This window comes from Balaenoptera acutorostrata, chromosome 6 (genome assembly GCF_949987535.1).
Source record: "Balaenoptera acutorostrata chromosome 6, mBalAcu1.1, whole genome shotgun sequence".
Lineage (NCBI taxonomy): Eukaryota > Metazoa > Chordata > Mammalia > Artiodactyla > Balaenopteridae > Balaenoptera > Balaenoptera acutorostrata.
In genome coordinates, this window is record NC_080069.1 from 54,056,621 (window position 1) to 54,200,799 (window position 144,179).

Sequence of the window (144,179 nt, forward strand, 5' to 3'; positions counted from 1 at the left end):
CTGATTGCTATGGCAAAAACTTCCAAAACTATGTTGAATAATAGTGGTGAGAGTGGGCAACCTTGTCTTGTTCCTGATCTTAATGGAAATGGTTTCAGTTTTTCACCATTAAGAATGATGTTGGCTGTGGGTTTGTCGTATATGACCTTTATTATGTTGAGGTAAGTTCCCTCGATGCCTACTTTCTGGAGGGTTTTTTATCATAAATGGGTGTTGAATTTTGTCAAAAGCTTTTTCTGCATCTATTGAGATTATCATATGATTTTTCTCCTTCAATTTGTTGATATGGTGTATCACATTGATTGATTTGCATATATTGAAGAATCCTTGCATTCCTGGGATAAACCCCACTTGATCATGGTGTATGATCCTTTTAATGTGCTCTTGGATTCTGTTTGCTAGTGTTTTGTTGAGGATTTTTGCATCTATATTCATCAGTGATATTGGCCTGTAGTTTTCTTTCTTTCTGACATTTTTATATGGTTTTGGTATCAGGGTGATGGTGGTCTCTTAGAATGAGTTTGGGAATGTTCCTCCCTCTGCTATATTTTGAAAGAGTTTGAGAAAGAAAGGTGTTAGCTCTTCTCTAAATGTTTGATAGAATTCACTTGTGAAGCCGTCTGGTCCTGGGCTTTTGTTTGTTGGAACATTTTTAATCACAGGCTCAATTTCAGTGCTTGTGATTGGTCTGTTTATATTTCTGTTTCTTCCTGGTTCAGTCTTGGAAGGTTGTACTTTTCTAAGAATTTGTCCATTTCTTCCAGGTTGTCCGTTTTATTGGCATATAGTTGCTTGTAGTAATCTCTCATGACCCTTTGTATTTCTGTGGTGTCTGTTGTAACTTCTCCTTTTCCATTTCTTAATTTTATTGATTTGAGTCCTCTCCCTCTTTTTCTTGATGAGTCTGGCTAAAGGTTTATCAGTTTTGTTTATCTCCTCAAAGAACCAGCTTTTAGTTTTATTGACCTTTGCTATTGTTTCCTTCATTTCTTTTTCATTTATTTCAGATCTGATCTTTATTTCTTTCCTTCTGCTAACTTTGGGGTTTTTTTTTTCTTCTTTCTCTAATTGCTTAAGGTGTAAGGTTAAGTTGTTTATTTGAGATGTTTCTTGTTTCTAAAGGTAGGATTGTATTGCTATAAACGTACCTCTTAGAACTGCTTTTGCTGCATCCCATAGGTTTTGGGTAGTCATGTTTTCATTGTCCTTTGTTTCTAGGTGTTTTTTGATTTCCTCTTTGATTTCTTCAGTGATCTCTTGGTTATTAAGTAGTGTATTGTTTAGCCTCCATGTGTTTGTATTTTTTACAGATTTTTTCCTGTAATTGATATCTAGTCTTATAGCCTTATAGCCTTGTAGTCAGAAAAGATACTTGATACTGTTTCAATTTTCTTAAATTTACCAAGGCTTGATTTGTTTCCCAAGATATGATCTATCCTGGAGAATGTTCCATGAGCACTTGAGAAGAAAGTGTATTCTGTTGTTTTTGGGTGGAATGTCCTATAAATATCAATGAAGTCCATCTTGTTTAATGTATCATTTAAAGCTTGTGTTTCCTTATTTATTTTCATTTTGCATGATCTGTCCATTGGTGAAAGTGGGATGTTACAGTCCCCTACTATGATTGTGTCACTGTCGATTTCCCCTTTTATGGCTGTTAGCATTTGCCTTATGTATTGAGATGCTCCTATGTTGGGTGCATAAATATTTACAATTGTTATATCTTCTTCTTGGATTGATCCCTTGATCATTATGTAGTGTCCTTCTTTGTCTCTTGTAATAGTATCTTTTTTAAAGTCTATTTTGTCTGATATGAGAATTGCTACTCCAGCTTTCTTTGGATTTCCATTTGCATGGAATATCTTTTTCCATCCCCTCACTTTCAGTCTGTATGTGTCCCTAGGTCTGAAGTGGGTCTCTTGTGACAGCATATATATGGGTCTTGTTTTTGTATCCATTTCAGCCTGTCTATGTGTTTTGGTTGGAGCATTTAATCCATTTACATTTAAGGTAATTATCAATATGTATGTTCTTACCATTTTTTAAATTGCTTTTGGTTTGTTATTGTGTTCTTTTCCTTCTCTGTTTCCTGCCTAGTGAAGTTCCTTTAGCATTTGTTGTAAAGCTAGTTTGGTGGTGCTGAATTCTCTTAACTTTTGCTTGTCTGTAAACGTTTTAATTTCTCCATCGAATCTGAATGACATCCTTGCTGGGTAGAGTAATCTTGGTTGTAGGTTTTTCCTCTTCAGCACTTTAAATATGTCCTGCCAGTCCTTTCTGGCTTGCAGAGTTCCTGCTGAAAGATCAGCTGTTAACCTTATGGGGATACCTTTGTATAGTATTTGTTGTTTTTCCCTTGCTGCTTTTAATATTTTTTCTTTGTATTTAATTTTTGATAGTTTGAGTAATATGTTTCTTGGCATGTTTCTCCTTGGATTTATCCTGTATGGGACTCTCTGCGCTTCCTGGACTTGATTAACTATTTCCTTTTCCATATTAGGGTAGTTTTGAACTATAATCTCTTCAAATATTTTCTCAGTCTCTTTCTTTTTCTCTTCGTCTTCTGGGACCCCTATAATTCGAATGTTTGTGGGTTTAATGTTGCCCCAGAGGTCCCTGAGACTGTCCTCAATTCTTTTCATTCTTTTTTCTTTATTTTGCTCTGCAGTAGTTATTTCCACTATTTTATCTTCCAGGTCACTTATCCGTTCTTCTGCTATTGATTCCTTCTAGAGAATTTTTAATTTCATTTATTGTGTTGTTCATCATTGTTTGTTTGCTCTTTTGTTGTTTCAGGTCCTTGTTAAACGTTTCTTGTATTTTCTCCATTCTATTTCCAAGATTTTGGATCATCTTTACTATCATTATTCTGAATTCTTTTTCAGGTAGACTGCCTGTTTCCTCTTCATTTTTTTGGTCTGGTGGGTTTTCACCTTGCTCCTTCATCTGCTGTGTGTTTCTCTGTCTTCTCATTTTGCTTAACGTACTGTGTTTGGGGTCTTCTTTTTGCAGGCTGCATGTTCATAGTTCCCATTGTTTTTGGTGTCTGCCCCCAGTGGGTAATGTTGGTTCAGTGGGTTGTGTAGGCTTCCTGGTGGAGGGGACTAGTGCCTGAGTTCTGGTGGATGAGGCTGGATCTTGTCTTTCTGGTGGACAGGTCCGTGTCTGGTGCTGTGTTTTGTGGTGTCTGTGACCTTATTATGATTTTAGGCAGCCTCTCTGCTAATGGGTGGGGTTGTGTTCCTGTCTTGCTAGTTGTTTGGCATAGGGTGTCCAGCACTGTAGCTTGCTGGTCGTTGAGTGGAGCTGGGTCTTAGCGTTGAGATGGAGATCTCTGGGAGATTTTCGCCATTTGATATTACATGGAGCTGGGAGGTCTCTGGTGGACCAATGCCCTGAACTCGGCTCTCCCACCTCAGAGGCACAGGCCTGAGGCCCAGCCAGAGCACCAAGACCCTGTCATCCACACAGCTCAGAATAAAAGGGTGAAAGAAAGAAAGAATGAAAAAAAATAAAATTAAGTTATTAATATAAAAAATAATTATTAAAAATAAAATTTTTTAAAGTAATAAAAAAAAGGAAGAAAGAAATAAAGAAGAGTGCAACCAAACCAAAAAAACAAATCCACCAATGATAACAAGTGCTAAAAACTATACTAAAAAAAAAAAAACCCAGACAGACAGAACCCTAGGACAAATGGTAAAAGCAAAGCTATACAGACAAAATCACACACAGAAGCATACACATACACACTCACAAAAAGAGAAAAAGGAAAAATATATATATATTGTTGCTCCCAAAATCCACCTCCTCAATTTGGGATGATTCGTTGTCAATTCAGGTATTCCACAGATGCAGGGCACATCAAGTTGATTGTGGAGATTTAATCCGCTGCTCCTGAGGCTGCTGGGAGAGATTTCCCTTTCTCTTCTTTGTTCGCACAGCTCCTGGGGTTTAGCTTTGGATTTGGACCCGCCTCTGCATGTAGGTTGCCTGAGGGCGTCTGTTCTTTGCTCAGACAGGACAGGGTTAAAGGAGCAGCAGCTTCGGGGGCTTTGGCTCACTCAGGGCGGGGGGAGGGAGGGGTATGAGGCAGGGCGAGCCTGCAGGCGGCGGAGGCCAGGAGATGTTGTGCCGTGTGACGTAGCGCCAGCGTGACGTTGCTCCGGCGTGACGTTGCCCCAGCGTGAGGCGCGCTATGTGTTCTCCCGGGGAAGTTGTCCCTGGATTACGGTACCCTGGCAGTAGCCGGCTGCACAGGCTCCCGGGAGGGGAGGTGTGGATAGCGACCTGTGCTCACACACAGGCTTCTTGGTGGTGGCAGCAGCAGCGTTAGCGTCCCATGCCCATCTCTGGGGTCCGTGCTGACAGCCGCAGCTCACGCCTGTCTCTGAAGCTCCTTTAAGCGGCGCTCTTAATCCCCTCTCCTCGCACACCAGGAAACAAAAAGGCCAGAAAAAGTGTCTTTCCTCTTCGGCAGCCCCAGACTTTTTCCTGGACCCCCTCCCGGCTAGCTGTGGCGCACTAACCCCCTTTAGGCTGTGCTTACGCCACCAACCCCAGTCCTCTCCCTGCGATCCGACCTCTGAAGCCCGAGCCTCAGCTCCCAGCCCCCGCTCGTCCCGGCAGGTGAGCAGACAAGCCTCTCGGGATGGTGAGTGCTGGCCGGCACCAATCCTCTGTGCGGGAATCTCCGCTTTGCCCTCCGCACCCCTGTGGCTGCGCTCTCCTCCGTGGCTCCGAAGCTTCCCCCCTCTGCCACCCGCAGTCTCTGCCCGCGAAGGGGCTTCCTAGTGTGTGGAAACCTTTCCTCCTTCACAGCTCCCTCCCACTGGTGCAGGTCCCGTCCCTATTCTTTTGTCTGTTGTTTCTTTTATCTTTTGCCCTACCCAGGTGCGTGGGGAGTTTCTTGCCTTTTGGGAGGTCTGAGGTCTTCTGCCAGCGTTCAGTAGGTGTTCTGCAGGAGTTGTTCCACATGTAGATGTATTTCTGATGTATTTGTGGGGAGGAAGGTGATCTCCACTTCTTACTCGTCCGCCATCTTGAAGCTCCCAGACTCTATTTTTTAATATATTTCCTTCCTCTGGAATGTAGGCTTCAGGAGGGTAGGAATTTGTTTATGTTCATTGTATCTACAGTGCTTAGAACAGTGCTGGATGTATAGTAGGTTCTCAACAAATGCTTGTGAAATTGAATGCTTTCCAGGCAAAATTATATCTGACTGCGATTAAGACACCTCAGGGAATATCAATTTGGGGGTAAAGCCAAGCTAGTGATTAAAGCTCTACCTTCCTCCCCTCTTCTCTTGACTAGCCAGGAAATTTGACAGGATGTAATATGGAATGGTAAGGCCTGGTATGGTATGCAGTGTTTTATAGTAGGGAACACTTTCCGGAGGACTTATACTCCTCCAACTGCATACTTATGCCCTATCTCTGCAATTCACTTGTGAATTGGATGGTTGGGTTATGGCTTTAATTAGGATCGTGAAAGATAGCAAGTTTAAAATTTAGAAGAACTGAGCCATATCCCTGTTTTTGGAGAACATTTTTTTTTTTTCACTGATCATGTCAACTGACCACTTATACTGTGGATTTCTAGGTGGTGCTAAACACTGGCATCTAATCCTGATCTAGAGAAGCCAAGAAGGAACCATCCCCAGCAAGGCAATGGCATGTGAGTAGAGTAGAACTGTGACTTCCCTAAGTAGAGGTCTGCATGTTAGCATCATGGGAACACCTGGGCTCTGAAATCTCTACTCCCACCTTCCAAGGTCCTGAGCTGCCAGCTTTGGCCAATGACTGCTAAGTGCCAGGCTTCTTAATCTTGTCAGTTGTCACAATCACTAAATAGGCTCTTTTCTCTTTTAAAAAAGACATGAGCTTTTGTGCTTCATAATCCCTAACAAACATGCCAAGCAGCTCAAGAAATTATGCTGAATCAGAAATAATACAGGCTGCCAGTTCACACATGTCAGAGGTTTCTTAGCACCACTCAAAGTTTGCTTTGACTACCAAAGCCCATGATGGTAGCTCTGAGTTTCCAGCAAGTCTGAAATGAAGGATCTGGCAGAAATCTTTATGGTTTTGTTTTTATTTTCATTGACAAATTTCCTCCTACATTTTCCTGATTCTCCTGACACGTATTATGTCATGCCCCGTCATGTTAGGCCAAGCAGCATCCCACAACATGGTGGAAAACAATTTTAAGAAAACTAGGGGATTAGGTATTTGTGTGGAGCTTGTCCTAGAGCCTCAAATAAATAGCTCCTGGGTATACAGTTTTTGTGGTCATGGGTACTAACACCTGAGACTTCTGCAGAGACTTCTGCAGTGGTCGCTCTATGGGGCTATTAATCTAGTGGTGAAACCAAACATTAAATCAAATTGATATGATATTGATGAAACACAGGCCAAAAGCTAGAACTATAGCAAAAAAGAAGCAGAGGTTAGAAAGAACATATATATATGACTGAACAAATGAAAAGTCCTTAATATAAATAAGTTTTCAAAGGGTTAGGTTTCCATGGATTTCAGTATTTATCTTCTTTAACTTTTGCAAAGCTTAATACAACTGCATAAAGGAGTTCTTGAAATAAAGTTAGTAATAATCCCTGTTTTGGGTTATAGACCCTTTTTAAACATCCTATCTCATCAACCCTCGCTGTCCCCCCAACTTCATTATCCATCTTCTTTGCCCTGCTTTGTGCCTTGTTCTTTTGCTAGAGCTCAGAAAACAGACCTTCTGGAGGGGACTCTAAAACTAGGGTTGCTCACATATTTTATGAACACATGAATGACCTCCTTGTTAAGTAGAAATTGAACCGTGGTAATGGGTGGCATGTAATAGTGTCATGATTCCTCAAATTATAACTGGTGACAGTGTGAGATGGTGAGCTGATGGAGAATAAGGTTCTGAGTGATCAAGTAGAGGTTACATGATGATTAGAAAAATTATGGAGTGTGTTAACTGCACTTGATTGTGTTAGAGACCTTATAAAAAGAAAACAATAAGTTTAGAGTCTTGAACTCCCAACTCAAAGTGGGAGTGAAGAACCACAGAACTTCTATAATAGTAGGAATATGGCTATGTATGACCTCAACAACATAGAATTCACATCACCAACGCTGATCTGGCTATGGCCATTGTTGTAGCACAGAGGCCAACAGTAAGCCCCTGATATATCATTATTTCTAGGGAAAATAGCTAGCCACTTGGAGAAGGCAGAGATATGGCCTCATGGAATAGATACGAATTCCAGATTCAGATTTGCTTTTCATGCTTGCAGTGCTTTTGCCAAGATCACCATTCCTATCTGGGGCCGGGGTTTTCAAAAAGTTTTTACTATAGAGTATCCCTCCCTTCATGGAACAGTCTCTGACATTCTTTTACATTCTGAAGTATAAAGCTTTACCTATGTACCTGAAAACTATACTTGAAAAAAAAGTCAATTAGAGTGTAAGCATCATATTATAAAAAGGATCTTTGTATCTCTTGAGTTGGATTTAGATCATTAAATAAGAGAGAACACTTGAGGCTAAATATTGGAAACCATTGTTGAGTAAGAACCAATCAGAAAATAAGATGGGCAAATATGAAATTATAACAATGAAAATAGATGAATCATTGAAAAAATTGTTCCTTTCATTTTACCAGATAGGATGCTAAAACACTCTTCTGCTCTGTTTAATTCTGGAGACATAACGGATTCCTTAAGTGTACCAGACACCATGAACAACGCTTAGGTCTTGGGCTAAAGGAAGAAAGGAGAACATAAAGATGGGGTTAGATTGGACAGAGGAAGGGGGAGACTTCTTGGCAGACCTATGATATGCCAGAAGCCATCTGGATTTCAAGGCTTATTTCATCTTTTAGGTGCTCCAGGCATGGTGCTTGTGATCTTTTCAAAGCCTGTTGTGCCGGACACTGTTTTTCCTGGCCGGATGCCCCTCTCCCCAATCCATTTCACCAGCACTGTGCTCCTGTCCCCCAGCCACTGTATTCTTTGCTGCTAAAGGCTCTGTTGTTTCTGTCAGAGGACTGTCCTTGGGCACATAGCTGCCTTACCAGTAAGGGAAGTGCATGGGAATATTCCTATCCACTGGCCACCAGCCAATAACTGACTGATGTGAGGTTGTACCCTCACATCAGGAGCCCAGCTCCTTTGCCTCAAAACGTAGGACAAACCTTGCTGTGTGATGTTCCAGAGCTCCCCACAGGATCAGGCTGAGGCTGGGACTTCATCTGAAATCACACCCCTGCTTGGCTTCTTTCTCTTTCCTGTTTTGTCCCCACCTACTTCTTGCAACTCCTGGAAGTATTTCCATAATAAAACACCCATACCTGATTCCTCATCTCAGATTCTGCTTCTGAGGAACCTGGGCCAAGACAACTAATACAAATATTTGAGAGCTAAAAACAAATTGACACCAAAACAAGAAAGCTACCAAACTGAAATAAATAAGTAAAAACATATATTTATATATAACGTGTATACAAACATTTAAATAAATAAAACTACCAAATGAAATAAATTCCTACAAAATTTGAAAGTGTATCAATGAGTCTGTTGCAACTGAATTTAGTTGACATAATTACATATGATATATTTAATCTATAATGTGAATATATTTTAATATATTAACTATGATGAGGAATTTCATCTTCAAAGGCAAGAGGGCCACAGCCATGCCTGGTTCCAGAAGCTGGTGAGGAAGGACACTGCCCTTTTACCTGCATCACTTAAAGCATGGATTCCATTCAGGAAGCAGAGGTCCATCTGGGAGACTACAGATATTCCTCAAATGAGATAAACCTAGTGTGACTTGCAGTTGTCCAACGTCTACAATTATAACCAAAGTCAGAAAGTAGAGATGCAAATACTCCTTGAGTAGTATATAGACTGACAGTCACACTAAGGTGTAATTGGTTAATCTATCAACTTGGGTAGATAAATCACATCAGATCCTCCCCGTTTTGATTGGAGTTAAGATCAAGTCTGGCAGACACATTGAAGGAATTTGGGTCCTTGAAGAAGCGGTGAAGTAAGGAGCAGAGAAAAAAGGCACTCGCAGAGAAGCTGTGGGACATAATACAATCTCAAGACAATTATGTTCAAGCACAATTTAGCTTTTCTTCAATTGGGTGGTGACAAAGGAACTTGTATTAGGTTGGCCAAAAGTTTGTTCCGGTTTTTCTGTTAAGATCTTATGGAAAAACCCAAATGAACTTTTTGGCCAACCCAGTATTTTGGAAACTAACTCCAAGGAGATTCAACATTATGTCTAAGGTAGTTCAGTATGATGAGAAATCACTGTAGCTTTCTCCTGTTTCCCAATTTAGGTCTTACTTTGTTAGAGTAATAATGTTAGGTTAGTTTTTAGAGATCCTTTCAGCAGGATGCTCAGCCAGAAACTTAATTAAATATTAATAGTAATAATACTCACCCACTTAAAGCCAGCACTGCTTCAGGCATCCCAGCTTGTGCAAGCTTTCTCTAGGGAACAGCATTCAATTTATGTTGTTCAAATGTGGTCTACAAATTCTTTTCATTGGTCTTTAGACTGGAAAAGATCGAGACCCAATTGCAAAGTGTACTTGAATGCTGATGGTTTGCTGGAGATTTTCTTCTCTTGCAAAGAACAGGAGCACATAGGACGCATTATATTGATTGCTTATTTGGGCTTTTTTAAGATTATGAAAAACATTCTTTTCAGATTTTCTTGAAATAGAGTCATTCTCCAACCAACCCGTTTTACATCAGCAACCTCAGGATAACATTTCCTTTGATATATCTTCTCCTTATCCTGTAGATCACATTGCTCTGGGGTTTCTTACTCCTTGAAACAATGGGTTTCAGTGCTTTAGGTGAAGGGTATCAGAACACCATCCCCAACAGAACACAGGGAATCTGCTCAGCTTTGACTGTCAAATTAGATTTTAGTTTGCATCTACAAATTAAAATAAGCACAAAAGCTAGGCTTTGTCAAGAAAAACGATGTCATAAATCTCTTTAGCATATCCAGGCTCAAGTCTGGTGGACTCATATTTCTCACATAGCATAGAGAGGATGCCCTTTCCATGATTCTAGGCATGAAGCTTGCTTCATAAAAGTAGATATGATGAGTTTTAGTACCTCTCAAATTCACCATGAGGAAGAACCACATTTTAAAAGTTTCCAATACACCTTGCACCTATAATTTTAAAAAACATAATAAAAATGAATTATGAGAAATAACAAATAGAAAAACAAAGCCCTACATTTTTATTAGATTTAATAGATATAAAATTACTCTGCCAAATTGCTATTAAGAGTGTCAGAAACTTTACTCTCAATTTCTGTGCATGTCTTGGTGTGGGCCATTAACGGTCCATAGCTTGGCATCTGTTTGAGTAGCACTGGTGTAGAGGAATTGGAAAGCCAGAGATTTGAGAGAAGAGGAGAGAGAAACAGAGGGAGAAGACAGAACACAAGGCTTTTGTGTTCTTTCCATACCTGTCCTCTATGTCAGCTTTGTAGAATTCTGTCCCCACTAGCATCTACTTCCATCATGGCCAAGGGCAATGGCATATCTCATTGGCAGATGGTAGCAAGGGAGGCAGATAAGGAACTCAACGGGTACCTGCACGTCCCTTGGCAGATGCTGAAGAAAGCTGAATTGTGGGTAGTGGGTCTACCATAGGTCCCTGAGGCAAGACATCCAGTGACTGTGATAGAGGATGTGGGTTGGGTAGACTAGGCCAAGACATATATGGAGAACATGCCAGAGCCTTAGAGGGGTCTGCTCTACTAGGGTGACCCATGGTAGGGCCAAATCACTCAGGAATAGTAGAATGTGACTAAACTGAGAGAGGGACTCCAGGCTATGTCTGCTGCAAAGTTTAGCAGCAGATACCTGCAAGCTCAGGGATGGAACCAGTCACACCTGGTGGTTCCTGAGAGACACCAGACAGTATCCACTCCTCAGAAAAGAAAGGCGAGGACAACACAAAGTATGCATCCATTCATCCAGGGCCTTCTTGAAGAGGGCCTGGGTAGAGGCAGAACATGCAGGACCAAGCCTTTTATTTGAAAGAGATTAAGCATTTAACTTAATACACTATTTATTGTGTCAGACTTAATTTATGAGGTTGAACTAAAGCCTCCCTCTGATAGATATAAAGGAAAATCCAATAGGTTACAGAGAAAATAAAGAAACGGTATTTCTCTGCACATCTGGCTGTAATGTTAAAAACTGCAACCACTCTGCCCAAGGAATGTGCATATCTGTGGGCAGAAGGAGTGAGCCCTTGTTTAATTAACTACCCTGTGCCCACCCTGACATCTTCCTTTGAAGAAATGTAGAGACAGTGACTTTACTCACAGTTGTATCATTTCTGGAATAGGCTGGGTCGGCAGAAAGAGTTCTAATTTCCTAACCTCAGTATAATTCATTTTCTGTAAGAGTGTCTGATTTGTAAAAACGAATCTTCTGCTTTCCAGCCAAGTCACTTGGCCTTTCCTCATGCCATTCATTTAGAGTTTCCCTACAAGTGAAAGTATATTGGCAAAAGGGAGAAAAGGATGATTCAGATTCCCAAGGGCTTTGTAGGCTCTTAAATGACACAGTCAAAACCTCACCTTGAAGTAAATAACAAAAGGATTACTAAAAGGACCAATTTCTAGATTTAGTAAATGTAATTCCTGGTGAATGACGTCTCTCCCAACCTCCAGGGGAAGGGGGGAGGGATCAGTTTATCTCAAGATTATTTTTTTAACGTAACCATTTAATAAAATGGTATGGAAAAGAAAAAGTTGTGTGAGAAACATTCTAAAGAATTATTTGATACCTAGGACTTAGAGAAGTTATAATCCCTGAATAAATTATTAATGAGAGGATTTATAAACCAAAGGGGAAATGAATTTTTACTGTCTGAACTGACTTAAATATAGTTAAATAACTACTCAAACATCAAGACAGACAATATTTTAGCAAGCCTTCTAGCAGAGTATATCTCAAATTTTAATTTGCAAAAGAAGCACTTGATTCAATAGTCTAAGTTGGGGCCCAAATGCCTGCATTTCTTCAAGCTCCCAGTTGATGCTAATGCTGTTGGTGCAGGAGCTACACTTTAGGTAGCAGGGTGGAGAGGAGTCCCTGAGTTTCTATAATGCAGAACTACTTTTCATGTTTCTGAAGTCAAAAATTGAACAGTGGAGTCAAACGTCTTTGACACAAAAAGTTCTTGAATACAGTAGGAGAGAAAATTCATTTCCTTATCTGTCAATCTTGGCATATTGCTTGGAGACCTTCCTGAAAGAGCCCGCCCACCGCCCCGCATTGTATTCCTCTACTCCTGAATTCCCCATTGGTCTAAGATTGATTCTACTGATTTTCTCCACTGGCAGGATTAATGCCCTCTCCATTTCTGATCTAGGTGATCATTGAAAAGCAGTTAATTCTAACAGGTCTGATTCCAAAGTTTTAGTGCCTCCTTATGGAAGAAGCTGGCTGTCACAGGGATCTGTGCCTCACAGGCAGATCTTGGATAGAACAGTGACCACTTTTGATTTGTCCACATGTGTATTCTATGACTCATGGTGGCCAGTAGTCTATTTTGAAATGGGATAATGTTGCTTGCCATAGCATTTGGTATTGTTTTTTTCACACTTCCTTTTTTCCTAGGCATTTCAGATACATGTTGCCATGAATGGTAGAATGATTGCTTAGTATATGATTGCTTAGTTCATTCATTTATTCATTCACTCATTCATTCATTCCTGGTTTGTTGAGAAAACAGTATATACTAGGTTTTTGTGGGTAGAAATTGATAAGAAGTCACCTTGATTAATTCTGGGATTTAATTTCAGCCAAATGTAACTGATAACCTTAAATTTTTTGGTTTAAAAAACACGTGTTATTTTTCTCACATTAGTTTGGAAATTGCTAGCATACTAACATTGGTTCCACACCTTGAACGATCAGAATAGAGGTCTTTGCAATTCTCTCGGCCTTTTCCTCAAGTTACCTGACAGCTGTTGCAGCTACAGCACTAGCCATTGAGTTCATATTCCAGACAGGAGTACAGAAGAAGATGGTAGTGTTTATTCCAGGGAAAAAAATTGCAGAAATCTGCACTTGACTTCTGCTTACATTTCATTGACGAGACCTATGTCACATGACCTATCCTCAGCTTCAAGAAAGACTGTGAGATGTCTGTAGTTTTTGTTTGTTTTGTTTTGTTTTAAGCTGAGCGCCTTGAGATCGCCAACAAAATCATGAATGTTAGGGAGAAGTGGAGAATGGGTAGTAGGAAGACATTTAGTCACACCTGCTCAAGGCACTTAAAGTCCGTGGGATATGTTATCAATTCTGCCTAGTTGTTCTTGTTGTTTTTGCTTCTAAAGGCTATAGAAAAACCCACTTAATATACAAATGCCAAACAACAGGCACTTTTTTAATGCTTTTAACTAGCAAATCAAGTGTCACAAATCTGACTTTTCCTAGATTATCTGCTTGAATATTTACCAGAGAAATATTGAGAGCACTACATATGTTTGGTTGAGGAGGTTTGTTTCATTGGGCATGTGAAGGTTCAGGCAGTGTTTCTGTTCTAAATTGCTGGTGTTAGTGGCAATTTTTATCTGTGCGTGACTGAACATAGATTATTTTTACAGACTTCATCTATCTGCACGCAGGCTAGTGCATTGCACAAAAGAACAACTCAATATTTTGTTTTCATTTTACTGTGAATATTGTTTACTTTCTCCTGTCCTGATCCAGACATAAAGCAGCATGAAGAAACACTGATTTCAAGGGCATGTACTTGCTGATGTTTTACTCTGAAAATTATAAACCAGTTGAATGTATTGAAAAACACTTTCCTCCTCAGCAAATCACAATATCACTTTATCACTTTCCCCTTTTATAGCACCCTTCTAACTATGACTTCAAGGTCAAAAATAGTTACTGAGAGTTTTTGCTAGCTCAGATATGTTCCTGCTGTAGCATTTGTTGATCCAAAAAATGTGTGATTAAAACCAGAAGAAAGCAGAGATGGAGAGAAAATGGCATGATGCACCTTGACTGGTAGTTAAGCAAGTGCCAAATCAGAGCAAAATTTGTACTTACCTGGAGAATGGTCATAAAGGCTTCTCCATCCATCTGTCCATCCATCCTTTATCCATTTATTCAACAGATATTTATTGGAGGGTAAATAATGATGAAAAAGATAGAACATTCTTGAAGAACCTAAATCTTAATAGGGAAGACAGCATAAACACACATGCCTTTTGTAAAAGAAAGACAGAGATTATTACAGTGTGGATTGGGGTGAGTGTCAGGGATGGTTGGTCATGCATGGCCAGGGAAGGCTTAAAAGTTACAGAGGCACTGAAGTTCAAACCTGAAAGATTTGAACATATGGAGATTGGGAGGTGAGGTAGAGGTAATGTTTGCATTTTAGTCAGAAAGAATAGCATGAGCAAAATCCTTGGTGAAGAAACAGTAAACTATGTTCAAGAAACCATGGACTATTTGATTTTTCAAGAACAAAGAATTTATTAAGGGGAGTCACCAGTACTACTTTCTCAGGAAAATCTTTCCTATGTCTCCAAGATGTCTGGACAGATGCTCTGTCCTTCCCCAGTATCCAGTGCTTATCTCCATCATAGCCAAACAGCTAGAATATACAGCTCAAAAGTCTGGTAGGAGCAGTATTTTTCAAACGGCAAGTTGTAATTTGAAATTATTTTATTTTATCTATTATTTTCACAGTTACTATTCACTTAGGTTTACATATCATATCTATCTATTCTTTCTTGTGCTCTTTCTTTCCTCTTGTATGATTGACCTTCCATCTGGGATCATTTTCCTTTTGCTTGAAGAACCCCATTACGTATTTCTATAGCAGCAACAAAATCTCTAAGTTTTTGTTTGTCTGAAAACATTTTCATTTTATCTTCATTTTAGAAGGCTATTTTCCCTAAATAAAGAATCCTGAGTTGGCAATTATCTTCTTTCAGCACTTTAAAAATACCATTTCATTTGCTTCTGGTTTCCAATGTTTCTGTTGAAAATTCTGAGAAGTCAGCTGTTGGTCTTTTGTTACTCTTTTGAAGGTAATGTGTCTTTTTCCTGTGAGCGCTTTTAAGATTTTCTCTTTGTTTTTGGCTTTCAGTAGTTTTATCATGATGTATATAAGCATGGTTTTCTTTGTAGTTCTCTTGCTTGGGGTACAAAGAGTTTCTTAAATTTCTTGTGTCTTTCAATAGTTTTGTAAAAGTTTTGGCCAGTTATTTATTCTCTTCTCCTTTAGGAAGTTCAGTTACACATATGTTAGATATTTTCTCTAAGTCCCAGATGTCTCTTATGTTCTTTTCTATATTTTTTCTCCTTTTTTTGGTCTCAGTGGGTACCAATTTGGATATTTTCTGTCAAACTCTATTCTGAATCTTGTATTCTGGTATCTATGATATTAAACCCATTTCTTGAATTTGAATTTTTAATTATGGTTATTGTATTTTTAAGTTCTATAATTTCAATAGGATGCCTTTTTAGTAGATTCTGGTTCTCTGGTGAAATTCTCTACCTTTTTTTAAACCTCTTTCCTTAAAAATATTAATCATGGTTATTTTAAGTCTGTGTTTGATAACTTCAGAATCTTAATTATTGATTTATCGCCATTGCCTATTTTTGCTCTTGGCCTTTAATCATTTGATTCTTTATACATGTATGCCAGTTGATTTTGTATTGAATATTGGATATTGTCTATGAAAAATTGTAGGAGATATTAATTTCCTCCAAAGAGATTTTAATTTTATTGTGGTAGATACAGTACCAGGAAGATACCTTGATTCAATTAGGGACTGAATTGATTTGAAGTTATGTTTCAGGATTTGTGAAAACTAGTATGATTATAATTTGTGGTTACTCCTAGGGCCTAAGAGTTTAAGGATATTAAATGAAATCCTAGAGCATTTACCAGATTCTACCTCCTTAACAGGATATGAACTCTAATTTTTGTCTATCACCAGTGCACAGCTTAGGGGCTGGCAGATGTTTTAGTGGTAAAATGCATGCAAAATGTTGGGCTTGCTTTTCTTCAGAATATTGGTCCTTTAAGCAGTATCTGTCTTTGAAGTCCTGAACTCTTAATTTTTTATCTCTTAGCCTGGTGAGATTGCCACAGACTTTAGAACACTACTCTCTATGACATTGGTGCCCTGAGCTGTAAATTAGCAAATGGCCAAGAGGAAGAAGTAGCAGCAAGTATAGGATAACAATAATGCATTTTTCTTCTTTCTGCATCTTATATTCCTGGCTGCTTTGGTTGTTCTTTAATATATTAAAACCCATAATTAAGTTTTGATTGCCAACTAATTGTAAACACAAATGGTTGAGCTATACACACTTCATAGGACTAGAGAAGTAGGAAATCTGCTATGTCTGCTGATATGAAACTGCATGGCATTTGGCATCTTGTGCTTGTATACTTCTGAGGTGTTTTGATCAGGAAAATACATTCTCCACTATTCAGTAAGCTTTCTCATGTATCTGGAGGTACTTCCCATACAACCAGAAGGAAGTGAATATGAATTCCTTGCTTTATTTTTTTTCTACCACTTTCACTTTAAAAAGGTAATAAATATTATGAGATGCTATTTAAAACAAAAATGGGGGCAAATAAGCAAAGCACAGCTATGATAAATGAAGAAGCAATTATTTAATTTGGGATTTTTTTTTTTCTTTTTAAAATGGATTTCTATTGTTTATGGTGTCCTTCCTTGATTATAAAGGGTAAGAATTCTTACTGATTTTCAAAGCTAGGAATTTTCTAGAGTTCTTATATAAAAATTCCTAAGACTTTTGCCAATTTAGCTAGCACATTGAATTTGTAATTTATTATCAGAGTATGTTTTGCTATGAGCTGTGTAAACTTTTGCATAATTTTTGAGGTCACTTTTCCATGTTAGCAGCATTCTATTTTGATCTCAAGGTTAGTACTATAGCTCCAAACAGATAGGAACACAAATTCAGTTGGACCTCCTTTAAAAATCAGGAGGGTTTTAAAACCCTTTAAAACCCTCGTGACTTTCTTTCCTAAAAGGGTTTTTTTGTTTTTATAGACCATCCTGCAATGGAGATAATAATTGTTTAATTCAGCCTTGTCATTTGCTGTAAACACCAGCTGCTGTAATTGTTGGTGTTCCACGTGGAGCATTTTTACCAACTGTTAGAAAAATATTTTTAAAGGAGCACAAAGCAATCTGGAAGTATGAAACAAAAGCATACAATACCTGGAAATTTTAGTCCATATATAGCTTCCAATTTATATTTGTTTCTGTCTGATAACTTTGGACTTTTAGTTTCTCTTTTATTATATCAAAAATATATTTAAAACCAGGAGAGCCAGGACAATACAGTAGTAATTGAGGATTAGAAATAATCTATAAATTTCCAGGAAAGGAGTAAAGATTATTTTCAAATTTGACTAAATTATGTAAAAGGAATTCTCTACTATTATATTCCCTACTGATGTATGACAATAGTATGACAGTATGACAGAGACATAAATGCATTTTCAATATACATTTTATATATAGAATGCTAACTTAAGAGATGTATCATAACAGTCTCCTCTTAACATATCTTATTAATATACTCTTATCTCCCCTCTTTCGAGTATTCTCTTCCCCCTGGGATCCTTATTTTGTGAATGGTCCATCATCTACCCAGCTCATCCTTGCCTTGCTTGTCTCACCTCTCCCAACATACCAACCACCAAATCCTGTTAGTCCGCCTCATAAGCTCTCCTTGCTTCTCCCTGTTCACCCTGCTACTTCCTTAGCGTAGTCATCATTATCTCTTCCTGGGATGACTGCAACAGCCTTCCACCTAGTCTTTGACTCCTGTCTTGACTCCCTCTTATCAGTTCTCCATTCTGCACCCAGCTCTTCTTAAAACATGTCAGTTGCTCCCAAGCCCATCTGTGTAACACCCTGTATCCTTAATGTGGCTTACGTGATCTTTTGTGATCTAGCAGCATTATCATTCTAGCCTCATCTCTTACCCTTTGTACTTCAGATGCTATCAGTTTCTCAAACATGTCAAGTTCTCTTTAATCTCAGGGCTTTGAAGATGTTCTTTTAGTTTAGAACCCCTTTGCTGAACCCTTTTCACCTTCACCTACTCATCTTTTAGGGGTCTTGAATATCACTTCCTCTGTGAGATATTCCTTGTGCTCCTCCTTTTTAAATCCGGATTAGTTGTCCCTCATCTGTACTTTTGCATCACCCTATACTTATACTGCATTGTTGCCTATTCACTAGTGGGTGTACCTCATGAGACAGTAAATTCCCTGATGCCAACGATTGTGTATGGTTTGTGGTTTTAGCCCCAGGGCCTAGTATAATGCCTGGTATATTGTAGGTACGCGATGAAATGTGTTGAAAGTCTTTTGTTATTGCTAAATTTCTTGTATCTTATGTCTATAGTCTGTTGATTTTCCCAGACAAAAATTGAAAAATATGATCTAAAAGATATGTGCACTTCATGGACGAAGCAAGTGAGAGAGCTTGCTTCCTGTCTCTCTCTCTCTGTTATCCACCATATAAGGATATTACAAGAGGTCAGTAGTCTACAACCTGGAAGAACGCTCTCACCAGAACCTGTCTGTGCTGATACCATGATCTTGGACTTTCAGCCTCAAGGACTGTGAGAAATAAATATCTGTTGTTAATAAGCCACCCGTTGTAGGGTATTTTGTTACAGCAGCCTGAACTAAGACAGCAATTAGTACCAAGAAGTTGGGGTGCTGCTGTAACAAATACCTAAAATGTGGAAGTGCTTTTGGAACTGGGTAAATGGGTAGAGGCGAGGAAAATCCTACAGTGCTGTGAGTGGACCATTAAGGGCTATTCTGGTGAGAGCTCAGAAAGAAAAAAGGAGAGTTGTAGACAAAGCCTCAGTCCTCTTAGAGACTACCTAAGTAATCATGGACAGAATTTTGGCAGAAAAATGAATGGTGAAGGCCTTTCTGATGAGGCCTCAGACATGTTATTGGAAAATGGAGGAAAGGAGGTCTTTGTTATAAAGTGGCAAAGAACTTGGCTGAGTTGTGTTCATGTTCTAGTGCTTTTTGGAAGTGATTTCTAAGCAAAGTGTCGAAGGTGTGACTTGGCTCCACCTGACTGCTTATAGCAAAATTTGGGAAGAGAGACATGACTTGAAGACAGAATTATTAAGCAAAAAGGAACTAGAACTTTGAGACTTGGAAAATTATCAGCCTATCCATATTGCAAAAAAGAGAAAGTATATTCATAAGGGAACACTCAGGGCATGGCCAAGCATAGGAGATGATGGTATGATAAGAGATGTAGGTATGAACCCTGAACTTAATCAGCTGCCCCAGCAGGAAAATTGCCAGTTTGAACTGAAGAGGAAAGAGATGGGAAGGAATTAAGGAAGGGTGTCAGATTCCTAGGATTTTATAGGACAGGACTGTAGAGCTGTTTGGCTGCAAACGTGCTATTCTTGAAGACAAGGGAAGACTGACCCCGAAAGCGACTCAGAAATCATCAGGGTTGCCTCTTTGTTTTCAAAAAGGGAGGTCATCACCTTGCTTTCAACAGGCCAGAAAACCTCTGCCCAAACTGGGGCCTCTCAGAGCTGTGGGGCCGACCCCTGCCCAGCAGAGCTTTGGGGGGCAAGACCACCACCCCAGTGGGTCTGGAAAGTGGGCCATCTGCCCCAGTGGGCCGGGAGAACAGAGCATTGAGCCATTCTCCTGCCTTAAGATCTCATGAAGTTTGCCTGGCTGGGTTTGGAACTTACTTGGGACCCATCACCCCTTCCTTCTTTCCTATTTCCCCCTTTGGAACGGGGATATCTATCCTATTCCTGTTCTACCGCTGTGTTTTGGAAGCACACAACTTGTCTGATCTCATGGGTTCACAGCTGGAGCGGAATTTTGCCTCAGAACGACTCTTACCCGAGTCTCACCCGTATCTGATTTACTAGCTATATATGGTCTATTGATTATTACGAGAACCAAGAAAGGGGTGTGGCTGGACCCACACAAAGATATTGAAAACTTGAGTATAAGAAAAAGAACTCAAGGGTCCTAGTCTACCATATAAATCTTCATTCTACCATATATATCTGAGGGATTCTGGGCGAGTTGCTCCTTCTCTATAGATCTTATTTTCCCCCTCTGTAGTATAAGGATGGAATTAATTCAAGTCATATTCCATGGAACTCAGATTCTAAAGCGTGTTCCAGGAAAAACGTTTCCACGAGCACATGCATTTGGAAAATGCCATGTTCCTTAACCTTCTAAAAATATCACAACTCTATTAGCACATTAAAAGCTCTCAGAATTCCTGCAGTAAAGCAATCCCTTTTCTGCCAATGCCTAATAATACCCTGTGTAATAATACACTTTTGAAAACAACAGACCAGGTGGTCTCTAACATCAACTTTAATTTCCTATAAATGTAAGAGTCTAGGTACAGGGCTGTGGAACCTGTTTAGAGAATGCAAACATTTTATCTCAGCATGTTATATTAGAATAAAAGTGAAAGTTGGGGGAAATGTTAGGAGAAGCATTGCTACACATTTCATAGGAAGATTATCAGTGGCGAAAATGCACGAGACATCACTAACACAGGAGAATGTGCAAGTGTTGCTGGTAGGTGGGTGGGAAGATGGAGGAAGACAAGTGACAGGTTTTCCCATAGTTAAATTAGTCATCAATAAAATTGTGCATTAGAATAATTGTTGTGGGCTCAAATTTTGTGAGGTCCCCTGTGGTGTCTGAAACCTAAGCATTGATGTAAGTCCATGAGATATCTGGGTAAGGGAGAAGTGAGCAAATGAGTTCTCTATTGGAGGGGATGGTAAGAGATGAAAAGAATGTTGTAAATTATTTCAGCTAGTGCAAAAAAGGTTTGAAGCTATGTAAATATGCAGACTTTTACCCAATGTTAATTGTCATTAAATTTCAACTCCAAAATGAGCTGATAGCTCTCTGTCCAAAGCCCAACGTTAAGGTAGACAAATACGGCTAAAAACAACTTAATGTGCCCTCTCTATGAAAAGAGCATAATAAACTGCTGATGTCCATTAATCTTTCTGAAGAGAAAACAACAGCACATAATGGAAGTATAATGTGAAGCTAGTCAATATCTGCAGTGGATCAGACAATCTCTCAGTTCACTCCAGAATGAATACTCTAAGTTAGTATTTACAAGTTTATTTTTTAATCTATAGGCCTCCCTTGTGGGTCCCTATTATTGAATCCAAAATATGGCTTCTTATCACAGAGATATAAACAATCATAAGAGAAAACTACAAACAATTCAATATCTGCAAATTAATCAACATTTGCACCACATTAACAAAACAAGGCTAATTCATTTATGCTAATGGACAAGATGAAAGTGAAGCAATGACAATGTATGTTGGAATCTCACTCATTAGTCCGTAAATGATTTTGGTGACTTCATTGCTGAATCAGATAATAGTTGTTTTTTTTTTTTTTGGAGTATAATTGCTTTACAATGTTGTGTTAGTTTCTGCTGTACAGTGAAGTGAATCAGCTATATGTATACATATATCCCCTCCCTCTTGGGCCTCCCCATCCCCCCATCCCACCCATCTAGGTCATCACAGAGCACCGAGCTGAGCTCCGTGTGCCATACAGCAGGTTGCCACTAGCCATCTACTTTACACATGGCAGTGTATTTATGTCAAACCTAATCTCCCAATTCATTGAATACTGAAAGACGATTTCCTTAATTGTTTTGTGTTATTTACAGTGTAACTACTACAGGCCTGACACGCTTTTAAGTTTAATCTGCATTATTAACATTTTCTCCATTGCATCCTTAAGTCTAGAAAATCTACAGAACAATAAATCAAGCTCTGATCCATAGCATTTGTACAATTCCATGGTATAAATACTCTCATCAAGGCTGATTTCAAGCTACCAAGATGAAGTCACCAAACAGAGTGGGAAAGATATGTGGGATACCACACCACTATATAGTATTTCTACTATACAGATACAATAGATGTAAATAACCTCAAGAGCATAGATAATAAAAAAATGCAGTAAAATATTTAGGAACTGATTACTTTTGAATATTTATGATGTTCATTTTCAATTGTACATATTTAATTGTAAGTTTATATAGTTTATTTTTTAATAATGGCTCTGTTTAGAGTAGAAAAGTGATTGCTAGTGGCTGAGGGGTGGAGGAAATAGGAAGAGCATGGTAAAAGGGTACAAACTTTCAGTTATGAGATGAATAAGGTCTCAGGATCTAATGTAAAACATGGTGACTGTAGTTGTGTATAATTGAAATTATACAAGAGAGAAATTATGTAAGAGAATAGAGCTTAAACGTTCTCACCAGAAAAAAAAAAAAGATAAATATGTGAGCTGTTGGCTGTGTTTATTAACTTAATGGGGGGAATCATTTCACAGTGTATATGTATATCAGATCATTACATTGTACACTTTAAATATCTTGTGGTCTCGTCAATTATACCTCAGTAAAGCTGAAAAAAGTAGTGGCTCTGTTTAAAAACTGTCTCTCAAAATTCCGAAAATTTAACCCTTGACTCTAAGGCAGTATGAGCTTGCTTCAGCACACCACTGACCATTCCCCTTTACCTATTTCCTTCTGACCAGTTTTAAATCACTTTTTTTTTTTAACAGTTGAGTAAATTGAGGATGATATTTTATGTACCTTCCAGAATAAATCTCCCTCCCACCCATATCGTTGTTTCCCAAACTTTATTTCCTTTAACACTAAATCTTCAAAACTTGGTAAAATAATTTTGGGAAATACTGTATTCTTCTTTTGGAAATGATCTTGCATATTAGCATACTAAGTGCTCTGAGAAGTCCTGCAGTAAGAAAGCTGTCTAACTTTGAAAGCTGTCTAACCCTTCTTAAATTTATGGATTATGAAACTCATTTTTTCTTCATGTAACTTGTATTAACATCCTCTAGAAGTCTTTTTTTTCCTCATGTAACACATATTAATATTCAAATTAACAATTTGGAAAATACAGCAGATGGTGACCAAACATAGATATATGTACAGGGTTTTGAATTATTTCCCCTATACCATCCAGGGGAAGTTCATTTTAGTTTCCTCATACATATTTCTCTCCATATGCCAATGATAAGTGCTTTGTGGCAATAAAAAATAATAATAATAATAATAACATTGTTTAACACTTGTTTTGTCCTCACTTTGTGCCAGGCACTACTGTAAAGGATTTACATGGATTTACTCATTTACTATCCATAGCAACTATTTGAGGTAGCAACTATTATTATTGCTATATTACATATGAGAAAACTGAAGCAGAGATAGATTAAGTAACTTATCCAAAGTCATTAAGCTAGCAAGTGTCAGAGTTAGGATTCAAACCTAATAAAATGGCTATAGAGTTCATGCTCTGAAGCATCACCGTATACTGCTTTTCTGGGCAATTTCAATATTACTTGAATTTTAAAGCTCATTTAAAATTCTTCCTTTTGATGCAATTTCAGGTCTGCTTGTCTGTACCTCAGGGATTTAGCCCCTTCACATAGGAACTGAGTTTGGAAAAGCTGCACATGTGTATGGGAGATGTCAACAATGAGCAATGTACCTATTTATTGCTGTGTATTTTAAATGTTTAATGGTATTTTGGGTTTAACATTTAATTTTGGGTTAAAGTAATATGCCTTTAATAATAAAAACAGTCATCATCATCATCAACTGTTCAATGATTACTGTGAGACAGGATTTGTTACAGGCAACTACAATATCATCTCATTGAAGGTAGTGGCTTGTCTGGCTAGTTTTCTGCTAAATATCAGGAATATATCATTCCTGAAATCTAGAAGACATATAGAAGGCACATAATAAACATTTGTTGACAAAATGAATGAGCAAATGCATGATTGTATAAATCTATTTTTTAAGTAAATTTATTTCCTTCAATCCTCAATATCCTCTGAAGGAAGGTATTATTAACATCATTGCAGGTGAGAAAACAAGATATTCAGTATTTGCCCAATGTTACATAACCAGTAAGTCAGCCAGGATTCAAATTCAGGTCTGTCTGATTTCAATGCTTCCGCTCTTAATGAATACATCATATAGCCATATGTCTATAAATCAAGATACAACTATAACAGGAAACAGTATAACAAAGTCTTTTATAAGTAGAGCACTATGACAGATGCTTAAGTGCAACATTCAGGAAATGTTTAACAAGAATTCTTCAAAGTAGAAGTGGTCACTTATCCAAGTCACATTGTAGCTCAACAAGCACCTTGTCCTTCTACTCTACTTGGGAAAATGTTAGAGGTTCTGAATACGGAGTTTTTTTTAGCCCTATTAAACTCAGAAAATGTAGATGAGATTAAGTCATTTTTGATGGGCAGGAATTTAAATTATCTGTTCAGTTTGTATGTTCCAATGGCTCATTGAATTTTACAGATTTTGTATTCATTAATGTGTTTGCTGAGTTGTTCCTACTGCACGTGAAACCTTAGAGGCTCCACCTTACTATTTTGTTCTCATGTATTTTAGATGAGCTCAGTGAGTAGTTAAATTAAGTGACAACTATTAAATTTCTCAAGTATGGCTCGTTATCCACACCCACTTGAGTACATAATTAACAGACATGGTGTTTTAACTGTGACAGGTTAATTATCTTAAATAGAGGCATATTTTAAACTTATGGTGAAAGTAAATTTCTCTGATAAGAATGTTCTAAATTTGTTTTTACTAAAATAGTTGTAAGGGAGAGGTATACCTAGGTGACTTCAAGGAGATGACAGATTGGAGAGGAAAACTGATGAAAGAATCCAAGAGTGTAGAAACACAAAATGGTGATTACTGTGATATATGCTGACTTGACGGAATAATGGAATCATGGATCTCAGAGTTGGAAGGGATCTCAAGGGACAGTCTGGAGTAGTGCCCAACCTTCAGGCAGGTATCATTATCCTCATTTCACAGGTGAGGCAAGGAGGCTCAGAAAGATTATATAATTTGCCTAAGGCCAATAGCTAATAGGTAGCAGAGAAGGCACTAGAAGCAGGTATTGTAGTTTCTCATGCATTGCCCTTTCCCTTAAGCTAAGTTGAAAGCATTTAGTACTACATTATGAATTTAAAATATATTTTGGAAGTAAAAAAATGTCTTCCCGTAAAAGACCCTCAGGAATCAGCTACAGATGATCTCCCAGGTGATTCTTTTGGGAAGGACTTTTACCCTCAAGATTTAGAAAACTCTTTTTCCCTAGTATTTGAATAGAGATATGGGAAAAGCCAATAAGACTAGGCCAGAAGGAGTTTCCAAGTGTAATGCGCTTATGCCTTGGATGGCTCGGAAAGGATGGGGTACCAGTAAGCACCAAGGAAGTACAGCAAACCCAAGAAGTACAGCAAACCCAATAATCATGTAGCTATAGGCTTAGAGCTGAATATAAATCGAGTAGCAGATGGGTCAAAATATTGATACATGAAAATGCACAGTACTTTGTTCCTCAAGCTTTAATGTGCATCACAATCTCACAGAATATTATTAAGAATTTATTTTCAAAGGCCCCACTAGATCTCAGATAGGATCCAGAAATGCATATTTTATAAACATCCTGGGTGATTCTGATACAGGTAGTCACTGATTACACTTGAAGAACATCTATGAATTAGAACAGTGCTTCTCAAACTCTAATATGATTACAGATCACCTGGAGATCAAGTGAAATGCAGATTCCCATTCAGTACATCTGGAGCAGAGTCTTAGATTCTGCATTTCTAAAAGCTCTCAGGAGATACCTGTGCTACTGGTAGTTGGAGTACTTTTTAAATATCAAGGAATAAGAATACTAATATTTAATCAAGTAATGTTATTATTGTTTAACATAAAGATTGATGGTAACTTAATAGGCCAATAAAAATAGTTGTCTACTATGAAAGTTATTTTCCTTTAACATATCTGCATATCTGGTGAATAAAAAGATAATGAAGGAAGTGTTAATGGAACTAAGTTTTTGTTGAATTTTAAAAAAACTGTCCATAGCATGGTGCATTATACTGAATTTGTTTTTAGTTTGAGATCTAATTCTGACTCTGACATCAGCTGTGTGAAACCTCCATCAGTAAGATAAACAATATGAGGGTAACATTTTAAAAAATTACAATTTATAAGCTCTCCAATATACTGAAACTGCCACATCTAATAATGGTACATTAATACCAGCTGGTCACTATGGGCTATGTTGTTTCTGGCAAGAGAGTTTTAACTTTACCTCTTTCTCCCCACTTATGAAACATGCAACTGAATAAAAGTAATGTTACTTCAGTTTATTAAAAGTATGTAAACTATTATCGTTAGTAATGTAACCTAAATAAAGCTGAGCCTCCCTGTGGCTCCTTTTCTGCATGGAATTTTTCAGAGAAACATCAGTCTGGCATTCAAAATAATTGAGAAGCAACTTAACTTCTTCACTTCTCTTTAAAATGCCAAAAGAGTTGACATTTATGAACCACAGGAAATATGCTTAAAATAAATCCTTTTTCCTCATCTCTATTACTTTCAGTTTTTCCAAAAACATCTCCAGATATTCCTAATTATCTTTCCTTTCCTATTGCCCTTGAAAACTCTCGCAAACCCAGTCTGATTAACTTTTTATCCCTCTCCTCTCTGCTTTCTGTCTCAGCTGTTTATCATATAGATCAACTTTGCTTCTCTTGCTTCTGTTAATTTTCAAGTCCCTCCTTTACCTGCATTCTGTACAACAAAAGGCAGAGGTTCCAAAAGCTGATTCAGGGAGCAAGAAATCTTTCTCTTTAGAAATGGGGGCAGAGGAGGAAGGGAGGGTAAAATTTCACAAATCATATAGCTTTGTTTTTTTGGTTCCTGCCATAATAACGGATTGTTTGCCATGTATCTCACAAGTGATCTTGACACATTGCTTGAGATATTATGCTATATTCCACCACCATGTAAATCTACGACTCTAAGGTAGTGTGAGAAAACCTGATGTAAGTAATTTTATATTTCCAATCACATAGTTTGCAGTACTCCTCCAAGGAATCAGTAGTTTCCTAATCTGTCAACTTGCCCACAAATCTAATGATGACTTTCAAAACATGCCTAATTTTAATTCACTTTGAACTAAGACAGGCCATGCAAAACTTTCATTTTGTGAAAAAGGGTTATGATTCAATATTTTAAGTATATTTTTAGTCAATCAGAAAAAGAGTGATCCTTTTAGTTTGGAGTAGGCACTGCATGCCCCTTTAGCAATAGAAGCTGTTGGGGTAGATTGGGATAGTATTACTAATTTTGAAGCCAGTAATTATTATTTTAATTAGTGGGATTATTAATAATATGTTATTGGTAATTTAGCTTAATTATAAAGCTAAATGATGCATGATTTAACATACGAATACATAAACCAGAAATTATTATTCAAAGATTCACTTAAAATTTCATGGGACTAACCAATCTATAAATCATCCAATTTAATCAGTGATACAGATACTTTATACAAAAGATGTAAAAATTGTTTAGCAAACATGAGGGATTAACTAGAAATTATGGACTATTTTAAAACTCTAATTCATTCTAAAACTATTCCAATTTGAGTTTTTGGTGTGAAAGCAATGTTGGCTACACAACATGTTTTGCAGACTTTTTATACAAAGTCTCTTAAAATGCTTGGGGTCAAATAAGTCAGGCACATTTCCAATAATTCTGGAGATCTGGATCCTCTGACATTCTGACCACTCAATCTACAGCCTAGATGAAAAAGCCACTGCTTAACAACTGTACTTTTCCAAAATAATTTCACTTTTGAAATCACAGGTAAAATGGTAAAGGAATTTTTATTCTAAAGTGGATTTTCATTTATCCAAGCAAGGAAAACACCCTATAAGCCTTTACTGAGGAACTCTGATTAGGTTCAAATTTTGGAATCAAATTTTTGAAAAGGACAACTACGTGTTGATACAGTTATTGTGTCTATTTTCAGCAGAGAATCTGTTGGTTACACTGGCAGTTTTGATCTGAGATTAATCTAGATTTCCTGGATGTAATTCCCATAAGAGCAGATGAATGTGTATATTCATTTGACAGACATAGTAGCTCAGTTTTCTGAGAGACATTCACAGGGAGACAAATGTGAAACAAGAGAGCTCTGGTGACAAAGACAGCTGATGTAGAATCCTCCCCAGGCCGTGGAGAGCTAGGCTTTTGAGTTAGACTTTTAACCCTTCCACTTCAGGTTTGCTTCTCCTGCTTCTTCTAGAGCAGCAGTCATAATCTCCACCATAAGGAAATTGATTATTGTAAAGCAAGCCCTGTTGGAGCACTATGGAGTCACTGGAAATTGCTTTTAAATAAGCAGAGGAAATGGCAAAAATTGAGGTCCTAAGTGCCCATGATAATTTTATGTGTCAACTTGGCTAGGCCATGGCACTCAGATATTTAGTCAAACACTATTCTGGATGTTTCCTTAAGAAGGTATTTTTTAGATGAGATTAATATTTAAATCAGTAGACTTTGAGAAAGCAGATTACCCTCCAAAATGTGGGTGGGACTCATCCAATCAGTTGAAAGGCTTAATTGAAAAAGACTGATCTCTTGGGAAGAAAAAGGAGTTCTGCCAGCAGACTGCCTTTGGACTCAAACTCTTCCCTGGGTCTCTAGCCTGCAGCCTACCCTGCAGATTTTGAACTTGCCAGGTCTCTACAATCACATGAGCTAATTCTTTAAGATAAATCAATCTCTCACATACATCTCCTGTTGATTCTGTTTCTCTGGATAAATCTGATTAATATAGTGCCTAACAGACCATGCTGAACAAGTAGAGGCGTGAAAAATCTAAGTTACAAAAATGAAAAACACATATACTTAATAAATGGCTGCAACATGAACAGATAGGCCAGAAGAGAGGTTCTCAACCCTGGCTGCTCCCTGGGGAGCATTAAAAATAGCTTGATGCCTAGGATCTACCCCCAACATTTCAATTCAATAAGTCTGGGTGGGACCCAGTCATCAGTATGTTTAAAGAGCTCCTCAGACCCCCAAGTAATTCTAATCAATAGCCACATATTAGAAACCCTGGGATAGAAGAATGTCATACCTTAGACTATTCATAAAGGAATGCACCTCTGTCAAAAGAGGAGATATCCTTAATAAGTATTAGTTAATTGAAGGACCTTAATATGAGAGAAATACATACCATTTGTATTTTTGTAAGACTAAGTATTCCATGTAATACCATTTAAAATAAATAAATTTTCATTAAAAATTTATAAATAAATAAATAATTTTTCATTTAAAATAAATAAATTTTCATTTATTCATTTAAAAATACTTATTAAACAGATACTACATGCTAGACCCTGGGCTAGGGTCTGAATGACAGGAAGTTCAATGAAACTGGGTGTCTGATTTTTAGGTGCTTAAAGGCTAGTGGTATAGACAGATACTTAAACAATTGCAAAAGAAAGAGATAAGTTCATTTTTTCAGCAAATATTTATTAAGCATTCATTTTGTACTAAAGCCATATAAATGTGAATTTTAAAAAATCCTTACAATAACTCTGTAAGGTAACTATTACAAAGTTAGTAAATGGTGGAATTGGGATCTGAATCCAGGCAATCAGACTTTGGCATCTGTGCTTTTAATCAATACACTGTAATCCCAGAAACTATGAAAACCTAAAGAAAGATCAGCAGAAAAAGCCATTAGTGTATTCAGAAACAATGTATTGATAGAAGTAACTTTTAGAATGGTACCTTTATGCATTCCCATGATATTAGGGCACCAAACAGGGTGTCTGGGAACAGCAAAAAGGTCCTGTGATATTTGGGGCATCTCTATGCTAAGCACAAAAAAATTCAAGGAAACTCTCATTTCATTGTGTAAGAGTTGAGAGTTGTTTTCTAGGCATAATAGGAAGCTTTACAGGTTATATTAAAGTTGCAGAAGACCTTGGAGGTGACAGTCTAAATCTCTCATTCTGATATGTGGGTACTGATGCCCAAAACAGTTAAGTGTGTTGATTAACACTATCCAACAAGTTAGCAGCAGAGCTGGAAGAGGAACTCAGATCTGTCTTGGTTTTATTCTCTTCACATGGTGAACCCTCTAGTGGCCATTTTGCACATGACAACCCCACCTCCCTCATTTTTTTTTTTAAACATAAATTCTTTTTTTAAAAAATTGATTATTTTTTTGGCTGCGTTGGGTCATTGCTGCATGCGGGCTTTCTCTAGTTGTGGTGAGTGGGGGTTACTCTTCGTTGCAGTGTGCAGGCTTCTCATTGTGGTGGCTTTTCTTGTTGCGGAGCACGGGCTCTAGGCGCACAGGCTTCAGTAGTTGTGGCACGTGGGCTCAGTAGTTGTGGTGCACAGGCTTAGTTGCTCTGTGGCGTGTGGGATCTTCCCGGACCAGGGCTCGAACCCGTGTCCCCTGCATTAGCAGGCGGATTCTTAACCACTGCGCCGCCAAGGAAGTCCCTACCTCCCTCATTAAAGTTGATTGTATCAAGGGTAGGAATTGGCCCATTGGTTCAATCAGTCTGATTCCTGAAAATGTGGAATTAAAACCAGTGGAGAGAAGACTTCTTCCTTATTTGGGGGGCTGTATTTGTAAAATATATGCTCTGAAACTGCAGGTTGGGAATTTTCCAAAACAGCAAAGGAGACTTTGAGTGATACTAGCTGCTTTAAAAGATAAATCCCCAAATCTTAACAGCTTAACAGAATGGAATAGAATTTAACAGGATAGAACTTTGTTTCTCAGTCACATCCAGTCCATGGTAGTTGGGGGGAGGGGTTAATAGGAGGAGGTAGGGGCATGCAGTTATTCAGGGCTTGAGATCCTTTTATCCTGTGGCTCTCACCTTGCTCTAAGTTCTTCATTCATTCTGCCAGCAGATGGGGAGAGAGAGAGAGACAAGAGAATTGTACAGGAGCTTCTTATGGGCCAGGCTTCAAAATGAAGGCCAGAATTGAGTAGGTGGCTATACGTAATGGGAAATGTGGTCTAGATGTGTCCCTAGAAGAGAAGGAAAATAGATTTGCCAAACAACCAGCCAATGTCTGCCACACAGAGGAAGCTAGTGAATGCAGAGCAAAAAGAATGAACAGTTGGACTAAAAGAGATGAAATGGAAAGAAAATCTTTATGGCCTTCCAGGTTCTGGTGTCAGTTCCCTTCTGAGGCCCCACTACATCCCTGCCACTGGGTTGATGAGACATCCTGTACCATTGTAATTTACCTACTCTGCTGAAACTAGCTCTGATGTTGGCTTCTGTAGTTTACAAGCAAGACGATCCTAACAAATATTCCACTCAGGAGGACTGCAACATCTTGGAGGAAAAATATGTCTTCAAAATTTCCCATCGCATGTCTAGGAATGTACTGTGAGTTTCATTTACTTATACCCATTTCCATAATGACATTAGCAGCCTGGAGATTAGTATTTACAATTGTGCTAAACCCCTTCACGCAGATGCTGCAGCTGAAATCAGCATAAGAAAAGCAAACCAAGACAGTACGAGCAAGCTGTGCCGGAAAGAGTTGGTTATTATATCACACACATTGATTTACAGGTTCAGTTTGCCTTTACCTAAATGTCTAGTTATTTAACAGCTGTTATGAATCAGCCGGATAGAGGATTAAGAAAGGGTGGAGGTTGGGGGAAGCAGGTGAAAAAATGCTTTAATCTTATGCTACAACAGAGAAACAAGTTGAGTCAGGTCTCGTCTAGCAATTTTGGTTCTCTGATACTTCTTAAAGGGGAGCATTGTTCAGCTGGAAGGTGAAACAGCTTAACATAGACCACTGGGTTGAGTTCACATTCACCCCATTAGTGAGTGAGACAATGCTGGGTATGGGTTAGAAAGCAGTGTATCAGTAAACGTTGGGAGAAGTTGGCTCAGTCAAAATAGTTCTGATTTGCTTTGGCTTTAAATACGTAACTTACTCTGGAAGTTTGGTTGAGAACATGAGGATCTAACAAGATGTAATATAAGGTAACACATAGGTTACCAAACAGAAATCAAGACAGAATTCAGTTGAGTGACAGAATTAACTGATTGTGTTCAGTCTTGACACCCTAGTTTTAGACAATAGTCAGGAAGGATTTACCAAGCAGAGGGATCTCTTTGTAAGAATTTGTTTTACTCACGAATTTATAAAGGCAAAAAAAGGACTTGCTGGGAATGTCTGGAACCCTCTTTTGAAATGAGACCAAGGCAGAGTTTACTCCCTGTATATGTTCTGCACGCTAAGAACATAAGCTGGGTGCTGGGGTGACTCTTCACTCCTTGGCACTCAGGATAATCCTTACAGGTCAGCGTAGGGGAAGAGATGCTGTGTTGGTCCAGCGAGAATCCTCTTCTATGTCCTAACTCGCTCTTGCCTTACTCAATTTCATCTGTGCTCAAATATGTGTCTTGCTCAAACCTTGGCCTAAGAATTAAATTTGTTCAAAGTACGTCTTGATTGTTTTCTACATGATTTTTTTCAATAAGTTTTGCTTTTCTTTAAAATGCTCTGCAAATTCCTAGCTGTAGCTCTTTTACCTGAACTTAAAGACCACAGTCCCTCCCCCAGCACACACAAGGCAATGGCAATGGCTCCTAGCCCTTGCCACATAGCAGAAGCTCTGTGGCTGCCAGTTAATCACCTTATGGAAAACATTGAGCAGGATGGAGTTTTAGAAAAGAATACCACCACCACTACTGAAATTATCACCACTACCTACATCCACTACACTTTATATGTCTTCTTTACAGCTAACTGATAAAGATATTTGCTAAAATGTTCCTATATGGATTATCCTAGTGAAAACACCAAGACCCGAGAAGGGAATGATTGTGTGATTTGCCTAGAAGTACACAGCTGGTAGTAGCCATCTCTTCTCATGCTCAGATCCAAAGCTCCTCCTTCCAGCCAAACTACCTCTAGATGCAGGAGAGGAAAACTTTCAGTCTTTGGGACACCTTGAGTCCCTGAGTCTCTGAGTGAAAAAAGTATGTAGTTGCAAGAGGAATATGAATTATACCTACACCTCCAATTAGTTTGCTCTAGCCACGGGGCCTTTGCACAGACTGTTTGAGCAAGATACAAACATCCAAGCACAGACCAAATTGAGTAAAGCAAGAGCAAGTCCAGGCACAGGAGAGGACATGGGTCTTTGCACAGGAGTGCTTTTCTACTCTTACTCACCTGGTTAACTCTCATTCTTTCTTTAAATTTCAGCACGTTCAGTTCCTTTTCTGAGCTCCTGACTTGTCCAGTATTGCAATCATATCCTTTTGTAGCTCCGTGTACCTTTCCTGCATAGCACTATGACTCTTGTAGTTATTTATGCTATTCTCTTTGATTATAGTTTATCTCTCTGACTAGACTGTCAGCCTTATGAGACTGTGATTTTACTCATTGGATTGCCCATTACATGTGCTAAGCATATAGTAGGAGCTCTATGAGTATTTGTTAAATGAATGCATAAATAATTGATTTTTAATACATGATACAAGGTTGTTACTAAATCATAAAATCCAAAAAGCAAAAGTATTCTGGAGAGAAAGAAACACCCAAGCAAATCACATCTGCTAAAGATTTTCACAGTATGAATAAATAGGAAAAGGGTACAACCAAAAGATATTTATCACCTGGTTGTTGTTTAATGAAAATGTTATCCCAGGTAAAGGAAGGGTGGAAGTAGGAGTGAGTTGAGGATGATTTTCCAAGGCAAACCCTAGCGACAGGCGGTCCTGTGAAACCAGAGGGATACATGGACTCCCCTCCAGCCTCCAGCATCCATGAAATCTATTAAAAGGCCTTTTTAAGGCACCAAGATGTCTCTTCTCTTCCATAATTATCTGTTTTGTTTTGTTTTGTTTAATTAGACCTAGCTGGCCAAATTGTTGTATGTTGTTCATGTCCCTGAAAAGTGATTTGGAAACTGAATTTCTGACAATTAAGCTACTTTCTAAATATACTAGGGGAGTGCTTTTTAACTTGGAATTCATGAAAAACTTCATAGTCCATGTGTTCATAAGAGTATATTCCAAATATGATCCATGTGTAAATGTGGATTTTTTCCTGGAAAGAGAATTCTAGAGCTTTTAATCAGATCTCAAAGAACTTTATAACTTCAAAGAGATATAAAATTATACCTAGTGGAACATATTGGAAATCCAGTAGCAAGTTCCTTTGTAAAGCAAAGATGAATTTATCTATTATATCTATATGTAATAGTTATTGTTAGTATATTATTTATATAGAATATTAGTATATTATTTTGTACCAAGTCATTAGAATCATTTCTGTCTAGTGTAGTATACCAGCATATTCATGGAACTTATACGTGTAGGGGAATACAATAAACTTGAGCATTTTTCCCAGGGAAATTTTAAAAAATTGACATTTATGTTTATTAGGAAAATTCATTGTTATTATTATTACTAGAATTACTTAGACCAAATTGAAATTGAAAACTGCAGGCTAATCACTAAGCTATGATTATTTTTTATATCTAATGCATAAGAGCTATTTTCATTGATTTGAAAAATCCAGTTGAACAGTCATCTTGTGTGATAACTATATTGGGTGATCACAGTACTTTCTAAGTATCAATTTAAGATAATCAGAAGAAGTGACAATTTTAGTAAACGTTTTTAAAAATTTATTGAAGTATAGTTGACTTCCAGTATTATATTAGTTTCAGGTATACAACATAGTGATTCACTATTTTTATAGATTACACACCATTCAAGATTATTATGAAATAGCTGTACTGACTATATTCCCTCTGCTGTACATTACATCCTTGTGACTTATTTATGTTACAATTAATAGTTTATCCCTCTTAATCCCCTTCACCTATTTTGCTCTCCCCCCACCCCTTCTCCTCTTGTAACCACTAGTTTGTTCTCAGTATCTGTGAGGCTGTTTCTCTCGTTATATTTGTTCATTCGTTTCGATTTTTAGATTCCACATGTAAATAAAACAAAGTATTTTCTTTCTCTGTCTGACTTATTTCACTAAGCATAATATCCTCCAAGTCAATCCATGTTGTTTCTATTGGCAAGATTTTATTCCTTTTTGGGGGGGATGAGCAATATTCCATTTTATATGTATATATATAATATATATATAATATATAGATATATCTCACAATATCACATCTTTTTTATCCTTTCATCTCTCCATGGGCACTTAGGCTGCTTTCATGTCTTGGCTACTGCAAATAATGTTTCGATGAACATTGAGGTGCATGTATCTCTTTGAATTAGTGCATATATATACCAAGCAGTGGAATTTGCTGGATCATATGGTAGTTCTATTTACAGTTTTTTGAGGAACCTCCATATTGCTTTCCATAGAGGCTGCACCCTGCTACATTCCCACCAAAGGTGTACTAGGGTTCCCTTTTCTCCACATCCTCCCTAACATTTGGTCTTTGATGATAGCCATTCTTACAGGTGTGAGGTGATATCTCATTGTGGTTTTTTTTTTTTTTTTTTTTTTTTTTAAATTTTATTTATTTATTTATTTATGGCTGTGTTGGGTCTTCGTTTCTGTGTGAGGGCTTTCTCCAGTTGTGGCAAGTGGGGGCCACTCTTCATCGCAGTGCACGGGCCTCTCACTATCGCGGCCTCTCTTGTTGCGGAGCACAGGCTCCAGACGCGCAGGCTCAGTAATTGTGGCTCACGGGCCCAGCTGCTCCGCGGCATGTGGGATCTTCCGGGACCTAGGGCACGAACCCGTGTCCCCCGCATTGGCAGGCGGATTCTTAACCACTGCGCCACCAGAGAAGCCCCTCTCATTGTGGTTTTGATTTACATTTCCCTGATGGTTGGTGATATTGAGCATCTTTTCTTGTGCCTGTTGGCCATCTGTATGTCTTATTTGGAAAAATGCCTATTCAGGTCTTCTGCCTGTTTATTTAATGTTTTTTTTATTAAGTTGAGTTGTATAAGCTGTTTATTATATTTTGGATATTAACCCTCATGGGACATAGCATTTGCAAATATTTTCTCCCATTCACTAGGTTGTCTTTTAATTTTGTTGATGGTTTTCCTTTGCTGTGCAAAAGAGTTTAAGGTTAAAGTAGGTCCCATTTGTTTATTTTTTGCTTTTGTTTCCTTTGCCTGAGAAGACAGATCCAAAAAATATTACTATAACTTATGTCAAAGAGTCTTCTGCCAGTGTTTTCTTCTAGGAGTTTTATGGTTTTCGGTCTTACATTTAGGTCTTTCATCCATTTTGAGTTTATATCTGTATATGGTGTGAGAAATGTTCTAGTTTCATTCTTTTACGTGTAGCTGTCCAGTTTTCCCAGCACTACTTATTGAAGAGACTCTATTTTCCCCATTGTGTATTCTTGCCTCCTTTGTCATAGATTAATAGACTTCTGTGCATGGTTTTTCTTCTGGGCTGTCTGTTCTGTTCCATTGATCTGTCTTTGTGCCAGCACTGTACTGTTTTGATTATTATAGCTTTGTAGTATAGTTTGAAGCCAGGGACCTCCAGCTCCATTCTTCTTTCTCAAGATTGCTTTGGCCATTTGGGGTCAATTGTGTTTCCATACAAATTTTAGGATTATTTGTGAAAAATGCCCTTGGTATTTTGATAGATATTACATTGAATCTGTAAGTTGCTTTGGGTAGAATGGACATTTTAACAGTATTAATTCTTCCAATCCTTGAAAACAGAATATCTGTCCATTTTGTGGTATCATCTTCAATTTCTTTTTTTTTTTTCCACACACACAGACTGTATTTTATTTTTACAAGAGATAAATAGACTGACACCAAGCATTGTACATGGATGACCACAACAAAAGCAACAATGATTGCAATTACCAAACATGAAACACACTCATACTATGTCATAATATTGACATTCAGTCCAGTAATCCTCCACTGTAACAGCTCCTTTACTTTGCAGTGAAAATTGATTTGTATATTCTTTGCCTCTGAGTCCTTGTGGGATTTTTTTTTTAAATTCAGACAGAAAGTCACAAAAATTATACTCATCCTCATCAGTTCACTCAGTCCCATGTAGTTAATTTTTTTTTTTCATGTTGATCTTTTGTTAGCACTTTTATGAGTTCATCAGTTTTTCATTAGAGTTCTGAAAATGCTTATTCATTCAGTTCAGCAGTACAGTCAGTTACCAGAAACCTGTACTTGTCAGAGTCTTTTCCATGAATTTCTTGAAGATGAAACCCTTTTATAGGAACATATTTGCAAAAGCATCAGAGTACACCCAGAACTGTCTGTAAATGACAAAAGACTTAAAAATGACCATGGTTAAAGATTTGATGAAAGTTCATAATAATGCAGTTGACAAGAAAATTAGTTATTTCTGAGATATACATTTTAAAGTAATAACTAGGATTATTACTTATAACATTATACCAGAACATATAAGATTTTTAGAAGTTTCCTGTAATGTCTGAAACATTTATATTAACATATTTCCATACATATTTCCATACAAATACAAATATAAGATTTTTAGAAATTTAATGTAATGTCTGAAACATTTATAATAACATATTTCCATACAAATAACCCAATGAAAGTTTAGTATTAGTTGTTTTGTTTGTTTTTTTATACTGCAGGTTCTTATTAGGCATCAGTTTTATACACATCAGTGTATACATGTCAATCCCAATCGCCCAATTCAGCACACCCATCCCCACCTCACCGCAGTTTTCCCCCCTTGGTGTCCATATGTCCATTCTCTCCATCTGTGTCTCAACTTCTGCCCTGCAAACTGGCTCATCTGTACCATTTTTCTAGGTTCCACATACATGCATTAATATACGATATTTGTTTTTCTCTTTCTGACTTACTTCACTCTGTATGACAGTCTCTAGATCCATCCACGTCTCAACAAATGACTCAATTTCGTTCCTTTTTATGGCTGAGTAATATTCCATTGTATATATGTACCACTACTTCTTGATCCATTCGTCTGTTGGTGGGCATTTAGGTTGCTTCCATGACCTGGCTATTGTAAATAGTGCTGCAATGAACATTCGGGTGCATGTGTCTTTTTGAATTACGGTTTTCTCTGGGTATATGCCCAGTAGTGGGATTGTTGGGTCATATGGTAATTCTATTTTTAGTTTTTTAAGGAACCTCCATATTGTTCTCCATAGTGGCTGTATCAATTTACATTCCCACCAACAGTGCAAGAGGTTTCCCTTTTCTCCACACCCTCTCCAGCATTTGTTGTTTGTAGGTTTTCTGATGATGCCCATTCTAACAGGAGTGAGGTGATACCTCATTGTAGTTTTGATTTGCATTTCTCTAATAATTAGTGATGTTGAGCATCTTTTCATGTGCTTCGTGGCCGTCTGTATGTCTTCTTTGGAGAAATGTCTATTTAGGTCTTCTGCCCATTTTTGGATTGGGGTGTTTGTTTCTTTGATATTGAGCTGAATGAGCTGTTTATATATTTTGGAGATTAATCCTTTGTCCGTTGATTCGTTTGCAAATATTTTCTCCCACTCTGAGGGTTGTCTTTTCGTCTTGTTTATGGTTTCCTTTGCTGTGCAAAAGCTTTGAAGTTTCATTAGGTCCCACTTGTTTATTTTTGTTTTTATTTCCATTACTCTAGGAGGTGGATCAAAAAAGATCTTGCTGTGATTTATGTCAAAGAGTGTTCTTCCTATGTTTTCCTCTAAGAGTTTTATAGTGTCCAGTCTTATATTTAGGTCTCTAATCCATTTTGAGTTTATTTTTGTGTATGGTGTTAGGGAGTATTCTAATTTCATTCTTTTACATGTAGCTGTCCAGTTTTCCCAGCACCACTTATTGAAGAGACTGTCTTTTCTCCATTGTATATCTTTGCCTCCTTTGTCATAGATTAGTTGACCATAGGTGCGTGGGTTAATCTCTGGGCTTTCTATCTTGTTCCATTGATCTATGTTTCTGTTTTGGTGCCAGTACCATATTGTCTTGATTACTGTAGCTTTGTAGTATAGTCTGAAGTCAGGGAGTCTGATTCCTCCAGCTCCATTTTTTTGCCTCAAGACTGCTTTGGCTATTCGGGGTCTTTTGTGTCTCCATACAAATTTTAAGATGATTTGTTCTAGCTCCGTAAAAAATGCCATTGGTAATTTGATTGGGATTGCATTGAATCTGTAGATTGCTTTGGGTAGTATACTCATTTTCACAATGTTGATTCTTCCAATCCAAGAACATGGTATATCTCTCCATCTGTTGGTATCATCTTTAATTTCTTTCATCAGTGTCTTATAGTTTTCTGCATACAGGTCTTTTGTCTCCCTAGGTAGGTTTATTCCTAGGTATTTTATTCTTTTTGTTGCAATGGTAAATGGGAGTGTTTCCATAATTTCTCTTTCAGATTTTTCATCATTAGTGTATAGGAATGCAAGAGATTTCTGTGCATTAATTTTGTATCCTGCAACTTTACCATATTCATTAATTAGCTCTAGCAGTTTTCTGGTGGCAGTTTTAGGATTCTCTATGTATAGTATCATGTCATCCGCAAACAGTGACAGTTTTACTTCTTCTTTTCCAATTTGTATTCGTTTTATTTCTTTTTCTTCTCTGATTGCCGTGGCTAGGACTTCCAGAACTATGTTGAATAATAGTGGTGAGAGTGGACATCCTTGTCTCGTTCCTGATCTTAGAGGAAATGCTTTCAGTTTTTCACCATTGAGAATGATGTTTGCTGTGGGTTTGTCATACATGGCCTTTATTATGTTGAGGTAGGTTCCCTCTATGCCCACTTTCTGGAGAGTTTTTATCAGAAATGGGTGTTGAATTTTGTCAAAAGCTTTTTCTGCATCTATTGAGATGATCATATGGTTTTTCTTCTTCAATTTGTTAATATGGTGTATCACATTGATTGATTTGCGTATATTGAAGAATCCTTGCATCCCTGGGATAAATCCCACTTGATCGTGGTGTATGATCCTTTTAATGTGTTGTTGGATTCTGTTTGCTAGTATTTTGTTGAGGATTTTTGCATCTATATTCATCAGTGATATTGGTCTGTAATTTTCTTTTTTTGTAGTGTCTTTGTCTGGTTTTGGTATCAGGGTGATGGTGGCCTCATAGAATGAGTTTGGGAGAGTTCCTTCCTCTGCAATTTTTTGGAAGAGTTTGAGAAGGATGGGTGTTAGCTCTTCTCTAAATGTTTGATAGAATTCACCTGTGAAGCCATCTGGTCCTGGACTTTTGTTTGTTGGAAGATTTTTAATCACAGTTTCAATTTCATTACTTGTGATTGGTCTGTTCATATTTTCTGTTTCTTCCTGATTCAGTCTTGGAAGGTTATACCTTTCTAAGAATTTGTCCATTTCTTCCAGGTTGTCCATTTTATTGGCATAAAGTTGCTTGTAGTAGTCTCTTAGGATGTTTTGTATTTCTGTGGTGTCTGTTGTAACTTCTCCTTTTTCATTTCTGATTTTATTGATTTGAGTCCTCTCCCTCTTTTTCTTGATGAGTCTGGCTAATGGCTTATCAATTTTGTTTATCTTCTCAAAGAACCAACTTTTAGTTTTATTGATCTTTGCTATTGTTTTCTTTGTTTCTATTTCATTTATTTCTGCTCTGATCTTTATGATTTCTTTCCTTCTGCTAAGTTTGGGTTTTGTTTGTTCTTCTTTCTCTAGTTTCTTTAGGTGTAAGGTTAGATTGTTTACTTGAGATTTTTCTTGTTTCTTTAGGTAGGCTTGTATAGCTATAAACTTCCCTCTTAGAACTGCTTTTGCTGCATCCCATAGGTTTTGGGTCGTCGTGTTTTCATTGTCATTTGTCTCTAGGTATTTTTTTATTTCCTGTTTGATTTCTTCAGTGATCTCTTGGTTATTTAGTAACGTATTGTTTAGCCTCCATGTGTTTGTCTTTTTTACGTTTTTTTCCCTGTAATTCATGTCTAATCTCATAGCTTTGTGGTCAGAAAAGATGCTTGATATGATTTCAATTTTCTTAAATTTACTGAGGCTTGATTTGTGACCCAAGATGTGATCTATCCTGGAGAATGTTCCGTGCGCACTTGAGAAGAACGTGTAATCTGCCATTTTTGGATGGAATGTCCTATATATATCAATTAAATCTATCTGGTCTATTGTGTGATTTAAAGCTTCTGTTTCCTTATTTATTTTCATTTTGGATGATCTGTCCATTGGTGTAAGTGAGGTGTTAAAGTCCCCCATCATTATTGTGTTACTGTCGATTTCCTCTTTTAGAGCTGTTAGCAGTTGCCTTATGTATTGAGGTGCTCCTATTTTGGGTGCATATATATTTATAATTGTTATATCTTCTTCTTGGATTGATCCCTGGATCATTATGTAGTGTCCTTCCTTGTCTCTTGTAACATTCTTTATTTTAAAGTCTATTTTATCTGATATGAGTATAGCTACTCCAGCTTTCTTTTGATTTCCATTTGCATGGAATATCTTTTTCCATCCCCTCACTTTCAGTCTGTATGTGTCCCTAGGTCTGAAGTGGGTCTCTTGTAGACAGCATATATATGGGTCTTGTTTTTGTATCCATTCAGCCAGTCTATGTCTCTTGGTTGGGGCATTTAATCCATTCACGTTTAAGGTAATTATCGATATGTATGTTCCTATGACCATTTTCTTAATTGTTTTGGGTTTGTTTTTGTAGGTCCTTTTCTTCTCTTGTGTTTCCCACTTAGAGAAGTTCCTTTAGCATTTGTTGTAGAGCTGGTTTGGTGGTGCTGAATTCTCTTAGCTTTTGCTTGTCTGTAAAGCTTTTGATTTCTCCATCAAATCTAAATGAGATCCTTGCTGGGTAGAGTAATCTTGGTTGTAGGTTCTTCCCTTTCATCACTTTAAGTATATCATGCCACTCCCTTCTGGCTTGCAGAGTTTCTGCTGAGAAATCAGCTGTTAACCTTATGGGAGTTCCCTTGTATGTTATTTGTCGTTTTTCCCTTGCTGCTTTCAGTAATTTTTCTTTGTCTTTAATTTTTGCCACTTTGATTACTATGTGTCTCGGCGTGTTTCTCCTTGGGTTTATTCTGTATGGGACTCTCTGCGCTTCCTGGACTTGGGTGGCTATTTCCTTTCCCATGTTAGGGAAGTTTTCGACTGTAGTCTCTTCAAATATTTTCTCAGGTCCTTTCTCTCTCTCTTCTCCTTCTGGGACCCCTATAATGCGAATGTTGTTGCGTTTAATGTTGTCCCAGAGGTCTCTTAGGCTGTCTTCATTTCTTTTCATTCTTTTTTCTTTAGTCTGTTCCGCAGCAGTGAATTCCACCATTCTGTCTTCCAGGTCACTTATCCGTTCTTCTGCCTCAGTTATTCTGCTATTGATTCCTTCTAGTGTAGTTTTCATTTCAGTTATTGTATTGGTCATCTCTGTTTGTTTGTTCTTTAATTCTTCTAGGTCTTTGTTAATCATTTCTTGCATCTTCTCAATCTTTGCCTCCATTCTTATTCCGAGGTCCTGGATCATCTTCACTATCATTATTCTGAATTCTTTTTCTGGAAGGTTGCCTATCTCCACTTCATTTAGTTGTTTTTCTGGGGTTTTTTCTTGTTCCTTCATCTGGTACATAGCCCTCTGCCTTTTCATCTTCTCTGTCTTTCTGTAACTGTGGTTTTTGGTCCACAGGCTGCAGGATTGTAGTTTTTCTTGCTTCTGTTGTCTGCCCTCTGGTGGTTGAGGCTATCTAAGAGGCTTGATGGGAGGCTCTGGTGGTGGGTAGAGCTGACTGTTGCTGTGGCGGGCAGAGCTCAGTAAAACCTTAATCCACTTGACTGTTGATGGGTGGGGCTGGGTTCCCTTCCTGTTGCTGTGGCGGTCAGAGCTCAGTAAAACCTTAATCCACTTGAGTGTTGATGGGTGGGGCTGGGTTCCCTCCCTGTTGGTTGTTTTGCCTGAGGCAACCCAACACTGGAGCCTACCCGTGCTCTTTGGTGGGGTTAATGGCAGACTCTGGGAGGGCTCACGCCAAGGAGAACTTCCCAGGACCTCTGCTGCCAGTGTCCTTATCCCCACGGTGAAACAGAGCCACCACTTGCCTCTGCAGGAGACCCCCCAACACCAGCAGGTACGTCTGGTTCAGTCTCCCCCAGGGTCACTGCTCCTTCCCCTGGGTCCCGATGCACACATTACTTTGTGTGTGCCCACCAAGAGTGGGGTCTCTGTTTCCCCCAGTCCTGTCACAGTCCTGCAATCAATTCCCACTAGACTTCAAAGTCTGATTCTCTAGGAATTCCTCCTCCCGTTGCTGGACCCCCAGGTTGGGAAGCCTGACGTGGGGCTCAGAACCTTCACTCCAGTGGGTGGACTTCTGTGGTATAAGTGTTCGCCAGTCTGTGAGTCACCCACCCAGCAGTTATGGGATTTGATTTTACTCTGATTGCGCCCCTCCTACCGTCTCACTGTGGCTTCTCCTCTGTCCTTGGACGTGGGGTATCCTCCTTGGTGAAGTCCAGGGTCTTCCTGTCAATGATTGTCCTGCAGCCAGTTGTGATTCTGGTGCTCTCGCAAGAGGGAGTGAGAGCACGTCCTTCTACTCCGCCATCTTGGTTAATCTCCCGACCATCTTCAATTTCTTTCATCAGTGTCTTACAGTTTTCAGAGTACAGGTCTTTTACCTCCTTAAATTTATTCCTAGGTATCTTATTCTTTCTGATTCAATTGTAAATGGTGTTGTTTTCTTGATTTCTCTTTTTGATAGTTCATTATTAATGTATAGAAATGCAACAGATTTCTGTATATTAACTTTGTATCCTATCATGCAACTTTACTGAATTTATTAGTTCTAATAGTTTTGGGGACGATCCTTTAGGGTTTTCTATATATATTATCATATCATCTGGAAATAGTGACAGTTTTACCTCTTCCCTTCCAATGTGGATTCCTCTTATTTCTTTTTCTTATCTGATTGCTTTGGCTAGGACTTCTAATACTATGTTAAATAGAAGTGGCAAGAGTGGGCCTCCTTGTCTTGTTCCTAATCTTAGAGGAAAAGCTTTCAACTTTTCACTATTGAGTGTGATGTTAGCTGTAGGTTTGTCGTAAATGGCCTTTATCATGTTCCCTCTGTACTCACTTCGTTGAGAGTTTTTATTATGAATGGATGTTGAATTTTATCAAATGCTTTTTCTGCATCTATTGGGATCACCCTGTGATCTTCATCCTTTGTTTTGTTAATGTGGTGTATTACACTGATTGATTTGCAGATATTGTATCCCTGGAATAAATCTCACTTGACCATGATGTATGATGTTTTTAATGTATTGTTGAATTTGGCTTGCTAATATTTTATTGAGGATTTTTGCATCTATATTCATCGGGGTATTAGCCTTTAATTTTTCTTTTTTGTAGTATCTTTGTCTGGTTTTGATATCAGGGTAGTGCTGGCCTCATAGAATGAATTCAGAAGTGTTCCTTCCTCTTCAGTTTTTGGAAATGGTTTGAGAAGGACAGGTGTTAACTCCTCTTTAAGTGCTAATAAAATTTTCCTGTGAAGCCGTTTGGTTCTGGACTTTTGTTTGCTGGGAGTTTTTTTATTACTGATTCAATTTCATTAATAGTAATAGATCTATTCAGATCTTCTATTCCTTCCTGATTCAGTCTTAGAAGATTGTATGTTTCCAGGAATTTATTCACTTCTTCAAGATTGTTCAATATGTTGGCATATAACTATTTATGGTAGTCTCTTATGATTGTATTTCTGTGATATCAGTTGTAACTTCTCTTTCATTTCTAATTTTTTAAATTTGGGCCCTCTGTCTTTTTTACTTGATGAGTCTGGCCCAAGTTTTATCAATGTGGTTTATGTTTTCAAAAACCCACTCTTAGTTTTGTTGATCTTCTTTATTCCTTTTTTTTAATCTATATTTCATTTATTTTTGCTCTGATCTTTATTGTTTCCTTCCTTCCACTAACTTTGGAAGATTTAAGATTTACTTAAGATTTTATTTATTAAGATTTTTTTGGGGGGGGATTCTTCTTTCTTGATATAGGACTTTATCACTATAAACTTCCCTCTTAGAACTCTTTTTGCTGAGTCCCATAGATTCTGGAAAGTTGTGTTGCTATTTTCATTCATCTCAAAGCATTTTTTGATTTCCTCTTTGATTCCTTCATTGACTCATTGGTTTTTTTGGTAGCACGTTGTTCATTTTCCATGTTTTTATGTTTTTTTTCCTGTTTTCTTCCTGTAATTGTTTCCTAATTTCACACTGTTGTGGTCAGAAAAGATGCTTGATATGGTTTCAGTCTTCTTAAGTTTATTTAGGCCACTTGTTTTGTGGTCTAGCATGTCATGTATCCTGGAGAATGTTTCATGTGCACTCAAAAAGAATGTGTATTCTGCTATTTTTGGATGGAATGTTGTATAGATTTCTGTTAAGTTCATCTGGTCTGTTGTGTCATTTGAGACCACTTTTTCTTTATTGATTTTCTGTCTGGAGCAGAGTCTTGGTTTCCTGTAGCCCTCTGGTTCTCACGGTCTTAAGCCCATAGGTTTTCAAAACCAGCCAAGGTGGCTTATCTTCCAAGTATAACTTATAGTCGGCCCTTCATATACACAGTTCCTCTGTATCTGTGGTTCCTCCATGTCTGTGGTTCTGCCTCCATGGATTCAACCAACCGCAGATCATGTAATACTGTAGTATTTTCTATCGAAAAAAAATTCACCTGTAAGTGGACCCATGCAGTTCAAACCTGTATTGTTCAAGGGTCAACTGCATATATGGAATTTTAGATGGATGCCATTTTAATGCAATTTTATAGTAATAGATAGTTCTAGATTTTTTTTTTTAAAGAAATTCACGTTCTTTTATTTATTTATTTATTTATTTATGACTGTGTTGAGTCTTCGTTTCTGTGCGAGGGCTTTCTCTAGTTGCGGCAAGTGGGGACCACTCTTCATCGCGGTGTGCGGGCCTCTCACCAGCGCGGCCTCTCTTGTTGCGGAGCACAGGCTCCAGACGCACAGGCTCAGTAATTGTGGCTCACGGGCCCAGTTGCTCCGTGGCATGTGGGATCTTCCCAGACCAGGGCTCGAACCCGTGTCCCCTGCATTGGCAGGCAGACTCTCAACCACTGCGCCACCAGGAAAGCCCAGTTCTAGATTTTTTAGAGTTCTTATACATATTGATTTCTTATTTACAAATCTACATATTGGTAAGGAAAATGGGGTAGGGATTTTAATTTGTAATCCACATACATGTGCATTGATACCCATTCTTTTCTATTTTTCTCTTAACCTAATTAGAAGAAGTATGCCTTTTTCTCTTCAACACCTAACCTTTTCCACATAAAAATATAATCAATCAGTAATAATGAAAATGACAATCATGGGACTTCCCTGGTGGCGCAGTGGTTAAGAATCTGCCTGCCAATGCAGGGGACAAGGGTTCGATCCCTGGTCCGGGAAGATCCCACATGCCGCGGAGCAACTAAGCCTGTGCGCCACAACTACTGAAGCCTGCGTGCCTAGAGCCCATGCTCCACAGCAGGGGAGGCCACCGCAACGAGAAGCCGGTGCATCGCAGTAAAGAGTGGCCCCTGCTCGCCACAACTAGAGAAAGCCCATGCGTAGCAATGAAGACCTAACACAGCCAAAAATAAATAAATAAATATTTTTAAAAATGACAATCACTATTATCTATTCAGAGTTTACTGTGTTCTGGGCACTGTGTTAAATTCTTCCAAATATGTGATTTCATTAAATCCTCACAACCACCTTTTCCGGTAGATATAATTTTATTTTATAAATGAGGAAACTGATACAATGTACCTAAGTAACATTCCCCAAATGACACAGTTATTATGTCCAAGAAATTAGGTTTCAAATTCAGCTCTGACTCCGCAATCTTTTAACCATTACCTTCTAATCCTATCAATTTTGTATCTTCAGTGTCTCACAGGGAAATTTTTTATAGAAATCAATCTGCATAGTATTTTTACACTGAAAAGAGAGAAGTGGGGAATTTTTCAACAGGGAGGCAATATTTGTGCTGCATCTGGAATGGGGTAAGCTTACCAGATGTAATGGAAGAAGTGGGTGTTGGAAAGCGGTAGCAGCATGAAAAGCAGGGAAGGAAGAGTGAGAATTTGGTGTACTTGGACTGAAAGTATGTGGTACCAAGTGAAGGAGATGAGGCCCAAGAAATTTAGACAGTAATTTATAGCAGGCCTTTGTTTGCCATGCTAAGGAGTTTTGAGTCTCATCATAGAGATATGAGGGATCCTGGGGAGCTTTTACAAGGGGGTGACTTGATCAGGTTTTGTTTGAGGAACCACTCTGGTAGTGGTTCAGGGAATGAATATAAGAGGGTCAGCCTAGTGTGAGGTGACAAGTTAGATGCCTTTGCAAAAGCTGAGGTGAGAAATAATTGTGGATAATGAAAGAAATTACAGAGGCAATAGAACACTGGGGACAAAACTAGAGGTCCTGAAAGGAGAATTGACTTAGCTTGGTGTGGGGTTTGAGAGAGGAGGAAGAATTGAGGATGACCTACTATTTCACTGAAAGTCATGATGTCTCTACAATCATTCTCTCATGAGTATGGATATGACTATTAGCTTTCATTAAATTTAATTTGACTCCATTATTTGAAACTGATGACCTCATTGAATTTAGCATGCTCTCATGTTAAAAAATAAAGAAGCTAATTAAAAATGCTATGTACTGTGAAGTTTTGTCATCATAAAATTATAAAAAGGTTTCTGAAAAATAGCCAAATGAAGTATTTTTGAACAAGTTTATCTGCACTCTGCAATAATACACCTAGAATACACCTAGAAGACAATTTACAGTGGAATCCAGGTTATGTTCGTTGTATCTACTGTGTAGTGATTAAATGTGAGATCAGCTAAAAGAAAAAGTTGACCCTGGATTTTGCAAAATTTTGTCTCAGAAGCAATTATTAAAATAAGATGTGATCACATTTGCATTAATTTAACATTCCACTGGACTGCAATCTTGTATACTATCCAGAATAAGCCATATTTTACCCATTTAAACTCTACCTGGTAACGAAAATTGAGGCAAAACAGTCAAATAGAAATAATGCCCCCAATTCAGCATGACTGTGAACCCACTGAATGAATGAACAAATAGGAAACAAACTTGTCAAAAAATGGTAACTCTTATCTAGAGACACTGAAGAAAGGGAGAAGAACAAGAACTACAAATTTGGCAGGAGACAGTAGTTCTTAATCCTAACTGCATCTGGAAAGTTTTTCTACAAGCCAGTACGTTAAAAAAATTTAAAGTAAAGCCAAGACTGGAAGAAAATGTCTGTAACACAAAGGACTTTTATTCAGAATATTTTAAAAACCAGCTACAAATAAATAACAAAAGATAAAAACTCAATTTTAAAAGAATGGGCAAGAAGCTTGGAAAATGCATAAGAGAAGGTGCATGAATAGGAAATAAGCTTTGAAAAGATAAATTCATATTAAAACCACAATGATACCATTTTTACCAACTAAAATGGTGAAAATTAAAGAGCAACCATGTCAGTCAACAAAATAATTTGGAAAAACTGGATTCCTCATGCATTGCTTGTGAGAACGTAAAAGGATACAACCATTTTGGAAAAGTGTTTGACAGTTCCTTGTAAGGTTAAACCTTCACATACTCTATGATCTAGCAATTCTACTCCTTGGTATATACCCAAGAGCAATGAGTAACTGTGCCCACGGAAAACCATGCACAAGAAAGATTTTAGCAACTTAGTCATAGTAGCCCTAAACTGGAAACAACAGAAATTCCCATTGATTGGAGAATGAATACACGATAATGATGTGTTTATACAACGGATTACTATGTAACAATAAAAAAAAAAAGCAAGAATGTAACAATACAGATGAATCTAAAGTACTGAAATGAAAGAAGCAGACACAAGAGAATACATACTACGAGATGTCATTTATATGAAGTTCAAGAATAGGCAAAACTAATCCGTGGTAAAAAATCAGAACTATGATTGTTTATGGGGGAAGGGAGTTCACCAGAAAGGGCTTTCGGTGGTGGTAAAAATATTTTATATCTTATTTGTAGTGGTAGTTACATGGATATAATATGTGAACTCACTGAATTATATTGATCTGTATATTTTACTCTGTGGAAATTTTACTTCAATTTAAAAAATCTGATGGGTAGCTCAAATACATTTTAGATACAGATGATTGAATAAAATGCATAAAGTCACTTTTCCCCCCAAATAGGCAGCTTATCATCATCAACAACGACAATAGCAACAAAAGCAAAAATACTGATATTCAGGCTTTACTTCAAATAATTTAAATTAGAATTCCTGGAAGTGGAACCCAGGCATTGTTTTTTTCTTAAAAGCTCTCCTGTTGATGATTCTGTTGTGCAGCCAGGGTTGAGAACCACTGGAGTAATGTAACTTATTTGAGAACAACTTAAATAGGCCAATAGCTAGACAAATTAGTAGAAAATATATATAATTTAATAAATTAATATAATTGCTGTTATGCACTCAATGTTTGTGTTCCCCCAAAATTCATGTGTTGAAGCCCCAAACCTCAACATGACTATATTTGCAGATAGGGACTGTGAGGAGGTGATAAAGGTTAAATGAGGTCATAAGAGTGGGGTCCTAATCTGAGAAGGCTGGTGCCCTATAAGAAGAGGAAGAGATACCAGAACTCTCTCTCTGCCATGTGAGGACACAGAGAGAAGGTGGCCTTCTGCAAGCCAGGAAGAGAACTATCACAAGAAACTGAATTGGCTGTCACCTTTATCTTGGACTTCTCAGCCTCCAGAACTGTGAGACAATAAATTTCTGTTGTTTAGGCCACCCAGTCTATGAAATTTGTTATGGCAGCCCAAGCAGACTGATGCAACTGCCATGCTTGGAAATGAAGATTTGAATTGCCAAATTAGCCAACGAAATCATTGCTAACTAATTTGATTCTGTATATCATGTTGGAACACTCACATTTCTACTCACTAAATAAATGAATTTGATTTTTCATTTTAAACCTAGGTTCTGATTCAGCAATTTATTCTAATTTCTAAGTTGCTGATGACTCAGATGATTTTAACTGAGTAATAAAGCACGTGATTTAAAATATGCTCAGATACAGCCAGTATTTAAAATTCAGCTGCCTTCACAGGTGTTCTACTGAACGTAAGTGGCCTTTCCTGAACTTGGTAGAAACATGTTCAGGATTACAAGACAACAGTGATTCAACAGTCAAATATAATTTCATCGCAACACAAACCAGAGGTTTCCTCCTTGGAAGAAAATTAATTTTTATGGAAGTTGAAAACTTGGTTTCACTTTCCTTTTTAATGTGGAATAAACTGAAATCTATCAAAACTTCATCTTCATTTCCCCTCAATGAATCAAATACCAAGTAAAATTGGGACTTACAGTATTTTGGGTTTCTTTGCTTTAATAGTTTTCAATGTCAGTAGAATCTTTCAATTCTTAGGACTGTTAAGTCAATATACATTAATCATACATTAATCATATAGCCATGATTACTGGTGGGTATATTTCAATAGAAAAAATTATGATTTTGTAGTATTGTCTTATACAAAAAAAATTTGCAATGCTATCAACTTATCTAGGAGATCTCTCTAACATGTAATTGGTGTCAAAATTGAGCTGAGAAATGAAATAATGTTATTTAAAAATCAGTATGATTTCATATTCTTTTCAAAAGGGTCTCAAATTTTCAAGGAATATAAACAGCACTTAAAATATTGCATTTTGACAGAATAGAAACCTTAAAGCCACTTCTCATCTGAAAGTTCAAAAATGTTTAGAATTTTATTTTTACTATGTTAATTAATGTATTCAATATCTTTTAAATTGAGCATCTTGTATATGCAAGATGCCATCCTAGGGGTTTTAGAAAAGTTTAAGGATGAGGTAGATAGTCTAGTGGATGTGTAGCATGGGGAAATAAGACATATACACAAATATCCAGAATACCGTTTTATAATTTAGGGACAGACAGAATTATGTGAGTTCAAAGGACAAAGAAAAATTTTCCAGATGGGAGAATCAGGGAAGATTTGTTTGTGGAAAAGAGAGAATTTGGGCATACAATTTTACTTTGATATAATTTAGACACATCATCTCACTGAGAGTGACTGAAGTTGTTCACTGCCAATGACCTTTCCCTATAAGTCCCTTCACACACCAGCTCTTCTAGGCCTTGTCATCCTCTGGATGGACTGCCTACCTCTGAAATATCTTAAAATCTAATCCTCTGTCTTCCCATCCTAACCTCCAATTTGTCTAGTGAGCTTCTGCCTTCATTTTCATCACTGCTTTGCTGTCATTGATATCTCCATGTCCTTAATGGAACAACTTTGGAGCTGAAAGAACTGAAGTCAAGTCCAAACTCTACCACCTAAGAGCTGAAAAGCTCTGCTAAGTTATTTATTCTAACTCTTGGCCTCCTCATTTTAAAAGTGGTGTTACTGATGGTTTCCATCTCACAGGACAGTTGAGACTATTCAATTAGATAACATACAAAAGGATCACGGCACAGTGCCTGGATTAAATAAAAGTGCAATAAATGTTAGCATTTGGGTATGAAAATTTTTATTATTACTATTTATTCCAGTATTGATGCTATGGAGTACCACATTAATTTCTTCAGCCCATTCTTCTCACCTTGTTCAGACCATCATTTCAACTGCTGATTCAACATCTTCGCTCTGCTTTCCAATAATAGCTAGTATTCACTTAGTCTATCAACAATATTTATTGAGTATCTACTATGTGCCAGTGTCATACATTGGAATATCTTCAGTAAATCAAGGAGACAGTCTAGGGGAGATGGAGACATACCAACAGGCAATATAGTATAATGTGACACATGCTATAATAAAGGTAAGTTCACAAGAGGGGGATAATTAACCAGTCTTGGGAATGTGGACCAGGGTCTCTAACTTTAACCCCATTCTGGCACAACACCTGGCACATATTAGGTGCTTAATAAACATTTATTGCATCAGTGGCATCAAAACTGGAATTTAAGGATGAATAATTATTACCAAATGAAAGGGTTCAGAGATACAGGAATTATCTTCTAAGACTAAGAAATATACAAGGCTTACAGGCTAGAGAGTGCCTGGGGTTGTCTTGAGGCAAGTATTTTAGAATGGCTGGAGTAGGACTCATAAAAGGAGTTCAGTAAACATAAGTTCTCTCCCCTCCTTACAAAGCAATTTTACATACTTTTAGTTCTCTGACAATCATTTAAGTTAACTTTCTAGGCATAATTACCCCATTTTATAGGTGAGGAAACTGAGGCTCAGAGAGATTAAATGATTTACAAAGTCTCACAGCCTGGGCTAGCTTCTTGGACATGCAACATTTGCAGTAGTGTAGCGCCCTTCTCACACTTAGTTTAATACTCTGATGCAACTGTCTTGAAATTCTTAAAAATTTTATCTTTGAATTTGTTTTGCGTAAGTGGAGTCTGATAAGACAATGGAGTATATGTATGAACAGATGGGATACACACAGTAGTGTATATGCTGTTCCTTGCTACCCCATAAGCCCAGAATTCTGGTGAGGGATGTGCAGAAGTTCAGAAAGACTCAAATCAAGTACTATGTAGGCATGTTATATCTATGATCAAGTAAGCTTTCTTTTCAAACCAGAATTTTTTTTGAATGTAAGAAAAAAGAGAATGGTGCTCTAAGAAAGACAAACAACCAAGGAACCCTACCATATCCTTCAACACTCATGTTATTTCTCTGTACTATCCAACCACTTATGCTGAGAATTATGACATAGGAGGAAAGGGAAAGATAGGGAAACCCACAGTTCTTTTTCTTTTAAGTCCTTCCTTACTTATCAATAAGTTGAAAGGAGAGAGTGTTGGTAGAATGTGAGTGTATCAAGAAGTGAAATAAAACAACTAAGTTAGTTTTGTGCAACATTTTCATTGTTCTGATAAGAATGAAATACATAGGCACGTACAAAATAAACGCTATCGTATTTGCACTTTAAGTTGGTATTGCTCAATATCAAGATAAATATGCTAATGATTTCAGTTGAAATTTTTCTCTACTTAGAACAACATTAAATAGCAAATAAAACCACCATAAGAAGTTGAGAGAGAGACTGCCAAAGGAAAAAAAAAAGCTTTATATTTTAGTTGCTTTAATGGCCTATGTTCCTGCCTTTTGAACAAGGGACTCTGCACTTACGTTTTGTACCAGGTCCTGTAAATTTGTAGCTGACCCTGCTCTCAGCTAATAAATTGCCCAGTGCAATTTGATCCTAGGTTTTCTTCATCCAAATGACACACTGTACCACACTTCTTCCTGTGATACTCCCTGTGCAGTGTAAGTCAGGGAAGTCTGTGTGTCATTCACCGTTTCCAATGCCACGGCTTCTCCTGTCTTTGAGGGAAGAAAGTACATTACTATAGCAAGAGCTGAAGTGCACCACCCACATTGCCTTTTCATGGCTGAGGTGTTCCTTGCCCCAGCTGCCACGTTGGCTTGTGAAAGCTCACAGGTGAGTCCTTTCTTCAGAAATACCTTTGCCAAGGGGACTGCTTCCCTCAACTTAGAGCAACTCTGAAGGGTCACCCCAACCCCAGAGCTCCCCACAGCACCAGCTGTGGCCTTTGTTGCTACTGAATCAAAGATAAACTTCTTCCTCTTCCCAATCCTGCTTCCTTTACTTTCTTACAGGTGTTACTCCCAAGGATATCTCCAATAAACTTCCAGCACAAAAATATTTGTCTCAGCCTCAAAACCCAACCCAGGACATCATCACAGTGAATACTGAATTTTAACAAATGTGTCCTGCATTTTTCAAATGAACAATTTACAGTGTGTAAATTCGCTAAACATTTAGTTCTCTACCTTACTTTCACTGTAGTCATAGCTGCAGTTACCTTTACTTCTATCGATGACTCAATGAGATTCTGTCATTTTAGTGTTTTACACTGTGGAGGCTCATTCTGTTTGCTTGCTGTCAGAGCCCTTTCTAAGCAAGCCACAGATGCCCATTAGACCTACTTTAGGATGAAGTTCTTGCTCTTGTAAGCATTTCCCTCCCTTAAGGGGAGAAATATTAGAGCTGAACCTATAGGATTGATTCAGTTATCTTCCTGAATCATTTTAAAGAAAGTGAACAGTCATGTCTCTTTTTCACCTTAAAATGTTTGGGGGTTAGATTGACTCTGAAGTATTTAACTTAAACTTTCTAAACTGTCATTTAAATGACCATTCTTCAGTGCAGACTTATTAAGGCACAGGTTAGCTATAAAAATCATTCTTACTCATGTTCGTTTAATTAAAAAAAAAAAACACTGAATACCTAGATGTCCCAGGCACAAGTTGGTACTGCCCCAGAACAAGTCTGCTGTATACAATGGCGTTTCTCATGAGTAAGTGTACATTCTGTAACTCATTTTGGAAGCATTTGGCTGACTCACCCCTAACTTTTGGCTAGCAGAATTAGGAAGATAAAAATATAATAGCTTCTAAGTCATAAGCCCATGGGTAAATGAAGAGAAAACCATCCATATAGAGACCATTTGATAATTTTTAAGCCTTGTAGATTTCCCAAACAGTCCAGATCAATTCCTGGGTATTGGTAATTAACAGAGGGCAAGCATACCACACACCATACACAAAAATAAACTCAAAATGGATTAAAGACCTAAATGTAAGGCCAGACACTATCAAACTCTTAGAGGAAAACATAGGCAGAACACTCTATGACATAAATCACAGCAAGATCTTTTTTGACCCCCCTCCTAGAGAAATGGAAATAAAAACAAAAATAAAGAAATGGGACCTAATGAAACTTAAAAGCTTTTGCACAGGAAAGGAAACCATAAACAAGACCAAAAGACAACCCTCAGAATGGGAGAAAATATTTGCAAATGAAGCAACTGACAAAGGATTAATCTCCAAAATTTACAAGCAGCTCATGCAGCTCAATATCAAAAACACAAACAACCCAATCCAAAAATGGGCAGAAGACCTAAATAGACATTTCTCCAAAGAAGATATACAGATTGCCGACAAACACATGAAAGAATGCTCAACATCATTAATCATTAGAGAAATGCAAATCAAAACTACAATTAGGTATCATCTCACACCAGTCAGAATGGCCATCATCAAAAAATCTAGAAACGATAAATGCTGGAGAGGGTGTGGAGAAAAGGGAACACTCTTGCACTGTTGGTGGGAATGTAAATTGATACAGCCACTATGGAGAACAGTATGGAGTTTCCTTAAAAAACTAAAAATAGAACTACCATACGACCCAGCAGTCCCACTACTGGGCATATACCCTGAGAAAACCATAATTCAAAAAGAGTCATGTACCAAAATGTTCGTTGCAGCTCTATTTACAATAGCCAGGTCATGGAAGCAACCTAAGTGTCCATCAACAGATGAATGGATGAAGAAGATATGGCACATACATACAATGGAGTATTACTCAGCCATAAAAAGAAACGAAATGGAGTTAATTGTAGTGAGGTGGATGGACCTAGAGTCTGTCATACAGAATGAAGTAAGTCAGAAAGAGAAAAACAAATACCATATGCTAACACATATATGGAATCTAAAAAAAAAAAAAGGTCATGAAGAACCTGGGGCAAGACGAGAATAAAGACACAGACCTACTAGAGCATGGACTTGAGGATATGGGGAGGGGGAAGGGTAAGCTGGGGCAAAGTGAGAGAGTGGCATGGACATATATACACTACCAAACATAAAATAGATAGCTAGTGGGAAGCAGCTGCATAGCACAGGGAGATCAGCTAGGTGGTTTGTGACCACCTAGAGGGGTGGGATAGGGAGGGTGGGAGGGAGGGAGATGCAAGAGGGAAGAGATATGGGGACATATGTATATGTATAACTGATTCACTTTGTTATAAAGCAGAAACTAACACACCATTGTAAAGCAATTATACTCCAATAAAGATGTTAAAAAAATAAAAAAATAAAAATAAAAAAATAAAGAGCGTTCTTCATTTTGACTTGACAATGGACAATACCCTTTCTCCCTTCTCTTCTTGCTCACCTCCACCATACAAATGCACATGGAAACACAGCTAAACTCTGTTCCTCAATGTTATCTGTCCAAAAAGTAGAACTCTGGATATAAAAACAAACAATAAAATGGGCAGAGGACTTGAAGAGACATTTTTCCAAAGAAGGTAATACAAATAGCCAACAGATACATGAAAATATGCTCTGCATCATGAATCATCAGAGAAATGCAAATCAAAACCACAATGAGGTATCACCTCACACTTGTCAGAATGGCAATTATCAAAAAGACAACAAATAAGTGTTAGCAAGGATGTGGAGAAAAGGGAACCCTTGTGCACTGTTTGTGGGACTGTAAATTGGTGCACCCACTATGGAAAGCAGTATGATGGTTTCTCAAAAACAAAGTAGAACTACCATATAATCCAGCAATTCCACTTTTGGGTATTTATCCACAGAAAATGAAAACACTAATTGGAAAAGATATATGCACTTCAGTATTCATAGCAGCATTATTTACAATAGCCAGGATATGGAAGCAACCTAAGTGTCCATCAACAGATGAATGGATAAAGAAGATTTATACAATCGAATATTACTCAGTCATAAAAAAAGAATGAAATGTGACAACATGGATAGACCTAGAGGGTATTATGCTAATTGAACTAAGTCAGAGAAAGACAAATACCATATGATTTCACTCTTTTTAAAAAAAATAATTTTATTTATTTATTTATTTATGGCTGTGTTGGGTCTTCGTTGCTGCGCACGGGCTTTCTCTAGTTGTGGTGAGCAGGGGCTACTCTTCGTTGCGGTGTGCAGGCTTCTCATTGAGGTGGCTTCTCTTGTTGTGGAGCACAGGCTCTAGGCATGAGGGCTTCAGTAGGTGTGGCACGCAGGCTCAGTAGTTGTGGCTCGTGGGCTCTAGAGCGCAAGCTCAGTAGTCGTGGTGCATGGGCTTAGTTGCTCCGTGGCATGTGGGATCTTCCCAGCCCAGGGATCAAACCTGTGTCCCCTGCATTGGCAGGCGGATTCTTAACCACTGTGCCACCAGGGAAGTCATGATTTCACTCTTATATGGAATCTAAAAAAACAAAACAAATGAACAAATATAACAAAACAGAAACAGACTCATAGATATAGGGAACAAACAGGTGGTTGCCACAGGGGAGGTGGGTGGGGCATGAATGAAATAGCTGAGGGAGATAAAGGTACAAACTTCTAGGTACAAAATAAATGAGTCATGGGGATGAAATGTACAGCATGGGGAATATAGTTAATAATATTGTAATAACTTTGTGTGGTGACAGATGGTAACTAGACTTATCTTGGTGATCATTTTGTAATGTGTAGAAATATTGAATCCCTATGTTGTGTTCCTAGAACTAGCATAGTGTTGTAGGTCACTACTACTTAAAAAAAAATAAAAAATTCAAAGGCAGTTCTTAGTGCCCTAAGTGAAACCAGAACAACAGTTTCTAACATGCTGATCCACAGCCACATGTCTTCCTGAGTGTACAGTTGGCAGATACCTGGATGTTAGCTGTTATTGTGCTGAGGTAGCCATTCTTGTCACACATTTATACACGTGGTTTGTGGTCATTCAGAGAGCAACATGGGTGCACAGCCAGGACAGGAGCCCCCAAGGCCCAGAGTCATTCCATACAGACTTTGGCTAGGAAGAGACCAAGGCAGCTCAAAGAGCATTCATGTGCTTCAGTAAATTAGCTACCAAGTCAACTCTTCATTTATAGGGGTACAAATAAAAACCCATTCAGGTCCTAGTGGAGCAGGCCAACTGTGAGAAAATAGGGGAGTAAGGGTCACTGGAGAGCCCTGGAACCATATCAAAGGGGCAGCTACTGCTCAGCATTTTGGTCACAGTGTGGTAAAGTATATCTAGTGCTGCTAAATCTTATATTTTTATCTAGGGATATTAGAAATCAAAATGTTTATGTAAAATATCCTACTTTTAAAGTGTTAGAAGGTAACTAATTTTTTAAACCAATGGCTAACAGAATACATCTATCTGTGTACCCTGTCTACCGTGTCTTCATCATGGCTACCAGCAGGCCCTCATTACCTCTCTGATCACCTTCATACAGCTCTGTAGTCTCTCACGCTCTCATTCACTCACTCTGTCTAGCTGCAATGCACTCTTCTGTCTCAAGGCCTTTGCACCAGTACTTTTCTTGCTTGGAAGGCCCTTTCCCTAAATAGCCATACAGCTCACCCTTCAATTCCTTCAAGTCTTGTCTTAAATGTCCCCTTCTCAGTGAGACCTTTCCTGGTCACCCTGTATGAAAACACATCTTTTCCCCACACTCCTTGTACGTCTTTCGTGCTTGATTTTCCTAGAAATCACTTATCACCATCTAACATATATACGTTTTATTTATTTGACTTTTTTTTTCCTGTCTCTTCCTGCAATGCAATGTAAACTTTTTTTAAAAATTTAATTTAATTTGTTTATTTATTTTTTATACAGCAGGTTCTTATTAGTTATTTTATACATATTAGTGTATATATATCAATCCCAATCTCCCAATTCATCCCACCACCACCACCCCCTGCCCCGATTTCCCCCCTTGGTGTCCATACGTTTATTCTCTACATCTGTGTCTCTATTTCTGCCTTGTAAACCAGTCATCTGTACCATTTTTCTAGATTCACATATATGCATTAATATACGAAATTTGTTTTTCTCTTTCTGACTTACTTCACTCTGTATGACACTATCTAGATCCATCCACATCTCTACAAATGACCCAATTTTGTTCCTTTTTATGGCCGAGTAATATTTCATTCTACATATGTACCACATCTTCTTTATCCATTGGTCTGTTGATGGGCATTTAGGTTGCTACCATGTCCTGGCTATTGTAGATAGTGCTGCAATGAACATTGGGGTGCATGTGTCTTTTTGAATTATGGTTTTCTCTGGGTATATACCCAGTAGTGGGATTGCTGGGTCATATGGTAATTCTATTTTTCGTTTTTTAAGGAACCTCCATACTGTTCTCCATAGTGGCTGTATTAGTTTACATTCCCACCAACAGTACAAGAGGGTTCCCTTTTCTCCACACACTCACCAGCATTTGTTGTTTGTAGACTTTCTGATGATGCCCATTCTAACCTGTGTGAGATGATACCTAATTGTACTTTTGATTTGCATTTCTCTAATGATTAGTGATGTTGAGCATCCTTTCATGTGTTTGTTGGCAATCTGTATATCTTCCTTGGAGAAATGTCTATTTAGGTCTTCCACCCATTTTTCTATTGGGTTGTTTGTTTTTTTGATATTGAGCTGCATGAGCTGCTTATATATTTTGGAGGTTAATCCTTTGTCAGTTGCTTCGTTTGCAAATATTTTCTCCCATTTTGCGGGTTGTCTTTTCATCTTGTTTATGGTTTCCTTCGCTGTGCAAAAGCTTTTAAGTTTCATTAGGTCCCATTTGTTTACTTTTGTTTTTATTTCCATTTCTCTAGGAGGGGGGTCAAAAAAGATCTTGCTGTGATTTATGTCGAAGAGTGTTCTTCCTATGATTTCCTCTAAGAGTTTTATAGTTTCGGGTCTTACATTTAGGTCTTTAATCCATTTTGAGTTTATTTTTGTGTATGGTGTTAGTGTACTAATTTCATTCCTTTACATGTACCTGTCCAGTTTTCCCAGCACCACTGTGTTTTCTCCAGTGTATATCCTTGCCTCCTTTATCAAAGATAGGGTGACCATAGGTGCGTGGGTTTATCTCTGGGCTTTCTATCCTGTTCCATTGATCTATATTTCTGTTTTTGTGCCAGGGCCATATTATCTTTTTTTTTTTTTTAAAAAGATTGATTGATTGATTGATTGATTGCTATGTTGGGTCTTCGTTTCTGTGCTAGGGCTTTCTCTAGTTGCGTCAAGCAGGGGCCACTCTTCATCGCGGTGCGCGGGCCTCCCACTATTGTGGCCTCTCTTGTTGCGAAGCACAGGCTCCAGACGCGCAGGCTCAGTAGTTGTGGCTCATGGGCCTAGTTGCTCCGCGGCATGTGGGATCTTCCCAGACCAGGGCTCGAACCCGTGTCCCCTGCATTAGCAGGCATATTCTCAACAACTGCGCCACCAGGGAAGCCCCCATATTATCTTGATTACTGTAGCTTTGTAGTATAGTCTGAAGTCAGGGAGCCTGATTCCTCCAGCTCCGTTTTTCTTTCTCAAGATTGCTTTGGCTGTTCTGGGTCTTTTGTGTCTCCATACAAATTGTGAAATTTTTTGTTCTAGTTCTGTGAAAAATGCCATTGGTTGTTTGATAGGGATTGCACTGAATCTGTAGATTGCTTTGGGTAGTATAGTCATTTTCACAATATTGATTCTTCCATCCAAGAACACGGTATATCTCTCCATCTGTTTGTGTCATCTTTGATTTCTTTCATCATTGTCTTATAGTTTTCTGAGTACAAGTCTTTTACCTCCTTTGGTAGGTTTATTCCTAGGTATTTTATTCTTTTTGTTGCAATGGTGAATGGGATTGTTTCCTTAATTTCACTTTCTGATCATTCATTGTTAGTGTATAGGAATGCAATAGATTTCTGTGCATTAATTTTGTATCCTGCTACTTTACCAAATTCATTGCTTAGCTCTAGTAGTTTTCTGGTAGCGTCTTTAGGATTCTCTGTGTATAGTATCATGTCATCTGCAAACAGTGACAGCTTTACTTCTTCTTTTCTGATTTGGATTCCTTTTATTTCTTTTTCTTCTCTGATTGCTGTGGCTAAAACTTCCAAAATTATGTTGAATATTAGTGGTGAGATCGGGCATCATTGTCTTGTTCCTGATCTTAGAGGAAACAATTTCAGTTTTTCACAATTGAGAATGATGTTGGCTGTGGGTTTCTCATATATGGCCTTTATTATGTTGAGGTAGGTTCCCTCTATGCCTACTCTCTGGAGAGTTTTTATCATAAATGGGTGTTGATATTTGTCAAAGCTTTTTCTGCATCTATTGAGATTATCATATGGTTTTTATCCTTCAGTTTGTTGATATGGTATATCACATTGATTGATTTGCATATACTGAAGAATCCTTGCATTCCCGCGATAAACCCCACTTGATCATGGTGTATGATCCTTTTAATGTGCCATTGGATTCTGTTTGCTAGTATTTTGTTGAGGATTTTTACATCTATGTTCATCAGTGATATAGGCCTGTAGTTTTCTTTTTTTTGTGACATCTTTTTCTGGTTTTGGTATCAGGGTTATGGTGCCCTCATAGAATGAATTTGGGAGTGTTCCTCCCTCTGCTACATTTAGGAGGAGTTTGAGATGGATAGGTGTTAGCTATTCTCTAAATGTTTGGTAGAATTCCCCTGTGAGGCCATCTGGTCCTGGGCTTTTGTTTGTTGGAAGGGTTTTTTTTTTTTTTTTAAAGGATTTTCTTATTTATTTATTTATTTATTTATTTATTTTTGGCTGTGTTGGGTCTTCGGTTCGTGCAAGGGCTTTCTCCAGTTGCGGCAAGTGGGGGCCACTCTTCATCGCGGTGCGGGGACCGCTCTTCATCGCGGTGCGCGGGCCTTTCTCTATCGCGGCCCCTCCCGTCGCGGGGCACAGGCTCCAGACGCGCAGGCTCAGCAATTGTGGCTCACGGGCCCAGCTGCTCCGTGGCATGTGGGATCTTCCCAGACCAGGGCTCGAACCCGTGTCCCCTGCATTAGCAGGCAGATTCTCAACCACTGCGCCACCAGGGAAGCCCCTGTTGGAAGGGTTTTAATCACAGTTTCAATTGCAGTGCTTGTGATTGGTCTGTTTATATTTTCTGTTTCTAAGAAGGTCTCAGAAAATTGTGCTTTTCTAGAAATTTGTCCATTTTTTCCAGGTTGTCCATTTTATTGACATATTGTTGCTTGTAGTAATCTCTCATTATCCCTTGTATTTCTGCAGTGTCAGTTGTTACTTCTCCTTTTTCATTTCTAATTCTTTTGATTTGAATCTTCTCCCTTTCTTTCTTGATGAGTCTGGCTAATGGTTTATCATTTTTGTTTATCTTCTTGAAGAACCAGTTTTTAGTTTCTTTGATCTTTGCTATTGTTTTCTTCATTTCTTTTTCATTTATTTCTGATCTGATCTTTATGATTTCTCACCTTCTGCTAACTTTGGGGTTTTTTTGTTCTTTTTATCTGATTGCTTTAGGTGTAAGGTTAGATTGTTTATTTGAGATATTTCTTGTTTCTTGAGGTAGGATTGTATTGCTATAAACTTCCCTCTGAGAACTGCTTTTGCTGCATCCTGTAGATTTTGGGTCATCGTGTTTTCATTGTCATTTTTTCTAGGTATTTTTTGATTTCCTCTTTGATTTCTTCAGTGATCTCTTGGTTATTTAGTAATGTATTGTTTAGCCTCCATGTGTTTGTGTTTTTTATGTTTTTTTCCCTGTGATTTTTTTCTAATCTCATAGCATTGTGGTCGGAAAAGATGCTTGATATGATTTCAATTTTCTTAAATTTACTGAGGCTTGATTTGTGACCCAAGATGCGATCTATCCTGGAGAATGTTCCGTGTGCACTTGAGAAAAAAGTGTATTCTGCTGTTTTTGGATGGAATGTCCCATAAATATCAATTAAATCTATCTGGTGTATTGTGTCATTTAAAGCTTTTGTTTCCTTATTAATTTGCTGTCTGGATGATCTGTCCATTGGTGTAAGTGAGGTGTTAAAGTCCCCCACTATTATTGTGTTACTGTCAATTTCTTCTTTTATAGCTGTTAGCATTTGCCTTATGTATTGAGGTGCTCCTATGTTGGGTGAATATATATTTATAATTGTTATATCTTCTTCTTGGATTGATCCCTTGATCATTATGTAGTGTCCTTCCTTGTCTCTTGTAACATTCTTTATTTTAAAGTCTTTTTTGTCTGATATGAGAATTGCTATTCCAGCTTTCTTTTGATTTCCATTGGCATGGAATCTCTTTTTCCATCCCTTCACTTTCAGTCTGTATGTGCCCCTAGGTCTGAAGTGAGTCCCTTGTAGACAGCATATAGATGAGTCTTATTTTTGTATCCATTCAGCAAGCCTGTGTCTTTTGGTTGGACCATTTAATCCATCTACATTTAAGGTAATTATTGATATGTATGTTCCTATTACCATTTTCTTAATTGTTATGGGTTTGTTTTTGTAGGTCCTTTTCTTCTCTTGTGTTTCCCACTCAGAGAAGTTCCTTTAGCATTTGTTGTAGAGTTGGTTTGGTGGTTCTGAATTCTTTTAGCTTTTGCTTGTCTGTAAAGCTTTTGATTTCTCCGTCGAATCTGAATGAGATCCTTGCCGGGTAGAGTAATCTTGGTTGTAGGTTCTTCCCTTTCATCACTTTAACTATATCGTGCCACTCCCTTCTGGCTTGTAGAGTTCCTGCTGAGAAATCAGCTGTTAACCTTATGGGAGTTCCTTTGTATATTATTTGTCATTTTTCCCTTGTTGCTTTCAATAATTTTTCTTTGTCTTTAATTTTTGTCAATTTGATTAGTATATGTCTCAGTGTGTTTCTCCTTGGGTTTATCCTGCCTTGGACTCTCTGCACTTCCTGACTTGGGTGGCTATTTCCTTTCGCATGTTAGAGAAGTTTTTGACTATAATCTCTTCAAATACTTTCTCGGGTCCTTTCTCTCTCTCTTCTCCTTCTGGGACCCCTATAATGCAAATGTTGTGTTTAGTATTATCCAAGAGGTCTCTTAGGCTGTCTTCATTTCTTTTCATTCTTTTTTCTTTATTCTGTTCCAAGGCAGTGAATTTCACCATTCTATCTTCCTAGGTCACTTATCTGTTCTTCTGCCTCAACTATTCTGCTATTGATTCCTTCTAGTATATTTTTCATTTCAGTTATTGTATTTTCCATCTCTGTTTGTTTGTTCTTTAATTCTTCTAGGTCTTTGTTAAACATTTCTTGCATCTTCCCGATCTTTGCCTCCATTCTTTTTCTGAGGTCCTGGATCATCTTCACTATCATTATTCTGAATTCTTTTTCTGGAAGGTTGCCTATCTCCACTTCATTTAGTTGGTTTTCTGGGGTTTCATCTTGTTCCCTCATCTGGTACATAGTCCTCTGCCTTTTCATTTTGTTTATCTTTCTGTGAATGTGATTTTCATTCCACAGGCTTCAGAATTGTAGTTCTTCTTGCTTCTGCTGTCTGCCCTCTGGCAGATGAGGCTGTCTATGAGGCTTCTGCAAGCTTTCTGATGGGAGGGACTCTTTTTCTGGGGTTTTATCTTGTTCCTTCATCTGGTACATAGTCCTCTGCCTTTTCATTTTGTCTATCTTTCTGTGAATGTGGTTTTCGTTCCATGGGCTGCAGGATTGTAGTTCTTCTTGCTTTTGCTGTCTGCCCTCTGGTGGATGAGGCTATCTCTAAGATCCTGCTAGTGTTGGAGGGTCTCCTGCAGAGGCGGGGGGTGGCTGTGGTTCACCACAGGGACAAGGACACTGGCAGTGGAATGTAAACTTCTTGAAGGCAGAGATTTTGGTTTATCTTGCTCATGGCTGTATTCCCAGTGCCTACAACAGAATCTGGCACATAGGAGAAACTTGATAAATATTTTTTGAATGAGTTAATGAGTGAATGACTAAATCTGCAGACTGTTTTTGGTCTGTGGTCTGGACTTCCAATTTGTGACTACTGATTTACCCTGAAGGTCTCATGGTACAACCCAAAGGAAGTAGACATGATAGAGTTTGGGCAGTGAACACCTAAACTCTTACTTTCTAAGAAAGTCAAGTAATCAAACAACATCATCCACAGTCTTCACAGAGCATTTCTGTTAGTATAGTGTCCTTCATGCAAAAATAAAGCATACCCAACAATGTCAAATTCATTATTTTATTCACTCCATTTTGATTAGGTGCTTATTGAATGACAAAGTTTAGAGTTTAAGCTACTCAGAATAAATCTCTTACCTACAGTATTGAGCTTCAAGTAAGTAGTATCTAAAATAAGTATAGTTCCTTTGGAGGTTGGGAAATGAAAATAAAATAAATGTAAAATAGTAAGGAGGGAACAAAGATTAAGACTGATCTTTGTGAAGGAAGTTGATTCACAGAGATAGTTTCTCTCAAAGTCTTATGTCACCTCTTTAGTCAGCTTACATATTTCACAATTTTGGATGCTATTGTTAAGAACTCAGCTCAGTTCTATCTTTCTGACCTTCTACTTTTTGTTCAGAAAATGTTCAGACAAGGACAACTAAATTTAAAAAATGGAATTCAGTTTAAAAAATGATATCCTCTGATCTAAGAACAGGCTAAACAACCAAAATGAGATAAAGGACATAAGGTAGATGAATATACATTTAATTAATATTATACCAGAGATGCCCTGGAGTTTGGAATATTTTTTAATAGGAGCAAATATATGAAATACACTTTATGCCTGGGTAGTACATTTTGTAGTTCATTGCCACAAGAAGTAAGCAATGAAAATATAAAAAACTCAAAAAAGATGAATAGCTAGATGGAAATAGACCCTTAATAAGTTGTGGAAAGCAAATTGTTTGGATGCATTCTTTGCCCTTTTGAAGTAGGTACCAGGCAGGGTTTGGTCAAGAAAACAGCAATTTCAACCAAGAAGGAATTTAATTTAGGGAATTACAAAACATTGGAAGGCAAGAAAAATCAGAGGAACTACCATTAAATTCAGGAAATCAGAAAGTACAGGAGTTGCAAGGAACCTCCTTTGGTTATATCAGCTGCCTGTGGTGCCAAAGAGGATGATTTTCAGGAGGGCCCTCAGAAGTCACTGGCAAAACCTCAAGTCCCTGTCAGCCAAAGACTCTCTGCATCTGGCTACTGCCAAAGCAGTAATGGTGGCTTCTCTTTCACCTTCCAAATCTCATACAAGTGTCTCTTATTGGAGGATCCTAAACCAGAACTCACATAAGGTCTAGGAAATGTAGTCTTCAGGCTTCTAGGCTCTGCTTCCAGGAAAAGCACAGAAAGGCAGCAGGAAGCATGCTGAAATACCAACAGTCAGGCCCCAAGTTGAAGCCAGTGGGAATAGCAGTGCTTTCCATCTGCTTTCTGCAGTCAAACTAGATCCATTCAGACTGGACCAGATAGCTCCAATATGACCCAGCATTTGAATCTTCTGTTCTTATGAAGGAACCAGGCATTCCTGGAACCACCAATGGGTTTAATAATCTTTGCTTTATGGCATTTTCATTCTATAAGTAAGATAATCACACAAAAGCACACACAAATCTTTTTACTAAAATTAGTTGACTTAGTGATTAACTCCGCGGAAGGGTCTTGCTAAATATGGACACCTCTCAATTGGTATTGCCACTAAGAATAAGAATAGGGAGCAGTGGGGGAAGGGCTTTAGAAACAAAGAGATAAGTTCTTTATAAGGCAGACTGAAATTTTACCAGACCAAATTAATCTCGGTAAAACTCATATTACACTATATACTAGCAATGTCCTCTCCCTCGCTTCTAAAGCCTTTCTGTCCTGTGACTCAGTAGCCTACACAAAGGGGCTGTTGCACAGTAGTCAGAGTAGTCGGGGAAGGAAGTGCTTGCTCGCTTTCGCTGTGTTTGGAATAACCACTCCACATCAAAGGGGTGACTCACTCTTCCCTCTTGCCAGCCCTGAGCTTGCTTCCACCTCCCACTACCGCTTGCTGGCTGTGCTGTTCTTGGCTGATGAGGCCTTCCCCCAGCAAGTCCAGGTTTGTGGAACCTGGCACCTCACCTCCCTGAATGACGAGGCTTCCTGAGGTGGGTTGCTCTGCAGGTTGGGACCTGAAGGTGACCACCAGTTTGCCTGGTGGTCCAAGGGTTATGATTCAAAGACAAGAAGCTGGGCTTTCACCTCTGTTCCTCAAACAGTACAAAGGGAAATGGAATCATCTGATTTCCCTACTCCTCTTTACAGTAAACGTGAGAACTGAAAAGGTACGAGTACCTATTTTCATTGGTTTTAGAAAAGCATGTTGCTTCTAGAAATTCCAGTAGCTGTCAGGTTCATTTTGGTGAGCTTAGCAGTGTTTATCACAGTGTGGGGCAGATGGATGCTCAGAAAATATTTATTTCTGGTGGATATGCCTCTTATCTGGATGGAAGCCATCATAGAGTAATAACCTCACTTCAGAGATGCTTCAAGAGGAAGAATCTACTCTTCCTTTAGTAAAATCCATTACCAGATTCAATATTAAGGAGACTGTGGTTACGGAAAAATAAAGGACTTCGGAATTAACAGAGATGGGTTTGAGATTGGGAACTCTGGGCAAGTCCCTTAAATTCTTATCAAATAAATACAGCACGGTGCTAAAGGAGTTTTGGAGTCAGACAGGCCTGTGCTAGAACCTCAGCGGACCACTTACCAGCCACATGACTTTTGGTGATTTATTTCTCCACCTTTAACTTCCTTATGTAATAGAGTAACAATGAAGTTTTCCTCTTAAGCTTGTGACAGGGTTAAATAAGATAATGTGAGCTATTTCCTAAACACAGAGCCTGGGACACATTAGTATTCAGTAAATTTTATTTATTCCCTGAACCCGTTTCCTAACTTGGAAAAAGGGAAGAATAAAACATGCCATATTCTGCTGCAAAGGGATGTTGTGGATTAATATGGAGCAATATGGAGAAAGTATTTCCCAGTGTGATTTATAAGCATTATCTAACTCCCTCTTGGCAATAAACCCATTCCTTTTTTCCATTGTCTGAATGTGGGCTTACTGCTGTTATTGTTTAGCATAGTCTTTGGTAATTTGCACATAAAGTTAACAGGTCTTCACTCAGAATACCTATAGCACACGGTTACTTACATTAATGAGTATGACAACCTGCATGTGTTCAAGGAGAATTATCCTTAGATATTTCACCATTGAGTGTTCACATTGTCAGGTTCCCCTCATTCTGGGGTATTTAGGGGAACAGAGATCTACCATAGTGGTATGGCTCAATCAATGTTGTGTTGGTCTCAGGACTAACACTTATTAAACCCAGACCCTTCCCGGATTATATTGGTGATAGAATGACCTGCTCATGTTAGAGCAAAGCTCCTCTTGCTCCACCTTTCCTTTCAGGAACCCAGTTAGCCTTCTCTGGTTGCCCTGCTAAATAAAAATGCTCTGGGGGATTTGGAGAAGAGTTGGTGTGAATGGGTTTATATATTACCCAGATTGCCTCATTATTACTCATAGTCAATTGGAAAATTTCCAGCCTTTTTCTGCTTGATCCTAGCTACCTAAGGGATTCAAACTGACATCTGCTATCAAAGCCCATCTGGAAAGAGCATGTCTGAGAATTAGGTTTCATTCAACAAACATTAAGCAGTAATCATTAGTAATAAGGGGGTGGTGTGGAGTAGAATAAAGTTTTTCTGGCTTCAGAAAAAGATTGGTTTAGGTTCAAATCCCAACTCTGCCACTACTATCTGTATGCCTCTGGACATGTTACTCTTAGAGCATCGCTTACTGATCTATAAAATAAAATATCTCTTTACAATGTTGTGAGGAATAATAAAGATTTTTTATACATAAAACTCTCTAGTAGTAATGTTTTTAGTAAATGGCAACTATTATTAGTATTATTGTCTTAATATCCTGAACTTTCCTAGCAAAAGGAAATGCTCAGAGAAATTGACCAGATTTTCTTTAGGTGTGACTATCACATAAGGTTGTTGTATTAAATAGAGAAAATGGCAAGTGCTTTGTAAAGCCACAAGTATAAAGTTACTATGGTTATTTAAAGAAAAGGCACTTGAGATCCAAGAGACACTGAAGGCCATACCACATAGGGTGATCTCTCTTTCTTTGTTAGAATATAGGACAAGAAGACAAGCAAGGCATTAGCTGAAGGCATAACCAAGATTCATTTTTTTACATACTTTTTGGATTGGTCCATCTTTAATATGTAGTAACTATGGCATTTCTAAAAGAAACTTTGGTGGTGTTTATTTATGTGTACCTGTGTGTGTATGTGTGAGTGTATTGTGTCTCTGTGGGCACGTTAAAAGATTTTTATTTGAGTGAACAGTTTTCATTTTATTGATTCTAAAAGAAAGATTAGGACATAGGAAGGAAAAACAAAGGTAGATTTTACTCATAATATCTTACTTAAAAGAGTTCAAGGAAATTGACCATAATAACATAAAAAATGAAGCAAAAAAATATCTTAATATCACTAGCTGAATGTATTTACACATTACACCCAAGATGTACAAGGCTTAGAAAATTGCTCACTTTAATACAGAGTAATTCAATGTATTCTTTATCTCTGAGTAATGATTAACTTTTTTTTTTAATTTTTATTTATTTAATTATTTTATTTTTGGCTGATTTGTGTCTTCGTTGCTGCATATGGGCTTTCTCTAGTTGCAGCGAGTGGGGGCTACCCTTCATTGCGGTGCACAGGCTTCTCATTGCGGTGGCTTCTCTTGTTGCAGAGCACAGGCTCTAGGCGCACGGGCTTCAGTAGTTGTGGCACGTGGGCTCAGTAGTTGTGGCTCGCAGGCTCTAGAGCGCAGGCTCAGTAGTTGTGGCGCACGGGCTTAGTTGCTCCGTGGCATGTGGGATCTTCCCGGACCAGGGCTCGAACCCGTGTCCCCTGAATTGGCAGGCGGATTCCTAACCACTGCACCACCAGGGAAGCCCAATGATTAACTTTTAAAAAGTTGAATTTCTTTACTAATCTGGAAAACCCCACACTTATTTGGAGGGCATTTATTCTCAGTAAACTGTCTTAATTAAAATTCCAGCATTGGAATTGGCTGTGGCAAGACAGGCCATGTGACAAAGAGGTAAACAGATTACCTGGATAATTTGATCAGTAAAGATCGATGATGTATGTATGTAACTCAGTCCCCCAAGTTTTGCAGTAAGTTTTATTTGCCTGCCTTGCCCAGGTAATTACATCAAATTGCCACATCACTTGGCTGTGTAGACATGGTGCAGATTTTAGCTCATGCTCAGCGGGTTAAGAAAGCCTGACTTGCATAATTGTTATTCTGCTTTTAAAACATCTGTCTATGAATGCTTAACTGAATAATTTGCCTGAACTTGCTTTTTGGAGTTTCTGATGTGGGATGATATCCATGACTATGGCACTTTACAAGCCTACTGAGAAATATATATCCTTCTTAAGATTCTTCCTCTCTCCTTCCCTCTCTTCTCCCATGTTTCCTCCCTTCTTTTTTATTTTCTTCCAGTTCTTTTTCATAAAATCATACAATGTTGGAATTTGGTGGAACCATAGTAATTGTAACTACTCTATGTTTCTCAAACTTAATTAATTCTCATACCACGTTCATGGATTTTACATATCTAGTTATTTAATTTTTTTTTGGTAGATTATATGTTAAAAAAATCTTAAATATTCCCCCTTTTAGATGCATTTTTAAAACTATATTCAAGAATCATAGATTTAGTATGCTGATTAGTATGCTGATTTTCCTTATAAACAATGAAAGAAATGTATAACAAGTAAAGTTTACACATATACCCCCTAAAATTATGCCATTTAGCTTTGGGAAACACTGTTCTAGTGCGGCCTTCAAATGAGAAAGCTGAGGCCCAGAGAATTAAGGCAATGTTTTCTACAGGCACACAGCCAATTAGAAGCAGAAGTAATAGATGAAATCATGCTTTGGGACTCTTAAATCCAGTCCTTTCCTACTATATTACACTGACATTGTGTTAGTTACCTCAAGGCCAGGACTGTAAGAAATCACTAACTAAAATATTATAGAAAAGTCATCGGTAGTAGAGCCATGAAAACAGCCCATCTTCCTATTAATTTGTCCTTTAAAAACTCTTAGGCCACCAAGGGACCACAGATGCTTCAAGACAGTGGTCCTCAAAAAGAGTACTCATATAGGGGTTTACAGAGACCTTCCAAGCACAAAGATAGCGCTAAGGATATTTTCAGAGCCACACCTTTCCTGTGAATTCTTCCTTAACAAAGAGTCTGTGGATCTGGGGCAGCCTTACAAAAGAAAGACGTATTTTTCATCGATTCCATTGCCCTAGAGTGAAAGCATTTTAGCAGTGATACCAAACAGGGATACCTGAAAATGCTGACTGTGCTGGTGTAAAAGGGTGAGGAGGATCTCATGTCTGTGTAACAAATCACAGACAGTCTCTAATTCTTTGCTTTCCACAGAAATGAAGGAGGGTTAAATAAATTTTCAGCTGATAGATCTTTAAAAATAATTTCATATGATATACCAATAAATAAATTTTGACATAAAAGCTGTTTAAAAGTCCAAGAATTGTGTCATAACTATAATGAAAGTCCTTCCATCCCCATTTACAAATAAGGATTTTAGCACTAACCTCAATTAAAATGACAAACAAGAATAGAATTAATAGTAAACCCCTATCTTATTCTAGTAGTAAGTAATATTCATATTCAGATCCATGGGGAAAAATCCTGGCTGATCCATCTCATTGAGAGGCATACATACAAAAAGAGGTATTTTTAAAATATTACATTTTATTATTACTTTTAATTTAATATATATTTATCAATATTTTAATACAATTATATTAAACATAACTCAATAATATACTCTTTTTCTCAACTGTTTACTACTAATAACTGTAATATTACTCAGGAGAAATTTTTTTTAACATTTAGAGCTTAAGAAATTTTAAAAGTAAATTTGGCTTATATTTTTGCTGTGAAGAAGTATAATAGTCCTTAATGGAGACTTTCCAGAATAAAATTATATTGATTTTTCTGTGAAGACTGACAGAAAGATGAGTGGGAATAGCAATCACCATCACCGCAGAATGTACTTGTTAGAAGACGTAATGGTGGGCAGACCAAGGCCTGGACCAGCTAGAGAAAATAGCTGGCCCCTGCCTTGGCCTCATTACACCTGTGTCTCTACCACCTTACTTACTGTTATCACTACTAGGGAAAAACTTCTTCCCTTGCTTCTCTGTTTAGGATTTACTCACACTGTCACTTTCAGGGACAGGTGCACTAAGCATAATAAGGAAATAAATATATTACTTTCTTATTTAAAAAGAGAATAAAATTATATTATGTTAGATAAATAAGATTGTGTGAAATTAGAATAAAACCTGATGAGGAAGGGAAATGGAGAAATGAGTTCAAAAAAATAAAATGAAAATTTTAAATTTCCAATTGTTAAATAAGAGCTCATTTTTTTTTTTTTTTTTTATTTTATTTATGGCTGTGTTGGGTCTTTGTTTCTGTGCGAGGGCTTTCTCTAGTTGTGGCAAGTGGGGGCCACTCTTCATCGCGGTGCGCGGGCCTCTCACTATCGCGGCCTCTCTTCTTGTGGAGCACAGGCTCCAGACGCGCAGGCTCAGTAATTGTGGCTCACGGGCCCAGTTGCTCTGCGGCATGTGGGATCTTCCCAGACCAGGGCTCGAACCCATGTCCCCTGCATTGGCAGGCAGATTCTCAACCACTGCGCCACCAGGGAAGCCCCAAGAGCTCATTTTTGAACTGCTATTCTTTTAGATGGATGATAATAGGGGATTAAATCACTTTGGTATTTATATTCCCTAGGAGGCAGTTTAAAATTGTATAACAATTTTATTTTTAAAAGTTAATATTTAAAATAAGTTGGAAATTATTTAATTTGTAATTATTTACATTTTGGACAAATTTTAGATGTCACCTTAAAGTTTTGCAAGGAGTTATATTGATTTTCAAATTCCTTGAGGGAGTACACAAACAGGAAGTTTGAAGACCATTACTTTCAGGGCTGGAATTGGTTTTCCAGCTGCAGAGTACTCCATGGAGAATCCTCTGCCTTGACTAGTTTCCCAGCAATGAATACGGAAACCATCTAAAAGAGCACACTATCCTCTGGATGCTGCCAGGGTGGGCTTTCAGATATCCAGGACCCAGGTTAGTCTGGATACTTTGTGGCCTTTGTGCCTATCAGGTGAACATCTACAGCAAAGTCCAAAACCTCACAGGGGAAGTTGTACTGGTTATAAAGAAATCTTCTTCAGCCCCCCATACCACCATAGAATATAGCTTCTGTATTTAGTAGATAAAATAAAATGGTTCTTTTTCACATTCTTATAAAAGTTGGAAAAATCCAAGACATAACAAGATTAGAAAACATTTGAATAGGAAAAACAGCAGCATGCATTTAAAATGTATGCATAGACATAAAACAAATGTTCATTTTTTTAAAGTGATGTGTAACCATGATACTGTTCAGTTACTAAAATTTTGAAGTTTAAGTTAGTATTAAAGTTCACACTAAAACTGTCTTTAAAGAGGGTTAATTCAGATCATAACTCCTTACTCTAGTAATATATATATATCTAGTTCTTCTGTCTCAGAGAAATGTAAATTATTTATGCTGTATTCCAGCAACATCATATTTTGTGTCACCAAAACTTATACTTAGAGGATATACTTGAAGTTTCCTTTAATTTTCTTTTCAAATTTTTATGCCTTTGTTTCAAGAAATAAAAGAAAAAGAGAGAAGCAAAATTTCCCCACACATTTAAAATAATTGGACTCAAATAATTATAAAAATATAAAAATCACTAAAAACTATCTTGATCAAATTAATAATTTTCTGATCAAGCCTTCGTAAAAACATTTCAACACCATTGTATGGTAGAGGCAGATTTTGGCTTTAACTTCAGAGCCATATGAAATATAGATTTCATTCTGTTCTATTAACTCTTGATTGTATTCAAAAGTGATTGACCTCTTTTTTTCCCCAATAGCACTTATCTTCATTTTGGAAGAAACAAAACAAAAAATAATGAGATCTAACACTCCATGAGCACATTTACACAGAGAGTCCCTACAGAACTGAGAATCTGGAAATAAATCCAGTATCAGTTCCAATGCACTCCTTTGTAATGCCCTTTTTCCTCAACAATCACAAATTTGCCTTATGCTCATATTCCACTCCAGAATGTTGCAAAGAAGCCATGGAAACTATTATCATTAGAAGAAAAGTAGTAGGGAAAAATATTTCCATTTAAGAAAATTTGCTACTCTGCTGGACTTCTAGGAGATTTATTATAAACACCATATTGCTTGGAAAATCAGAAACCTGTCAATCTTCCAAGCAATTAGGAGAAGACATCATTCTTAAGTATTAATTACTTTTTCAAATTGAAATAAATCTTCAAGTAATGTTTATAAAGAAAATTGCCAGACAACTTCCAGTTGCTTCACTTATAGTACTTACCCTGATGATTTTTTTAAAAACTGAGTTCAGCATTTTTATTGGTATAACAAATATAAAATACCCCGAGACATGCTCTGACCTAGTTTGAAAAAAAATACCAGGATTCATTCAAAGAATATAATGACTTGATAGATAAGATGGACAAGTAGGATGACTTGTTTTGGATTTAATCTTAGGGTAGGTGCAGCGTGGTATTCAGGTGGTATTTACTTGGGAGAAAGGAAAACAGTTACACCTTGCCTTTTTGATAAAAATCATGCAGCATTTCATGCTTCATTTAGTGTTTAGTATATTTAGCTATGATATTTACAATAAACATGTTCCAAGTTGATTATGGTTTAATCACAACTAAGCAAGTGGGCATGAAAGACAGAGAGAATAAGTCATAATTATTACTCCCTTATTTGTATCTTTACAATATTCAAGGATTTAGAGACTCAAATTTACACGCTTTACAGCTAATTTTACCTTACTCTTTCTGTGGAACGTAAATTAACTTGGGGTATATAGGGAAACTGAAAGTGCAGAAAATATTTATATAATAGCCTACCAGGTGTTATCTAGTACTCTGTTAAGTTTTTCACACTGGTTAAGAAAGCCGTGTTCCCCAGAAATGTCAGGGAGCATTAATACCTCACATATACTTCTCAGGACCTAAGTCTGCCCAGAGCTTTGCTCTGAAGTTTGAGTCTGAGGTAAAAGCCCTTGTCCCAGGTAAATGGGGAAGAAAGGCAAGAAAGCTGTGCATGGACTGTCCCTCTCTCCACATCCAACCAGAACAGAAACACTTAGTCCCTCTGCACAGCCCTGTGCAATCTTCACACTTTCTGCGGGTTTAGGCAAGTCTGGTCTTTAGCCCGTGGTTTCGCAGGCTGTGGGACAGGAGAATTTAACAAATTAAGCTCTTAATCTTTGCAATAGGATACTGTCTTTGAATATGAATAGGAATTAGCTGAATCATTTGAATGCTTTTAAGATGTAAAGCAAATATCTGCTTAAAATTCTGTTTAAATATCATTAACAATAACTTACAGTCTTTAGCCTACTTAGTGCAAGGGGAAGAAGAAAACAGTATTTCCTCTTTAAATTTGAAGTTTCATGTTAGGTTGCCCACATTTTTGAGCAAAATACCTAAATATGTGGTATTTTATTTTGTTCTGTTTCAAATATACTAAAATAATGCTCTTAAATATCGCTTAGCTCCGCAATGTAGGAGTAACTGAAGAGTGACCCTTAGATACATTCTGGGGATATTCTGGGATATGAGAACATTTAGATGTGAAGCTCGCAGCCTAGAGCATATAGCTCTGGCAGTTTTCTGTCATGTCTCTTGATTGCTCCACACTCCTAATAGAGGATTCACAAATAATGGAAAAAGGGAAAAAAGAAAAATGCCACCTTTTATAAAACAATAACAGTAACTCGCTGTAAGACTTTTATTGGTTCAGGCACAAGCAATACAACTTACAAAACCAAGACTCAACTAATAGTAAAGAAAACCCAACTCCTTTGAAAACCGAACTCAGAGGTTGACAAAATGATTATTTTTTATTTACAAATATAAAGCCTACATTCCCCTTTTCCTTGATCACATTTGTGTAGAGTATAATTGTCACATTAGTTTCTCATATATTAGAAATAGAAGTGACAGTAAGTATCATTATGATATTTAGTAAATGTCCATGTAAGGATTTTCCAAAAGAGTGGTTGTCTCCCAAGTTTGGTTAATTTTATGTTCAACATTATGTTTAGAAACACATTTCAGGGTAGAAAGAAAACTATCCATTTCCTTGGAATGTTGTTGCCCTTGGTTGCCTCTCATTGGAAATGAGTGTTCTACCTGGTTCATTCTTTCTGGCTTTCACTCCATTTTCCCAGCCAGAGATCGTGTGGGAAATATTTGGACAAATCTAATACTTTCAGTCAAAATACAAAGCACTTTGTAAAAGCAGCAGAGTAAAATAAGAAAATCATTTCTAAAAGCTTTATTATTTCTCAGTTTAAAAAAATGTGTCAGATTTGAAACCTCATGATGACTAAGTTTTTAATCTAGTAATTTTAATAACTGGTGTGCTGGTTGTTACATTGTGTAATTTATATTTTTATTTTTAAAGATCTTTTTGGCAAAGTATGGAGAGAATGAATATGCAGCATTTGCATTGCTGTTTTGGATCTAAATCTGAAGTAGTATCTTCTCACAACTTTGGATTTGGACATTCATTCCCCTTATAATTTAGGAAGATAACATTAAGTTAGAAGGAAAGTTGTGTCACAAGATAAAGCACACTGTGTATTTCTATTACTCATATCTCTTACAGCCCTCATGTCCCTATGCATGTAAAATGACAGAGTGCTAGAGACCAAAAAGACATCAGAAAGCATCTGCTAGCACTCCTTCCCTTTACAGATGAGCAGACTGAAGCTTAAGGAGCCACTATGGTTTTGTACAAGGACATGAGTTTTGGAATCAGCCTTGAACTGTATCTTAGCAACCACGTAAACTTGGACAAGTTAACTTAAACTTTCTGAGCCTTAGTGTTCTCCTTTGCGGAGTGGGGATGAGAATACTTAACTGCTAGGCACACCTTGGAGAATTTCATTAAGATTATGTATTGAATGTCTGATAAATAGTACACACCTAGTACTTCTTAGTCCTCTTCCCTTTTCAAGGAAGTAAAGTGAATTAGTGACAGAAACCTGCTCTAGATCTTGTGCACAACAGACTTCTATGTTGTGCTATTTCTGTCACAACTGCTGGTGAGTCCCCAAAAAAGCTCTAGCTTCTGGAAATGAAATCCCTCTATCTCCTGCCTCTTTCGACTGACCATATTAGTTTTCTCTCTGTCTCACTTTAGAGTAAATTGCCCAGAAAAAGCAGCAGATCAATTGTTCTTGATGGTAGATGCTGGATTCTATTCAAGGTCACTCTTTCTTGTGATGCTTCCTTATTCTCCAAGTACTAGTGCCAAATTTATTTCTTCAGAATCAGTGAACCTTCTCTGAGGCTTTTTTTTAAAGGTTCAATGCATATGAGTAATAATTTTCAGAGAAACAGGAAGGCATAGGAGAAATGGCAGACCATAAAGTCCAAATATAATGAAAAGGAGGTTTTCAACAAGTAATCAAAGTCAGTAACTCAAAGGAGAATCCAGACATCCTATATGCCACAGTAGACTGTGAGGTGTATGACAAGAAATGCATTACTAATGAAGTGCCAAGGTATCCAAAGACCTTGTTTTTATTTTTTTTCTCTTTTTGTAATTTAACTTTATTATTTTTTAACATCTTTATTGGAGCATAATTGCTTTACAATGTTGTGTTAGTTTCTGCTGTATAACAAAGTGAATCAGCTATACATATACATATATCCCCACATCTCCTCCCTCTTGCGTCTCCCTCCCACCCTCCCTATCCCACCCCATTAGGTGGTCACAAAGCACCGAGCTGATCTCCCTGTGCTATGCAGCTGCTTCCCACTAGCAATCTATTTTATATTTGGTAGTGTATATATGTCAATGCTACTCTCTCACTTCGTCCAAGCTTACCCTTCCCCCTCCCCATGTCCTCAAGTCCATTCTCTACGTCTGCATCTTTATTCCTGCCCTGCCCCTAGGTTCATCAGAACCATATATTTTTTTAGATTCCATATATATGTGTTAGCATACAGTATTTGTTTTTCTCTTTCTGACTTACTTCACTCTGTATGACAGACTCTAAGTCCATCCACCTCACTACAAATAACTCAATTTCATTTTTTTTATGGCTGAGTAATATTCCACTGTATATATTTGCCACATCTTCTTTATCCATTCATCTGTTGATGGACACTTCGGTTGCTTCCACGTCCTGATTAGCATCAATAGTGCTGCAATGAACAATGTAGTACGTGACTCTTTTTGAAATATGGTTTTCTCAGAGTATATGCCCAGTAGTGGGATTGCTGGGTCATATGGTAGTTCTATTTTTATTTTTCTAAGGAACCTCCATAATGTTCTCCATAGTGGCTGTATCAATTTACATTCTCACCAACAGTGCAAGAGGGTTCCCTTTTCTCCACACCCTCTCCAGCATTTATTGTTTGTAGAATTTTTGATGATGGCCATTCTGACTGGTGTGAGGTGATACCTCATTGTAGGTTTGATTTACATTTCTCTAATGATTAGTGATGTTCAGCATCCTTTCATGTATTTGTTGGCAATCTGTATATGTTCTTGGAGAAATGCCTATTTAAGTCTTCTGCCCATTTTTGCACTGGGTTGTTTGTTTTTTTGATACTGAGCTGCATGAGGTGCTTGTATATTTTGGAGGTTAATCCTTTGTCAGTTGCTTCGTTTACAAATATTTTCTCCCATTCTGAGGGTTGTCTTTTCATCTTGTTTATGGTTTCCTTTGCTGTGAAAAAGGTTTTAAATTTCCTTAGGTTCCATTTGTTTATTTTTGTTTTTATTTCCATTTCTCTAGGAAGTGGGTCAGAAAGGATCTTGCTGTGATTTATGTCATAGAGTGTTCTGCCTATGTTTTCATCCAAGAGTTTTATAGTTTCTGGCCTTATATTTAGGTCTTTAATCCATTTTGAGTTTATTCTTGTGTATGGTGTTAGGAAGTGTTCTAATTTCATTCTTTTACATGTAGCTGTCCAGTTTTCCCAGCACCACTTATTGAAGAGGCTGTCTTTTCTCCATTGTATATTCTTGCCTCCTTTATCAATGATAAGTTGACCATATGTGTGTGGGTTTATCTCTGGGCTTTCTATCCTGTTCCATTCATCTATATTTCTGTTTTTGTGCCGGTACCACACTGTCTTGATTACTGTAGCTTTGTAGTATAGTCTGAAGTCCAGGAGCCTGATTCCTCCAGCTCTGTTTTTCTTCCCTCAAGATTGCTTTGGCTATTCAGGATCTTTTGTGTCTCCATACAAATTGTGAAACTTTTTGTTCTAGTTCTGTGAAAAAGGCCTTTGGTAGTTTGATAGGGATTGCATTGAATCTGTAGATTGTTTTGGGTAATATAGTCATTTTCACAATGTTGATTCTTCCAATCCAAGAACATGGTATATCTCTCCATCTCTTTGTATCATCTTTAACTTCTTTCATCAGTGTCTTATCATTTTCTGCCTACAGGTCTTTTGTCTCCTTAGGTAGGTTTATTCCTAGGTATTTTATTCTTTTTGTTGCAGTGGTAAATGGGGAGTGTTTCCTGAATTTCTCTTTCAGATATTTCATCATTAGTGTATAGGAATGCAAGAGATTTCTGTGCATTAATTTTGTATCCTGCAACTTTACCAGGTTCATTGATTAGCTCTAGTAGTTTTCTGGTAGCATGTTTAGGATTCTCTATGTATAGTATCATGTCATTGGCAAACAGTGACAGCTTTCCTTCTTCTTTTCCGATTTGGATTCCTTTTATTTCTTTTTCTTCTCTGATTGCTGTGGCAAAAACTTCCAAAACTATGTTGAATAATAGTGGTGAGAGTGGGCAACCTTGTCTTGTTCCTGATCTTAGTGGAAATACTTTCAGTTTTTCACCATTGAGAATGATGTTGGCTGTGGATTTGTCATATATGGCCTTTATTATGTTGAGGAAAGTTCCCTCTATGCCTACTTTCTGGAGAGTTTTTATCATAAATGGGTGTTGAATTTTGTCAAAAGCTTTTTCTGCATCTATTGAGATTATCGTATGGTTTTTATCCTTCAGTTTGTTAATATGGTATATCACATTGATTGATTTGTGTATATTGAAGAATCCTTGCATTCCTGGGATAAACCCCACTTGATCATGGTGTGTGATCCTTTTAATGTGCTGCTGGATTCTGTTTGCTAGTATTTTGCTGAGATTTTTGCATCTATGTTCATCAGAGATATTGGCCTGTAGTTTTCTTTTTTTGTGACATCTTTGTCTGGTTTTGGTATCAGGGTGATGGTGGCCTCATAGAATGAATTTGGGAGTGTTCCTCCCTCTGCTATATTTAGGAAGAGTTTGAGAAGGATAGGTGTTAGCTCTTCTCTAAATGTTTGGTAGAATTCGCCTGTGAGGCCATCTGGTCCTGGGCTTTTTTTTGTTGGAAGAGTTTTAATCACAGTTTCAATTTCAGTCCTTGTGGTTGGTCTATTTATATTTTCTATTTCTTCCTGGTTCAGTCTTGGAAGGTTGTGTTTTTCTAAGAATTTGTCCATTTCTTTCAGGTTGTCCATTTTATTGGCATATAGTTGCTTATAGTAATCTCTCATGACCTTTGAATTTCTGCAGTGTCAGTTGTTGCTTCTCCTTTTTTACTTCTAATTCTGTTGATTTGAGTCTTCTCCCTTTTTTTCTTGATAAGTCTGGCTAATGGTTTATCAATTTTGTTTATCTTCTCAAAGAACCAGCTTTTAGTTTTATTGATCTTTGCTATTGTTTTCTTCATTTCTTTTTCATTTATTTGTGATCTGATCTTCATGATTTCTTTCCTTCTGCTAACTCTGGGTTTTTTTGTTGTTGTTCTTCTTCTTTCTCTAATTGCTTTAGGTGTAAGGTTAGGTTGTTTATTTGAGATATCTCTTGTTTCTTGAGGTAGGATGGTATTGCTATAAACTTCTCTCTTAGAACTGCTTTTGCTGCATCCCATAGGTTTTGGGTCATCATGTTTTCTTTGTCATTTGTTTCTAAGTATTTTTTGATTTCCTCTTTGATTTCTTCAGTGATCTGTTGGTTATTTAGTAGCATATTGCTTAGCCTCTGTGTGTTTGTAGTTTTTGCAGTTTTTTTCCTGTAATTGATTTCTAGTTTCATAGCATTGTGGTCAGAAAAGATACTTAATACGATTTCAATTTTCTTAAATTTACCAAGGCTTGATTTGTGACCCAAGATATGATCTATCCTGGAGAATGTTCCATGATCACTTGAGGAGAAAGTGTGTTCTGTTGTTTTTCGATGGAATGTCCTAAAAATATTAATTAAATCCATCTTGTCTGTTGTGTCATTTAAAGCTTGTGTTTCCTTATTTATTTTCATTTTGGATGATCTGTCCATTGGTGAAAGTGGGGTGTTAAAGTCCCCTACTATGATTGTGTTACTGTCGATTTCCCCTTTTATGGCTGTTAGCATTTACCTTATGTATTGAGGTGCTCCTATGTTGGGTGCATAAATATTTACAATTGTTTTATCTTCTTCTTGGATTGATCCCTTGATCATTATGTAGTGTCCTTCTTTGTCTCTTGTAATAGTCTTTATTTTAAAGTCTATTTTGTCGGAGATGAGAATTGCTACTCCAGCTTTCTTTTGATTTTCATTTGCATGGAATATCTTTTTCCATCCCCTCACTTTCAGTCTGTATGTGTCCCTAGGTCAGAGGTGGGTCTCTTGTAGACAGCATATATACGGGTCTTGTTTTTGTATCCATTCAGCCAGTCTGTGTCTTCTGGTTGGAGCATTTAATCCATTTACATTTAAGGTAATTATTGATATGTATGTTCCTATTACCATTTTCTTAATAGCTTTGGGTTTGTTTTTGTAGGTCTTTTCCTTCTCTTGCGTTTCCTGCCTGGAGAAGTTCCTTTAGCATTCCATGTAAAGCTGGTTTGGTGCTGCTGAATTCTCTTAACTTTTGCTTGTCTGTAAAGGTTTTAATTTCTCCACTGAATCTGAATGAGATCTTTGCTGGGTATAGTAATCTTGGTTGTAGCTTTTTCCCTTTCATCACTTTAAATATGTCCTGCCACTCCCTTCTGGCTTGCAGAGTGTCTGCTTAAAGATCAGCTGTTAACCTTATTGGGATTCCCTTGTATGTTATTTGTTGCTTTTCCCTTGCTGCTTTTAATATTTTTTGTTTGTATTTAATTTTTGATAGTTTGAATAATATGTGTCTTCACGTGTTTCTCCTTGGATTTATCCTGTATGGGACTCTCTGCACTTCCTGGACTTGATTGACTATTTCCATTCCCATGTTAGGGACGTTTTCAACTGTAATTTTTTCAAATATTTTCTCAGACCCTTTCTTTTTCTCTTCTTCTTCTGGGACCCCTATAATTCAAATGTTCGTGAGTTTAATGTCCCAGATGTCTCTGAGACTGTCCTCAATTCTTTTCATTCTTTTTTCTTTATTCTGCTCTGCAGTAGTTATTTCCACTATTTTATCTTCCAGGTCACTTATCCGTTCTTCTGCCCAGTTATTCTGCTATTGATTTCTTCTAGAGAATTCTTAATTTTATTTATTGTGTTGTTCATCATTGTTTGTTTGCTGTTTATTTCTTTTAGGTCCTGTTAAATGTTTCTTGTATTTTCTCCATTCTATTTCCAAGATTTGGATATCTTTACTATCATTACTCTGATCTCTTTTTCAGGTAGACTGCCTATTTCCTCTTCATTTGTTTGGTCTGGTGGGTGTTTACCTTGTTCCTTCATCTGCTGCATTTTTGTCTTCTCATTTTGTTTAACTTACTGTGTTTGAGGTCTCCTTTTTGTAGGCTGCAGTTTTGTAGTTCCCATTGTTTTTTGTGTCTGCCCCCAGTGGGTGAGGTTAGTTCAGTGGCTTGTGTAGGCTTCCTGGTGGAGGGGACTGGTACCTGTGTTCTGGTGGGTGGGGCTGGATCTTGACTTTCTGGTGGGCAGGGCCGCATCCAGTGGTGTGTTTTGAGGTGTCTGTGAACTTAGTATGATTTTAGGCGGCCTCTCTGCTGATGGCTGGGGTTGTTTTCCTGTGTTACTAGTTGTTTGGCATGGGGCGTCCAGCACTGGAGCTTGGTTGCCGTTGGGTGGTGCTGGGTCTGAGCATTGAGATGGAGATCTCTGGGAGAGCTCTCGCCGATTGATATTATGTGGGGCCAGGAGGTCTCTGGTGGTCCAGTGTCCTGAACTTGGTTCTCCCACCTCAGAAGCTTGGGCCTGACACCAGGCTGGAGCACCAAGACCCTGTGAGCCACATGACTCAGAAGAAAAGGGAGAAGAAAAGAAAGAAAAAAAAATTGATTAACATTAAAAAATAATAATAATAAAAAGGAAGAGAGCAACCAAACCAATAAACAAATCCACCAATGATAACAAGTGCTAAAAACTAAACTAAGATAAACATAAAACTCAGAAACAAATCAGTTGCAGACAGCAAACCCCAAGTCTACATTTGCTCCCAAAGTCCACCAGTTCAATTTTGGGATGATTCATTGTCTATTCAGGTATTCCACAGATGCAGGGTACATCAAGTTGATTGTGGGGATTTAATCCACTGCTCCTGAGGCTGCATGGAGAAATTTCCCTTCTCTTCTTTGTTCGCACAGCTCCTGGGTTTCAGCTTTGGTTTTGACCTCACCTCTGTGTGTAGGTCACCCTCAGGCATCTGTTCCCTGCCCAGACAGGAGGGTGTTAAAGCCACGGCTGATTAGGGTGCTCTTGCTCACTCAAGCCAGGGGGAGGGAGGGGTACGGTAGTCATAACTGGAATGCAGGGTGAGCCTGCGGTGGCAGAGGCCACCATGATGTTGCAACAGCCTGAGGCACACTGTGTGTTCTCCCGGAGAAGTTATCCCTGGATCACGGGACCCTGGCAGTGGCAGGATGCACAGGCTCCCAGTGGGGCAGGGGTGTGGGTGGGGTTGTGGATAGTGATCTGTGCTTGCACACAGTATTCTTGGTGGCAGCGGCAGCAGCCTTAGCATTTCAAGACTGTCTCTGTGGTCTGAGCTGATAGCCGTGGCTCGCGCCCATCTCTGGAGCTCGCTTAGGCATTGCTCTGCCTTCTGTTGGCAGATGGGGAAGGAATCCCCTCTCCTTGCACACCCCAAAACAATGGTCTCTTGCCTCTTGGGCAGGTCCAGACTTTTTCCTGGACTCCCTCCCGGCTAGCTGTGGTGCACTAGCCCCCTTCAGGCTGTGTTCACACAGCCAACCCCAGTCCTCTCCCTGGGATCTGACCTCTGAAGCCCAAGCCTCAGCTCCCAGCCCCCACCCGCCCCAGTGGGTGAGCAGACAAGCCTCTCGGGATGGTGAGTGCTGGTCGGCACCAATCCTGTGTGCGGGAATCTATCCGCTTTGCCCTCTGCACCCCTGTGGCTGCACTCTCCACCATGGCTCCAAAGCTTCCCCTCCGCCCACACCCCATATCTGCCAGTGATGTGGCTTCCTAGTGTGTGGAAACTTTTCCTCCTTAACAGCTCCCTCCCAGAGGTGCATGTCCCATCCCTATTCTTTTGTCTCTGTTTTTTTCTTTTGCCCTACCCAGGTACGTGGGGAGTTTCTTGCCTTTTGGGAAGTCTGAGGTCTTCTGCCAGCATTCAGTAGATGTTCTGTAAGAGCTGTTCCACATGTAGATGTATTTTTGATGTATTTGTGGGGAGGAAGGTGATCTCCACGTTTTACCCTGCACCCATCTTGAAGGTCTCTCTCCTTATTTTAAATTTCTTATAAATTATAAAATAGTTAAGATTATCTTTCTAACACCATCACTTCTACTCAGTTGCATTCTACTAAATTTTCTTTGGAAGAGAGATAGGCTGGCTGGACAATAAAGCTATCAGGATTGGTATTTGGCACAGTAAATAGCCTGCCTTAATTATGTTGAAACCTGTGAGAAATCTTATTGATATACTGAAAATTGTTGTAAATAAATGAATATATAAATACAAGGCTCTGTGTGATGGAGTTTGATTATTTGTAGTAAGGTAGGGCTAGTGTAAAGACAGGTGGGCCAGCACACACATCTTATTTGCTAGGAGGAAATATATTGTCAGGTCATCTGACTCATATTCTCATTCTTCCTCATACTGTACTGCAAACACAGGTGTGTTAATATTGAGATAAGGCATGGTGAGGCAAAACACATCCTTTTAACTTTCTTTATCTTCCTGAGCAAAAAGAACAGGTAGAAGCTCAACTGGTGGCATACTGAGGTGGAATTCTAGGCACTTGGACAAAACCAAACATAGGTGAGACAGAATCAGGGAAATTCTTTGACAGGGACCAGGAGCAGCATTTGGACCCCACACTGATTACAGGAGACATTAATCTGATATTTCATTAAATTAAATATTTCTTATTCAGTTGAGTGGATATTATCCAAAGATAACCTCTAATGCCTTTGCATGGGGTCCCACCTGTTCTTCATATTCTACAACAGAAGAAAATTCGAAGTAGCAAATTTTAAGTCTAATTATCTACTAGGATAAATAAGGAAATCCTACTTATTTAATAATAAGTATAAATACTTCCCCTCTTAAATAAAAGTAATATACAATAAGAAGAAAAAATAAAAATAGAAAACAAGCAGTAAGGAAAAGAAGAATGCAAATGTGCTAGCCATAAAAGTTAACATAACGGCCATAATTAACTTTAAAATTAGACTCTGATATCCCTGGTAACTAAGGCAAAAAGGAAATCATTTAAAAATTACAAAGTTGCACCATACACTGAAATTCATTTGCAAGATATCAAATAAGCTAAAACTACAAAGCTTATAGAAAGAGAAAATATCTGGGAATATCTTTGTGACTCAAAGATTTCTTACAAGGGACACAGAAAATACTACCTATAAAAAAATTAAATAGAGTTTATCAAAATTATAAACTGCTCATCAAAAGACATCATTAAGAAGATGAAAAAGCACACAGTTGCAGAGATGTTTGCATTACATATATCTAACAGAAGATTTATAATCATAATACATAATGAACTCAATAATAAAAAGCCAAACAGTCCAAAATATTTAAAGTGGGCAGAAAACTTGAAGAAAAAGAAAAGTATACGAATGGCCATGAAATACGAGAAAAAGTGCTCAACATCATTAGTCATCAGGGAAATGTAAGTTTAAATCACAATGGGAAACTACCATATGACCCAGCAATCCCACTACTGGGCATATACCCTGAGTAAACCATAGTTCAGAAAGAGTCATGTACCACAATGTTCATTGCAGCACTATTTACACTAGCCAGGACATGGAAGCAACCTAAGTGTCCATCGACAGATGAATGGATAAAGAAGATGTGGCACATATATACAGTGGAATATTACTCAGCCATAAAACGAAATGAAATTGAGTTATTTGTAGTGAGGTGGATGGACCTAGAGCCTGTCATACAGAGTGGAGTCAGTCAGAAAGAGAAAAACAAATACTGTATGCTAACACATATATATGGAATCCAAAAAAAAAAAAGGTTCTGATGAACCTAGGAGCAGGACAGGAATAAAGACACAGGCATAGAGAATGGACTTGAGGAGATGGGGAGGGGGAAGGGTAAGCTGGGACGAAGTGAGAGAGTGGCATGGACATATATACACAACCAAATGTAAAATAGATAGCTAGTGGGAAACAGCCACATAACACAGGGAGATCAGCTCAGTGCTTTGTGACCACCTAGAGGGGTGGGATAGGGAGGGTGGGAGGGAAATGCAAGAGGGAGGAGACATGGGGACATATGTATATGTATAGCTGATTCACTTTGTTATATAGCAGAAACTAACACACCATTGTAAAGCAATTATACTCCAATAAAGACGTTAAAAATAAATAAATAAATAAAAATAAATCACAATGGCATACTGTAATTGGGAAGAGCCTTTGTACTCTACTCCAAGTTAATCACTAAAGGGATATTGCCTATAAGCTTAAATTATACATAATGGTCCATCTCTGGGAACCCTGCCTCCCAGGTAATGAGTGTTAAGCTAAAAACCTTTGTTCAGCTCACAGGAAACATCCTGACCAGGCCCACCTGTGAATGGCTGAAGGAAGGAAGAAATTAACACATCCCCTCTAGAGTCCAGCCAGAACCAGGACTTTACCCCCTCCCCTTTTAGGATAAAAGAAGCCTAAACTCTAACTTAGGAAAGATGGTTCTTTGGGACACTAGTCCACCATCTTCCTGGTCTGCTGGCTTTCCAAATAAAGTCACTATTCCATGCTCCCAACAACTCGTCTCTCTATTTCTTGGCCTGTCGTGTGGTGAGCAGTATGAGCTTGGACTTGGTAACAATACCATTACATACCCAGCAGAATGGCTGAAATTTTAAAACCTGACAACATGAAATGTTGGAGAGGATTAGAAGTTCTCTATGTGTGTAAAATGACACAACCACTTTCATTAAATATACTTACCCTCTGATCTACAGAAAAACTTAGACAAGAATGTTCATACCAGTTTTACTCAAATAGCCCCAAACTAGAATCAACCAAAACATTCATCAATAGGAGAATTGAATAAACAAATTGTATGATATTAATACACTGGAACACTACTCAGTAATGAAAAGGAGCACCTGTTAAACATGCAGTAGCATGAAGAATCTCAAAAACATGCCGAGCAAAGGGAAAGACACAAGACATAAAGGAGTATATACTGTATTTTTCTATTTATATGAAGTTCTAGAACAATAAAACTACTTTTTTAAACTAAATAAAAATAGTGGTTTCCTGGAGGGGAGGAGTAGGAGGAGATTTACTAGGAAGGGGCATGAGGGGAATTTCTGGGGAGATGGAAATGTTCTATATCTTATAAGGTTATAGATCACATGGGTGTGTGCATTCGTCAAAATTCATCAAACTGTACACTTGATATTCATGCATTTCATGCTATGTAATTAGAAAAGGGACAGTTTTTCCTTAGTTACTCAATTGTTGATATAAACAATGCCCTCAACTATGTTTTTTTTTTAAGATTTTTTTTTAATTAATTAATTAATTTATTTATTTATTTTGGCTGTGCTGGGTCTTCGTTTCTGTGCGAGGGCTTTCTCTAGCTGCGGCAAGCGGGGGCCACTCTTCATCACAGTGCACAGGCCTCTCACCATCGCAGCCTCTCCCGTTGTGGAGCACAGGCTCCAGACACGCAGGCCCAGCAGTTGCGGCTCACTAGCCTAGCTGCTCCACGGCATGTGGGATCCTCCCAGACCAGGGCTCGAACACGTGTCCCCTGCATTGGCAGGCAGAGTCTCAACCACTGTGCCACCAGGGAAGCCCTCAACTATGTTTTGAAAGCAAATTATGGGGCAGATTTTATGTCTAAGGCACCACAGAGTTCTTATGCATCTTCTCTAAGACACCTTGTTTTCATAGTCTCTAGACACTTGACCTCAACTCATTTCTCCTCCCTTGACCACCTGTAGCCTTTTGTAGCTATAAACAAGCAGCATCTGCATCACCTGGGAACTTGTTAAAAACACAAATTCTCAGGCCCCACTAAACCAGAATCCTTGGGCGGGAGTCCTGGAGTCTTTGTTTAACAAGCCCCTTGAGCAAGTGTGATGCACATTAAAGTATGAGAAGCTCTACTGTGTTGTAATCTGAGGTGGTGAATTCAGAAAAAGATCTCCAGGCAGCAACAGACCACCAGAAAGGGCTTCAGCCTTAAGTGCTGAGTGAGCACGAAAGCCCTTGATTGGGAAGAACCATTTCGGAGCCAGCTGGCAGCCCCCAAGCAAGCATGAATATTCTGGGCACAGGGACACCACTGTGTGGCTGCCAGAGCCTCCCTCTCAGAGAAGAACCAGCGCCAGCCAAGAAACAAATGCCACTTCTTCCACTTCCTTTTTCTTCTGTTTCCTGACCCAGTGGCACTGCTGACCTGCCCGCCAGATTTAATTACAGGCTGTGAGAGAAGGTCTAGTGTTTGGATTTGGTTCCCTAAGGGAAAAATGACTTACTTTAGCCAGGGGGAGAGGTTGCTTCCAGAAGCGCAGAGGGTCTGCGTGGCAGGGAAGCCCCAATGACCAGCAGTCTCTGCGAGAGCTTCAAACTAGCCACCAGGCTGAGCTGAAAGCAGAATGAGAAATGACCAAGAAATGTAGGTCACCTTCCTGGGATTTATAGCACAGCCAGGAATATTTAGAAGGAAACCTAGAAACCTGCCCAGGTTCTGCACCAACCCACACATACACCTGAAGAGTTGTTACTTACTTATCACATGGTGTTTAGCAACATATAACATATATATTAGGCTCACAAGTCTAAACCCGTATTTCTCAAATATAAGCCCAGTACTCTGTCTTTATTCTTTTAGCATCCTTATTCTCTTTTGGATAGTTAAGACAGATGTCAAAGAAAATCATTGCCTTCCCAAAGCATCATGAATACACATGTGGGAGTATAAAATTACATGAGAAATACCATCTCTCTCACAGGGTTAATAATGTAAATATTATCCATTTTTCCTTGCATTGAAACCATCAACTAGGATCTCGAATAGATTGGTGAATAAAGTAAAAGCAAAAATTTGATTTCCATTAGATGGATTTTAAAAATAAAAGGCAAACAACTAAGGGAGGGAAGGAAGGCCTGGCTTTGAATCCCAGTTTAACCACTCTTAGCTAAGTAGCCTGGGATGAGTTTACTTAAAATTTTTGAGCCTCATTTTCTTCATTTATTAAAAAATAAAAAAATTATCTCCCAGTTGTGTGCAGATTAAAGGAGAAAATGCATGTAAAGTACTTGATATAGAACTAACTTCTGGTACATACTCAATAAATAGTAATAATAATAAAAGACTAGTAAGTAATTCTCTTCAATTTAGAGGTTTCTGTCACAAAGAGAATTAAAATAAAACATGAAAACCTAGTCTTGGTACTAGTATTAGTCTTTCCTAACATTTTAACATATTCTTCTCTGTGTTTACAATAGAACCTAACTAAATGAAGCTAATCTTTAAATGGGAAATTAATTAGAACCCAGAGATGCTAGTCGTAAGAACTCCTTGATGTTCAGTTTGGTCTTTGCAATTGCTAAGAAAGAAAATGCTCATTTCCCACAATCCCGTCCTGACTGGAAACCAACTGGGATGAGTGACATATTATGATAAGAAGAAGTCTCTGGTTACAGCTCTTACCAAACTTCAATTTTCTTTCAACACAACAAGCATCACTTTTGACAGTCCTGCTCCACAAGAGACAGAAGCCCTTACAAATTTACTATCGCTCAATCAGCCCCATTCTCTGCTTTAGAGGTCAGAGGCTCAGAGGTTATAAAGTTGATGTGAACCTTTTGATGATGTCCAGAGGGAGAACGCAGCCTTGCTTGCAGAGAAAAGCTAAGAGAGAATCTGTTGCTTTTAAATATTCTGGATAATTTTTTACCGTTCCCTATAGGAACAATGTTCCCTATAAGTACAATGGTACAGCTGGTATAGTGGAAAATGTCTTGGATTTGACATAGAAGTCATTGCTTCAGATCTTCTCACTAGTTTTTAAAGTCTAAATGAGGCACATAAAGTATGAGTTTTCATTTCCTCATTCTATAAAGTAGGTCATAGCAAGATCCAGTACCATGTTTAGATCCTACACTTTAAAGCCTTCCTGTGTGTGTCCCTTCCCACAGAGTCCTAAGAGTTAAGGGGATCAAGGAAGCTAGGCCCAGCCAAACACTATGAATCCCTCTTCTAGACATGGTCTGATACACAGGTCTTCAAAGTTCTCTGTCCCGTGTGGACACAAACCCTATTCTAGGGCTGCATGAGCACGCTCCCTGGTCCTCCTAAAGGGGCACCGTGATGTCATTGGACACATCCTAGGCCTGAGAAATAGCCAAGTGAGGTCTATTTTCATGGGGTGTATGTAGACAGACCTTTGACATACAGGTTGGAGTGTCCACATACAAGTTTCGAGGGCCCTTGAAACTTAGTGTAGGACTGAGCGGAGCATGAGGAAAAAAAAGGGGGCAAACCATGAACTAGAAATTTTCATTTACATTTTTGCCCTGGCGCTTCACAAATACTATGGGCGGGTTTGCCTCTCTTATCTTAAGGTTTATTAGAACATCAGCCATTCTTTGTTATACATAGTGAAAGATTCCATTAACGAAGAAATAAGGAAGATCATGACTTCGAAATGGTCACAGGCTAACAGGGAAGGTCTGTAATTTATAAGCATATGCTTTCAATACCGTGTGTAAAGGGCTATAAATCCCCACCTTCTCCTTATGCTCCTCAGCAGCTCAAATGAAAATAGACCCCTGAATCCACCACATCATCAGAACAAACATCAATTAAGATCATGTTGGGTAGCAAAAGAGTTCCACAAGAAGATTCTGCACACAAATTAATTTCATTTTGTGCACATGACATAGGGCATATTTGTGTTCCCCATTCAGTATGGGGGTGACAACAAAGGAGTCAAGGCCACCAACTCTGGTGTCATAAAGGCAGGGTTTGAACCCATTTCTTCCATCACTATTATTGTGACTTAAGACTAGTAACTTCTTAATGTGGTACATATATACAATGGAATATTACTTGGCCATAAAAAAGAATGAAATAATGTCATTTGCAACAACATGGATGGACCTAGAGATTGTCATACTGAGCAAAGTAAGTCAGCCAGAGAAAGACAAATATCATATGATATCACTTATGTGTGTAATCTAAAAAAAGAGTACAAATGAACTTATTTACAAAACAAATATAGTCACAGATGTAGAAAACAAACTTATGGTTACCATAGGGGAAGGGGGGGAGGGATAAATTGGGAGATTGGGATTGACATATACACACTATGATATATAAAACAGGTAACTAATAAGGAGCTACTGTATGGCACAGGGAACTCTTCTCAGTGCTCTGTAATGACCTGTATGGGAAAAGAATCTAAAAAAGAGTAGATATATGTATATGTATAACTGATTCACTTTGCTTGTCAGCAGAAACGAACACAACATTTTAAATCAACTATACTCTAATAAAAATTTTTTAAAAAGACTAATAACTTCTCTAAGCTCAGTTTCTTAATTTATAAAGTAGAATTCTTACCTGAAAATTTCTTAGCTGACTCTTCGAGACTGTGAATTCTAATGAGGAAATTGGCAATAAAACTACTTCTGTGTATTGATTGGCTTTATATGGGTTGGCCAAAAAGTTCGTTTGGATTTTTTCCATAAGATGTTATAAGATGTTATGGAAAAAGCCCGAATGAACTTTTTGGCCAAACCAATATATTCAGCTACCATGGAGTCAATGAGACTCCTCTAAGAAATAGCATTTAACTCTGTTATCATTTGAACATTTATTCAAAATATGACTAGATGACATACTTATCACCTTTTTCTGAAACATACATGTAGGAAATAAAAGACACCAAGACTAACAAAAAGGAGAAACTTCTTTTCAAGTGGCTGTTGTTTCTCCTTTCTAGCTACCTATGGGAACATATCCCTGACTATCTATTAGAAATGGGAATATATTATTCAGTACTCAGAATTTCTTTTTATGCTTACCTTTTTAGTAAAACAAAACAAAACACTCAAGTGGTATATTTCTGAAATGTTAAGAATCAGATAGTATCCTATTTCCCTTTATACCCAGCTTGGTTTGGTACAAAACTCCTGGGTCTTACTTTTATTTTTTGCTTGAGAGAGATATAATTGTCACTCTGTGACAACTCCGTCAGCGTTGGTGTTTGCGTAAGAGAAATCTGAAAATTACCTGACTTTAGCTCTAGCGACAGTAAGTTGTAATAGGTATTTTTTTCCCCTGTTTAGATGCTTGTCGATTTCACACAGTTTAAACTTTTGTCACATTCTGTGCTGTCATTTTTTTTTTTCTGGTGTTAATTTTCATTTGATTAGCCTGTGATGTAAATAATTATGAAAGGAACCTGAATCAAAGCTGGAGGCAAGACGGTGCATAAGTAGAGGAGCAAGCTTGGGGAGAGGGGCCAAAGGGCAAGGGATAGTGTATATTCACTGTTTACTACTTCGTATGGAGGCTTGTCGAAAGTGGTGGTGTACATTCCAAGCTATGACATATTCTGGGATGAGAGGGAGAGTTCCTGTGGCCAGCAGGGAAATGACTGGGAACTGGGACCCACAGGAGAATCTCTCTATAGACAGGAGTCAGCAGGATGAAGCCTCAGTGGAGGAGTGAGTGTGAGTCTTAGGCTAGTGGACATTGACATGTAAGGGATCAAGAGGCCTCAGCAGGGGCTTCTAGACCTCAGTAATAGTTGGTATCTGAAGAGTACCTGAATCATAGTTCCTGGGAGGTCTGGGTGGATATAAAAAATAGATGGGAGGCAGGGTAGATTTGTGTTAACACCAGCAATCAGTACAGAAATGTAAGTTCTCTGAAACTAATGCCCTAAAAATTGTGGGTTTAGGACCAATATCAAACCCTATTGACTCATAAGGAGGGGGCTCAGACCTCAGTGGTATAATGTTAGCAAATGTTCAGCTTGCACTCCTAGCTTGGGGTGAGCAGAAGCTGACAAAAATCGTAGTGGAAAGAGTGAAGAAGTGTGGACAGTTTTTAAGTGCTGCCTATATACTAGGTGCTATGCTAGCTTCTTTATGTGCTTTCTGTTTATCCCTCACAACCCCTTTATGAGGAGGTGATCGTAATTCCATTTTAGAGGTAAAAAATGTTTTTTGAGGTTAAAATACTTATGGAAATGTCACAGCTTAGTATGTGCTTACTTTTGGCATTTATTGCTCTTGGCCAGGATATTTTTGGTTTTTGTTAGCTTTAAAACTATTTCAGGGAAATTTCTCTAGAAGAGATTCAGGGGTCTCCTCATTTTGTCATCTTCAGAGAAGTCTCCAGTATAACTCTTTTTTTTGCAGCATGTGCAGTGAAGTGTGTCTGGCCATCTAGAACAGCAGTTCTTGAACTTCAGTGTGCATGAGAAACAGCTGGGGAGCCTGTTAAAATTGCAGACTCCAGAGAATTTCCCTGAGTTCAGTAGGTCTGTGTTGGGATCCAGGGATCCACATTTTAAACAAGCATCAGACGTTTGTTTTCAGCTATAAATTGTCTGTGGACTATGCATTGAGATAGACAATAAATAAGCAGTATAGATCTAGAGCAGTGCTTATCTCCACATTTAGTCCATTGGCCCTGTTGACCCAGCATCATTTTATTATAAAATCGAAGGAGAAATCATGGAACTGCCGTCATTGCCCTTCACTCCTGCAGGTAGGGGAAGACTGAGGGGAGAATAGGAAAGCTGGTGAGATGTAGGTCAAGGAAGACACATGGGATGCTTTATACAATGCTGCTTTGACTGGCAAATACTGGATTACAAGGTCAAAGTCAGAATGGTCTGGAACATTTCCAAGCAGAACAGACAAACCCAGAGGCCAACTTTAACAGGCTGTATCTACTAACAATTTTAATGTTTCGCATTTTTTAAATAATTAAAATAATTCTGAGGCAAAGGCTAAAAGTGTTTTAATAGATAATTTAATTTAAAATAATGAGTAATATTGGGGTCATGCCAGAAAAAAATATAGATATACTGTTAAATATTTATTTATTCTAAAAGTGTTTTACTTGATAACAGAAGTGGGTGGTTCAAGGTAATACAGTTTTTAGTAACAATTTCTTGTTTCTAGATATGAACCCAAAATTTTTAGGTAGGACACTTTTTACTTTTGCAGGCATACATACCTCTCTTAATGCAAGAGAGTGATTCCTGAAAACTTGCTAGAAAACGGACTTCTAGAAATATGATCACATTGAAAACTTGGCATTTACAGGATTTCTATAATCAATCCTTCTGTGGGAAAGAAGAAAAGTAACCACCCACTAATTGATCCTCCTTGGCAAACCTAGACTTAATTATGTCTCTATACTTTAATGTGAATCTTGGTAGCATTTGAAATAGTGCAAAATGAATAAGAACAAATAAAAAGTGCCTTTGGAATAAATAATGTGATAGCAATGAAAAAGATCATATGGTAAGTTTTATTTTAATATGTAAGCCTAAAAATAAGGAACCTTAACTTTGCAGTAAATCACTATTTACAATAAGAGGATAACTAATGTAAGTTATAACAGCAAAGTATAATAATCAGCACAATAATCAATTTTATGACATATTTCCCATGACAGAGAGTGTATTGTTGGTCAAACACCACGACAATTCCACTGAAAAGAGTACAGATGAGAGTGCCAGGTGTCAAATTAATGAAAGACTTTATCAAAGAAGGTAGGTTCGGTACAGCTGGCTTCTCTTTCATGGAAACTGGCAAAACATCACTGGTCCTAATCCTACAAATGTAGATGTTTAAAACAGGTTGAGGCAGCAACATTTTATAGGCCAGCAGGAAAAGAAAAACAATCACAGGAATGATATAATTATGGGGTAATAAAAACATAAACACCATTATTGCATTAATTTTATATTTTTTTTTCCCCGTGGCTGGCTTACCAGCTTATAAGTGCAAAGTTTTGATTCCAAAATCATTTAGATATTTTGTCATTTATCCATCCTAACACACACACACACACACACACACACACACACACACACAGACACATGCACGCACTTTGGATTTGATCATTTTGGTAGTTTGGTGTAACTGGCCGTTGAAAAGAATAGAGGATTTCAAAGGATTTTTACCAAACCTAAAGAGAAAGAAGGAGAAATAGCTGCCATTTTTGAGTTCTTAGATACTTACAAATTAATACATTATTGGGAGTAACTGTTTCTTGTTATTGACCTTTTGAGGCCATCAGTACGCTTTCTTCAACTTTATTGAAGTACAGACTTACTGGGAGGTAACTGTTATCTTGGCAAGTTACTTAAACCCTCCAAGATTCAGTTTCTTCACTTGTAAAATGAAGATAATAATGGCTACTTCCACAGGTTGTTTTAAAGACAAGAGGTAATGGGATGCAGCAAAATCAGTTCTAAGAGGGAAGTTTATAGCAATACAATCCTACCACAAGAAACAAGAAACATCTCAAATAAACAACCTAACCTTACACCTAAAGCAACTAGAGAAAGAAGAACAAAAAACCCCCAAAGTTAGCAGAAGGAAAGAAATCATAAAGATCAAATCAGAAATAAATGGAAGAGAAATGAAGAAAACAATAGCAAAGATCAATAAAACTAAAAGCTGGTTCTTTGAGAAGATAAACAAAATTGATAAACCATTAGCCAGACTTATCAAGAAAAAAAGGGAGAAGACTCAAATCAACAGAATTAGAAATGAAAAAGGAGAAGTAACAACTGACACTGCAGAAATACAAAGGATCATGAGTGATTACTACAAGCAACTATATGGCAATAAAACGGATAAACTGGAAGAAATTGACAAATTCTTAGAAAAGTACAACCTTCTGAGACTGAACCAGGAAAATAGAAATAGAAATAGACCAGTCACAAGCACTGAAATTGAGACTGTGATTAAAAATCTTCCAACAAACAAAAGCCCAGGACCGGATGGCTTCACAGGCGAATTCTATCAAACATTTAGAGAAGGGCTAACACCTTTCCTTCTCAAACTCTTCCAAAATACAGCAGAGGGAGGAATGCTCCCAAACTCCTTCTACGAGGCCACCATCACCCTGATACCAAAACCAGACAAAAATGTCACAAAGAAAGAAAACTACAGGCCAATATCACTGATGAACATAGATGCAAAAATCCTCAACAAAATACTAGCAAACAGAGTCCAACAGCACATTAAAAGGATCATACACCATGATCAAGTGGGGTTTATCCCAGGAATGCAAGGATTCTGCAATATATGCAAATCAATCAATGTGATACACCATATTAACAAATTGAAGTATAAAAACCAGTTGATCATCTCAATAGATGCAGAAAAAGCTTTTGACAAAATTCAACACCCATTTATGATAAAAACCCTCCAGAAAGTAGGCATTGAGGGAACTTACCTCAACATAATAAAGGCCATATATGAGAAACCCACAGCCAGCATCGTTCTCAATGGTGAAAAACTGAAAGCATTTCCACTAAAATCAGGAACAAGACAAGGTTGCCCACTCTCACCACTATTATTCAACATAGTTTTGGAAGTCCTAGCCATGGCAATCAGAGAAGAAAAAGAAATAAAAGGAATCCAAATCGGAAAAGAAGAAGTAAAACTGTCACTGTTTGCCGATGACATGATACTATACATAGAGAATCCTAAAGACGCTACCAGAAAACTACTAGAGCTAATCAATGAATTTGGTAAAGTAGCAGGATACAAAGTTAATGCACAGAAATCTCTTGCATTCCTATACACCAATGATGAAAAACCTGAAAGAGAAATTAAGGAAACACTCCATTTACCATTGTGACAAAAAGAGTAAGATACCTAGGAATAAACCTACCTAAGGAGACAAAAGACCTATATGCAGAAAACTATAAGACACTGATGAAGGAAATTAAAGATGATACAAACATATGGAGAGATATGCCATGTTCTTGGATTGGAAGAATCAACATTGTGAAAATAACTATACTACCCAAAGTAATCTACAGATTCAATGCAATCCCTATCAAACCACCAATGGCATTTTTCACAGAACTAGAACAAAAAATTTCACAATTTGTTTGGAGACACAAAAGACCTGGAATAGCCAAAGCAATCTTGAGAAAGAAAAACGGACCTGGAGGAATCAGGCTCCCTGACTTCAGATTATACTACAAAGCTACAGTAATCAAGACAGTATGGTATTGGCACAAAAACAGAAATATATATCAATAGAACAGGATAGAAAGCCCATAGATTAAACCCAAGCACATATGGTCACCTTATTTTTGATAAAGGAGGCAAGAATATAGAGTGGAGAAAAGACAGCCTCTTCAATAAGTGGTGCTAGGAAAACTGGACAGCTACATGTAAAAGAATGAAATTAGAACACTCCCTGACACCAAACACAAAAATAAACTCAAAATGGATTAAAGACCTAAATGTAAGGCCAGATGCTATAAAACTCTTAGAGGAAAACATAGTAAGAACACTCTGACATAAATCACAGCCAGATCCTTTTTGAACCACCTCCCAGAGAAATGGAAATAAAAACAAAAATAAACAAATGGGACCTAATGAAACTTAAAAGCTTTTACACAGCAAAGGAAACCATAAAGAAGACGAAAAGACAACCCTCAAAATGGGAGAAAATATTTGCAAATGAAGCAACTGACAAAGGATTAATCTCCAAAATATACAAGCAGCACATGCAGCTCAATATCAAAAAAACAAACAACTCAATAGAAAAATGGGCAGAAGACCTAAACAGACATTTCTCCAAGGAAGATATACAGATTGCCAACAAACACATGAAAGGATGCTGAACATCACTAATCATTAGAGAAATGCAAATCAAAACTGCAATGAGGTATCACCTCACACTGGTCAGAATGGCCATCACCAAAAAATCTAGAAACAATAGATGCTGGAGAGGGTGTGGAGAAAAGGGAACCCTCTTGCACTGTTGGTGGGAATGTAAATTGATACAATCACTATGGAGAATAGTATGGAGGTTCCTTAAATAACTAAAAATAGAACTACCATACATCCCAGCAATCCCACTTCTGGGCATATACCCTGAAAAAACCATAATTCAAAAAGAGTCATGTACCACAATGTTCACTGCAGCTCTATTTACAATAGCCAGGACATGGAAGCAACCTGAGTGTCCATCGACAGATGAATGGATAAAGAAGATGTGGCACATATATACAATGGAGTATTACTCAGCCATAAAGAGAAACGAAATTGAGTTATTTGTAGTGAGGTGGATGGACCTAGAGTCTATCATACAGAGTGAAGTAAGTCAGAAAGAGAAAAACAAATACTGTATGCTAACACATATATGGAATCTAAAAAAAAAAAAAAGGTTATGAAGAACCTAGGGGCAGGACAGGAATAAAGACGCAGATGTAGAGAATGGACTTGAGGAGATGGGGAGAGGGAAGGGTAAGCTGGGATGAAGTGAGAGAGTAGCATGGACTAATATATACTACCAAATGTGTAATAGATAGCTAGTGGGAAGCAGCTGTATAGCACAGGGAGATCAGCTGGTGCTTTGTGACCACCTAGAGGGGTGGGATAGGGAAGGCGGGCGGGAGACGCAAGAGGGAGGAGATATGGGGATATATGTATATGTATAGCTGATTCACTTTGTTTTAAAGCAGAAACTAACATACCATTGTAAAGCAATTATACTCCAATAAAGATGTTTAAAAAAATAAAGAGAAGAGGTAATGCAGAGGTGCTTTACAGTGAAAAGCTCAATAAATGATGGTTATCAATTTAATGCTGGAAGAGAAAGCCGGAGACAGAAAGAGGTGCCTGATTTTGATCCTCTTATGCATTTGCTAGTTAATGTGGTTGAGAGCCAGATCTTCATAGGAAAGTTGGCTCACAATTCATGACATCAACAACAGCAACAAAATGAGCTCAATTGTTGGATACCAGTTGGAAGTATGACTACTGTTGGGAAGGTGTTAAGTAGTGTGTGTTTGTGGGGAGGAGGGTGTTGTGTTGCGTGTTTAAATAAAAGTAGGCATTTTAATAAAAAATTAAGTCAAATTCTAAAAATAATTTGTAGATAACGTTTTCTGTAACTGAGTGGCACCCGTAAATCTCAAGGGATGTTAGAGCAGCAGCCCCATGCTACTGGTGTACACATGTATCCAGTCTGTGGGGTGAGCCATTGTAATGCTCCTTATCTGCAGGTATAGTCACACTGTGCAGTTCCAGCCTTTAGCCTCTGGTTCTTCTCTCCTATTTTCAGAAATCCACTCCACTTCACCTCAGAGAAGTCTTTATTGTGGTCCTTGAGATACCACAGATGGATACAGATCAACTTTACTCCTGCAAAATGCTTCATTAAAAAAAAAAATCACATGCTCAAATATGTTTGGAAAAGGTGGCAGATTAGAGCCTCATTTTTGGATGATCACACTCTATAGTAGAGTATTAAAGACTTTGAAAGGTCTTGTTTAACTCAATTTCCCCAAACTACTCACTTAAAATTTTTCATGTAACTTTATTTTGTATTGTGCATAATTACTGTTCTGCAGACTATACTTTGGAAAACTAATTTAGGCTTTATTCTTGCTATCACAGAGGTTATATTGTTTCTAATGCAAAGATATTGCTGTACCAATATAACATTTTAACAAATACCTTAAATTTGTATTCATTTGAGTATTTTCCAAACATTCTCAGTTCCCTAACACTTCTTCTTACATAAAGTTTCCAAGGTGCCTAAAGGGATGGAACAGAATGGGCTTCCTTTTCTGGTTTCTATTTTCCCACTTTATGGCCAATGTGTTGAGTTTTAGTATCTCAAATCTCCTTGAGATTAGCTCTGAGGGGGCAAAAAGATAAAATCTTGGAAACAGGAGAACAGAAACAAAGTACTAATATTTTAAAATTTATATATTTAAAAACATTATTTTATTATATTTATTAGCATGAATCCTCCATGACCACAGCTCCAAAACCACTATCCATCATACTCCAAGATAACCCAAGTGTGAAGAGCATAGACCCCTACATACTCATCCTTCAGATTCTGAGCTGATACGGAATCCATAAATAGTAGGGCTGTCCGAAGAGCCACAATTTCACCCTGATAACATCAAATTTTATACGGACTGTGGAGAAGGCATATATTACTGCACCTCAGAAACAACATGCTGAACTTTGCCACTTACACTATAGTAGCCACATACAAGTTACCTATAAATGTGAACCTAATTGATGAAGACATTCTGTTTCCAGCTCCCTTCAAACTGGGATACTGTATTCATTATTATAATATAATAATTATTATATTAGTATTGGGCTAGGTAGAGGCAGATTTTTCTCACTGGTGATACAAGGTACAAGACATTCTATGGAAGTTGGTATGTGAGATAAGAATCCCCACCCTAAACACCAATTTTCATATGGCGTCGATTATCTAAAATGGTCTCAGTAGAAAGCTAAAGAATCCTAATGTAGGAGAAAAGTATCCAAGGACAAATCTAAATGGTAATAAACACAAAGAGATCAAACAAACCTTACAGGAGATATTGTTTCAACTATTGGCAATTTTCCTCCTAGACCTCTGGTTTCCAACCACGTTCAACCTCAGCAGAGCAAAGGGCAAGGAAATGCCAATGGAATTAACTCATAATATTTCTGAGCACAAGAATGCATGAAACAAGTCTCTGGTATAAGTTACATGTTAGCTGAACAATATATTAATATATCTTTTAGTATGTAGTTCAGGTAGTTTCCAAGCTGGTTTGTTTAAAGAAGCATGTCCACAGTCTATAAGCCCACATCCCAATCCAGTGATTCAGAACAAAAGAAACATTCAGTTGCAGAAAGACCAAAATGCAAATATAGACATAACTTTTGTACTTGTATTAAGGAACTAATGTTTTTCTAGGAGCAAATAATTTCACTTCTCTGGACCTCAATATTTGCATCTGTGAGGTGATAAAGTCATACTAGATAATGTTTTAAATTCTTTCTAATCATCCTAATTTGCATGATGTAATAACTCTATTTTCTTTTATTTTCTCTCCTTATTATAAAAGTAGTTATTCTCGGACAGCCCTGGCTGTGTTTAAATCTTCTGGTGAGTTTTGTAAAAATAAAGTCTTAGGCTTTGCCCCAAAGATTCTGATTCAGTAGGTCTGGGGTGTGGTTCAAGATTTTGCATTTTTTTGAAAGTGATACTCATCCTAGCATGTAGCCAGGCTTGAGAATCACAGACCTAGAGTTACAGCAGCCAGGAATGAAATCAATATTTCCTATTTGGAGCAAGTTGCTTAGAATGTTTCAATTGCTAATAACAGAAAAACTGTGAATTTCATTTATACAATAAGAAAATTTATAATCTTGGGTAACTGAAAGCTTAGAGGTTGGGCATGCTCCATGTTTTAGTTGCACTTTTGTCTGATTTGGCAGCTCTGTCTGCCTCTGAGAGGTGTTTTCAACATCATACTTTTAACAAGTCGCTTTATATTTCTTGTCTCTTTTTGGGGAAGGAACTCTTTTCCCAAAGCTATCCTGCAGTCTTTGCTTTGCATTTTGTTGGCCAAAATTGGATCACATGCTCATTCATAAAATGGTTACTAACAAAGGTCATGGCATTCCCAAGATCAAAGGTTCTCAGCCTTGGGGCTTCCCTGGTGGCGCAGTGGTTGAGAGTCTGCCTGCCAATGCAGGGGACACGGGTTCGAGCCCTGGTCTGGGAAGATCCCACATGCCGCAGAGCAACTGGGCCCGTGAGCCACAACTACTGAGCCTGCGCGTCTGGAGCCTGTGCTCCGCAACAAGAGAGGCCCGCGCATCGCGATGAAGAGTGGCCCCCGCTCGCCGTGACTAGAGAAAGCCCTCGCACAGAAACGAAGACCCAACACAGACAAAAATTAATTAATTAATTAGTTTAATAAATAAATAAATACATTTAAAAAAAAAAAAAAAGGTTCTCAGCCTTGACTGCACACTGGAATCATTGGGAAAATGTAAAAAAAATTGAGTATCTGGACCCAGCCCCTAGAGTTTGTGATTTAATTGGTCTGGGGTGTAGCCAGGGCACCCAGAGTTTAAAAAATTTCCCAGGTGACTCTAATGTACAGCCAAATTTGAAAACCACTGTCTTAGATTAATCATCTGGAGAAGGAATGTTGTGGGGAAATCAACTACCATGACCACTATAATCCTTTTAAAACTCTGCAGACAAAAGGGGCCTCTTCCTTATAATGGTGCTACAATCAGTAGAAGTCTTACAGACTTACAAGGTAAGAACAACTAGGAAGTGCCAGAAACATGTGGTTTTGACTCTTGGACTAGTATGCTTTCCACCATGAGACACTTACTTCTGTGTCTAGAATCCATGTGGAAAGGAGGACAAGTCATGCAGAAAGCACTGCAGCTTATCATGCAGAAAGCACTGCAGCTTATCCTTGGTGATTCCAACGCCACCTACATCTAAATGATCTCAACTAGAACTTGCTGTAGCCAGAAAGGGGGAAGTAAATAGATACACTGTAAGCAAAGTAATAGATACACTGAAAAGGAGTCACATCACAGGGATGGTAAAACATAGATTAAAATCAGAAAGTTTTTGCTTTTGCCATGATATACCATGGTATCATCACAATAAGAGCACATTCTTTGATATGCATGAAGAAAATTTCTATTTGTTTCAGAAAATCGCTTCTAAAAATACCTCTTGTGGGTGAAACAGGACAGGCTTTATAAAAGGGAAAAGACCTCAGTAAAGAGAGAAGAAAAACATTAGATTTTTTTCATGGCCTTTAAAATACATACTTTCCCAAAAATAGTCATAGAATTTAGCAAACTGGCTTTTAACCAAGAAAAGATCATTCTGAGTTATTTACAAGCCTGAGATCACCAAGTGGATTTTCCTAACTATACATTCACATTATGTTTACAACTTTGAATATTTTCAGCTTGCATTTTATCATAATTCAAGTTCTCAAAATGCCTTTCTTGGCCTATTAACTGGTAAAGACTTTATTTTGGTTCCATTATAGATGATTACAATCAAAATGTTGAAAATTCTTCAGATTTCAAAGGAAAAAAAACAAGATAAAAAAATTACAATTCCTTAGGCTAGAAAGATTTTAGCAAAGGAGCTAAGATTAAAGTTTAACAAATCAGAAAAGAAAAGAAATAGGGTAGCTATGAACTAACTCACTTAGTAATAAAATCCTTATATTGAATCAGGAGGTAGTCCCTTAAAACTTGAATGAAGATGGTTTGGGGCCTCCAAATTAAATATTGTTATGTTTGACTTTTTGTTAGCTTGAAGAGTAGATACTTGTTGAATATATGGTTTTGGGAAAATTTTAGACAAATCCCTTAATAACTATCATTCTTTATCAGTTATTAGAGATACTTAAAGACTTACCATTATGAGGGACTTCTTTTTATTCCAAAATGTATATCATGTTGTCAATATCAGAACCAAAAGCCTTTACTAGCAAAGGGTATGTTTTTTATTGTTACATTCTTAAGGATAAGAATCCTTAAGAATGTGGGTACCATGTTGATAGCACTAGTCCCTGGAGAGGAAATGATTGACATTTGTTACCCCACCTCATGCTCATTCAACAATTAACTAACATTAGTGGAGCACCAACCATGAGCCAGGGACTGTATAGGACTCTGACAATATTTAGATTAGAAACACATATCCCAGTACTAAGGATTTCTTGTCTAGTGGGAGAAATAATTAAGAAAACCATCTGTAACAATTCAGTGTGTTACTCAGCATGCCAAAGTAAGCATGGAATGCTGTGGAAACCCAGGAGAAAAGTACCAAATCCATCCAGGGGAATGGGGTGGGAGTGGAGAATAGAAGACTTTATGGAGGCTATAGTGCCTGCAGAGGAATTAGCCAGGCAGAAAAATACGAAAATGTCATTTCAGTATCGTGAGGAAACATCATGTGTAGAAGAGATACGAGTAGCTAAGTTTAGCTGCCATATAAGGTTGCAGATAGGGAACTGGTGAGAGGGCTGAAAAAAGTGTTATATAGGGTTCGCATCACAAGTCTTACAAGTCACAACATCTTAGTATGAAGATAATGTCTTGAGCTTTTTCCATTAGACGTTAATAAGTCTCCTCATTTATTATGATAAAGGAACTAAGTAGTTTGAAAGATGTTATAATGAAAGAGCATGTGTCTACTTGTGCAAAATTATAGCAATCTGCTTATATAGAAAGTAAAGCAGAAGTGATTGGATGGACACCTTTAACTGAGCACTTACTGTGTGACAGGCAGTGTTCGAGGTGTCTTGCACACATTATTTCTAATGCTCACAATATCTCTGCAAGTTAAGAATTATTCCTATTTATAGATGAGAAAACTGAAGCTCAGAGAGGTTGAAGGGTTTACAGTGAACCTGGATGCTTCTGATGAGATGGAAAACGGGCCTTATTGTTAGTATCATAAAGAAATACTTGGGATTTTAAAAATCATGATACATTTCTGAGATTAAAAAAAATAACAACGTGGAAGAATATATTTCCTCCAGCATCAGTGACCAATGCACAGCTCAAATATCTGTCATTCAGCAAATTAGTAAATGAATCATCTTTACTCCTTTTCCCAGGCTAGAATCCAAAACAACTTCTCATCATTTTAAAATGAGGAGAGTGTCAACTTGGGACTGAACTCTGCTCCTTTTAACTGCTCCATCAGTTAACTACATGTAGGTTCAGTGTCTGCTGACTCTTTAAGTTAATTGATTATAATCAGAATCTTCCAGTCACTACATAAGGGGTAAATACCTTTGTTATAAAGTCATAAAGCTTTGTTCTCCCTACTAACATCTTTATAGCAGATGCATGGACAAGTGGTCCAATGTTCCCCAGGACTTTTCTTACAAAATTGTGTTGATTAAGTGAGAAAATATGTTTAAAGCGCTTAGTACTGTGTCTGGAACATAGTAAATCTGTAATATATGGCAGCCATTATTGTTAAGAACCAATCAAGACATCACTCACTTCTACTGCCTCCCCTGAGCCCTACCAACACACACACACACACACACACACACACACACACACACACACACACACATACGCAGAGGTGTTTAGGACTCAGAGTTCCCATCTTAGAACATAACTACTCAATGCCTTCACTGATGTCTCAGGTTGGGAGAATGAAAGGATCACCCCCACAGTTTGGGTCTATCAAAACAGAGGATCTGGGGGACTTCCCTGGTGGTCCAGTGGTTAAAAATCCACCTTCCAATGCAGGGGATGGGGGTTCGATCCCTGGTCGGGGAACTAAGATCCCACATGCCGGGGTTGGGGGGTGCAGCTAAGCCCGCGCGCTCTACAGCCTGTGCCACAACTTCTGAGCTTGTGCGCTCTGGAGCCCGCGCACCACAGCTAGACAGAAGCCCACTAGCCACAAGGAAAGATCCCACATGCCGCAATGAAGATCTTGCGTGCCACAACTAAGACCCGTTGCAGCCAAGTAAATTAATAAATATTAAAAAAAACAGAGAATCTGTTAATAACCAGACAATATATTATCAATGCCTATATTACAGAGACAGCATTCCCTATAATCTCTGATTGTCAGTAAATTATCCCTTTGCTTAAGAAAAATAGTTGAAATCTAGCTTTATTTCCAGACGTGGAATCCAAAACACGGAGAGGTTATAAAATTTATTCAAGGACACACAGCTAGAAGAGGTGGGAATTGAATTCACACCTCCTGATTGCAGGTCATTGGCTATTGTCCTAAAACACAGATCTGAGATCATCCCTCGCTCAAATTTTCTTTGATTCTCTCTTACTTGTATACAGTTCAATATTTTTAAGCAAGCATTCAAAGCCCTTTACAATGCAGTCCCAAGCTCTCCTTCCAGGCTGTCTACCTTCCGTCTCTCTCAGCATCCCAAACCCATCCAAACGCAGTTGCTGCCCCACGTACATAAGCCCCACATTGCAACACTTTGATGCCTTTCCTCATTCAGTTCTCTCTGCTCAAGGTGCACTTTCCTCTTCCTCATCAATCCCACTCACACCTGTTTTCCAAGTGCCGGCTGAAATGGCACCCTCTGCAAGAAAACTTACTGGATATACCCAACTGGAAGTAATCTAAGTTCCCACCCCAGCCTTCTTTATACTGTTCTTTCTGTGTTTGAGCCTATTTTTATATACTTAAGTTCCCCATATACTTCTTTTTTTCCAATTTAATTGTAAGCTCCGTATGGTTTGAGACTGTGTTTAAATCATCTCTGCATTCCCATAACCTGAAACAGTTCTGTACATTATAGGTGATAAAGAAAAGTGTTTTGAATTAATGAAACACTGAATGCTAAGACTTCCATACGCTTATCTAAATTATTAATGAAAGTATCAGTCAATAGGAAAGATTTGCTATGTAAAGAGACATTTTTCTATTTCATATTACATATTCAAACATCTTAGCTTCACTAAACAGTAGAAGGGCACTTGTGCTATTTGCATTCTGTCAAGAAAGATTTGAGTGCCGGAAGCACCCCAATAGGGGGGCTCTTGGGAAAAACAGCTGTGAGAAATAAAGGCAGCAGGATTGATCAGAGGGGGATGTTATGGGGTCACAAAAAAGGTCTCTTTGGGGTGGTCCTTCAGAGTTGAGATAAAGGAACCAGGTCTTTGTACCCCCATTGTTAGTCAGTCATGCGATGCATGTGGCATCCAGGAAGGGGGACAGCCTTGGGCGAGGCAGCTTCCTTTGACTGAGATAGGTCCCAGGTAGGGACTTCACCTTGAGCTGTCAGCCGCTAGGGGAATGAGGGACTCAATCCTGAAGGAGGAGATTTGTACAGTGTACCACAGTATCTGCTACAATCATCCTTTTGCATGGGGTGGTCTGTTTATATAATAAGATCATCCCATCTGGAAACAGCTCCTTCAGGATTTCTTTGGTCTTTTCGTGGACAAACCTTGTGAAATGTTAGTGGGACAAACTATAGTCCTTGCAGTTGCAACTGGTGTTAGAATAACAATGGATAATCATTATCTCCCTCCTCTACTTTCTATTCTAAATTCCTCTTGTTCTCACCTAGTAGATCTGCTGGGCTAGATGGCTTCCCTAGAGAGGTGATCCAGACCTTCATCCCTCGTTACCACGCCAAAACACCCACTCATCACGTTACTAAGGCTGTGAGCTGAGGGAAGTGCCAGTACAGCAGTGATTCTGGGATCATTATTTTCATCCTCTGAAGGGTCCAATTTTCTGAAACTTCTCCCACTGGAAATTGTATTCCTATGTCCTGTTCCCTCAGATTCTAGGTCTCAGCTAGCTGTCGTGGGAACGCAACCTAGCAAACTGGTATGTGCTTACAGATTAATAACTCTTAGTCGGAGGCCCATGGAAATGGTCCCTTTAAATCAAAGTCGTGGTGTCTAATGGTGGACGGTTACACTGGAATTCTGTGAGGAAGATGCTTCTGATTAGGGAATGTGGAGAAGGATGATATTTTTATCCCTCAAACCAAATAGATGCAAAGATATAACGTCTGAAAATACTGATTCCTCGGGATGTTTAATGGTATCACAGAGGACTTATCACTGTGCCCATAGTTCTGTGCAAGAGGAGATCCATTTTCAATTTTTACTCCAAGCACAGGAGAGGAAGTTTAATGGGGGTTTTACCTATGCCCCTTTCCACTGTCATGTTGTCTAATGTTAAAATAACATTGCATTCCTGGGATAAACCACCCTTGGCCATGAAATACTGTCTTTTTCATATAATGTTAAGTTTAATTTGATGGTTTAAAAAAAAATCTGTTTGGGAGTAAGACTGACTTTTTGATTTTCCTTTCTCATACTGTCCTTTCCAGTCGGGGATCGATTGGGATGAGTTGGGGAGCATTCCCTCTTCTTCAGTTCTTTAGAAAAATTTGTATAAGGTTGTAATTATCCGATTTTTGAATGTTTGGTGAAACTAACCTTCTAAAGCCATCAGCCCTGGAATTTTATTCATAGAAAAATTTTTAAATATGAATTCAATTTTTTGTGGTTACAGAATAATATGTATTTTTCTCCTACTTCTTGAGTTAGTTTTTCAAATAAATTTTCAAATTTATTGTGTAAACTTGTTCCTGGTAACTTCTTGATTATTCCCTTAATCTGCTATATTTTTGTTCTTTTACATTTTTTACATTTTTACTCTTGGTGTTTTTGCTCTATTATTTATTATTTTGATCAGTGTTGACAACATTTTGTTAATGCTGTTAATTTTTTCATATAAACTTTTGGTTTTGTTGATTCTATTATAGCTTTATTTCTTATTTCACTAATTTCCATCCATATTTTTTATTATTTACATCTTCTACTCTCTTTGATTTTATTCTGTTGTTTTAACTTCTGTTATATAATTAGTTCATGATTATTCAGCCATTCTTTGTTTTCTAATAAACATACTTGCAGCTGTAGTTTTTTCTTTAAGTACTGCTTTAACTGCATCACACACACTTGATATATATAGTGATGTTATGATTCTTCTTTGATTCAATGGTAATTTAAAGGTCTTTTTAAAAAATTTCCAGACTTGAAGCTTTAAGTTATTTTTTGTTATTGGTTTTTTACTTAATTCTCTTGGTGCCAGAAAAGTAATCTCTATGAAACTGATTTTTAGAATTCATTTTTACTCTCTCTATGTTTCAATATGTAATCAGTTTTTTGGTCTCATGTGTGCTTGAAAAGAATGTGTGTTCTTCAATTATTGGGTACAGGGCTCCATATATATCCACTAGATAATGTTTATTAGTTATATTGTTCAAATATTTTATATTCTGTCTTTTTGGTCTACTTGATCTATCAAATGGTAAGAGAAGTGAGTTAATATCTCTCATTATGATGGCAAGTTTATACATTTTTTGATAGGTTGGTCCAATTTTGCTTTAGATATTTGAATCTATATTTTAGATGAATCTGTATCTTGGGTGCATACAGATTTAGATTTGCTATATCCCCCTGGCTATTTGAAGCTGTTATCATTATACACTGACATTCTTTAACCCTACTAATACTCTTCAGCCTTAAAATCTATTTTATTATTTATGTATTTATTTTTATTGAAGTATAGTTGATTTACAATGTTTTGTTAGTTTCTGGTGTATAGCAAAGTGATTCATATATGTGTGTGTATTTTTTTATTCATATTTTTTCCACTATGGTTTATTACACGATATTGAATATAGTTCCCTGTGCTACACAGTAAGACCTTGTTGTTTATCTATTTTATATATAGTAGTTTGTATATGTTAATCTCAAACTCCTAATTTATCCCTCACCCACTTTCCCCTTTGGTAATCGTAAATTTGTTTTCTATGTCTGTGAGTCTGTTTCTGTTTCGTAAATAAGTTCATTTGTATCATATTTTAGATTCCACATAAGTGATAACATATGATATTTGCCTTTCTTTGTCTGATTTACTTCACTTAGTATGATAACCTCTAGGTCCATCCATGTTGCTGCAAATTACATTATTTCATTTTTTTATGGCTAAGTAACAGTCCATGTGTGTACATGTATAAATAAATATACGTATACACATATATTGAATATGTGTTTGTGTGTGTTATATATATACCACATCTTCTTTATCCATTCATCTGTTGATAGACATTTAGGTTGCTTCTATGTCTTGGCTATTGCAAATAGTGCTAATATGAACATTAAGGTGCAAAAGTCTATTTTATTTTAAAATCTATTTTTGTATGTTCGTTTTTGATAATTATCTCAATATAAAAGCTGTTATTTTATTGTAGTATCCCTATATTTATTATATTTCTACAATATTCTTATCTCTTAAGGTTTTTAATAGACAGTTTTTTAGAAGAGCTATAGACTTACAGAAAATTGAGAAGACAGTACAGAGAGTTGCCACATACCTCCTCAGTTTCCCTTATTAACATCTTACATAAGTATGGTACATTAGCTATAATTAATGAACCAACATTAACACATTATTATTAACTAAAGTCTGTAGTTTATTCAGATTTCCTTAGTTTTTGCCTAATGTCTTTTCTGCTCCAGGGTCCCACTCAGGATCCCACATTACATTTAATCATCATCTTCATAAAATTGGTTAGGAAGACTTCCTTTTTAACCTGTTTTCTGAAAGAATTTCTCCAAGACTGGTATATTATTTTTATTTTAAATGTTTGGAAAAATTGAATGGTGAAGTGATTTGGTCCTGAAATTCTCTTTGTGAGAAAGTTTAAAATTGTATATGCAGTTTCTTTAATAGATACTGGACTATTCAGATTTTCTGGTTCTTCTTTTGAGAGTTTTTTTTTTTTTTAAATATGTATCTTAATTAACCAGTACTACAATGTATTTCATAGCAGCGTCTTTTTTTAAATTTATTTATTTATTTTTATTTATGGCTGTGTTGGGTCTTCGTTTCCGTGCGAGGGCTTTCTCTAGTTGCGGCAAGTGGGGGCCACTCTTCATCGCGGTGCGTGGGCCTCTCACTATCGCGGCCTCTCTTGCTGCGGAGCACAGGCTCCAGACGCGCAGGCTCAGTAGTTGTGGCTCACGGGCCCAGCTGCTCCACGGCATGTGGGATCCTCCCAGACCAGGGCTCGAACCCGTGTTCCCTGCATTGGCAGGCAGATTCTCAACCACTGCGCCACCAGGGAAACCCCCTTTTGAGAGTTTTGATAAAAGTTTTGTATTTTTCCAGAAATTTGCTCATTTCATCTAAATTGTCACAGTCTTTGGTGTCATGTATATAATATTCTTTTTTTTGTGTTTTGTTTTTATTTCTGTAGGAGATGTAGTGACATCATCTGTTTACTCTTTCTTTTGTTAATTTGTATTTTCTCTCTTTTTTTTAATCAGTCCTGGTGAATTTTTCAATTTTATTAACCTTTTCAAAGAATCAGCTTTTAGCTTTAAATTTTTTCCTATAATATGCTTTTTTCTATTTCTTTGGTTTTTCTCTATTATCATTATTATTTATTTTCTTCTACATATTTTGTTCTGATTTGCTATTCTTTTCTAGCTTCCTGAGGTGAAAATTTAGATTTTTTGCTTTATTTTTCTATTCTGATATGCATTTATGTCTATTAATTTATCTTTAAGCACTGCTCAGCTGTATCCTACAAGTTTTGATATGCTGTGTTCATAACATTATAATTTACTTCTAAATACAGTTGACTCCTTGATCAACACGGGGGTTAGGGGTGGCAAACCCTCACACAGTTGAAAATTTGCATATAACTTTTGACTCCCCCAAAACTTAGCTACTAATAGCCTACTGTTTACCAGAAACCTTACTGATAACATAAACTGTCGATTTATACATTTTGTATGTTATATATAGTATATGCTGTATTCTTACAATAAAGTAAACTCAAGAAAAGAAAATGTTATTAAGAAAGTCATAAGGAAGAGAAAATACATTTACAGTACTTTACTGTATCAATACTGTAAGCTTACATTGTCTGTTTATAAGATGAATCGTCTGTCAGTATCTACATCAATATTTTCTTATATGATACAAAACATTGTAGATGTTATATGTATTACTAACAGTAGACATCAAAAATGAAAAGATAATGTGAAAAATAAGTTCATAATTATTTACAGGTATAGCCATTCATGCATTGATAACAAAGAAGCAGCAATATGATTGATTTATGGTAACCTAGTATAATGGATAAGATTGCTTCATGATAGCCCAGCCTATACACCAATGAATGAATTATTATACAATTTTTATGGTATACAGTATTACAGTCATATTCATAATATAGTATTGAAAACATTGTTACATTAAAAAAAAACACCTGTGATAATAGGCTGATAGGCAGTTTCTCCAATTATGAGAGAGAGAGGCATACTATACAGTATTCTTTGAAAGTAAAGTTATAAAACAGTAAGAAAACTAACACATTAACTTTATGTTAAATTCACTCACTTATGCCTATATAATGATAGACTAGTATCTACATGTATTTTATGCATTCATGACATACCTAACTTTTTCTTAATTTTTTAATATATCTAGGCTACACAGTTCACCTGTGAGTTTTTTTCAAACTATTGCAAATTTCCAAAAATTTTTTCCAATATATTTATTGAAAAATGTCTGTGTATAAGTGGACCTGCACAGTTCAAACCTGTGTTGTTCAAGGGTCAACTGTACCTCCCTATGTTTTGAAATACAATAGTGTTTCTTTTTAATCCATAAATTATTAAGAGGTGTATTTCTTAACTTCCACATTACATTTTGACATCTATTCTCTGACACCATCTAGGTGTCCGACAACTCAATTCAATCCTGACGTTAGCTTCACGGAGGCAGCACAGACCCCAAAAGTTAAGGGTCCACAAGACTGCTCCATTTCAAACACTACCTGCAAATCCTGGGTGTCCCAATGCATCTGCACTTTTACCCTACTGGATACGAAGACAGGGCTTCTCATAATACCCTCAGGTTCAGTAATTCACTGGAATGACTCACAGAACTCATGGAAGCACCATACTTACATTTACTTTTTTATTATAAAGGTTACAAATAAACAACCACAAGCAGTACATAGGGCAAGACTGGAAGGATTCCAAACACAGGAGCTTCTGTCCCCATGGAGTTAGGGAGAAGCCACCCTCTCTATATATACATATATACATCATTATATTCACCAGTCAGGAAGCTCTCTTGAGCCTCGTGTTCAGAGTTTAATCAAGGCTTCATTATACAATCATGATGGATTAAATCATTGGCTACATGATTGAACTCAAAAGCCTGCTCCTTTCCCTGAAGTCAAGGAATTGGGCTGAAAGTTCGGACCCTTTCATCAGGTGCTTATTTTTTCTGATGTGGTCAGCTCCTCCCTTGACACTATCTAAGAGCTCACCATGAGTGACCTTATAGCATAAACTCAGGCATAGTCAAAAATGACTCATTATAAAAAACAAAAGACAATCCTATCGGGAGATTCCAAGGGTTTTGAAGCTCTCTGTGCTATGAACCAGGAACCCATAAAAGAGATCAGATGTATTCTTTATTATATCACAGAAGCAGTTGGGGATTTTCTAGTTATCTTTTCTCAACATTTTTCCTAGCTTATTTCCACTGTGTTCAGAGAACATACTGTGAATGAGTTCAATTATCTAAAATTTGTTGAGAAATCGCTGATTTTGATTAATATTCCATATGCACATGAAAAGAATGTGTACTCTGCAGTGGTTGGGTGTCAATAAGGTCAAGTTTGTTACCAATTGTTTGTTAATTTACTCATTTTTGTGTGGAAGGTGTACTTGTTCTAAAAGTCGTTGGAAAAGATATTAACGACTTTCACTGTGATTACGGAATTATCTATTGCTCCTTCTAGTTTTTAGAATTTTTGCTTTATACATATAGTGAAACTATATTATTTGGGGCATACAGCTTTAGAATTCTACCATTTCCCTAGCAGATTGAGCCTTCATCATAATGAAATGTCCTTTTTGTCCAGTAGTGCTTCTTACCTTAAAGTCTATTTTGTTTGATGTTAACATAATGACAATAGCTTTCCTCTTTTTTTCTTTTCATCCGCTTTACTGAGGAAGTCACCACCACAGTCATAAAAGAGAACAATGTCATCATCTAAAAAGTTCCCTCATGTCCATTTGGAGTCAGTCCACTGCCCTTCAATACTGACCCCTGGCAACAACTGATGTGTTTCTGTCACTATAGTTTTCCTTTTTCTAGTGTTTTATGTAAGTGGAATTATACGGTATGTAGTCTTAATGTTCTCCTTTTGTCTCATTAAACATGATGCATTTGAGATTTGTCCATATTGTTGTGAGCATCAGTAGTTTATTTCTTTCTATTGTTAAATAATATTCTATTGTATTGGTATGATACAGATTGTCCAGGAGCTCTGTCAAACTGGCTCTGTGTCATTTTGCTATGTCCTCATCATTCTTTGATCACTTCCTTGCTTTCTGGCACAAGATGTTTTAGGCTCATCTTATGCCATCCCTGACCCAGCTCTAGATTGTAACTTAAAATTTAACTCTAAATTTTAACGTAAAAATTTTGCCTTAGAAATCTTTTCTCTTTACGTAATTATATGCATTCATGACTAAATGTGTTGAGAGCTAAAGTTGACCTTGAAGTCTCAGAGGAAGTTTTTTTTTTTTTTTTTTTTTTCAAGAGATAATTGATTTTATTTATCTCAGCATTATAAATCATACATCAGTTTAGGTGTTTCTATTAGATATGATACCAGTTTGATCCCAGCTTTTTTTTTTTTTTTCACACACACACACACACACACACACACTGTATTTTATTTTTACAAGAGATAAATAGACTGACACCAAGCATTGTACATGGATGACCACAACAAAAGCAACAATGATTGCAATTACCAAACATGAAACACACTCATACTATGTCATAATCTTGATATTCAGTCCAGTAATCCTCCACTGCAACAGCTCCTTTACTTTGCAGTGAAAATTGATTTGTATATTCTTTGCCTCTGAGTCCTTATGGGATTTTTTTTTTTTTAATTCAGACAGAAAGTCACAAAAATTATACTCATCCTCATCAGTTCACTCAGTCCCATGTAATTAATTTTTTTTTCATCTTGATCTTTTGTTAGCACTTTTATGAGTTCATCAGTTTTTCATTAGAGTTCTGAAAATGCTTATTCATTCAGTTCAGCAGTACAGTCAGTTACCAGAAACCTGTACTTGTCAGAGTCTTTTCCATGAATTTCTTGAAGATGAAACCCTTTTATAGGAACATATTTGCAAAATCATCAGAGTACACCCAGAACTGTCTGTAAATGACAAAAGACTTAAAAATGACCACGGTTAAAGATTTGATGAAAGTTCATAATAATGCAGTTGACAAGAAAATTAGTTATTTCTGAGATATACATTTTAAAGTAATAACTAGGATTATTACTTATAACATTATACCAGAACATATAAGATTTTTAGAAGTTTCCTGTAATGTCTGAAACATTTATATTAACATATTTCCATACATATTTCCATACAAATACAAATATAAGATTTTTAGAAATTTCATGTAATGTCTGAAACATTTATAGTAACATATTTCCATACAAATAACCCAATGAAAGTTTAGTATTAGTTGTTTTGTTTTTTTTTTATACTGCAGGTTCTTATTAGGCATCAGTTTTATACACATCAGTGTATACATGTCAATCCCAATCGCCCAATTCAGCACACCACCATCCCCACCTCACCGCAGTTTTCCCCCCTTGGTGTCCATATGTCCATTCTCTCCATCTGTGTCTCAACTTCTGCCCTGCAAACTGGCTCATCTGTACCATTTTTCTAGGTTCCACATACATGCATTAATATACGATATTTGTTTTTCTCTTTCTGACTTACTTCACTCTGTATGACAGTCTCTAGATCCATCCACGTCTCAACAAATGACTCAATTTCGTTCCTTTTTATGGCTGAGTAATATTCCATTGTATATATGTACCACTACTTCTTGATCCATTCGTCTGTTGGTGGGCATTTAGGTTGCTTCCATGACCTGGCTATTGTAAATAGTGCTGCAATGAACATTCGGGTGCATGTGTCTTTTTGAATTACGGTTTTCTCTGGGTATATGCCCAGTAGTGGGATTGCTGGGTCATATGGTAATTCTATTTTTAGTTTTTTAAGGAACCTCCATATTGTTCTCCATAGTGGCTGTATCAATTTACATTCCCACCAACAGTGCAAGAGGGTTCCCTTTTCTCCACACCCTCTCCAGCATTTGTTGTTTGTAGATTTTCTGATGATGCCCATTCTAACAGGAGTGAGGTGATACCTCATTGTAGTTTTGATTTGCATTTCTCTAATAATTAGTGATGTTGAGCATCTTTTCATGTGCTTCGTGGCCGTCTGTATGTCTTCTTTGGAGAAATGTCTATTTAGGTCTTCTGCCCATTTTTGGATTGGGGTGTTTGTTTCTTTGATATTGAGCTGAATGAGCTGTTTATATATTTTGGAGATTAATCCTTTGTCCGTTGATTCGTTTGCAAATATTTTCTCCCACTCTGAGGGTTGTCTTTTCGTCTTGTTTATGGTTTCCTTTGCTGTGCAAAAGCTTTGAAGTTTCATTAGGTCCCACTTGTTTATTTTTGTTTTTATTTCCATTACTCTAGGAGGTGGATCAAAAAAGATCTTGCTGTGATTTATGTCAAAGAGTGTTCTTCCTATGTTTTCCTCTAAGAGTTTTATAGTGTCCAGTCTTATATTTAGGTCTCTAATCCATTTTGAGTTTATTTTTGTGTATGGTGTTAGGGAGTATTCTAATTTCATTCTTTTACATGTAGCTGTCCAGTTTTCCCAGCACCACTTATTGAAGAGACTGTCTTTTCTCCATTGTATATCTTTGCCTCCTTTGTCATAGATTAGTTGACCATAGGTGCGTGGGTTAATCTCTGGGCTTTCTATCTTGTTCCATTGATCTATGTTTCTGTTTTGGTGCCAGTACCATATTGTCTTGATTACTGTAGCTTTGTAGTATAGTCTGAAGTCAGGGAGTCTGATTCCTCCAGCTCCATTTTTTTGCCTCAAGACTGCTTTGGCTATTCGGGGTCTTTTGTGTCTCCATACAAATTTTAAGATGATTTGTTCTAGCTCCGTAAAAAATGCCATTGGTAATTTGATTGGGATTGCATTGAATCTGTAGATTGCTTTGGGTAGTATACTCATTTTCACAATGTTGATTCTTCCAATCCAAGAACATGGTATATCTCTCCATCTGTTGGTATCATCTTTAATTTCTTTCATCAGTGTCTTATAGTTTTCTGCATACAGGTCTTTTGTCTCCCTAGGTAGGTTTATTCCTAGGTATTTTATTCTTTTTGTTGCAATGGTAAATGGGAGTGTTTCCATAATTTCTCTTTCAGATTTTTCATCATTAGTGTATAGGAATGCAAGAGATTTCTGTGCATTAATTTTGTATCCTGCAACTTTACCATATTCATTAATTAGCTCTAGCAGTTTTCTGGTGGCAGTTTTAGGATTCTCTATGTATAGTATCATGTCATCCGCAAACAGTGACAGTTTTACTTCTTCTTTTCCAATTTGTATTCGTTTTATTTCTTTTTCTTCTCTGATTGCCGTGGCTAGGACTTCCAGAACTATGTTGAATAATAGTGGTGAGAGTGGACATCCTTGTCTTGTTCCTGATCTTAGAGGAAATGCTTTCAGTTTTTCACCATTGAGAATGATGTTTGCTGTGGGTTTGTCATATATGGCCTTTATTATGTTGAGGTGGGTTCCCTCTATGCCCTCTTTCTGGAGAGTTTTTATCAGAAATGGGTGTTGAATTTTGTCAAAAGCTTTTTCTGCATCTATTGAGATGATCATATGGTTTTTCTTCTTCAGTTTGTTAATATGGTGTATCACATTGATTGATTTGCGTATATTGAAGAATCCTTGCATCCCTGGGATAAATCCCACTTGATCGTGGTGTATGATCCTTTTAATGTGTTGTTGGATTCTGTTTGCTAGTATTTTGTTGAGGATTTTTTGCATCTATATTCATCAGTGATATTGGTCTGTAATTTTCTTTATTTTTTTATAGTTTTTAAAGTAGCTTTTTTTTTTAAATTTATTTATGGCTGTGTTGGGTCTTCGTTTCTGTGTGAGGGCTTTCTCCAGTTGCGGCAAGCGGGGGCCACTCTTCATCGCGGTGCACGGGCCTCTCACTATCGCGGCCTGTCTTGTTGTGGAGCACAGGCTCCAGACGCGCAGGCTCAGTAGTCAGAGGAAGTTTTATTGGTTTTTTTTTCCCCCTTCTACATAGAGCTTAGACTAAAACAGACATTCTCCTTTGCTATTTGCTCTCTGTGGAGATTTTCGTTTAGTGTTAAGTCAGGCTTTTTATTATAAAGTAGCCAGTGATGTACTGGTAAATGTTTAAGAAATGACTGTCTGGAAAAAAAAAAAAAAAAGAGGCCCTGATTTATAGCCTATATGGATTTCTGTGGTGTAATATTCTCACCATAGCTTTATTTCAAGCCACCAATGTGAAGTTAACCAACTTTCAAAATTCCTGAAACAGTTGACTTTGCAAGCAAATACAGTACAAGGCCTCTTGTGCTCGGTTTTATGTGGGTAAGACTAAGGCTATCTACTCTGCAGAACCCTGTGGCTTAGCTCACAGTCCCCTCCTTCATACAAACTGCCTTGTGTGGAAGCTCTTAGTCACACAGCCTTATATATGCACTTAGGGCAATTTCAGTGCTTATTTTCCTTTATAAACTGGTTTGTTCTTCTTTGTTCTTAGCCTTGGATGATCCTTATCTTCTTCCATTCTCTTCCACTGATTTAGAAGTTTGTATGTGTGAGTGTGAGTGTGTGTAAGTATGTGTGTATTCCCATCCCCCATATTGCTAGATGTTTTCTACCTGGCAGATTTCAGGATCTCTCATCTGTCATATTATCAGAAATGAATGCATCCAAGTAACTTTGTCATGAAATGCTAACCCATCAAAATCCTAATCACGTATCTTGGGCAATAATTTTAATAGATATTATTTACCAACTGAACACAGGGTAAATCTATCAAACATGCTTTCTTCTATGTACAGTAAGAACTGATTATTTTTAAAATCCAAAATATTTGCATTTAGTACCATACTCAGAATAAAAGTGCTTCAAAATCCAACTATTATTATCCACAAGTGAATTTCTGATGTACATAATAAACTCCACATATTGTTTGAATGAGTAGTTTCCATACTTCCGCTATGGAGCCTTAAGAGTCACATTGATTTGTTTAAGGGACTCTTCAAGAGACAAAAGGGATTGAGTAAGGGGTCTATTCTAGCTTTCTACTTGTATTAGGTTTATACTATTGGACTTCAGTGTAAGATTTTGTTTGAAAACAAGTTCCATGGCTATTAGAAGTTTGCAAACCCTTTTTCATCTCATATGCCATCTCTAGAGTATCTGATACCTATCTCCTAACAGAAATTAGGGCATACTGTAAGGAAATTGAGTTCCTTAACTGAGTCTGTGTTTATTCAGGCTGTATGTGCTCACTTGCACAAATGCCATCCTACCAGACAGTATTAAGACAGGAAAAGCTAGTTAGCTCATGTAGTGAAAATATTCCCTGGTCCGTAGAATGCTTGAAACTTTTTGCATGGCTGCTGTAGAACTTTGCTGCCCTACAAATCTTTTTAAAGTCAGCTGAGAAGCATTTGAGCATCTCATTTTTCTTGTTGACCTTCTTTGGAGTCTCTATCAACAGGGAAATCATCAAAGGGAAGATAACATTAAAGGAAACCATTAGCAGGAGAAAAAGGTAGAAAAGAGAAATCTACAAATAACCTCACCTGCTCCTAGAAAGTGAAGTGCTGACCCAGCTCCTTTCATAAGTAGCCACTTCTCTCTGAAGGGCCTAAAGAATTTTTTTTTTGCTTGTTTTCCAAGACTTCAACATTTGATCTTTTAAATGGAGTCAAGTGCACAATTTAAAAATGGGACTTGGAGGGAGTGGGTTAAACAAAAGCCCTGGTCATCTTGTCTCGCACAGTACATCTGGCAGTCCACTGCAGTCTCAGCATAATTGGGAAGTGATAAAATCTTGTAAGGTTCTCTCTTTGCCCCATCTCTCTATATTCTCTATACATAATGATACCTGTCAGCCCAGGATTTTATAGTGCTTTTTTACATGCTATCTATACCAGAACTTAAGTCCTTTCAGTTACTTAGTTCTTTATTTAGTTATTTATTTAACTCAATATAGTGAGGAAAATTATATAGCAGACATCAAACCCACTTGGAGAAAGAGAACTAAATACACATGTGTGTGAGTTTGTAATAACTAGCTTTGATGAATTTGTGCTTGCTAAAAAGAGGGGGGAAATGGAAAACAACTAATTGGAAAGTGATTTTTTTTCCTTTTGCAGTACTGATATTGGTCAATGACTAACCTCCCCAACACTTGTAAGTGCCAACCTGTAAACTTGGGAGTCATCACTGCCTTCTCCCTCTCCCTTTCCTCCAGCATTTGCATTAGTCAGGATTCTCCAGAGAAACATAACCAATGATCATTATTTATATTTAAGCCTCTCCTCTCCACTAGAATTTCTTCTCTAAGGGCAGATATCAAATTTTGTTCATCATTGTATCCCTAACACAGAGCAATAGACTCTCAATTGCTATTTAGCAAATGAATAAATGAGTGAATAAATGATTTTTGCTTATTTCCTACAGGGAGTGTTGTGGAATATAACACCTTGCAGTGGCAAGAGAGTTCATCTAAGATTCATCAGCCTTGTGAGTTATTAGACCCTGTGCTAGTCACTTAATCCTTCCTAGTTCCCAGTTGTCATTAAAGAAATCATTTATGAGAGTGTGTTTAGTAAACTGCGGAAAACTATACAAACGTAAGGTAAGAATTATACTGTATGGAGGCAATTTCTTATACTGCAAGAATGGAACTTGAAAGCATCTAGGCACCTCTTTTGATTCAGGATTTGAATTTCATTCTGCCTTTCAGAGGTAGGGACATGTACTGGACCATCTTGGGGATGTCAGCCTGGCTGATAGTTTAGATTTTATTTGTTCTTTGAAGAAGAAAAAGTGCATCAGATATGCCAAATGCACTGATTTTAGTAGCTATTTTTCTGCAGCCATTATGCTCTAGGGAGGCAGCTGTGCCTGATATTTAAAAAGGGCTCCAGAGGAAGACTTCTTGCCTTTGATCCAGTACCTGGATGTGTGATTTGGGCTTAGTCCACTAACATTTCTCAATTTCAGTTTCTTCAGCTTTAAAACAGGGGTAATATCTTCGTAGGGTTGTTGTGAGGATTAAATGAGATCAGGCATCAGTTGTGAATATCAGCAGAAAAACTCAGGCATGTAAGAAATAGAACTTTATTTTAATAACTCAATTTAGTTTGTTTTAACACTTCCCACTCCTGTTGGCTGTTTTCAAAGTTAACCTCAGTCCTTTGCACATTGTCCCTTTACTCTGAATTGCTCCAGGTTCTAAACCAGTGGTGTTAATAGAAATATAATGCAAGCTGTATATGTAATTTAAAATTTTCTAGAAGCTGTATTTTAAAAAGTTAGAAGAAACACATTAATTTAATTTTAATAATACATTTTATTTCACTGAGTATATCCAAAATATTATTAGTTTAACGTGTAACCAATGTAAAATATTAATGAGATATTTTACATTAATTGTTTTGTACTAAGTCATTGAAACCTGTTGTGTATTTTACATTTGCAGTGCATTTCAATTCAGACTGGTCACATTTCAAGTGCTCGCTAGCACATGTGGCACAATGCTAATGTATTGGACACACAATTCTAGATCCCCATGCAATAGCAGGTTATTTGAGAGGGATGGAAGGGGGATGTACGTGGGATCACACTGGTTATCCCTGAGACACCCCACTCCCCCAGCCTACATTTCTCCTTCGGCTTTAACTTTTAATTGAATGAGGTGAAAAGAAAGGGAAGCATACAGAGAAAAACACCATCTTATGACATGTACTTACTTCAGTGCCTAATGTTACGACACAAAGATGAGCAACTAATAAATGTTAATACACATTATTATTATAACTAAAATCTCTCGTCATGCTATCATGTCTCTTACTAGAGACATACTTCTTTATTAATATATTCCTCTAGACCTATAATGTATGACTTTCCAGAACAAGATAAAGAAGCTCTTAATCTGATGTAACTCTGCCAGCATAAACCTCCTCTGTTCAAAGGAAACAGCTGGAGAAAGAGACCATTTTATTTATAAAATGAGTCACAGTTCATTAAAAAAGAAGAGACATTGAAAAATTGCATCCCTCACAAGTGTGCCTCTAAATAACTTCTAAGGTTCACTTTAGCAGTTATTCTGTGCTGTTTTAAAATGTGCAGGAGAATTGGAATAAAACCCATTTGACCTCAGAAACCCAAACCTCAAGTTGCTCTTGCCTTTCATACCCCTGCACTTCCCACATTTCCTTGGTGGATCTCTAAGTCAAAGGAGGTTAAATGAATTAATTATACATAAAGCCCTTAGAGGCCCTTAGTGGCATGCCTGGCCCATGGTAAGTGCCCAATATTAATCAGGTGCTTCTCAGACGTTATCTTTTTAATCACTGCAATGATCATATGAGGTATTATTATCATAGCCCCCACTTTATAGACAAGAAAACTGAGGCTCAGGGAGAGTAAGCAAGTAGCCCAAGAGCACACAGGTAGTAAATGGAAGAGGCAGTGATCAAACCCAAGTAGCCTGACTCCAAAGCCCACACTTGTCAACATTTGGCCTACACTCTCCCTGGGCTCTGTAAGCTTCCATGTAAGAGGCAGAGAGCACTTACCAACTCAGCCTACTCCAAAGCTCTGAGAAGCAGTTTTATATTCTTTGATTAACACAAATCCACTAAATTGTTACTTGATAAATACAACTTGTTTGCTGGGTATGCTCTTTTAAAGCACAACTTTATATATATGACACTCATATGGTATCTGTACATCTGTATCTACATCTATGTATCTATATCTATATTTTCTCTTGCTGATGAAAAGGTCAGGAAACAACCTGACTCCCACTTCTGGTAATAATGGTAAGGTCATGCAGATTAACCCTTTTGTACATGGAATAGCAAACAGCAAGAAAATGAACGAACAGACATTCACAGAAGTGTGGATGAATTGCTCAAACATAGACTGAGTAAAAGAAGCCAGACACAAACACACTGTACGGTTCTATTTATGTATAAGCTAAACTAAGTTATTGTGTTTAGGGATGCACGTGTAGTTGGGAAAATAGTAAAGAAAAGCAAGGACTTGAGTAGCAGAAAAGTCAGGGTTGTGAGTTTCTCAGGGGAGAAAGAGGATATCATGATTGGGAAGAGGCCCGAGGGAAGCTTCTAGAGAGTGATAATTTTCTATTTCTTGACCTGGGTAGTGGTCACATGGCTCTTTACTTTACAATCGTTTGTTAAGCTGACATTTAGGTTTTCTCTATGTGTGTGATATTTAACAATAAAAGTGTTTGAAAAGTCAGGAAAGTATTAAAAATATTAAACAGTGAAAAACAGTACAACAGTGATGACATCACTACCATACAGTGGTGAATAATTTGAAAGTATAAATTAGGGTTTCTCAGTTGTGGTTGGGGTCGGGGAGGGGGACCTCCTACAGCAGAAGCACCATGGAAACTTTCAAAGACGCAAGTTCTCATGACTCCTCCATCCTAGATTCCCATTCATTCATTCAACATTATTTGTTGAGCACCTGCTATGTGCCAGGTACTGTAGATGCTGAGGATACTGCAGTGAACAAAAATGACAAATTCCTACTCTTCTGGAGTTTACAGGGCTTCAGAAGGACCCAGAAATCTGTATTTTTCCAAGATTCCTATGTGATTCTTAATATGAAAACAACTGGTCTATGTGCTAAACTTCCTTTAAATTCTTCCCAGTTCATACTTACAGAAAGACTCATGTGAATGAAGTTAGAATTTAAAGAAAATTAATTCCTATCACACAACAGAAAACCCAAAGCATTTTATATAAATTGAAATTCTTAAGCCAATATGGGTCAAAAGAAGAAAAACATCCCGGCGAATATAATTCTTTTTCTAATTGTGCTTCGAGCCTCGAGGTACCACCCCCCACTATCATTAACCTTTTGAGCTTTAAAATTATTCCACCCCACCATTCTCATCCCGTGTTCTTTTTTTCTCTTAGCACAAATGGGACAGTGTAAGCCAGCAAATTTCTAAAGATGCAGTAAAGAAACTTCCTAGGTTTTATTTTAATTGTTTCTCTCTGACATAGCTTGGGCAGCTGAAATTTCATTCGGAACATTCAAGAGCTTCTTGAATTCCAATCAGTACTCCTAATCTCTAATGAAGGAATCTAAGTGACATTAAAACAAATAAAACAACAACAAACCCCACAATGATATAAAAACACTTTATTTGAAAATCTTCTTATTCACTGTAGAGATCCTCCTTGATAAAAATGGTAGAACTGAATATAACCTGTAGATACCAGGCCCAACTCCCATTGAAGAGAGAAAGGAACTCACAGAGAAAGGATATACGATCTTGCCTGAGGTCATCCTGCTAAAATAAATGGGACTAAACCTCATTCATTCATTTATTCACTCCTTCATTCAACGTGCCAGGCACTCTTCTCAGCTCTGGGAATATTGCTGTAAACAAAACAGACAAAAATCTCCAGTCTGATGATGCTTACATTCGTGTATGTGTGTGTGTCTGTGTCTGTGTGTGTCTGTGTCTGTGTGTCTGTGTGTAAAGGAAAGAGAAAGGCAGATGATAAATAAAATGTAAAAGTAGGTTATTTAGGAAGTTAAAGGGTGGGAGAGAAGGTTGAGAGGTAGGAATAAGATTTGAAATTTTACATAGGATGGTTAGAGAAGCCCTCAAGGAGAAAGTGACATTTATGTAAAAGCTTATAAGACGTAAGAGACTAAAATGTGATGGCATCAGGAAGAAGAGCATTCCAAACGGAGTTATTAATATTTGCACAAGCCAAGGCCTGGACTGGGAGTATATCCTTGGTTACTTCTCAGAACCTAAGTTGTAAAATGAACATGTTAATTCCCTCCTGTCAAAATAATTTCAAAGGTGAAGTAAGACAATGGATTTAGTCATAAATGTGAAATTTGGCACATAGAAATCTCAATCTCAAAATTACCAGTCATTTGTTTAGCATATAACATATACCAAATACTGAGTGCATAACTAAACAAGAACTGCTTAATGATATGAAGGAATTTATAATCCATAATTTATAATAGAGATATTAATTGATGCAGCAAAGGGTGGTGAATGTGAGCTTTGAACCCTGGCTTTATGACCACAGACGCTATGCTTACATTAAAACACTCCAATATAGCCATCTCCCAGGTTAAGCAAGGCCTAGAACCAAGCTCATTGTTCTTCACTGGTTGTGTTACTACTTTACCTATTTCTGCAGCGCAGCAAGACTGATCAGGGAAGAAATAGAGCTAATCACCTAGCACATGGGCCTGAGAAGGATGGACACAGCAGTCAGGATGTGCAAAGAAAAAATAATCCCAATATTTCCTTGTTATTTCATAACTCTTTTCCCAATTAATCTTTATAACTGTCTTGCTAATTAGGCAGGCATTGTTTATTCCATTTTACAAATAAAAAAAGCTTTAAAATTTAAGCACTTTGTCCAAGGTCATACGGCTAGGAAGTGGGAGAAACAAAATGATGCCCAGATTTCTATCTCCAACTCCATTGTTCTTTCAGTAATCTCATTAGGTAAGATATTGAGGCTTCTAGTTCTTGGTTCCCTCAAAAGTAAAATGGAAGGGAAAGAAGGGAGTGGGCTATGGTGTCTATGCCTTTGCACACATGTACCTTCTCCTAAAATGTCCTCCCCACTCCTCTTCCCGTGTCGGTGTGGAGACCCCAATGTGCTTAAAAAAAAACTTTACGTTTTAGAGCAGTTTTAGATTTACAGAGTTTTTGCATAGATAGTATAGAGAGTTCCCAGGTACCCCACACTCAATTTCCTCTATTACTAACATCTTACCTTAGTGGGACACATTTGTCACAATTAATCAGTGAACCAAGATTGATACATTATTAGCTAAAGTCCATATTTTATCTAAGTTTCTTCACTTTTTCCCCTAATATCCTATTTCTGTTTCAGGTTCCCATCCAGGATACCACATTACATTTAACAGTCATGTCTCCTAAGACTAGTCTTGGTTTTAACAGTTTCTCAGACTTTCCTTATTTTTGATGACCCTAACAGTTTTGAGTATGGGTCAAGCATTTTGTAGAACACCCTTCAATTGGGATTTGACTGATGTTTTCTTATGATTAGACTGGGGTTATGTGTTTTTTGGGGGGAAGACCACAGAGGTAAAGTGCCATTCTAATCACATCATATCAAGGGTATATGCTACCAATACAACTGATTACTGTTGGTGTTAACCTTGATCACAAACAAAAACAGAAAAACTTTATGTATATTCTCTTCCTCTGTTTCACTATTTTTCCTATCTTTTCTCTGATATCATTAGGAAAAGTCGGAAAAATGAAAATAGAATGAGAAATAATGGAAAAGAGAAATATTTCAAAAAAGAAGATTAAATGTTTTTTAGACTACATCAGAAAATTGCAAAGAAGTATGTAATTTAGACAGATTTATGCACACAAATTGACAGAATGATGACGGGAAAATAATTTCTGTTTTTTACCCTGAATGTACTTCATATTTACTTTCTTGTTTCCCTCAGATGATACTATGTCAAACAACCAAAGGTAGATTTAAAAATTTAAGAAATAAGAAGAAAATTACATTTTCAATGTTGAAATCTAGAGACTAGGATACCTTCATATCATTCAGTAAGATCAAAATGGAATTGATTCTCTCCTAGGAGTTAGCGAAGGGCTTTTCCACTCAACCTTGTAAAATTTGTTCAGAGTCAATTTGATGCACCTATTTCCTTTTTCCATTAAAAATCTACTTCCACAGAAACTTTAATATTGACTTTTCCATTTGGAATGAAACTTGACTGGACCTTCCTAAATAAGAAAAAATAGCAAGCGGAAATTAAGTGGTTTTTGGTACTATTTGTGTGTAATTTATAATGGATTTGAGAATCAGAGCACTCCCCACGTATTACAAATATCTATTTACATTGCCTTGTGACTTTCTTAGATGGCCATAACCATAAAATAATTATTTTGGCAGGAGACAAAAAAATATGTGGACATTAATATAAGAACATAACTCTACCTGATCAAATTTAAGGTTGTAACAAACACTTATGCCATCCACACTATTCTTTACAATGTTAAAAACCCAAGAGTGTTTTACTTCTTTCAACATGTATGAACCTGATAGAGTTTGCTCAGAGTCATAGCATCCTAGAACAAAAAGAAGTGTGGCTTAATGGAAAGTGAAGAAAAGCCAGACCCACCACTGCCGCTAATGAATGGATGACCTGGAGTCACTCATCTGTGAGCTACAGAATCTCTGTCTATAAAATGAGAGGTTGTACCAGGTGGTCTCAAGTTCTTTTCCTGTTTCAACATTCTTTGATTCTAGAGCATCATTTCTAACCATCCAACCCCCAAATCACCAACCATCCACAAAACATCTTTCTATAAAGATTTCTGGATAGTCTCAGAAATTCCCTGTGCATCACTAAATTATCTCCTCTTTGTTGGGAAATTATTAGTTCCAGGATACTTTCATTATGTCAGTGTTACCAGAGCAATGGTGAATTAAATTTGGCTTATGCCTATGAAGGTATTTATCTATTCAGAGTGATATTTTTTAAAGAAGTGCCTTAATTAGCATATGGTTATTGCCACTCAAAATAAAAACCAAATGAAAAAAATCAATCTCCTTATTGTTTTTTGTGAACTAATTCGGTTGTTTGCATCATTTCAAAAGTTGGGCACTCATGCAAAATTGCCTCTGCGTGTAGAATTTCCCTTGTGGCTAATATAAATTCATAGACTATTCCAAGATGGGCATACTCATAATTAGTCATTTGAGAGAATAGTGTTATGCATACCTGTGCATCATAGAAAAACACCCACACATACAAAGGCTGCATTTTTAACCAGACCCAAAATGAGAAAATAAAAGAACTAGAATGCCTTCTTACCACCTCCACCCTAACCACACCTTCCTGCCCTAAGCCTATTGCCCAAACCTGGCTATGCCCCAGTGTTTGCCTCTTTGAAATTTGAAAAGATGTTGAGAGGAAGGAGGTGAGTGAAAGAATAAGGTCAGGAAGAGAAATTGGTGAAAAATAGATGAAAAGCAGGAAATCAGTTGAGTGTGACATTCTGGAGTGAATTGCTGTCTTTTGGAAATGTAAAAAAGCAATTAAAGCTGTAAAAACAATTAGGATGTTACTCATTCTTTTTTTTTTTTTTTTTTTTCTCAAACATCTTTATTGAAGTATAATTGCCTTACAATAGTGTGTTAGCATCTGCTTTATAACAAAGTGAATCAGTTATACATATACAATATGTTCCCATTTCTCTTCCCTCTTGCATCTCCCTCCCTCCCACCCTCCCCATCCCACCCCTCTAGGTGGTCACAAAGCACAGAGCTGATCTCCCTGTGCTATGGGGCTGCTTCCCACTAGCTATCTATTTTACATTTGGTAGTGTATATATGTCCATGACACTCTCTTACCCTGTCACATCTCACCCCACCCCCTCCCCATATCCTCAAGTCCATTCTCTAGTAGGTCTGTGTCTTTATTCCTGTCTTGCCACTAGGTTCTTCATGGCCTTTTTTTTTTTTTTTTTTCCCTTAGATTCCATATATATGTGTTAGCATACTGTATTTGTTTTTCTCTTTCTGACTTACTTCACTCTGTATGACAGACTCTAACTCCATCCACCTCATTACAAATACCTCCATTTCATTTCTTTTTATGGCTGAGTAATATTCCATTGTATATATGTGCCACATCTTCTTTATCCATTCATCTGTCGATGGACACTTAGGTTGCTTCCATGTCCTGGCTATTGTAAATAGAGCTGCAATGAACATTTTGGTACATGACTCTTTTTGACCTATGGTTTTCTCAGGGTATATGCCCAGTAGTGGGATTGCTGGGTCGTATGGTAGTTCTCTTTGTAGTTTTTTAAGGAACCTCCATACTGTTCTCCATAGTGGCTGTATCAATTTACATTCCCACCAACAGTGCAAGAGTGTTCCCTTTCCTCCACACCCTCTCCAGCATTTACTGTTTCTAGATTTTTTGATGATGGCCATTCTGACCGGTGTGAGATGATATCTCATTGTAGTTTTGATTTGCATTTCTCTAATGATTAATGATGTTGAGCATTCTTTCATGTGTCTGTAGGCCATCTGTATATCTTCTTTGGAGAAATGTCTATTTAGATCTTCTGCCCATTTTTGGATTGGGTTGTTCGTTTTTTTTGTTATTGAGCTGCATGAGCTGCTTGTAAATCTTGGAGATTAATCCTTTGTCAGTTGCTTCATTTGCAAATATTTTCTCCCATTCTGAGGGTTGTCTTTTGGTCTTGTTTATGGTTTCCTTTGCTGTGCAAAAGCTTTTCAGTTTCATTAGGTCCCATTTGTTTATTTGTGTTCTTATTTCCATTTCTCTGGGAGCTGGGTCAAAAAGAATCTTGCTGTGATGTATGTCATAGAGTGTTCTGCCTATGCTTTCCTCTAAGAGTTTGATAGTGTCTGCCCTTACACTTAGGTCTTTAATCCATTTTGAGTTTATTTTTGTGCATGGTGTCAGGGAGTGTTCTAATTTCATACTTTTACATGTTCCTGTCCAATTTTCCCAGCACCACTTATTGAAGAGGCTGTCTTTTCTCCACTGTATATGCTTGCCTCCTTTATCAAAGATAAGTTGACCATATGTGTGTGGGTTTATCTCTGGGCTTTCTATCCTGTTCCATTGATCTATATTTCTGTTTTTGTGCCAATACCAAACTGTCTTGATTACTGAAGCTTTGTAATATAGTCTGAAGTCAGGGAGCCTGATTCCCCCAGCTCCATTTTTCGTTCTCAAGATTGCTTTGGCTATTCGGGGTCTTTTGTGTTTCCATACAAATTGTGAAATTTTTTGTTCTAGTTCTGTGAAAAATGCCAGTGGTAGTTTGATAGGGATTGCATTGAATCTGTAGATTGCTTTGGGTAGTAGAGACATTTTCACAATGTTGATTCTTCCAATCCAGGAACATGGTATATCTCTCCATCTATTTGTATCATCTTTAATTTCTTTCATCAGTGTCTTATAATTTTCTGCATACAGGTCTTTTGTCTCCTTAGGTAGGTTTATTCCTAGATATTTTATTCTTTTTGTTGCAATGGTAAATGGGAGTGTTTTCTTAATTTCACTTTCAGATTTTTCGTCATTAGTGTATAGAAATGCAAGAGATTTCTGTGCATTAATTTTGTATCCTGCTACTTTACCAAATTCATTGATTAGCTCTAGGAGTTTTCTGGTAGCATCTTTAGGATTCTCTATGTATAGTATCATGTCGTCTGCAAATAGTGACAGCTTTACTTCTTCTTTTCCGATTTGGATTCCTTTTATTTCTTTGTCTTCTCTGATTGCTGTGGCTAACACTTCCAAAACTATGTTGAATAATAGTGGTGAGAGTGGGCAACCTTGTCTTGTTCCTGATCTTAGTGGAAATGGTTTCAGTTTTTCACCATTGAGGACAATGTTGGCTGTGGGTTTGTCATATATGGCCTTTATTATGTTGAGGAAAGTTCCCTCTATGCCTACTTTCTGCAGGGCTTTTATCATAAATGGGTGTTGAATTTTGTCAAAAGCTTTCTCTGCATCTATTGAGATGATCATATGGTTTTTCTCCTTCAATTTGTTAATATGGTGTATCACATTGATTGATTTGCGTATATTGAAGAATCCTTGCATTCCTGGGATAAACCCCACTTGATCATGGTGTATGATCCTTTTAATGTGCTGTTGGATTCTGTTTGCTAGTATTTTGTTGAGGATTTTTGCATCTATGTTCATCAGTGATATTGGCCTGTAGTTTTCTTTCTTTGTGACATCTTTGTCTGGTTTTGGTATCAGGGTGATGGTGGCCTCGTAGAATGAGTTTGGGAGTGTTCCTCCCTCTGCAATATTTTGGAAGAGTTTGAGAAGGATAGGTGTTAGCTCTTCTCTAAATGTTTGATAGAATTCGCCTGTGAAGCCATCTGGTCCTGGGCTTTTGTTTGTTGGAAGGTTTTTAATCACAGTTTCAATTTCAGTGCTTGTGATTGGTCTGTTCATATTTTCTATTTCTTCCTGGTTCAGTCTCGGCAGTTTGTGCATTTCTAAGAATCTGTCCATTTCTTCCAGGTTGTCCATTTTATTGGCATATAGTTGCTTGTAGTAATCTCTCATGATCTTTTGTATTTCTGCAGTGTCAGTGGTTACTTCTCCTTTTTCATTTCTAATTCTATTGATCTGGGTCTTCTCCCTTTTTCTCTTGATGAGTCTGGCTAATGGTTAATCAATTTTGTTTATCTTCTCAAAGAACCAGCTTTTAGCTTCATTGATTTTTGCTATTGTTTCCTTCATTTCTTTTTCATTTATTTCTGACCTGATCTTTATAATTTCTTTCCTTCTGCTGGCTTTGGGGTTTTTTTGTTCTTCTTTCTCTAATTGCTTTAGGTGCAAGGTTAGGTTGTTTATTCGAGATGTTTCCTGTTTCTTGAGGTAGGCTTGTATTGCTATAAACTTCCCTCTTAGCACTGCTTTTGCTGTGTCCCATAGGTTTTGGGTCGTCGTGTCTCCATTGTCATTTGTTTCTAGGTATTTTTTGATTTCCCCTTTGATTTCTTCAGTAATCACTTCGTTATTAAGTAATGTATTGTGTAGCCTCCATGTGTTTGTATTTTTTACAGATCTTTTCCTGTAATTGATATCTAGTCTCATAGCGTTGTGGTCGGAAAAGATACTTGATACGATTTCAATTTTCTTAAATTGACCTAGGCTTGATTTGTGACCCAAGATATGATCTATCCTGGAGAATGTTCCATGAGCACTTGAGAAAAATGTGTATTCTGTTGTTTTTGGGTGGAATGTCCTATAAATATCAATTAAGTCCATATTGTTTAATGTATCATTTAAAGCTTGTGTTTCCTTATTTATCTTCATTTTGGATGATCTGTCCATTGGTGAAAGTGGGGTGTTAAAGTCCCCTACTATGATTGTGTTGCTGTCAATTTCCTCTTTTATGGCTGTTAGTATTTGCCTTATGTATTGAGGTGCTCCTATGTTGGGTGCATAAATATTTACAATTGTTATACCTTCCTCTTGGATCGATCCCTTGATCATTATATAGTGTCCTTCTTTGTCTCTTGTAATAGTCTTTATTTTAAAGTCTATTTTGTCTGATATGAGAATTGCTACTCCAGCTTTCTTTTGATTTCCATTTGCATGGAATATCTTTTTCCATCCCCTCACTTTCAGTCTGTATGTGTCCCTAGGTCTGAAGTGGGTCTCTTGTAGACAGCATATGTATGGGTCTTGTTTTTGTATCCATTCAGCCAGCCTGTGTCTTTTGGTGGGAGCATTTAATCCATTTACATTCAAGGTAATTATCGATATGTATGTTCCTATTCCCATTTTCTTAAATGTATTGGGTTTGTTATTGTAGGTGTTTTCCTTCTCTTGTGTTTCTTGCCTAGAGAATTTCCTTTAGCATTTGTTGTAAAGCTGGTTTGGTGGTGCTGAAGTCTCTCAGCTTTTGCTTGTCTGTAAAGGTTTTAATTTCTCCATCGAATCTGAATGAGATCCTTGCTGGGTAGAGTAATCTTGGTTGTAGGTTTTTCTCCTTCATGACTTTAAGTATATCCTGCCACTCCCTTCTGGCTTGCAGAGTTTCTGCTGAGAGATCAGATGTTAACCTTATGGGGATTCCCTTGTGTGTTATTTGTTTTTTTTCCCTTGCTGCCTTTAATATGTTTTCCTTATATTTAATTTTTGACAGTTTGATTAATATGTGTCTTGGCGTGTTCCTCCTTGGGTTTATCCTGTATGGGACTCTCTGTGCTTCCAGGACTTGATTAACTATTTCCTTTCCCATATTAGGGAAGTTTTCAACTATAATCTCTTCAAAAATTTTCTCAGTCCCTTTCTTTTTCTCTTCTTCTTCTGGTACCCCTATAATTCGAATGTTGGCACGTTTAATGTTGTCCCAGAGGTCCCTGAGACTGTCCTCAGTTCTTTTCATTCTTTTTTCTTTATCCTGCTCTGTAGTAGTTATTTCCACCATTTTATCTTCCAGGTCACTTATCCTTTCTTCTGCCTCAGTTATTCTACTATTGATCCCATCTAGAGTATTTTTAATTTCATTTATTGTGTTTTTCATCATTGCTTGGTTCCTCTTTAGTTCTTCTACATCCTTGTTAAATGTTTCTTGCATTTTGTCTATTCTATTTCCAAGATTTTGGATCATCTTTACTATCATTATTCTGAATTCTTTTTCAGGTAGACTACCTATTTCCTCTTCATTTGTTAAGTCCAGTGTGTTTTGAGCCTGCTCCTTCATCTGCTGTGTGTTTTTCTGTCGTCTCATTTTGCCTATCTTACTGTGTTTGGGGTCTCCTTTTCACAGGCTGCAGGTTCATAGTTCCCGTTGTTTTTGGTATCTGTCCCCAGTGGCTAAGGTTGGTTCAGTGGGTTGTGTAGGCTTCCTGGTGGAGGGAACTAGTGCCTGAGTTCTGGTGGATGAGGCTAGATCTTGTCTTTCTGGTGGGCACGTCCACGTCTGGTGGTGTATTTTGGGGTGTCTGTGGCCTTATTTTGATTTTAGGCAGCCTCTCTGCTAATGGATGGGGTTGTGTTCCTGTCTAGCTAGTTGTTTGGCATAGGGTGTCCAGCACTGTAGCTTGCTGGTCGTTGAGTGAAGCTGGGCCTTGATGTTGAGATGGAGATCTCTGGGAGATTTTTGCCGTTTGGTATTACGTGGAGCTGGGAGGTCTCTTGTGGACCAGTGTTCTGAAGTTGGCTCTCCCACCTCAGAGGCACGGCCCTGATGCCTGGCTGGAGCACCAAGAGCCTTTCGTCCACACGGCTGGAAGACGAGCAGTGGCGCCGCCGACCGTGCGGCGGCAGCGGCGGGAGGCTGCAGACGGCCCCGGCGGTCGGGAGAGCGCGCAGGCCGGCCGGGAGCTGAGGCGCGGCGCCGCCTGCGTGGATCCGCGGTCTCCGGCGCCAACAGCTGCGGTGACCTTAGCTGGATCCTCGGCGAGGAGTCTCACAATGTAACGGAAAGCGGGGTCCGGCTGCTCGCAGCTCCAAAGCCAATACAGAGGCCAGGCTGGTGGAAAGGAAAGTTTGCTTTATTTTGGATGCCCGCAGCCTTGGTGGGGAGGGCGGACGCCTGTCCAAAAGCTGACTCCCCCCCCACTCATTCTTATATTTCCTCCGCTATGCTCAAAAACTAGAGGAACGTAGAACAATTCAGTTGAATTAGATGAATTGGGGTTGTCTTAATGACTTCAGATCAATTTTTATCTCTTCAACAGCAAATGGTAGTTCAAGAAATTCAGTAAAATTCTTTGCTTTGATCATTTGGTTTGGACCTCTTAAAATAGATAACGGATTCAACTTAATTTTGTTCTTATACATCCCAGATGGTGCTTGATCTCTACAGAAAGATCAATAGTTCACTCGATAGTGGCCTCTATTGGAACTGTCTTAATTCTTCCTTCCTTCCCTCTGTCTCTTTGGACTTTGCTTTTAGAATGTAAGTTAGCTGAGCCTTTTCAGCCCTTGCATCAGCTCTGAAGCTAATCAGCCTGCTGAGTCCTTTAAAAGAGCAGGTAAGTTCAAAGACAGAACCCCCAGAAAAACCAATAAAAAGAAAGGAAAGGTGGTGTCTAGAGAAAAGCACTTCCATCAGGATGTAGCCAATCAGGACTCTGGTCATCTGATAAGCCTGTGTAGATAGGGAGATGCTAATTGGGCAGCTGGGAGTTGGAGAAATGTGCTGATGCTCACAGTTCCCAGGAGGAGATCAAGCTAGGTGTGAATTATACAGGCCTAAAGCCAAGCCAGTTTCTGCACCACTATTTTTTTTTTTTTTTGGTTTCATTGGGTCTTCGTTGCTGCACGTGGGCTTTGCTTTCTTTAGTTGTGGCTAGCAGGGGCTACTCTTCATTGCGGTGGCTCCTCGTTAAGGGCTTCTCATTGCGGGGCCTTCTCTTGTTGCCAAGCATGGGCTCTAGGCTGCAGACTTAAGTAGTTGCGGCACGCGGACTCAGTAGTTCCAGTGCGCGGGCTTAGATGCCCCGGTATGTGGGATCTTCCCAGACCAGGGTCGAACCCGTGACCCCTGCATTGGCAGGTGGATTCTCAACCATTGCGCCACCAGGGAAGTCCGCTGCTCCACTCTTAAGGCCTAAACTTGTTGATCTGGATGGGTCAACCTATTTTGCATCTACAAAGAATATGTGAAACAAAAATTTGAGACAGTTATTTGGCTTCAATCACTTTTAAGCAGGTTGACCAGTTATTGAATTCTCAAAACCATTGCTTGATTCACTACTGCATTTAATTTCTTGATACAAATATGGTTCGTTTCTTTAGCTTTCATTCTGAAAAGTAAAGCTTAGACAAGGAAGAACTTGTAGCTTGCGGAATGCACATAGTTCTAGGGCATTTATAATTAAAAATCAAGCTGCAATTTCTGCAAGAAGAAAGGGGGCCATCTATTACATTAGCATGTACAAACAATTTGGTTTATTAAATCTGAGCTGAGCCAAGATGTTTGTCACACACCAGCAGCAACGTCAGCACTACAGAAGTAAAAATGTGAAAATTTTACTAGTGTCAGCACTGATTCACTCACCCCTCATGCAGTGACTAAATTAATAAAGAGTATATCCCTAAGGAAGAATCAGAGTTAAAGAGAGATTACTGCATTTGAAAAACATCTCAGTTGAAAGTGACTGGGAGGGGATTTGATTCAATTTCATTACAACAAACCTTTATTAAGCATTTGTATATGTAGTGCATTGTAATGGCAACAGGCATCTGAGGCAAATGATATCTTCCTTCAAGGAGTTTATGGAAGATACAGTCATATATGTGCTTTAATATGAGATATTGAAATAAAGGTTAGATGGCAGCACATCATGATAAATGGAGAGATCATCAGCCATGAGCCACAAATAGATCTGAGTTTTCGTCATATCTCCACCAGTTATTATCAGTGTGATCCTGGGCAAGTTACCTAATTTCTCCAAACCTCAACTTTCTCATCTGTAAAATGGGGTTCATAAAAGTTGCTTTATATGGTTATAAAGATTAAATCAGATAGTAACACACAGCACTAAATTAGGAGGTATTATATCCCTTTCATTCTTCCCAGGATTAGGGAAGGATGAAATTAGTTCCACTAAGAATTGGAGAAAGTTTCTCAGAGGAAGCTATAGAACTTTAATAGAAGATGTAGTGAGGTGATTTTGTTTGCAGAACAAAATGAGTAAAGGCCGAGTTGTTGAAGCACATACATGTTTGAGCCTTGGTGAATGGTCCAATGTGACCAAACCAGAGAGCATGGGAAGAAGGTTTGAAACCACAGCACCGAGGAGTAATTAGTGATATAACTAAAACATAGGAAAAAACACTTTTACAAGGCAATGTTCAGGCCATAGAGTAACATGATTTGACTATCTGTAAACTTTTAGGAGACTACTAAATAGCGTTTGTAAATGATGATGATAACATAAATTCAGGCCATAATGGTAAGAATAGATATGAGGAAATAAAACCCTATATGAAAGGGTTCTACAGTAGACTTTTCAAAACAAAGTAAAGCCGCTTTCTTTGGGGACCAAATTTGTAAGATTTAGAGCTACCACATCAAGATTTTTTCCTTTTTTTACGTTTAAAGATTATTAATAATATTGCCTATTATAAAAGCTGACTTATATTTTTAACAAAGTAGGTCTAAGTTCATGATATCCTTTCCAGTAAATATTTGCATACCTACACTGAAGGAGATATGATGACATATTTAAATTCAACGCTTGCAGTTTTTGATTTAGGAGAGCAGTGGTCTCAGACTAGCATGCATCAGAATCACCTGAAGGGCTTGTCAAAATAGACTGCTGTGTATGTACCCAGAGTTTTTGCTTCGGTAGTTCTGGGGTGGCACCCAAGAATTTCCTGGTCTAGAGACTACACTTTCAGAAGCACTGGTGTATACGTATAAAGGCCTGTCCCTTTGATTAAGCCCTAGTGGTTTTCACCTGGATAAAGGCTAATTGGATTAGTCCATTGGGGAGAATAGGAAAAGTATTTCAATCTCTATTCTAAGAAAAATAATCAAGGGTTTAGCCCATCCTTTTCCTCTTGCTGGAGCAGTAGCCTGGAAGTTCCCTTCAGAGTTTTGATTTGTAAGTTTTTGTTACTGAGTTCTGTCATTTGCCCCAATCATGAATAAGCCATACTGATTTCAGGCTTAGGATGGCTTGAAAAATTAGAAGTTTCCACATTGAAGCAGAAAGCTAAAAGCCATGTAGATAATATCCAGTTATTTTGGGGGGCAGGGAAGATTGCATTTGACAGAAAATAAAATGTCATGTGAGATTCTTTAACTGCACTCTGTCTCTTGGTACACTGAAATTTCTATATCATTGCACAGAAAATAAGAGAATGGTTTAGCTACACACACACACACACACACACACAGAGTTGCCACTAATTTGCTGGTTCTTAAAACATTTGAATGTGGTGTGTGAGGTAGAAATATGTGTAGAGATGACTGCCAGGTTTTAACTTGGACAACTGGTGGACAGAGAAAACAACCAAGATAGGAAACCCGGGAGGAGGAGTAGATTTGGGCAGGAAAACAGTGAGGTTGAATTTAAATTGTCACAGAGGCTTCCAAGTGGAGCTTTTCCACAGACAATATGGATTTGATGCTTAGGTGTTTGCCTGTACAAAAATATTTGTTATACTTCTGGGATTGGATGGACTTGCCTAGGAAGAGATCGTAGAGAGAAAACATAAGAGTCTTTTTCTTAATTTGCTAAGAAAAGCATATACTACTTAAACTTTTTTTCTGAAAGTAATTTTCAGAAGGGTGTGGGTAACTTGAAATATGAAAACTTTATTGTTAAGGTGACACTATGGGCATTTAAGGGCTATCTCTTTGCTTTGGAAGTCTTTAGCATGAGTCAACATGGATCTTTTACCATAAAAATACCCCTTGGAGCTAGTATCAGAGAAAGAAAAATTGGACTAAGTAAACTAATTTTACTGATTTTCCTTATTATGCTATTTTTAATTTTTATGTTCTTTGTAGTCTAGTAGGACGTTCAACCTAAAATCATCCACTTTCTGGTCAATTGAATATTTTTCAAGCATTTAAAATTGTTTAATAAGACCTCAAACTGTTGGATCAACTCTGTATGAAATCATATCATGTTATTAGAAACAATGACTTGACTCTTTTTATATCTGGGGCTTTTCTACATCCTCAGCCTACATACCATGAAAAGAATCATGGAATACAAAAGCTAGAGGAGACCATAAAGATGACTCGATAGAACCCTCTCATTTTACAGCTTAGAGAATTTAGACCTTAGTTGGTTAAGACAAGTGCTTAACCAACTTGCTAAGTATGACCTAAGTAAAACCAGAGTCAGGACAAGAATCGAGGTCTCCTGACCCCAGCTCTGGTGCTCTTTGCCCAACAGCATGCTGCCTACCCTCTCACAGTACCTGTTGTCCCACCTCCAAATCATTTCACTACAGAGATTAGTCTTTAAGCAGGAACAGTTTATTTCCTATTTCTCTTTAAAGCTTTAAAAAAAAAAAACCTCCAATTCAGAAATAGAATATGAATGAAGCATCCCCAGGAACCATCCACATAAATAAGTGAGATTTGGGTTTTATCCCAACATTCTAAGTTGAAAAATGGACAGAGCAAATTAAAACTAAGTGTGAAAGAAAAAAAAAACTTTCTAGTCAGCACTTCCCTTTACACTCTTAAATATATGTGTATATATATCCACATACACACACATACACAAACACACACACACATTTTTTTCCTGTCTCCTCTAAAGTGAGTTTCTTAAGACGGCTAAGGAAAACAAAAGAACCAAATTATTGTGTTTCTAATGCATCCTGAGATACGTCACACGAGGAAAGAGAAATTAGTAGGAAGTTTTTAAAAAAGATTATTTAAATGCCCGATTCAGTTGAAGAGTGCCAAGTGAGTCACCTTCAGATGGAGGCCCTCTGGCATCACGGATAGGAGGTTGGCTTCCGATATGAGCTTGAACTCTGCTGATAGAAATCGCTGCTGTGACCAATTCAACAGCTCTGCTTCTTTTCAAAGCACAGCTCTGTCTCTCCGAGGAGCCATGATCCCACAGAGTCACCAGGAGCATGGTGGGCTTAATGGAGTTTATGTTAGGCCACTGGAGGTCAGACAGTCCTTCTCCTATTCCACTGTCCATCACATCAGTTTTCTCCTAAGTATCTTCCCATTTATTTGATTATAATTTGTATTAAGGGGTTCAAAAGGCATTTCCTCAAACAACTGTGTCCTTTTTTCCCCAAGAGCCCCTCTTTTGTTTTTAAGTAGTAACTGACCTCCAACAATGTACATGGTACCAGTAAATCCTTATACAAATGAATAAATTTAAAGATATTCCCCTTTCAGTGTTTTAAATATATAAACAAAATTGAGTAATTTTTTTAAAAGACTGATTCTACAAGTTATGTGTCAGTTCTTTGAATCCAAGGATGATATATTCAAGGACAATTTATCTGTGGCTCCACTAATAGAAGTTGAAACTGGATTTACTGTCTGCATAACATTTAAGTTCTGTGTTCCCAAGTCAAATTTGCTAAGGGATGCCCTTTCTTCAAGAACTAGTCTATCATACACCTGTGGGTCTTCCTCTTTGGGGCTCCTTGGACTGGCCTGTTTGTTCAGGTGGTAGTGTCTTCTAGATTTACAAACATGGAAGGGAGAGAATTCTAAGGACGGATCTTATACTACATTCTAAGAGTAGGCGATAAAATATAAATATGAGTCATCTTGACATCCTTCTTATTCAAGGAGGCATCAACATCAATGCCAATTTGAGTAAAGTAGAGAAAAGGCAGGATCATCCCACAGCCTGAATCCACTTTCCCAAATGTTGAATCACTACCTGTTGCACCATCTTCAATCCCGTATAGTTGGCTCCTGGCAAGTGTCCCATCATGCTTGCTCAACCCCGGACGCATTTTTGGTCCTCCTGGAGACTACACACAAGTTCCTAGAGCCTCAGGTTTCAAGGGAGGCTCTATAAGTGAGTCATTCTCTATAGGTGAACACAGCATTTTATTTTTCGACAAGGCGACAAGGGAAAACCCACACAGGGCTGCAGGCACACCTTTAGCTAACTCCTCATTCCACACGTGTGTGAAAACTTGTGCGTCAGTGCTAGCCCTAGAATTTATGTGTAGACACACCCTTTGAACCATGTGCTAAAAGCAGGAGGAAATAGCTCCCTCCCTGTTGTCCTCCCTGTCTCCCCTCCTCACTACATCTGGTCAAAAGCCAGTCAGTTTTTCTGAGTCAAGGACAAGGAGTTAACTGCTTTGTGTAAAACAATTTTCCCTGTGACTCATTGTTCTTGATGATGTCTTATGAGAGCCTTAGTGCAAGTCCCACATTAGTGCAAGTCTGCTAATTATCCTAGGATTCGAGAGGGAAATACCTATGGAACTTTAAATAATGCAATAACTTCTGCTTTTTTTTCATCTCTGTTTTAGGCCTGTTACCCATTTGGCTTTGTTTCCCTGTCTTTCTGTCTGTCTGTCTGGGCCACTCCTGTCTGTTGGTCTATTCCTGGGAAGCTCATCGCTATAGGTCCTGGCACCTTCCCAGTCTGTCCCATACTGTAATCCATAAACTGATCTCATTAAAAAAAACACTCCTGGTTTCCAGAGAAACCAGGAGTGTAAATTCAAATGTAAGAGCAATGTAAAATGTATTTTTAGACTGAACAGATTTATTACTCAGGCCATCTATGTGGCTTGTGTGCTTTTATATTTCTTCCAGCTTCACTGCACTTAAGTTTCCTATTATTTTCTTCATATAATCTGTCATAAACTATGTTTCTAGCTTATCTCCTACTACCTCTCATCTTGTGCTCTTGATAGTTTGCATTTGCAAAGCACTTTACAGTTTACAAAGGAACTGCACTCATGCTTTTCTTTCTACTGTACTCATGTAGGTTTAATCATACAACCTACCAAGTTGGCAGCTCTACATCCCCACTGTCCAGTTGAGGAGACTGTAGGTTCAAGAGCTCCAACGATTTGGTAGAGGTCACATTGCCAGCAAATGACAGAAATGTGACTCGAACATTGGATTTCTAATGCCAATTTCCCATTTAACCTCAGTTGCTCACTGTTGCCCATCCACGCCACCTACTTTTCTGTCTCAAAGGCTTCATATACACTAATTTTACCCTTACTTACTTGGCCTCTACCTCTTATCTAGCTCACAGATTCTCCAAGGTTCCACACTGTGTGGGAGAGGATTGTGCTGTATAATGAGATTAGCTGGTCCTCTCCAATTCTTCATAAATGAAGGCTGAGGTGGGAGCTATGTGGCTCTCAGGACAGATGGAGAGGTATGACCAGAATAGATTGACTTAAGTCAATGTAAACTGTCTCCACATGGTGCAATTTGAGCCGGAAAGGTACTTCAGATCATCTCCTTTGCAGTGTAGTCATGCTGCCTAAGATGCCCAACAGTAGAAGTGCACTCCTTAAAGGGTTGACTTTTGTGAAAATCTTTTTGTTTTCTTTTTTTGTGTGTTTCTTTCATTTATTTTTCTCTTCCTTCCAGCCTGCCTTCCTTCCTTCCTTCCTTTCTCTCTCCCCACCCCTCCTTTCTTCCTTTCCCAGTAGACAGATACCTATTATATAGTTAATCTTTACAAATGGCCTGCAGCAATTCTGTTTCTCTGTGTGCGTACATACTGTTTCTCCCATCAAGAGGTAGAGCTGGTGTTTCCTACTCATGAATCTAGATTGGGCCTAAGAAGAAAGTAGTGTGCTGAGACTTCTAAGCCCATTAAGAAGGCCTGGAAGCTTTTGCTTTACTCCTTTTAGAGCCATAAGCCACCACGTAAGAAATCAAGTTTACACTGATGGAGAGAAAGGCCGCGGAGAGGCCCTGGAATATGAAAGGCCTGTAGAGAAAGGCCTGTGGAGGAACAACAAGGAGCCAATCACCAAGTCCTCTCTGCAGCCCAGAGGCCATCTGACTGCAACCTCATAAGAAAACTCAAGTGAGACTGGTAGAGGAACCACCCAACCAGGTCCTAGTCAACCCAGAGAATCATGAAATATAATAAAAATATTAGTTGTTTTAAGCCACTAAGTTTTTAGATGGTTTGTTATGTAGCATAATTGGTCACTTACCCCCTAGTCTGAATGTTCAGTAACGTTCTGCAAGTCTTAGAAAAAATTGGGCCCAAAATAAGTCAGTTTTGAGTAGATTTGGGTGATCTAAAGCAGCATGATGGTAAATGGCATATGGTGGTCTGTAGGTAGGGTAAAGAGAATTTAAGCCGAAAATGGAATAGGAGCCCAGAAAAGGGAACTATGGAGGAAGAAAAAGTAAAATATTTTTAGGATTTTGAATTCAGTTCTATGTAACTCTGATTGTCTTTCTGTATCTCAGGTTTTGTTAAAAATAGAGAAAAAGGCTACGCATAGCACAGGTTTGTCTGGGCCTAACACTTCAAGGAGTGCATCTGTTTTCTCTTTTCTGTTGATTCCTGGGTGCAAGAATTAAAAAGCAGATTCAATGAAGAAAACACACCCAGTTAAGCTCTTTGAGGGTTGGACCAAGCAAATAATCACGTTAAGCCATGATGTCTGGAAAAAAGCACATTATTTGGAATATGGGGGCATTTGCTACTTTTGTTTTTTCCAATTTAACTGATCAGGGGCTCCCCTCCACCAGACCTGAGTAGCTAGGGTGCAGGCATGAACTGTCTCATATATACCAATGGATTGGTTCTGGGCTCAAACTGTTTTCCATCCAAAGTAGATATACTGGATCATCACTTGTCCACCTATTATTTATCCTTAGAGTGTCTGTCTATCTGGAATGCCCACAAAACCTTGGAAAAGGCAAAGAAATTTGGAAGAAACATGTAAGTTAAAACTAGCTCAAAGTCACTTGCTTCTTCTATTTATTTATTTGGTCTGAGATGATTCCCACATTCACTTACCATATGGCATTAAATCATTCTGGTCCTTGAGTTATTATTACATGATTCAAAGAGTATAATTTACAGAATTGCCAACCCAGGCTGCACTCTGTCCCACACCAAAAAAAGACCACAAGGAGGGGAGAAGAAAAATGACCGTTTCCTGGTAGCCCATATTTACGCAATTTTCTCCCACCACAGATTGTTTTGGCAGTCTAGACAGAGTCTTGTAAAATCCTTCCCTGATGTCATCCACATCCTTCCTTGATAAGTTCAAAATGAGACCGGAGCAAGCATGGCTCCTCCAGCAATATCATACAAATAATTAGTGCAGTACCACTCCTGAGAGGCCTTTGGACTCCAGTGATTTCCACATGAAGGAACGGACTGATGAGCTGGCCACCAGATTATGTAAATATGTGGTGGAGTATGCAGCTGCTGAAGGGAAAAAAGAAACACACATATGGGTATTTCATGCTTTAAAAGAACTTTGTGGAAAACAAAACAGATTAGAGAGAGAAGTAGACTAGATTCAGGGAAAGAAAGATTAAGGGAATCATTTTCTTATTGAAGCCAGGGACATACTCTGAAATTAATGATTCCTTAAGAGACAGCTTAAAATTGTGTTTCTAAGAGAATACATTTGACCTTATTTCTATTATTTTTGTAGGGGAAAAAAGTTTTTAGGTTAGGATTTGAAGTTCAGGTTATGAGAGCTGGAATTTATTCTGTTATCATTTTATTTCTTTATCCATCAGTAAGAAATTATACACACCAACACATGTATCATAGGATAGAATATACCAATCAATGTTATTCTTCTCTAATAGAAGATAACAAAATGTACAAGACACATTCAAACAGTTATCAGGCTTATAGCCTCAGTAAAGATCAATTCCAATTTGTTAGAAAAGAATTGTTGGATCAGAAAACATAAGTACAGACATATCCCCCTATTAATAGTTTGAAAATTTTCTTTGTACTAAATTTTAATTTTACTGTGATTATATACTTCTGCCTTAGGGGAATTGAAAGAAGATACTTCTCAAACCATA